General features: G+C 34.1%; 1 long non-coding RNA gene across 1 annotated transcript; it reads right to left on the minus strand.

Annotated features, from left to right (window-relative positions):
• Positions 1 to 44,140: 44,140 nt before the first annotated feature.
• Positions 44,141 to 46,642, minus strand: LOC126661149 (uncharacterized). The gene is made up of 3 exons (XR_007635522.2): positions 46,486 to 46,642; positions 44,894 to 44,979; positions 44,141 to 44,370 (listed from the first exon to the last, which is right to left on the minus strand). It is a non-coding gene; the product is annotated as an uncharacterized LOC126661149 (long non-coding RNA).
• Positions 46,643 to 144,179: the final 97,537 nt, after the last annotated feature.

Here is a 144,179-nt window from a genome sequence, read left to right on the forward strand (position 1 = left end):
TTTGTTTTGGGAGATATGTTTCTCTTTTGTTTGGCCGTTGCCTTGGGAGATATGTATCTCCTGAGTCGTTTTTATGTCTATTTGTGTATATCTTCGATTTTGCTGTTGCTTTTAGTTTTGGCATTTTTCTACTTTGTCAAAAACAGAACTTTGATTGTATTGAAATTGACATAAAGATGCGACTTGATACAAAAATGAAGGCTATTATCTTTCTCTTTTGGCCTTCGTCCTTCGACTTTCTCCTTGCAGGCGTTCTACTCTTCCGTCTCCTTCAAGGCGATAGTGTAGCATCTGGCCGCTATATAAGGGGACTTCCTTGGTATCGAAATGTGAAATTAATTCCACTCCTTAGTCAATGATATGTAATCAGCACGATAATGTATCGATACCTACAATGTATCGTACCTACAATGTAACGTACAAAAAATAATATCTATTAAATATAAACATTGTGGCCAATAGATTATAAATTTTCAGCAATACTGTTATGCTTTCATAAAGTCTAGGTTGAAGATCCTACAGCTCTCATGGAGACATCCTACCCGGATCCGTCTTCTAAAAACGGCAAAATCTACGTTGAAGATCCTGCGTTAGTAGAGTTACGGTGAAATCTACTACATATTCGAAAGATATCGCACAAATAACAAATGTCTACTTTCCCTGTGTCCGATTGAGGAATCCATGTTTTCATCATCAGATATTAATTAGGTGATTTGTCATCAAATTCACTCCAACCCAAGCTCACCTTTTCGTACACCAAAAAGAATATTCTTTTTATCTTTAATATTTTAATCATTTTTTTACTTTAACATTTATACACTTTTATCAATTATATGCACAAACTTATTTTTGTTACATATAAGTTCAATTTATATTCATAATATTATTTTTTTGCCGCTTCTTGTGAGATTTTGTTGAAGTATTTGGCTTCTTGTTTGTGTCATTAAAAAGTTAAAGATCAGGAATGTGAGGATAAATTCGGTGGTAAGCACAGCACTTGAAAGTGCATGTACCACTTTTCTAATGAATATTCAAGTGCTGTGCTTACCACCTTGGTCTTGATCCTTTAATTTTATAATATTCTTCAAAGATGCCCTTTAATATTACAAAATCTTTGCCAAGTAAATAATAATATGGATTTCATTGGGTGATAATTCCGGGAAGGGCGAAAGATTCAAAAATAAAATAGCAGTTCCATGTCATCTAGAAACTGAAGTAATCTTAAATAGTACTGGTACTAGTATTATTTTTGGAAAACCCATTTATTTATACAGGGGAGGGCTTAATGAGTAACACAAAAGATATGGTTTCAAACTTATCTCTAACACAAAAGATAGATGTAAAGGCCAGGACTTAGAATTAGTTTTTTGGAAAGAAGTTTTTAACTGTATTTGTGTATTTAAAAATAGATTGATGTCTTATGAATCCTTTGTTATTCAATTCGAAAAATACTTGTGTGAACCTAGTTCGCCACATAGAATTATGAACTATCCATTAAATACATGACACGTGGCGTTATTAAATGTTGTATCCAATCAATAAAGTGCATTTAATTTTAATTAAAATATCATTAATTAATGTGATATTTATTGATTGGATACAACATTTAATAACGCCACGTGTCATATATTTAATGGGTAGTTCATAATCCTATGTGGCGAACTAATATTCAATTCGGGACATTTCTATAAAAAAACATTTTGGGTTGCCTGGTTTTTCTTAACCCAACCCAAAAAAGCTACAAAGCAGCTCATGAAGACTCCATTTTTGTCCTTTCTCCTTTTGCGTGTGGTTTTTTATGATGTATTTTTGGTGTTTCTCTCAATCCATTATACGTATTTTTATGTGTATTCTAAATGTATATTTAGAAAAATATTTAAAGACCCTTAATTATAGAGTATTAGTTTTAATAAACATACAAATAAGAAAGATAAATTTATGTATTTTGCATTTTTATGTGATTTGTCTTCCATAAGTACCGCCTTTCCGAAGCAACGCTTCAAGTTTTAAACCTTAATTAACCTCGCGGTAATATTAATCCCTGATGCTCTAATTATTAGTAGGTGGGTGGAGTTATAATTATTTTTGTAGTAATGTAAAATGACATGTGGCTTTCATGCAAGAAAATAATATTGCGTTTTAATAATAATATTCTATTTCATCATCGATTGTAATTATTCTGTGTTTTAATAATATTATATTTTATCATCGATTGTAATTTGATTCTGTGTTTTAAGAAAAATAGATTTATGGATGTTTAATTAATTATGTTTAAAAAACCAATAAACCCTTTCGTCTCCCTATATATACCCTTTGATTAAACTGTCATTAATACATCCACTCTCTTGGGAAACAACACAATGTTTAAGTGAAGAATTTGAACAGACACGTATCCAACTTATTTAAATATGTAATCACAACACAATGTTTACTAACACACACAACCAACTTATCATTCAGACACTTAGAGAGATCAGATCTTCATATTCAAAGTAACTCCCAAATGTCCAATAGTATTATCTCTTCATTTGATCTTGAATTAATGGATTGCGCCGTCTGCTGCGAACCTTTAACTCCTTCCATTATTCAGGTTTCTCTTTATCTTTTTTATATTTTCATATTTGTATCTTTTACTTGGGTTATTCTTAATTATACTATATAACTGCTGATTTTCTTCAGTGTGAGAATGGACACACAACTTGCAACACGTGCTCTGCCAAAATTCAAAAATGTCATGCTTGCACTTTTCCTATCGGAACAATGCGATGTCGGGCAATGGAAGCAGGGGCCGAGTGTTTAAAAGTTATTTGCCAAAACAAAATTTATGGATGCAAAGAAACTTTTAGTTACTACGGAAAGACAAAGCACGAAAAGTATTGTTCTTTTATAGCGTGTTCATGCCCGCTTTTAGACTGCAATGTCAAGGGATCATCCGGAATGATTTATGGTCACTGTAAAGAGATGCATAAAGATTAGTTTACACCATTTTATTTTGGTCGTAAATTCGCTGTTTCTCTTAACTTTAATGATAAGGGTTTGCTTCTCCAAGAGGAAAAAACGGATATTGTGTTTGTTCTGAACAACACAATGTGCGTTTATGGGAATACTATAACGTTGTTTTGTCTTGGACCATTATCAAACGGATGCTGCCCTTATGATATCGAAGTAAAATTTAATGAATCCTCCATTCACAGGTTTCATTCTTCTACCCAGAATATTCAAGACACCGACAATTATTACCGTTCATTAACAGGGTTCCTTCTTAATAGTAGTGATCATGATTTTTTTGCTGACGGTTTGATAAAGTTGGAGGTTTGTGTATGTCGATCATGGGATCTTGGTTCAGACGATGATATTTAATTCTTCCCTTAGTCAAAATGTCTCTAATTATTAGCCATTAATTTCTGCACCCTTATGTATTAAGTTTTTGTGTATGTATTGTTTATGGAATCAGATAGTTTTTGTGTATGTATTAACTCTTTCAACAATGAGATAATTTTATTCCTTTTTGCAATTTAAACCAATGCTTTCAATTTTTGTAATAATTGAAATTCCAACAGCTTTCATAGGGACATCCTATCCGAATTCGTTTTCTAAAATGATTTATTATAGTATTTTATTATGCACGGAGTGTTTGGTTTTGAAGGTCTAACCATTAGTCAGTATATGGCATCTAGCAGATTATAGCTGATGGTTTTACAATATGCGTACAATATATAAAATAATACGTAGATATAATTCGAAATCCGCCCGTTTCCGTTTATATCCATTTTGTTTTCACTCCAATATCTACGCTTTCAAAAGTTTATAAAGGTGCCTCAACTCTAAACATACATATTAGTTAAATGGGTTAATTGCAAATTAATACACAAACTTTACCCCAATTTGCAATTACAAAACGAACTATAAAACTTGGCAAATTGGTACACCGATTTTCATTTTTTGGCGAATTGATACACCGAACTGGAAAAACACTAACGTGGACATTGTCATATACAGCCACGTGTTGTTGTATGATTGGTCGGTGTACTAATTTGCCAAAAAAATGAAAGTTGGTGTATTAAATTGCCAAGTTTCAAAGTTCGTGTTGTAATTCCAAATTAGGGTAAAGTTCGTGTATTAATTTGCAATTAACCCTAGTTAAATATCATATACAAGATTGTATATTAAAACACATCCGTCGGTTTCTGTATTATTCCACCCTTTTCCACACGAACAGTATGAAAAATTTTATATTACATACTCTTCTACCAAAAAGACAAATTACCCGGGTATTATTTTCGATATGTGTGGCACCTCCTCACCAAGAAACTCTATATACCGTAAATACTAAATAACCTGTAAAGATAATAATCCATCTGCGAATTGATATACGGATGGAGACTAAAACTGTTCTATAATAATCAGGAATTTCTTTTGAAATCAAGTACTGTGGATATTATAATGTCAAACATAATTATTATTTTTCCCTTTCCGCTATCACCGGAATATCTATAGATTAGACATGGTTTGATAATTTTAATAATAAATTTAATTTTCAAATAATACCCGATTGTACGACGCCGTCCCATTGGTGTTTAAACTTTAAACTTTAAATTTTGCAGCATCACACTACTGTATATCAATTTTTTTTTAGGCAATCATTCTTCAATTAATGATGTTTAATCTTGGACAAAAAAAGTATGTAGATAGAGCGCTCAAAAATTGATTATATTTCATAATTTACTGATTCATATTCTGTAATTGGCATCCTTTGATTTTCAATAGCAGTAATTTACCCCCGAAAAGAACTTGTCGGTTTTCTCTCGTTCTATTTCTGGCGATGACTTGGATAAGGGAACGTAAGCCTACCTCCGGTACTGGGTCAGTAATCCATTCGGCTGGATCTCAATCTAATAAGGCTAAGGTAGATGATACTATTCTCAAGGTTAGTGTTTTACTCATGATTTGTTTTGTTTCTATTGCTGCCTGTGGTCTTTAAGCTATTCATTAGTGTTTTTTGACCTTTGTGTAGAAATCGAGTGGTGGTGTTACGCAACAACAACAATTGAAAAGAAAAAATAACGAATCCGAGGTTTGAATTTACTTGTCTATGAATTTCAACAAATCTTCCTATTTAATAGTGTAATTGTTTTTTTCTAGTCGGACATAGGGTTTCAACCACAAGGCTAAGATACCTGTACGTAGTCGAGGCGTTGCTCTGAAGGTACTTGTGTATGTTTTAGATATATTTCTTCGTTATTAAAGTAAATAATTTTGATACTTTTTTAAATGTGCTCTATTGATGATAAGCGTTCTTCTGTTTTAAGAATTGGCCGAATTTAGTGAAACCTGATGACCGGTTATTGCTGAAGGCTAGAGTTAGCAAGCATTTGGACTATAAACCCGTGAAAGCGATTAATCAGATACTTTCCACTGAAAAAAAGCGAATGTTTAAGCGCACGTGTTTTGGTTATTTATTGCAATTGCCTGAATTCCACATTCAAACCCAATTAATCCACAACTTGCTTCTGAGGGAATTGAAGCAACCCACCCGCAATGAAATGTGGTTTGATATAGCCGACATTCAACTTCGATTCAGTATAGCTGAATTTTCTTTGATTACAGGACTCAAATGCCACGGAAGCATGGCCATGTCCTGTGAAGCAGCAAGGAAGAAGGGATCAGATGGGCTGTATGAAAGATATTTTAGGAAATCTGAAATTTTGAACAAGCAAACTGTTAGTGAAGTGTTCACTCAAAATGCTGAGGCTGCCAGTGTTGAAGACGCTGTGAAGCTTGTTGTGCTGTATCTGATCGAGTGTTTTGTGCTATCGGGACAGTCAACCAACGCTGTCAATAGGGAAACAATCGATTTCATTGATTATGGGGACTATAATGAGCATGCTTGGGGAAAGGTTGCTTATGCAGCCACTATTGGAAGTATTAAAAACAGAATGAAGGAAGGTCTCGAAAGAACGAGGAAGGGAGATACAAGGGACTGGAATTACAGACTGTACGACTTCCCTTATGCTCTACAAGTTTGGTTTTATGAGTGCTGTAAGGGTGCAAAGGAATATTTTTCCAGATATGTCTTCAGAGAGGGAGATCATATTCCTCGGATGTTGAGTTGGAGATCCATCCCGTTTCAGGGAAAAAGGGACTGGGTTACAAATATGTTTCTAGACGACAAGGAAACGGTAAATATCGATGAGTAATTTCTGTTTCCCATATGTTTTTGCTGTAACTGTATTTCCTCTCTTTATTGTTAACTGTTTTAACGTAACTATGTAAGGTTTCTGCCTTTTGCAGCTTCAGCCAAGCAATTTGTCTCCTTCGCCAGATGAAAGGTTTCTACTAGACTTTGATAATATTTTTGTCAAATCTGCGGAAAATTCCAAGTATGACGGATCCCGTTCTGAGGAAATGGACAGAACTGGATGTACTTGTGGTGCAGAGATTAACATTCAGTCTTCTGTTAAATCATAGATTGGTATATGCTGGAAAACCTATCGGCAACAGTTTGAATCTTCAGGAATTGTTCTGACAAAGGTGTGATATCAACTTATAACTTTTGTCTATGTGGTATTTTCGTTAGAAGATATTTGTAATAGTTCTTAGTTTTCTTCTTTTTAGGAGTCGCGTAATGGTTTAGAAGTTCTGCTATTAACGTATACGGAGGCGAGGAACTGAGTGGAGCTTGGGGTTGAAAAGGTAGCAGCAGAGGAAGATGATAAAACAAAAAAGAGAGAGAAATACAAGTAGAAAAAGTAGAAGAAGATACAGCAGACATAATGGAAGCTGAGCAGAATGTACTGCATGTTGTGCTCCCCAAAAATATTTTTTCCAATAATTTCCCTTCTGTATTTGAGTGGTGATTTAGTACCGCACGTTTATTACTATTTCAACATTGCATATCAGTACTTCAATTTATAAATTAAAATTAAGATCTCGCATTAGATTTTTTTACTTGTACATTAACATGTATAGTTATTTTCCGTTTTTCAGTGACTGCGGTCATTTTTTGTTTGCTACTTTGCTGAGTGTTTAAGTGAGGGTGCTAACATTCCCACGAATCCTGAAATTAACTTGTATCGCTTGAGATTTGCTGGCTCTTAATGGCGGTATGCAGAAAACAAGAAAAATGGAGACAGTCATATTTCCAAATTCCTAAAACGAGAATGGTAAGTGAAATCTGAAAAATAATTTATATGGCAAGTTCTTTTACAAAAGAAAAGCTATCTCAGTATTACTTTTGAGAGGCGCCTCTTTGCCATATAAATGATTATTTTTGGAATAACCGGTAGATAGGAAAACAAATATGTCCGTTTCTGTATATTTCCCTCTTTTGTTATTCAAGGATATGAATTTATATTGTTATTCATGGATATTTCCCTCTTTTGTTATTCAAGTATACTACATTAATCTGATCAAATTGTTATTCACCGAAAAGTGTGGAAATTATCCACAATAAATTTCAAATATCAACATATACTGACCCGCTTGTGGAAACTTGAAAATTAATTTTATACAAAAGATGTAGCGGTGACGAAACAAGTCTTAAATGAAAGCATTAATTAATAATAAACGAAGATATTTGTAAATCCGGGTTGAGATGGTGGGTAATAAAGCGTTTTTAATTGTATTCCTAATAAATCTTCTCAAATATTGTCAAATGTAACTCGAAAACACCCTACAAAATACAGCGACTATCTACAATACAGCGACTATCTACAAAAGGTGCATCAAAAAAAGCTATACGGCGTAAATGCGCTGTTTGTGGAAATAAAGGACATACAAAGAGTAAGTGTTATCTCGTCCGGCAAACAATGCAGATGGCGCCGGCGACTGATGCGGAGTAATGTTTTGTTGGTTAGCATTTTGGATGATTTTTCTATTTTTTGCGGTAAAAGGTAATATGTGAAATTTTGTTATCAATGTAATCTGTATCTAAGATTGTTTTGAAACGATGTGACTTAAGTTGTGTTATGACATTATTATATTCAACTGAATTTAGGAAATTAACAAAGAATACTTAAAAATTAATTTGTGGAATGGGGGAGCTTGTGGGATCAATTAAACCCACGACCTAGCAGTTTGCCGCCCGTTACTTATACCATTCCATAGCTCATTGGTAACTCTTAAGTATACTTAAAAATTAATTTGTGGGAGTTCAATAATTAAAAAACCGAGTGTTCAAATCAATTTCTTGTTCAATTTCACCAAATTGTGCAACATCCTTTTAACATAGTACAATACAGTAATCATCATGCTTTTCCTCAGCTTCCCATAATTTATATCTACGCTGTAAAGGTTGGGTACCATTTTGATACAAATTAAAGGTTGGGTACCATTTTGATACAAATTAAAGGTTGGGTACCATTTTGATATAAGGTGCGAAGGTTGGGGGGTTCTTATTGAGCCGGCCAGCCATAGTATTTTTGAAAAACGGGAGTAGAGTTTTTTTTTGTCAAAGATAAAACTAATTAATTTTTTGTCAATTAATTAACTAGGTGATAGAGTACTTTCGTATATTTAATATCTCTACAATATTTATAGCTAGTAGAGTACTTTTAATTTCATAGATATGTTCATTTCTATCAGATGAAATGAAGAAATGTCCATGTCCATGTCCATGTCTTTTTTTTAAAAGTAAGTTCATCTAATATGGGCGCATTAGTTGGGATGCAATTGGCGATTCCACTGTGCCTCTACACACGCAGCAGCTTCAAGGAAGCTGTAGGTGAACCAACGTAGTTTACTACCAAAACTTGAGATATCCCCTAGATATGTCGACTACTAATGCACATTGTCCTGTAGGCACGATACATTATCGTGCTGATTACATATCAATGATATCATCGAGTAAGCAGTGGAATTAATTTCACATTCCGAGGTGCCCTCTTCTTGAAAACTTTGGTACCTGGCTGCAAGAAGGCAACGTTTAATCTATCAAAGTACGAAATGCTTAATTCCAGGAGTTTAATTGGTTTGTTACAATTTTAGATGTAAAGGCCAGGACTCGGGATTAGTTTTTTGGAAAGATGTTTTTATATATATTTGTATATTTAAAAATACTCTGATGTCTTATGAATACCTTGTTATTCAATTCGGGACATTTCTATAAAAAAACATTTTGTCACAATTGTTAAATGTAAAAAAGGATCAGACTATATGTAGCAGCTACAATTTGGATATCTTGTAGATACTTCTTTAATTGCTGAGTTAGGACTCCCGGACAAGGGGACATTTCATAAATAACAGTATGACTTGTCACTGTACCATGCCTTCTAGAAACTTCAGCAATATTAAACAGTAGTATTATTTTTGGAAAACACATATTTATTTATTTATATAGGGAGGGTCTTAATAAGTAACTGGTTAAGTAATTTATCTACTTGTAGCTTCCCTTGCAGCAGCTTTAAGGGACACGACGTCCGAATTAAGAAGTTTTATGGGTTAAATGCAAATTCATACACCAACTTTGACCTAATTTGCAATTACAACATAAACTTTGAAACTTGGCAATATCAGTAACCAACTTTACACTTTTGGCAAATCGATACACCAAACTCAAAAAACACTAACGTGGACATTGTAATAAATCGCCATTTGTCGGTTTATGATTGGTCGGTGTACCAATTTACCAAGAAATGAAAGTTGGTTACCAACATTGCCAAGTTTAAAAGTTTATGTTGTAATTGCAAATTAGGTCAAAGTTGGTGTATAAATTTGCATATAACCAAAGTTTTATTAGATATCCATTTCAACTAGTATTTGCCTGGTTCTGTTTGAGCCGTATGAGGTGAAATTCTCATATACGGTTCTCGGAGGGGGAGTCCTTCTGGCGTTGCTATCTCAATAAAGTCTATGATCGGTTCGACGGACCTCTCGAGATATCTATTAAATCGGATGTCGGATACACTAGTTTAATAGTCAGGCTGCATTTTTATCTCCTTTGTAACTCTTGAGACAGTAAACTATGCGGATATTTATGTCGGGAGCCGGTTGGAGGGAGTCGCTGTTTCATTTAGTGATCTAATTTCGGATCCTGATTCTCGCTAGGTTTAACACGCTTGTTCCTCCTCAATTCATGTTTTTAGACGTTTGACGCCAGGAACATGGATTACCCCAATCGGATGCCAGGAACAGCAGGTGTGCCTGTACTCGTTTTTTTTATACGGATACAGGCACTTGTATGTTTTTTATCCATGCGATATCAGCCTTGTTATGGTGTAGATTTGCTGTATTCCCAGAAAATATTTCATAAGGGGGGCATGGTTAATATTCTTGTAGGACCTTTTCTCAGCCATGTATTAAATTCAAAGGTGCATTACAAACAAAGCCTGCTAAATGGAGCATAAGAGCTCCTTTACCAATTACATACAAGAAATCACATCCTATTAAAAATTAGTACAAAAGATTGCAAAGACCTGAAATAAAATTCCGAAAAGCATTATCAAATCACGTTTTCCATAAAATATGCACCGAGTCAATGGCTTTCTATCCAATTTTACGGAACTCCTCAAAGAAAATACTCGGATGCACCATCCATAAAATATAAATATCTACAGTCCGAAGACATGCCAAACTGTGCCCCTCAACTTAAAATTAGCTCTTCAACAAATCAATACATATGCCTTATATATGGGGACTTTTCGGCAGCCCTTTGTGACTATATAATATATGGAATAACCGGTAGATAAATAATTGTATCTATTTTAATGTATAAAGTGTTAAATTATAGAATACAAACACTTCTAAGTAATAACCATAGTTGTATTAGAAAATAATACGGATATCCACGGATACAGACACCTGAGCACATTTTATCTGCATGTTATACAGCAGATATGATGTGGTTTTATCGTGACTCCGCACAAGCAGAAGCTTTAAGAGAAATTTTACTTATCAGACAAAAAAAATTATAAACCAATGTCGTTGCCATGTCCATGTCTTTACTATAAGTTCATTCCCTGGGAACATTAACCGTACACATCGTAAACATGGATAACCTAATTGGACGCCGGTAACACGAGTCGTGACTTTTCTTTTAATCAAAGGGATGAATATAGATGGATACAGGAATGTGCATATGTTTTATCTACGTAATATTCTCCGGCTATGACGTGGTTTTGACAATGTCTCTGTTTACGCAGCAGTTTGAAGGCAGATTTCACCCTTTTTAGAAGAAGAAACCGTGTAGAATGTCCTCTCAAAAGTTGCAGGAATCCGAGTCAGCTTTCCAGGTCGGATCAGTCCAATCGAATGTGTAGCTATATATATCTTGGTTACGAATGTGCTCTATGGACTCGTTTTTTTATCGAACTCTCAAAAAAATAAGAAAAGTGGATATATACGGATACAGGGACTTGTACATTTTTTATCCATGCAGTATCTGCCACGATATGGTATAGATTTCAACTTGACTCTGCACACGCAGGGGCTTCAAGGGACGTTCAGGGATTAATTTTTTGGAAAGAAGTTTTTAACTATATTTGTATATTTAAAATTACAAAGATGTCTTAGGAATACCAGATATAGTTAAAAACTTCTTTCCAAAAAACTAATCCTGAGTCCTGGCCGTAACATCTATCTTCATAACTAAAATTGTAACAAACCAATTAGACTCCTGGAATTACTTATTTCGTCCTTTGATAGACTGAACTTTGCCTTCTTGCCGGTACCAGAGTTTTCCTTGGTATCAAAATTTGAAATTAATGAGCTTCTGAAATGTAGATTTTCCTTGGTATCAAAATTTGAAAATAATTCCACTCCTTACTCGATGATATGTAATCAGCATGATAACGTATCGTACCTACAGGACAATGTGCATTAGTGGTCGACATATCTAGGGGATATCACAAGATTTGTTAGTAATTCACCTACAGCTTCCTTGAAGCTACTGCGTGTGCAGAGGCACAGTGGAATCGCCAATTGCATCCCAACTAATGGACATGGACATACATGGACACGGATTATTGATTAAGATTTAATTTGACCCAAAATAATTCTCGCCATAAGAAACAAATTCTACTGGCTAATTTACTATAAACACGGATTGCAATCTCCAATAGAACAGACGATCGTCAGATTTCCACTCAATCCAACGGCTCGTTATTGCCCTCCATTCTAAGTCTAAAAAATTCCCCAAATTTCCCCGTTCCCGCATTTTCCTCGTTCTCCTACAAAATAAACCTTAACAATCTCAACAGCACCAATTTTCGCTCACTTTCTCACACTTTCCAGTCAGCCAAACAGTCTTTATTTCTTTTATATTTACCTGAAATGGCGCGTACAAAGCAAACAGCAAGAAGATCGATCGGACGAAAGGCCCCAAGGAAGCTGCTGGCTACAAAGGCAGCAAGAAAGTCTGCGATTAAGGCGTTGGTTTCGTCCGAGGTTGTTCCTCCGCCTTCTTCTGCTGTTGTTGCTCTGTCTTCTCCTCTGCCCGTTTCTGGTGTTTCTTCGCCTGCGTTGATTGAGGGTGTGCCTCCTTCCTCCGGTGGTGTTTAATGTTTGTTTTTGTTTTTATGATGTTGGGGAGTGTGGCCTCCTTTTGTGCCGCACATCTATTTTTAATAATATTACTTTTTTGCCGCTTCTTGTGAGATTTTGTTGAAGTATTTGGCTTCTTGTTTGCTTGTTTGTTGATTCACGCTGTTGTTGCGTTGTTGTTTGTTTGTTTTGGGAGATATGTTTCTCTTTTGTTTGGCCGTGGTATATTGCTGAGACTCTTACTTGTTTGATAAACCCATAATAGCCATTATCTAATCCACCACGTATCAACGTATTATAAACCAAATATCCACAACTAAACTTTCAAGGAGTACTAATTCGAACTATGGTAATAACTTTTTTTAATAACACCATGGTTATTACTTAGCAATTTTGATATGCATGAACAAGAATTTGTGTGTTCTTAAGGAATAAGGGGTCCGAATTCATAGGGACATTCTACTCGGATTCGTCTTCTAAAAAGGGAGAAATCTGTCTTCTTCTTTATCGGGGCTTTGCTGTATTTTGCAAATTCCCTTTGACTCTGAAAGTCGAAAGTGAGAGTGTATTGATGCATAATCCAATTTGTTTTAACCCCTTTAGGATGACCATTTTGGAAAACTAGAGTTAAAAGTGAGAGTGTAAAGATACAAAACCACACCATCGGGTTTCGCCAAAAAGTAATCAACCGATCGACTTAAATGTAAGAGAAACAAATTATTCAGGTAACAAGTAATAATATTTGTCTTATTAAGACATCGAAATACTTGGCTATAATGAAGCTGGATCGGTCGAGCGCTGGTTCGGACTTTGACTTTACATGTTGATAAGGTCAAGCTCCTCAATGTCACTGATCCAATGAAATTGTTATCTGAAAATAAATAATGGCAATAATCAGAATCGTCTTTTATTACTCATATATGGAAGACGGGGGGTTAGTTCCTTACATAAAATAGTGAAAGCTAAGCTATTACAAAGGAAATAGACTTGAACAAGAAACATATTAAAGGCAAACAAATACCTCGAACCAATAGGGTTTGCTACCAAAATAAGGAACAAAAAACAAGCCGAAAAGGGCTTATCTCTAAACAGCTTGGTGAACATGAGAAAAATAAACTTATCAAAGTTTACCAGATAACAAACCATACTGACCTCACAGGCTCACACCAATCCAAGCACTCAGATAGTCATCATCTCCAAGTCTGCTAGAGTCGTTCATCTAATGTTTGAGAGTTATGTTTGACGTAGATATGTTTCCTTTTTCTTTGAGAGATATGCCATAGATATCAAGATTAAGTTTGTAGATTTAAGTATAACTGAGAGAAAAAGTCTTTTCTTGTTTGATTTGACTATGAGAAAAAAATAAGTTAAAATATTATGAAAAACAAGGAAGTTTCTCGAAAAATTAATCACCAGAAAGAGAAGTAGAAGTTACAAGAAGTGGAAGCTGAACACAAAAAGGAAAAAACCTCAACCGTTATTTATAGGGAGATGTAGTCGCAAACGAAACGGTCAAAGGAAATTGAAGCATTGCTTCGGGAAGGAACAGTAATTATGGAAGACAACTAATATGAAAAAGCAAAATTTAAATAAAATAAATATATTACAAATTCCACTAACATTAGACCAATAGTTTCAGTAACTTTGTTCTCATTTATAAACATTTATAACATTAACAAAAGGTTAATAAAAATGAAACGCCTCTGTGCGGATATTTATCTTCAGATAACTCTAAAGTCGAACCACGTAAGCCCTACAAGAGTATTACTTTTCCACGTATGCCCTACAAGAGTATTCGGGTATCGTGTAAATCCTGACTTCAGATTTCCCTATTTAATACGATATGGCAAAGTGACAGTACACAAGCCGTCTATAAACTGAAGTAATCATCATTAAAGAGACTTGTTTAGTCATAGACTGAGATATGCAGAAGCCGCTTGGTCATTTTTCTAGTCATTAATAATTCTTGGGAGGTATGTTGGCGGTGAGTATGGACATTGAATAGGCCAGGATTATTAATTACAATTAACTCTCTTCCAACGACCTCTTGTTCTTTAAGAACACACAACTTCTTCTCTCAAAATCAAATCAAACTGAGTAGCCGGATAAGTGTCATTAATAGCCGGATAATCCTAATACCAAACCCTGATACAAATACTAAGCCTAAACCCTAATAAATGGGGGCCTTAGCCAGCCAAGCTAGGCCCACAGGTTATGAAAATTTATGATAAAGAGTTGTAATATCTGATACTCCTCAACCATTTAATTATGTTTTTTTTCTTATCTTATTTGTAGATATGAATTTCGTAGTCGAAAAGAACAATGCTGCATTACAATCTGTGTCGTGGCACTCTCCTGGGCTGCCATCACACAGTCCTTTATCTCACTGTGTGGTGGCAGCCTAGGAGAGTGCCACCACAAAGATTGTAGGTATTCCTGCTAAGGCAGCTGGAAAATAGTATTGTTCACCGCTCTCTTTATTGCCTTGTCATAAATTTGTCTCATTTCGAATTATACTATAAAAAGGTCGTTTGGTTATACCCATTAAGCATTTGAAATAGTTTAAAAAAGTTCATATTATTCTATCTTTTAGTAATAAGAGCAGCAATGGATCCATCATTTTGTATCTCTTGATAGTAAACTTGATTCGAAGTAAAATATTGTAGAAACCTGTGGAATTACCCGGAAAAAAAATAGTTTATTATAAATTCTCGTTAAAAGCGATGTATTTTTAAACTTAGAAGTAAAATAATCAAATATTTATTTTACTTACTTGAAAATAAATAATTATAAGAAAAGTGGAAATATACAGATACAGGCACTTGTACGTTTTTTTATCAGGGTGATATTTGTCCGGATACGGTGTAGATTTAACCGTGACTCTGCACACGCAGGGGCTTAAGGCGAGGTTTCGCCATTTATAGAGACGAATCCGGGTAGGCTGTCCCCACGAAAGTCGTAGGACGTCCAGGGACGTTTGGATGATTCCAATCGGACTCCGGAAACACGAGTTTTTGCACGAAAAGAGCCGGCCAGGTTTCCTATTTCATTTATGTCTCTGTATAGTAATTCAATTCTCGTAATTCCACGAATAGAAGTAAAATATTACGGCAACCTGTGAAAAGTAAAATACGAATCCGGATAGGATGTCCCCATGGAAGCTGTAAGCATTCGGGTCATCGTTCTTGGGACGTTCAAAAAACATCTATCTTCATATCTAATATTATAACGAACCAATTAACTGAAGACTCCTGGAATAAATAATTACTATCAAGAGACACAAAATAAATAGGAAAGTTGGCCGGCTCTCTTCATGCAAGAAACTCGTGTTTCCTGCAGCCGATTGGATTGATCCGAACTTCCCGGGATATATGAATCGACTTCCTACAGCTTTCATAGAGACATCCTACCCGGATTCGAATCCTAAAAAGGCAGAAATCTCCCTTGAAGACCCTGCGTTTGCAGAGTCACGATGTAATGTACACCATATCCGCGGATATTGCCCGGATAAGAAATGTTTAAGTGTTGTATCCGTATATATCCATTTTGTTTTTAATTTTTAGGGAGTATGAGAAAAAGAGTATAGGCACACCGTGTGTTTCCGATTGGGGTGATACATGTTTACATTTTTACGGTTGATGTGCCTAGTGGATGAACTTATAGTAAAAGACATTAAACGGAAACCTAGCTAGAAATGTAGGTTACTGTCTATTTAACTAAATATCCGCATATTCAGTTTACTGTCTCAATGTAGGAGATAGAAATATAGCCTGACTATTTAACTAGTGTATCCGACGTCCGATTTAACAGATATCCGGACGCCGTGGAAGCTACAAGTAGATAAATTACAGTTAAAACAGAATTTGATTATTTCTTGATTATTATTAAATTCATGAAGTTATTATGTTTTCCTTAATCTGCCAATATGTGGTCTTTATTAGATGAAAAGAGTATCGGCACATACTGAGTACTCATAAAATGGCACTAATTTTTAATGCGGGGAAAAAGTTGTCAATACAGAAGTGAAATTTTTAGGAAGAAAACAGTAATCAAAATGAAGTTTAGTGACGATCAATTCACTATGAAAAATATTAAAAAGGATAAAAATTGATTTTATTAGCCATACAGTCAAGCAGTTTAGACTCTGAATCGTTTACTACTGCAACCGATTGAAAAAGAAAATGTCTAAAACGATAAGTGTCGCGCAAACTTTTCCTCCCTTAAAAGAGTTCGGAATACCAATTGGAGCGGGACAAAGATGGAGGTACCGGTTACTCCAATGCTGCATTAAAACCTATAACACAACAAGGTAATAAAACCTATAACACAGCAAGATATCTATAGATACTAACCGGATATGCTGCATTCGACTCTATGGACTAGTTAATTAATTTCTTATTACTACGGTTAAGCATGGAAAACATTCATTAAACTTCTCTTTGTAAACGTCGATTAAACTTCGATCCCTACTTCTACCTTCTTAATTATACTTTATATAGGGCGCAGGGAACGTCATCCCAACATCCATGGGGTAACAAACAACAGTTTGGACTCTAGAAATATTTATAGTTATCGACAAGATATTTGCATATGGACTAGTAAGTTAATTTCCTATTTACTACGGCTAATACAAAGCAATTATTATTCAAAAAAGGAAGTATAGAGATTTATACATAATTCACAATAATTTGTAAATGAGTAATGTAAAAAACAAAAAACATGGATAAATGTTTTATGACCCACCGTTTTTATTAGTTAGTTATTGTTCAGGTATGACATGGATAAATTTAATTTTTGGATCATTCTGTTTTGCGTGGTATATTGCTGAGACTCTTACTTGTTTGATAAACCCATAATAATCAACGTATTATAAACCAAATATCCACAACTAAACTTTCAAGGAGTACTAATTCGAACTATGGTAATAACTTTTTTTTAATAAAACCATGGTTATTACTTAGCAATGTTGATATGAACAAGAATTTGTGTGTTATTAGGAATAAGGGGTCGTTTGAAGAGAGTTTAACTGTAATTAATAATCATCTCTAGATGACAAAAGAAGAAGTTTTTGAGCTAGTGTATGCCATGCACTACTTTTGTATGTTGGTAAAAGAGCTCTTATGCTCCATTTAGTAGGGGTAATGAACAATTAGCAGGCTTTGTTTGTAATGCACCTTTGATTTTTTTCATGTGAAAAATGACCCTATAATAACAGTAAGTCGTTGTCATTTAAGTTAATGAAAGGAGCTTATAAAGCAAATAATCCTACTTTAATAGAACATATACCATTACAATCTGTCAAACAAAAGCACAAATATACGCAAATATGTATTTTACTTATTCCGAAAATAAATAATTATAAACCGTTTGCGTTGCCAAATTCATCCACTAGGCACCCCGTCGATAAAAAAGGTAAACATGGATTACCCCAAGCGGACGCCGGGAACACCAGGTGTGCCTGTACTCGTTTTTTTTATCGAACTCTTTAAAAATAAGAAAAATGGATATATACGGATACAGGCACTTGTACATTTTTTATCCGTGTGATAGCCGCCACGATATGGTGTAGATTTCAACTTGACTCTGCACACGGAGTGGCTTCATGGGACGTCTAGGGAAGAATCCGGGACTCAGGATTAATTTTTTGGAAAGAAGTTTTTAACTAAATATGTATATTTAAAAAACAATGATGTCTTATGAATACCTTGCTATTCAGTTCGGGACATTTCTATAAAAAATCATTTTGTCGAAATTGATAAATGTAAAAAAGTATAAGGAAATGTAGCAGCTAGACTATGAATATCTGATAGATACGTTTTTCAACTTGACTCTGCACACGCATGGGAACATCCTAATATTATTATCATTTAGTTAGAATATGTAGAATTAGGAATTAGTTAGAAAAATACCCCGAATTTTTCTTTTGTGATAGATTTGAAACAAAATGAAAGGTCGTGCCTTTAAAGGTCAACTTTTAAAGGTCGTGATTACGTGTTAAGGTCATGATTGTTGAAAGAATTAACCCAATAAATGTTCTATGCGGTAGATATAAGAAGCATACAGGAAATATTCAAATGTATTTCAGACATTAACTATAACAATTTTTTTAGAGATGTTGTATCTATTGGAACAACGATTTGACAAACTATGGGTAGTTGATATAGTCATTATAGAACTAAATATTCTGAAGCACGGATTGAGTGAACTAGAAGGTGAAAAGTTCCTGAAAATTTAGCAATCACTTTTTCCATTTTGTTTTTGCCAGACCTTCCATTTCTTTTTACTTCCTATCTTTTTGGAAGCAAAGTGTGAATATATATAGAATAACCAGTAAATAAATCAAATTGACTGGAATTAGTGGTGATACATATATTATTATTGGTCTAATGTTAGTGGAATTTGTAATATATTTATTTAATGCACAATTGAATGCAACAACCGCTTCGCAAATTCAAGTAAAAAAAAAAGTCACCGATCTATGAAAAAACAACACTACAGTAGACATAGATTTTATTTAGCGTTTAGGGTCTAGTATGTAATTCGAAAAAACATTGGGTAACAAACTACAATATACAAATCTCCATGTAATTATAAAATATTCTAGTAGTAGATATAGATGCATATTAATGAGATAATACGACTTTGAAAGTACTCTATCAACTAGTTAATTAGTTTCTCGTTGACACATTTTCTATTATATAGAACAAATTTAATCTTCCTTCTTTTCTTTTATTATTGTATTTTGACAACGATTTATTATATGTATTTTTGTATTTTATTATGCACGGAGTGTTTGGTTTTGAAGGTCTAACCATTAGTCAGTATATGACATCTAGCAGATTATAGCCGATGGTTTTACAATATGCGTCCATCATGCTTTCTCGCCTGCCAAGGACTTTCGGCGGCCCATCAAACAATATATGGAATAATACGTAGATATATATTTCTAAATCCGCCCATTTCCGTTTATATCCATTTTGCTTTCACTCCAATATCTACGCTTTCAAAAGTTTATAAAGGTGCCTCAACTCTAAACATACATATTAGTTAAATATCATATACAAGATTGTAATAAAAGTGCGGTACAAATTAGAACGCACTGTCCATACAGAAGGGAAATTATTAGGAAGAAAACGGTAATCAAAATGAACTTTACTAACAATCAGTTAACTCCATTTCTTCACAATTACTATAATTCATGCACTTCACGCAACATAAAAGTATTTATTAAAAAACATTAACATAAACCAGACAATCATCGGCCTCTAAACAGTCCACGCACATATTTAACTTCACGGATGCAACTACATTCCCGGCAGCTAATCTCGTCAAAATAAAGATCCAAAGGCTCCAACCCTTCTTTTTTTTTCGTGTTGATTTCTCATTGGACAAGTATTGGGTCTTTCTTCCAATTTTACACTACCCAACCAGATGTTACGTAAAATATCTCCCAGTTTCATTCTACTCTCTGTTAGCTTTTTCGTCTTCATCACAAGATCAATTAATTCCATCCCCTCTTCTTGTTTGCACTTATCCTCTCAACATAGCAAAATAATTCCTAGTATGTATGAAGCTTTATAATGTCCAACTCCTGCCGCTCTCCGTAGACATGTTAGACCCTGTTCAGGTTTAGGGTTCCATTCAAAATATTTCATCTGCCATAGGAAGGAACAAAAAGTTTATATATACATACAAACATACATATATATATATATATATATATATATATATACATATAATTTTGTATAACCATTAATTAACATTAATGAAAATGCATACCACTCCTTCTCTATATAAGGATTCTGAATTCTCATTCAACCTACATTTCTCTAACAAGGTTAACTTTGTTTCCGTCATACCCCATGAACTAATTGGAAATTTTTCTAACGATATGGCTCTATATACCATCTCATTTTCAGCCGCTTCATATAATCCTTTGCAACTGTATAATCATTAACACGTCATTCGTAACACCACAAGCAAGTGTCAAAAATAAAACAATATGTAAATTTATCTTCCTTTGACGCGTAATAAATCAGCCAAACTTGATGCCGCAACGCTAAATTAAAATTTTTATGATCAGCTCATAAGGCAGATTCAACAAAGACAGTTCCGCCAGTATGGAATAAACTAGGTCTATGCCAAAGCGTAGCGTGGATAAAAGTTAAGAAGATAAAATAATTTAAAAGTTATGATAAAACTATTGAAAAACACTACTATTTATAGAAATAAACGGGGAAAGAAATGAAGAGACGCGTTTCGTCATTTTCCTTGCCAGAAAATCAATTTTGTTTTTTGCCAAATATTCGAAAATTGAAAATTAAAAAAGTAGTTTAATGACCACCCAAATAAACCACAAATTTGTTTTTTTTTAAATATTAGCTTAATGTTGTTGCTTGAATTTATTTATATATTTGCTTTATTTAGTAAATTAAATTATTGTCGAATTTTTGAATCATATTTTGATAATACTGATAGGGGAGCGTGTTAAGGTGTTAGCCTTTTTAGGAGTCACTTATAAAACTTATAACAATTACATTTACATGTTCACTTTTATATTTTTACTCATTTAATTTCTTCCCTAACATAATTTGAAACCATTTATTATCTTAGTTATATATTTAATTTGACTCACGTTACTACAACATTTGTTTAATTAATTTTTTAACTTAAAAATATAAATAAAATTCATTAAAATAGATAATTTATAAAATAATTAGTTAAAAAAATAATAATTTTATTTAATAAATTTGATTAAAAAATTAAGTGAAAATTAGATAATTATATGCAACGCACGGGCCTAACGCTATTATTATTATTATTATTATTATATACTGTATAAAGCATTCCCATGGATTGACAAGTGCCGCATTACCTATTGAAATTAAAAAGGTATACAATGCTTTCAAATAAAAAATAAGTTCTACTAAATAATTTTTTTACAACTTAATAAAAAAATAAAATTAGATAAATATCGTGCAACGCACGGGTTAAAGCTAGTTTTTAAACTAAAAAGTGTCGAATTATAGCATTATCTATTATTGTAACATTCATTCAAATTTAATTTACAATGTAAACAGAATATTAATTTTAATTTACAAATAAAGTGAATATATTTTCGAACAAAAAACACGATATCCGCTTAATAAAGAGAAAAAAATGTAAATATCTTGTATGAATAAATATAATATTAAAGACAAAAATATTACTAAAAACCCATTAACAATAATAAAATTAAAATTAATGTTTTAAGACAGGTGGAAACTATGAGAATACTTTATATGGTGATACAAAGCTATCCCCCATTGGGAGCATTTAGGAAGCTGAAGCCCTCCGAAAGAAAAGGCATTCTGGATTCCGGCAGGGCCAAAGGTTGAGAAGCTAAGTCCAAAGACAGAGGAGGAAGGCTCGTATGACTAACTGGAACCGAAGAAGCGGGAGGAACCGACAAAGGCACACTGGCAGGAGGCGGCGCGGGTTGCTTATGTTGTGCTAACAAACGCTGAGCCTCATCCTTCAATGCACTAGCATCGACATCCAGGAAAGAAGTATCCCAACAAGGATGAAGAGCCAAATAGTTATCGCGAATAGCCTTTCGGTGCAATCTCAATATCCGAGAGACAAGGAAATGATAATCCCCTAAACTATCGTCCACTTCAGCTTTGGCAGCCTTGAGCCGACTTAATTCAGCTCGCAGAGCGATGTTATCCTTCCGCTGAAGGTCCTGTTCAATCAGAGCTTCTTTCACTTGAACATTAGCAAACTTGTTGTCCGCCTGCACAGCCACCAGCTGACACTCCTTGGCAACGTACATCTGTTGAGCAACGCGCACACCATCAATAACGTTGAGGTGACCTTGGCAGATGGAGTCATAAAGGTCATCACCCTCTAAGTGGTGGTAAAGAGAGGGAGGCTCCATCATCCCAATAAAGTCACGAACTTGGTGAAGAACACCCAAATCATTACGGCTGCAACCGAATGGGAGGATCAGGTGAGAACCAGGGTGAATAACAACGTCAGGAAAAGCTACTACCTCCCTCTCATCTGCCTGGGAAGAAGAAGTAGCTGAAGCAGCCAAAGGGCCCGGAGAGCTCCCAGAGACACAAACCCGGGAGGAAGGACTAGACAACAAACCCAAAGGAACTGACCCTACCTCAGCACGAGTAGCCGGTGAAGGCACAATGGTGGGCGGACACCCGGAAGAAGCTGTAAAAGCAACGCCCGCCACTCCCAATGGGGTGGTAGAAGGAATGGAAACATGTGGAGGAGACACAGTGACAGGCTTCTTTTTTAGCGGAAGCTTCGAGTCACCATTACGGACACGCTTTGGAGGAACAATGGAAGACTCAGTTAAAAGCAGAGCGGTATGAGCAGTAAAGCAACCTACCAAAGCCGATATAAAATCAGCAACACAACAACTACAAAAAAATAAACAATAAAGAATAACACCACCACACGAAACATACCAGTAGAGGGAAAAACGACTACTTCCTTCTCAACTGCCTTGGAAGAAGAAAAAGCTGAAGCAGCCAAAGGGCCCGGAGAACTCCCAGAAACACCAAACCGAGAGGAAGGAGAGGACAATGATACCAAAGGAATCGACTCTACCTCAGCACAAGAAGCCAGTGAAGGCACAATGGTGGGTGGACACCCCGAAGAAGCTGGAAGAGCAATGCCGGCCACTCCCAATGAGGTTGTAGAAGGAACGGAAACAGGTGGAGTTGTCACAGTGGCAGGCTTCTTTTTAGGCGGAAGCTCCGAGTCACCATTACGGACACGCTTCCGAGGAACAATGTTAGACTCAGTTAGAAGCGGAGAGGTACGAGCAGTGGAGAACCCTACCAAAGCTGACATAAAATCAGCAACACAACAACAGCAAAAAATAAATAAATAAAGAACACCACCACCACCACACGAAACATACCAGTAGAAGGAAAAACGTCAGGAAAAGCGACTACTGCCGCCTCAACTGCATTGGCTGAAGCAGTTTAAGGGCCCGGAGAACTCCCAGGAACACCAACCCGGGAGGAAGGAGAGGACAGCGATACCAAAGGAACCGACGCTACTTCAGCACGAGAAGCAGGTGAAGCCACAATGGTGCGCGGATGCCCGGAAGAAGCAGGAAGAGCAACGCCTGTCACTCCCAATAGGGTGGTAGAATTAGTGGAGCAACCTACCAAAGCCGACATAAATTAACAACACAACAACAACAAAAAAAATAATAACACCACAGGAAACATACCAGTAGAAGGAACAACATCCGGCGGAACATGGGCCACCGGGGTGGCACGCCTCCACAGATAGTGGCTGATTAAGTCAGCATATGTCTGGGACCCCTCTTTATAAGTCTTACTGATACGATCCATCAAAGCTTTCTCTTCTGTCGGTATCACATATGGGTCTCGGGGGTTGATATGTGAACGTCAACGTGCAGGCCCAAAGGAACAGGAAGGGTGAGAAATGATAAAACACTTGTCCTTCCAATCCTTTAAAGAATCTGAAATGTCTCCAAACTTATACCCGGAACGGAAACCCAAGGAAATGAACGGAATGTTCTTACGGCGATAAGGAGAGAGCATCCAGTAATGAATACGAGCAACGGACAACTGCTCTTGATGCAGACAGTAAAGCGACTGCATGCCTATAAAATGGCGGATGGCGTTGGGATGCAATTGAGAAAAAGCAATACCCCAACTGTCCAGAAAGCGGAGCAGCAGTTCATCCAAAGGAAAACGGAGACCAGCCATTAGTTGTTCCTTAAAGACAAACGATTGACCAGGAGGAAGGCGAGAGTCCGCAAAATGACCATCTGTTGGAAGATAAAGAAGATAGTCGTCAGGGATGCCATAGGTCTGCCGCAGAGAAACCAGTGACTCCTGAGTCAGGGAGCAACGCGACTTCTTTAATGAATCGACAGCCTTCGAGTAACCTTCAGCCATGATGAAAGAAAAAAGGAGGAAAAAAAAGCAAAAAGCAGAAAGAAAATTTAGGCAAAAACATTGAAAACAAAAAGGATACGGAATATAGCAGGCTGTCAGAAACCGAACCAACGATCCGGCCCACTAAAGCCCGCTTCGCAACTTGATATGCTAGCATGTTAATCTCCTGCAACTTCATATGCTGGCATGTTAATCTCCTGCCACCTCATAGACTTAAAATAATTTTTAATTTAACCACACAACTAGCAGTACCGCCCAAACCCATTTTGTTTACAGCAAATCTTTTACCACCACGACCACCATCTCTTCTTAACCACTAAACCCATAATCAATCTTTCCCTGCATTATAATAAGAGCATAAAAACTTTCCATTGGAGTAAAAGTCTTCGTAATTTTTAAGATTGTACTATATAGAAAGAGTCTTCATTCAAGTGTGTTTTTGGGAATTGTTTAGAAAACTTCACGAATTTTCTCGTAGAACACGATTTGAAGGAAAATATTGTTCTGTGTATTTTCCAAGCCAATTTTAAACAAACACAAAGAGACACATATATCGTAAGGCAACGACCAAACATAAGAGATACATCTCGTGCGGCAATGGCCAAGAAATACACATTTAGGGAAACAACGGCCAAGTAAAGCATAAATACGAGGGCAAAGGCCAAGCCAAAAAAAAGGAAAATTTTACTGCAAAAATATTTGTGCAGCACAATAGGAGGCCACACTCCCCAACTAAAGTATATATTCACCGGGGGTGCCAAGAATATAAAACCATGATTTATTATCAACCCTCTCAATTCGGAAATTGAAAGTTGGATCCAACATCAAATCATGAACAGAAGAATACATGCTATTATCTGAATTCCTGAAATCAAAATATTTTAAATAATTAAAAAACAACAAAAAAACTTAATACCATAAAAAAAATTACTGATTAATTATTACCTCTTTCTATTTTTGTTGAGGCCCTCCTTCAGCCAATTCCTGAAACTTTTATATCTTGAAGGTTCAAGATTCTCCCGAACAGAATCAACAAACGGATAGATGCCAGATATAAGCTGCTTACTGATGCTACATCGTGGACGTTTAGAAGAAGAATCATCTTCGATGATAGTAACAGGTACTACCTAGACAAATGATTCCAATAAATAATTATCAAAGAATGACGATCAGATATGCGGAGATACAACTGATCTATGATACATATGAATATTAGTCGCACACTTATTCGCAACAATTTTTACAAAAAAATCTTCTTTTACTACCTTCTTTACTTCCGTATCTTCTTCTTTCTGACCATCATCCTTTTCTGTTTCTTTTTCGACTCCCCTTGCATTCTCTTTGTCTTTGTCCTCTTCCTTTTTGTTTTCTTCTTTCTGTAGCAAGAGGTACTTATGACAGTGAGATATATATACATAGATAAACCACTGAATGATAACAATATCTGCTCATTAATAACCTCTTGTTCTTCATTTGCTATGTGAAAATTTCGGATATTGTACAAGTTATGGTCCATCTTATAAATTTGTTGGCTCAGCTCTTCCAATACATGGTTTGTCTTATCAACTTTTTGGCTCAGCTTCTAATACATGGTTTGTCTTATCAACTTTTTGGCTAATATCTGTAAACATTTTAGCCTGTACATTGTCTAATTTTGTGTTCAGCATCTTACTTTCTGGATACAAAAGATCAGTTTGATCATCACAGGAGCCATTAAACTCAAAATATTCCGCAGATTCGACAAACAAATCATCAATGCCCAGTCGTATATTTTCGTCAGCGGATGGCGACAAATTATGTGGCTGAAGCTACAAAAAGCATACACCTTACATAAAAACCGTAAACTGCAAAAGGACAACAAAATCATATAAAATTTGAAAGACCACATACTTTACCAATTAAAACCAACCTTTTTCTTGCCGGCGTTGAACATATCAGTAATTCTCTCCTTTGTTCCCGGATATTTCGTTGACCTCCAACTCAACATCCGCGGAATATGCTCTCCCTCTCTAAAGACACAATCCGACAAAAGGTGTTCGCACCCTTACAGCACTCGTAAAACCAAACTTGTAGAGCATATGAAAATCCATACAGCCTATAATTCCATTTCCCCTCTGCTCGACGATGATTTCTAGCCAATCCTTCCGCCATTCTATTTTTCAAAGCACGAACAGTGGCTTCATAAGCATACTGTCCCTATGAATATGCATTATAGTCTCCATAATCAATGAAATCGATTATGGGCCTTCCAACATAATTACCATGCTGCCCCGAAGAAATAAAACAATGAATCACATATAGGACCGCAAGCTTTACGGCATCTTCATTAGTGGCTTCCCCAGCATTTCCAATGAACACTTCAGAAACAGTTTTCCTATTCGGAACACCGACAGCTTCACTAATTTTTTGAAAATATCTTTCATACAATCCAACTCTTTTATATTTTTCTTAGTCGAAGGACATCGCCCTGGTGCCGTTGCATTTCAGTCCCGTAATCAAACAAAACTCGCGGATGCAAAATCGAAGTTGAACGCCAGCTATATCAAACCACATTTCAGTGGCAATTGGCTGCTTCAGTTCACGCAAAAGCAAGTTGTGGATAACTGGGGTTTGCAAATGGAATTCGGGCAATTCCAACAAAAACCCAAAACACGTCTCTTTGAACAATTTCTTTTGTTCAGCAGAAAGCGTCTCTGCAATTACCTTCAGAGGTTTAAAGTACAAATGTTTGGAAACGACAGCATTCAACAATTGGCGCTCATCGGGCTTCACAATAAGTGCCCAGTCCTAGAAAACAGGCAAAATAACTGGAGAAGTCATAAAATAAACCGGGTATATAAAATACAAAGAGTCCATCGCTCTTCGCACCATTATATATGAATATGAACGCAAATATGAGCGCAAATCTACAGGATATCTACCTGTATATATATAAAAGATAATTTTATAGAAAAATATGAAGGGAAAATATTCATTTATGCCGCTAAAGTTTGACTCGAAGATCAAATAAGCACTCAACTTTCGGAAAGGTTCAAGTATGCCCCAATAAAACGTGAACAACCAGGCCTCCCGATTTTGACAACCAAGCCTTCAACGTCTCATTTATGAGTCAAAATCGGGGCATATTTGAACTTTTCTCGACGTCAGGGGCTTACTTTAAATAGAAAATTACAACGATTAAAAAATTGATGGAAAAAATGCCATCTTGTCTTGCATGCAACACGGCCGCTGCAAACTTTCCGATGAGTTTCAACAGATTTCGCCTTGATCAAGTTATCATTACCATAAAAACAAATTCTAAGGTATAATAGATTAAAGGAATTACCAGTGATTATCAACACCAACTAATAACAATACTTCAGACAACTAAATATAGATAAAATTACCTTCGCTGCCCTCAAAATATCACTTGCGGACAACTTCTTCGAACGAGGTTGAAACGAATAGTCATGGTCTACCCCATTATCACCATCCCTACTGGAAGAAAAAATATCTTGTTTACGTCTCTTTTTCTGCACCATTTTTACAGCGAAATTAAGTTGCTGGTTCGAAAAACCAAATTTCAAACAGCGATTGTTTTTTTTTTCCTTTTTTTGAAGCAAATCTGCAATGCAAAGTGCGAATTCGACTGGTTTCAACTTTCAATTACATGATCCGACGTGTCGTTTAAATACCCTCGAAGTAGGTAGTAAACGTGTTTTTCGGAAAACAAAAATAAACAATAACAGCAGTAAACGGTGACGTTTAAATATAAATAGGCAGAGTTATACGTAATTCACTATTTGGACTTTGGAGTACTATTCATTACTATTTTATTATTTGGCTAAAGTACAATTTAATAATCTTAGTTTGTTACACATTCATAGATAGAGGCTTAAATATATATATGATTTTACACATGAAAATATTATAATCATTTACTATATATTAATGAGACCAGTAAATTTATAATCATCTCTTTTCACTCGAACTTTAGTAAATTTATTAATGAGAAAATTTATTAATGATTAATATAAATTACTATAAATTAATGTAACCCATTTGTACAAAAATAATATTCCAGTAACCGTTTTGTAACTTTTTATTGTTCGGTAACCAGTTTGTAAAAAAACTATACCTCGATAACCATTTTGTAACTTTTTATAATTCAATAACCATTTTATAAAAACACTATAGTTCGGTGACCTAAAAAATAATTAACCCCTACAATCACTACTATTCATACTAATAACGTCATGACGATTCATCAACGAGATTAGAACCATACAATTTCTGCTTTCTCTTGAGGAACGATGGAATCGCATGAGCTTTTTCGCAGTTTTCAGAGCTGCCTGGCTCGGGCCCTTGGGAGATAAATATCAACGTAATACTATGACAATTGTAGAAATAATAACTAATTATTTGACCAATCACACTACGAGTGTGTAAGGCGTAAACTGATACTGGTATTTAAAAAAAATGGAAAAACGAGCAACTTACTTGTACTACTTAGCTTTTTGGATCTTATAATCTGCCGAAGATACAGTAAAGAGTTATTGTTTATTTGTTTAAAAGGGTTGTTGGAAGGTAATTTCTCTTTGAACTATCCCCTACAAATTCACACAACTCTTTGTTTATCTCATCATTCTCATTTACATAATTATTATCTCAATTTCAATCAAAATATAAAACCTTTTCTATTAATACTTCCAAAATACGTATATCGATAGGATGAGATATTATATGATCTTCCCGATCACTCATTGATATTTGAAGAAGAATAATATATTATACGAATTTTTGTAAAGCAATTAAATGTATTGATGATATGTTTTCGAATATTCGTTAGATACGTCTTTCCAAACACAATTAACAAACTACAAGCGTGAACATCAAATTTGTATTATAGCAATACCGCTAACATATAGAGTTGAGGGAAGAAATAATGTTGTTCGTCCGTGTTCGAGACTCAAAGACGATGTAGTTAACTGCCAAAATCGTTAATTGCCAAAATTGTCACTATCTATATTATATCTACTCATATGATCACCTCCGAATTCGTAATCCAAATGTACCGTTCGTATGTCCAATTGATCAACTTAATAACCTGATATAATCAAAACAATAGCCCACTCCTTAAGAACCGTTTTCCAAAAAGAAACAATTATTTTCTTTAATTGGTCAAATTCTAAAACTAGGACATGATTTTAAGGAGATCATATATTACTTAAGTTTCTAGATGGTATGTCTACAATGACATGTCTAAATGGATGTACCCCACTTTTCGCATTAAATTTAAATTTTATTTCTAAAAATAAAATAAAATATTAATCCTATTAATATAAGAGTTTTTTTTTAAAGGGAATATAAGAGTTAAATGCGTACATATCATGAAATATGTCATCTTTTTCAAACGTACTGAAACCCCGTTGTAAATCATCATAAACATATACTAGCGCCTACGAAATGAGTCTTGAAAGATAGCATTTAACAACCACATCAGTTTTTGAATGCATTGAATTCATTATTAATGACGATGTAGAGAACCGGTGGACACTAGACTAGACGGAACCCATAGTCTTAAAATTGCCACTGCCGTATTAATACTATAAAATCTATATATGAGTAAACAAGTCTTTTTAATGATTACTTCAGTTTATAGACGGCTTGTCTACATTTATTTACTTTCCATATCGTATTAAATAGGGGCGGAGCAAGAATCTGAAGTCAGGATCCTGAGTTAAAATCGATGGAAGACGTGCTCTAGTCCCCGTAATTTGAAAAGTAATTTAAGACAACTCGGTTTTGTACATAAATGCATAGCCATTTAAAAAGTTACGTAACAAGCAAATGTAATTTGAAGTATCCTATAGACAAAATTCATAACCTGTCTCAGTTTCAACTAACATAACATAACATAATAAACCAGATGTACGTACGTACTTACATGGTTTCAAAATAAGCCTCAAACAAACATTAACATTAGTAGGAAACCAAAAGAAGTAGAGGATATTCAAAACCAAAAGATGAAGAGGATATTCAAAACCAAAAGATGAAGAAGATATTTAAAACCATGCATTGGAATCTGATATGATTCCTACCTCCCCAGAAGACCTCGAGTACCCACACTATGTAAATACCACAAGACATTCATTGCCTATGAATGTAAACTTCAACCTTTTCCCGAGTCGAAAATTATTCCTAATTCTCCAGAAGTCTTCAAGTCTGATACGACAAGTACGCATGTTGCTATCTATATCGAGCTTGCATCGCCAATATCCGCTGTCGATTAACAATTCCATTTCCTGAGCAGTCGGCAGATGCTCCTTGAAGAAGTCCCATGGAATGAGCTGTCATATATAATCAAAATGTCCGAGTAAATAATTATTTAAAAGATATAAGTAGATTGCAAATGAAAAAAACACAAATATTGAAAGACACCTGCTGATTTGTAAAGTTTATGACATAAAACCTTAGTCTATAATGCATTCAAAAACGAATCATCCGATCCAATTGTAGACTAGTCTGTGTATAACAAATTATGTAAGCTTCATTTAGAAGGGAACAATTGCAGTCTTGCATGTTGTTTTACAACATAAATTGCTCTCCTCCTTGTTGCCGTTTTTCGATTTTCCAAAAGAAGCAGTGGCGTAGTAGCACATATTTTTGTAAAAAATTAAAAGGGGCAGAATATATTTTTTATTAAAATATAATAGGGTCAAACTGTGATATCCTATAATAGTAGTAGTTTTTTTAAAATTAAAATATAATAGGGTAAAATGCCCCTCTTGTGTTGCATGCGTCGGAAAAAGAAAAGTGCTACTTACAGGCCCTTCAGTATTTGACACAGTAGCCAGGAAGAAAGGAGATCTATCGGTTATTGTTCTCCAATAATCGAAGTCGGCGCTTCCTTCCCTACTCCTTGGAGGCGGAAAATCCTCGCTGATATTGTCGCTGATCCGCGAATGATGGTCGCTACCCTCGCTGCTGCGATGCCTGTTTCCGCTGCTGCGGTGCCTGTTTCCGCTGCTGCGGTGGTTGTTGCCTCTTGTGTGAGAGTGATGGCTGCTGCCCTCTCTGTTGCAGTTGCTTCTGCCGTTTCTGCAGTTGCCTCTGCCGCTTCTTCGGTGAGGATCTCCACTTCCATCGTCGGTGCTGATGCTTCTGTGAAGATCTCCACTTCCATCGTCGGTGCTGCTGCTGTGAAGATCGACACTTCCATCGTCGGTGCTGCTGCTAATGATGACTATTGTCTCATTAGAATTTTCCATTTCTAACTGAATTGTTTTTCCGCTTAGTTTCCACTAGTATATATATAAAGGCCCGAAATGGGCTTCACTAGTATTGAGCTTGCTTGATTTTTAAGTAATTAACCGCAAATGAAAAGCGAACGGACAGTGAAAGTACTCGCTAATTGCTACAAAGCGTTGTCACTTTTGCTAGGATTAAGATAGTACTCCCTCCGTCCCGTTTAAGAAGTCCCATATTCAGGGGCTTAACCGTGACTCTGCACACGCAGGGGCTTAAGGCGATTTTCGCCATTTTTAGAGATGAATCCGGGTAGGATGTCCCCACGAAAGCCGTAGGACGTCCAGGGACGTTCGGATGATTCCAATCGGACTCCGGAAACACGAGTTTTTACACGAAGAGAGCCGGCCAGCTTTCCTATTTCTTTTATGTCTCCGTATAGTAATTCGATTCTCGTAATTCCACGAATATGAAAAAGCAAAATTTAAATTAAATAAATATACACTACAAAAAATTTGGCTTGTTGTGACAAAAAAATATGTGACAAACTATATTTTGTCATAATAAATAGGTTAATTGTGACAAAACAAAATATTTTGTCACAATGAGAGTTCAATAAAATGATATTGTGACAAATACATATTGTGTCAACCATTTTTGTCACTATAAAATTTAATTATGTTTGTTGTGACTAACTATTTTAACAAAAAAATGTTTTGTCTCCATAATTTAAAATATTTTTGTTATGACAAAATAAATTTTATCATAATATTTGAAAAAGTGGTGACAAATTTTATTTTGCAGCAATTAGATATATTTTGTCATTATAAATATTAATTATGTTTATTGTGACAAAGTATTTTGCCAAAAAAAAATACATTTTGTTATTGTATATTAGAAATAAAGTAGTGATGATAAAATGAATTTTATCATAATTTATAAAACTATTGTGACAAATTTATTTTTGCAGCAATTAAGTGAAATTAAATGATATTATAATAAATTAATATTGTGTCAAATTTATTTATCCCTGCAAAAAAAGTAAATATATTTTTGTGACAAAGTATTTTGCCAAAACAAATGTTTTGTTCCTGTTTTTAAAAAAATATAGTTATAATGACAGAATATGAACCTTATGTCAACCTTATGAAATACAAAATAAACACAAAATAGAGAATGAAAAAGGAATTACAGAAAATATATGTTAAAGAATAACTCGAAAAAAACTCTTTCCACTACTGTTTATTGTGTCAAATTTATTTAATCACTAAAAAAAAGTAAATATGTTTTTGTGACAAAGTATTTTGCCAAAACAAATATTTTGTGCCCGTATTTTAAAAATACAGTTATAATGATAGAAAATAAACCTTATGTAAACCTTATGTTAACCTTATGAAACACAAAATAAACACAAAATAGAGAAAGAAAAAGGAATTGCAGAAAATATATGGTAAAGAATAATTCATTAAAAATCTTTCCACTATAGTTTATTGTGTCAAATTTATGTGTCACTATAAAAAAAGTAAATATATTGTTGTGATAAAGTATTTGGCCAAAATAAATATTTTGTGCCTGAATTTTAAAAATAAAGTTATAATGACTGTAAATGAATCTTATGTCGACCATATGTCAACCTTATGAAATACAAAATACACACAAAATAGAGAAAGAAAAACGAATTGCAGAAAATAAATGGTAAAGAAGAAAATATATATAGTTATAATGATAAAATAAATTTTAGTATAATGTTTAAATACAGTGGTGACAAATTTTATTTTGCAGCAATTAGTAAAAATTAAATAATGTTGTGATAATTAAATATTGTGTCAAATATTTTTGTCATTATAAAAATTAATTATGGTTGTTGTGACAAAGGGTTTGACAAAAAACATTTTGTCACTCTATATTAAAAATATATTTATTATGATAAAATAAATTTTATAATAATATGTAAAAATATTGCGAATAATTTATTTTTCCAGCAATTAAGTGAAATTAAATGATATTGTGATTAATAAATGTTATGTCACTATGCAATTGAAAAAAACATTAATGATAACAAGATTCATTGGGTCATGAAATTATATTTTATTTTGATAAAAAAAGGTATGTGACAATTAAGATTCAAATATCCAAATTAGGTTACCTTCTTATTTTATCAAAGTACTCTTCATTAAGGAAAAACTTTTTTTGCTGAATATTGACAACACACTACCGCATCAATTCCTTTGTTGTACTTCTCCCGCCGCTGCACTTTCATCAATTTTGTGTTTGTTGTTGCTTATTTTTTCAAGTATTTTTTTAACTTAAAAAAAACACTAAATTTATTAATGTAGGATGAATTTCACATTTAAATTACTCATTTTTTCAATTGATAATTTAAATTTTCAACTGATTCGTACAAACTCGAGGTAGGGCTTTAAACTCGACGAATTATCTCCTATTCTCGAGTTTGTTATCTCAATGAAAACAAAAACTCGAGGTTATGCTTCCATTTCGTCGAGTGTTAAGACTTACATCGAGTTTGTGCTTCAACAGAGATAAAAAAACTCGAGGTAAGGATGTAACTCGTCGAGTTTTAAGCATGACATCGAATTTAAGCATTGCAATTTCAACCTGATACAGATATGGAGTTCATATTAGGTTCATATCAAGTTACAATAACATAATATGAAATAACATAAATTATATTTAATTAAACTCTAAGTGATAAAAGTACAAAATACATAAATCAAAACAAATTATCGTTTTAGAATCACCAATAAGAGTTAGCTTTGCATTCAACGAATTGACAACTTTCAAAAGTTCGAAACATTTGGAAGAGAACAAAAGTTTCAAATCCATTATATCATCCTTCATCGTCTTTTGACCAGCCATCAAAATTTCCAGCTTCTCTTTCATAACAGTTAAATCCGAAGTGTTTGACGTTGATTCACAGTCCTTCAATTTATCAAATGCCGGACAATAACCCTCCTCGTTTCCCTTAATTTTTTTTGAAAACCATATATGAAAACAGAGCAAATGGTAAATTAAATTTGAAAAATTTAAAATTTAAAACATACAAACCTCATAGGATACAATCTCAATAAATAAATCCCTGTCAACATCAATGTATTTTATAGGAACGAATGCTTACCACCTCAGAATCTGCGAGATATCAGCTTTGTTCACTAGCTAAGCAAAGGTATTTTCAACCGCCAGACAACACTCGTAGAACCAACATACCAATGCATATGGGAAACCTTGAAGACGATACTGGTAAATGTTGTCTTCAATACAAAGAGATCCCGGACTAAGAACAACTATTTTCGACAAAGAATCAAACGTGTACTTGAATACGTAAATACTCCATGGATATTCGTTCAAAAATTAGAGTTTACCCATGGCACCGTGTGAAATCACCATGGATCTAGGTCAGAAAAAAAACTAGGTCGATTAGGAAGGAAAGAAAGAGTTTGATTAGGAAGGAAATCAATTGTAAAATTATGAAATACCCATTAGTTCCCGCTACATGAAAAAGAAAAGGAGGTAAATAATATGGTGCATTAGAAACACACTAAGACACATATACCTTAGATAGGGATAAAATAGGAATGACAAATAAAAAGGGTGTTGAAAATAAAATATTGTTTTCAAGTGAGGTATTTTTTCAAGGAAAAAATATTAAATCAATACTATAAACTTTTGAGAATTTAATTGATTTGGTATAATTTTACTAATTAAAAATATTAAAATAAATAATTTTTGCACCCTAAGGTCTGTTTGAAATAATTACTTTAATTTTTGCACCGAATTCGCATTTATGGCTGTTTTAAACAATTTTTTTGTTGATTATGATTATGGTTTGATTGTAGTTTGTATTTATTAAATTTAGTGTGATTTGGGCAATTCATAAATTTAAGGGATATTTGATAAATTGATTCTGACTATTGTGTTTAATTTTTAAGTTTCATTTTAGTCTTGGGGAAAATTAGCAAACATTACGAGTTTAGGGATCGAATTGTGTTTTTGGCAATTTAAGGAGCTAAACTGTATTTCTGCCATATGTTTTAACGGGCCGTGTATGACTTACGTACAAACAATGTATTAACATTATTTTTACATTAGTATAGACTTTGCGATTTTTTACTCATAACTTAACTCCGTTACATTCGCTCACGTAAGTTGATGCACGTCATGCAACGTAATTTGAGGCACATGTAACGTATATTTTAGGTTCTTATAATTTTTATCGAAAGTTATAAAAATAAACTTATCGATGATCAAAACCTACAAAAACCGTTACAATAAGCTAGCTTTGTTATTTTTCCGTAATTTTAACGGGCCGTGTACGACCTACGTACAAACAATGTATTAACAGTCTTTTACACACATTAGTATAGACTTTGCAATTATTTTCTCATAACTTAGCTCCGTTGACATTTAGACACAACTCACGTAAGTTGAGGCACATGCAACGTAAATTGAGGCACATATAACGTATATTTTAAGTTTTCTTAATTTTTATCGAAAGTTATAAAATTAACTTCACGTAAATTTTGAAACATTTTTTTTCAAGCAAGCATTATTTTATAGTTATATAAATAATAGCAAATTACATAATAAAAAAATAATCATTTTTATCTATTGTAATCAAATTTATTTTTATATCAATATAGTGTTAATTTAAGGTTTTTTTAACTTTTCCTAAATTTATAATAAATAAATTAAATGTTATTTTACTTTTTTAGCGGTCATGAAAAAAATTAAATATTGCTAAATGTTGTTTTTGCTAACCCTAACACTAATCATAACTCAAAACCCTAAACCCTAAACCCTAATCCCTAAATTTTAAGCCCTAAACCCTAAAATACAATTTCAATAATGGTTATGCGAGTAAAATCATATTCAACCGAATAAATTTACCTATTACAAAAATTCAAATTATACTAATTAAAAACATTAAAATAAATTATAAGAATAGGCAACAGTGGAAAAATTTCTTATTTGTTCCCATTTATTTACAAAAGCCATATATTACCTCAAAAGTGTTTCAATGCTTTTTCTAGAATGAAAATATTGTTTTTAAGTTATTCTTTACCATATATTTTATGCAATTCGTTTTTATCTCTCTATGTTGTGTTTATTTTGTGTTTCATAAGGTTCACATACGGTTGACATAAGATTCATATTCGGTCACAAAAACATTTAAAAAACTGCATCTAAATAAAATTTTCTGCAACAAGATTTTCAGAATATATCTTAAACTGATTTGATTTGCCAAGATTTTGGCAAATCAAATTAGGAAAAGTGAAAAACGAATTTAGTAGGAGGGAAACAATATTAAAATAGGAGAGAAACGAAAAAAGAGAGAGGGAAACAAAAATAATTATGTCCTTATTTAATTTTTTAATTAATGAAAGTTCCCTCTAAAAGGAAAACTCATTGGCATTAACCATAATTGCAGGAATCACGTTGTTAAATGACAAAATAAAGTGATTTCTTCTTTCTTATCAAAATATCATAGAAACAAATATAAATAATTCTCACCATACTTGTTATTCAACAACTCAAGGACTAGTGGCTGCCGAAATTAATACGGTTGGAGAAACTGAAACCATGTCCTCTCAACCAACAAATGTTGATGAAAGTTAGGTTGAATTCATTCTTAATTTTGTGTTTCATTTATTTTGTTTAGAGAATTGATATAATTAGGTAATGGAATTGTGTTTCAATTCTTTTTCTGAAATGAAAATATTGTTTTCAAGTTATTCTTTACTATATATTTTATGCAATTCGTTTTTATCTCTTTATGTTGTGTTTATTTTGTGTTTCATAAGGTTGACATACGGTTGACATAAGATTCATATTCGGTCACAAAAACTTTTAAAAAACTGCATCTAAATAAAATTTTCTGCAATAAGATTTTCATAATATATCTCAAACTGATTTGATTTGCTAAGATTTTGGCAAATCAAATCAGGAAAAGTGAAAAACGAATCTAGTAGGAGAGAAACAATAATAAAATAGGAGGGAACAAAAAAAAGAGAGGGAAACGAAAATAATTATATCCTTATTTAATTTTTTAATTAATGAAAGTTTCCTCTAAAAGGAAAACGCATTGGCATTAACCATAATTGCAGGAATCACGTTGTTGAATGACAAAATAAAGTGATTTCTTCTTTCTTATCAAAATATCATGAAACAATTATAAACAATTCTCACCATATTTATTATTCAACAACTCAAGGACCAGTGGCTGCTGAAGTTAATACGGTTGGAGAAACTGAAACCATGTCCTCTCAACCAACAAATGTTGATGAAGGTTAGGTTGAATTGATTTTTTATTTTGTCTTTCATTTATTTTTCTTAGAGAATTGATATAATTAGCTAATGGAATTGTGTTTCAATGCTTTTTCTGAAATGAAAATATTGTTTTCAAGTTATTCTTTACCATATATTTTATGCAATTCGTTTTTATCTCTTTATGTTGTGTTTATTTTGTGTTTCATAAGGTTGACATATGGTTGAGATAAGGTTCATATTCGGTCACAAAAACTTTTAAAAAACTGCATCTAAATAAAATTTTCTGCAACAAGATTTTCAGAATATATCTCAAACTGATTTGATTTGCTAAGATTTTGGCAAATCAAATCAGGAAAAGTAAAAAACGAATCTTGTAGGAGGGAAACAATATTAAAATAGGAGGGAAACAAAAAAAGAGAGGGAAACGAAAATAATTATATCCTTATTTAATTTTTTAATTAATGAAAGTTCCCTCTAAAAGGAAAACTCTTTGGCATTAACCATAATTGCAGGAATCACGTTGTTGAATGACAAAATAAAGTGATTTCTTCTTTCTTATCAAAATATCATAGAAACAATTATAAACAATTCTCACCATACTTGTTATTCAACAACTCAAAGAACAGTGGCTGCTGAAGTTAATACGGTTGGAGAAACTGAAACCATGTCCTCTGAACCAACAAATGTTGATGAAGGTTAGGTTGAATTGATTCTTTATTTTGTGTTTCATTTATTTTGCTTAGAGGATTGATATAATTAGCTAATGGAATTGTGTTTCAATGCTTTTTCTGGAATGAAAATATTGTTTTCAAGTTATTCTTTACCATATATTTTATGCAATTCGTTTTTATCTCTTTATGCTGTGTTTATTTTGTTTTTCATAAGGTTGACATACGGTTGACATAAAGTTCATATTCGGTCACAAAAACTTTTAAAAAACTGCATCTAAATAAAATTTAAAAATAGTATAAGACATACATATCAATTTGAATAGAGAAGCAAACTAACATGAGATAAACTGTAGTATTTGTTAGGTCTTCTTCCCAAAACAAAATGTGTTTTAATGCTTTTGCCGGAATGAAAAGATTGTTTTTCGTGTTTTTCTTTACCATATATTTTTCTGCAATTCGTGTTTGTTTCTTTATTTTGTGTTTATTTTGTATTTCATAAGGTTGACATAAGGTAGACATAAGGTTCACATTATGTCACTATAATTTTTTTAAGAAAGTGCATCTAAATGAAATTTTAAAATAGTATAAGAATTACATATAAAATTTTACAGAGAAGCAAACTAATATGAGGTAAAGTTTTGTATTTCTTACGTATTTCTCTATTTTGTGCTTATTTTTTGTTTTCTAAGGTTGACATATGGTTGACATGTAGTTTATATTCACTCACTATAACTTTAAAAAAACTGCATATAAATATTTCTTTAAAAAAATACATATCAATTTGGAAATAAAAAGCAAACTAACATGAGATAAACTATTGTACTTCTTAGATCCTCTTCTAAAAAAGAATGGTCGAGTTATTACGATTTCAGTAGAACATATATTCGATGAAATATATAAACTCGTCGAATTTCTGGACTACCTCGAGTAACAAACAAATTTTTTGCAATAAGATTTCTAGAATATATCTCAAACTGATTTGATTTGCAAAGATTTTGGCAAATCAAATAAGGAAAAGTGAAAAACGAATTTAGTAGGAGGGAAACAATATTAAAATAGGAGGGAAACGAAATTTATATCATACTTGTATTTCAATTAATTATATTCTTATAATATGTGACTATTCATATGTTTGTTTATTGATAGGGTGAAATTGAGATTGATTTAATTGATCCACATGCAAGAGAAGTAGTATATGGTATGATGGCTAGACGATTTAGAAACTTCAAGTATCATTGTCACTTACACTATAAAACGTTCTCTACTCGTGAGTAAGCTGAAAAACATCCACCCAAGGATGTAAATATAAACGATTGGAAGAAGCTATGCGAACATTTTGATGAACATGCACACATTAAGGTAACATTTCAATTTTTTTAATTCATTACACTTTTTATTTTTCTTTATAATTTCAAAATTATTCACTTAATTATGTCAGTTGAAAATAAAAGTGTATATAATAAATGTATTTTTTTTCTTGCAGATGGAAGTTGTTGGAATGAAAGAAGATGGACGTCTCCTATATCAAAAGTTAGGCTTAATTTAGTTTCTTTTCTTTATAGAAAATAGTTTACATGTTTGCATACGATCTGTTATTTTAGTATTATTAAAGACTTATTCAATGATAATTTTATGTAATATTTGAATTGATTTTATTTTTTATTCATTGATTTTAGTAACAAATTACCGTATTCAATTATTTTAGTATCGATAAAAATGAAAATAATATAATGACAATTAATTTCGTCACGTTATGATAAATTACTTGTTGTGATAAATTAAATTTTTCACCGTTGACAAATTATAATGACAATTAATTTCGTCACATTATCATAAATTACTTATTTTAATAAATTAAATTTATCACAGTTGACAAATTATAATGACAATTAATTTCGCCACATTATCATAAATTACGTGTTGTGATAAATTAAATTTATCACAACTAACTAATTATAATGACAATTAATTTCGTCATGTTATATTAAATTACTTCTTGTGATAAATTAAATTTATCACAACTAACTAATTATAATGACAATTAATCTCGCCACATTATGTTAAATTACTTGTTGTGATAAATTAAATTTATCACAGCTAATTATTTAATATGGTAATTAATTTCGTCACTTTATGATAGATTACTTGTGATAAATATTTTTTTTGTCACTTCACAATATTTTTGTCACTAATAACTCGGCGTATGTAGTGACAAATGTATATTAATTGTGATAAATATTGTTTTGTCACTGCATAATCTTTTTCTCACTAATAACTCGGTGTATGTAGTGACAAATTTATATGAATTGTGATAAATATTTTTTTGTCACGTTATTAGCGTTTTGTCACTAGAAGTCGATGTATATTACGACAAATTTTGACAAGATCTGATTACTTGTGATATACATTTTCGTCATAATAAATATGAATGTGGCAAAACAATTTTATCACAATAGAAAATTTATGGTGACAAACTATAAAATGGACTTATTGTGACTTGTTTGTTGTGACCAACAAAATTTGTCACAAAATAGTCACAATAACGTTGTTGTGACAAATTTTGGGCTTAACGTGATAAATTTCGTTCGTCCCAACAAGCCAAATTTTTTGTAGTAATATTACAAATTCCACTAACATTAGACCAATAGTTTCAGTAACTTTGTTCTCATTTATAAACATTTATAACATTAATAAAATGTTGATAAAAATGAAACGCCTCTGTGTGCGGATATTTATCTTCAGATAACTCTAAAGTCGAACCACGTAAGCCCTACAAGAGTATTACTTTTCCACGTAAACCCTACAAGAGTATTCGGGTATCGTGTAAATCCTGACTTCAGATTCTGCCTCCGTCCTTATTTAATACTCTCTCCATCCCACAAAGATAGACCACCTTTCTATTTTGGGCGTCCCAAATTATAGGCCACCTTCTATTTTTGGTTAATAATTTTGGGAAAATCTATTTGGCCCGAAAAATATGGACATAAAATGGCCCGAAAGAGATTAATGCAATTAAAAGTATGGCCAAGGTTATTTCTGCAAAAGCCAACAAATGTTTATTATTTTGTGTTCTCTTTGATCATTAATAGGCTATTAAAGAGTATAGAATGATGTAACTAACTGCCACTTGGATTAATTTCTTTTATCATGACGTGGACATTTAATATATATAACCTATACTTTCTTGTTAATATATCATTTATATCCATATATAATGTGGCTTCTTCGTTTCAATATCTTTTTAAAAGATAATAAAATTAAATTAAATTTATATACATGGAATAAAATATAAATATTAAAATAATTAGTTAAATGATATTTTATAAAAATAATTATAAGATTGAAAATATAGACATAGATATATAATGACACGAACCAAAATATAAGCTTTTTTAAGTATATAATAGTCATGTATTAGCAGTGAATATCGATTTGTTAACATATTCATGAATTTAATTATTTTAAAGCGGTACATAGTAAAACTTAAAAATAAAACTTAAATTTTAAACAATAAGTTATTTTTTCTATTATTTTCCATCCAATCAAGTGTATTTTTGTATAATTACTTGCCAATTTAGATATCTTCTTAATAAATGACTTTATAACTTAATTTACAAAATATTATCAATTGATATAACTAAATTAGAGGGAGTAATTGCTTGGTCGGATTTAAATTTTTAATTTTATGAACATAAATAGTCAAATTAATTTAAAAGAAACTTTTATAAAATAAATTGTTAGGCGTAGTGTACTATAAGAAACAACAATTTTATTCCATTTATTTTTTTTTCTTAACAAATAAGTAATTTTATATATAGAAACTAAACTAATTACAAAAAATACAAACTAATGTATATTGTTCAAATATCTCTCTAAATAAAATTAGTTTTTTCATTTAGATTTTAGATTTTACATATACCGAATAGAAAAGTGTTTTTATATTTTGACATTTTAAAAATATCTAGGATATATATATTAAATTAACAGATAGTTGTTTTTTTAAGTAATAAGTGAATTGTTAATATAAAAAAACGTATTCTTAAAAATTATGTATCTTTTAGATCATTTTTATAATTTTTTAAAATTTTAGTAATTTTTGATATTTTTTGATATTTGATTTTTATTATGAAAAAAATTGTTGTTTTTTTGTAAATTGTTGAATAAACTTATTTTTATTCAAACAAATTAATTATTTATAGGCCTAATGATGCCAAAAAGTTAAATTTTTTTTACTTTTTAAAAATGTATTCAATTTTTTTAAAAGCTGTAAGTATATTCAAATTTGACAAAATCCACTAAAAATATACCTAGTTTGATTTAATTATTGCCTACAATAGCAATTGAATATGGAAATTGTTTTTTTCTAATAAAAAGAAAAAAAAATATCGATTTATAATGTCACATGGATCAGATAAATTAATGTTGAAAATTATCAAATTGATTTTGAAAAGTTTGATAGATTTTCAGACAAATTGTTAAAATTATGATAGATTGATAATTTTTAAAGGTTAGATTATAATTTTTAAAACTTAAAACGATTTGAATTTTTAATACTTTCAAATTTTATTTATATATATCCGTAAAAATTTAATATGCACATAAACGTAATTTTTTTTATTTTATACAATATGTTATCCTATTTTATTTATCATTAATAGATTATAATAAAAATAAAAAAATAAAAATCATATATAGACTTCAATTTCAAACTCTTTCGTATTTTTATATTAGATGTTTAAACAAGTTCATTTTCCCTTATGAAATTAGAGGATCCACCATAAGCCTCTTCTACACCTTGTGCACTCAGCATGAACACCCAATTGCCTCTGATCTTCCATTCTTCTAATAACACACAAATCGTTCAATCTACTACCGAATCATAAACTAAACAATCGCAACACGACTATACCATACTAACACGAAAAGCGCACATCCATATAATCAAATTTCCACGCAAAAGCAACATATAAGCGCCTCAACGAACATTTAAACATAAGTTGAATGTCTATGCATAAGCAGAATATCTACGCATGCGTATCTCGTCAAACAATCCTATCGAACAAACAAACAGCCTCGCTTCCTAGAGAGGAGAGTTGGCAATTTTAAAATCAAATGAAAACTGATCAAAGACATGACTCGAATCTTATGTGCTGCAGTAGTCTTTAGGTTGACTGACGCATAAAGCAGTGGTATCCTGGACCAATTGCTCTGATACCAACTTTGTCACGACCCAAAATCGAGGGTCGAGACCGGCGCTAGGGAATGGGAGTGGTAGCTTCGAAACCCGTAGCAAGCGTAAAAACGAGTAGAAATTTTTCGCAATTCAAACATATATCAATATGTAAAATGTTTTCAGAAAATTTCTTATACAATATAACTATATAGATTTCAAAACATCTAAATTACTTTCTGAAAATCTATGCGAAACGATATTAGAAATCAGGGTCTTAGCGATATCTCGCATTTAGTATTGCCCTGTTTCAACTTATGCCAATTCATAAAACAATAACCAATTCCATTCATGGATAATTGGTAAAGAAATAACACGAATAAAAAAACGTGATTTATATAAACTATGAACATACATTTATCATCTCAGAGTTAATAGAAAAATATAGTTTGATACAAAATATTATTTTTATACCGACATCTACTAACTACTGCAGCGCTAGGATTTGAAGCATACTTCAATACATACTTAAAATATTGCAGACTTCCGGAACAAGAATGGAAGTCCTTGCCTTCAAAATACTATCGCCTGAAATAAAACACTATTGGAGGGTCAGACGACGCTGAGTGAGTTCATATAATACTGCAGATAATTAATAAAAACAAAACATATTTTTATGTATCCAAATACGGAACCGAATGAAAACCTAAGTTCATTATGTTTCTTATTCATTACATTTATTATTCATTATGTTCTTCCGATTACGATCATACCGATACAATTCAAAGTTTAGTTATTGGCCCAAGTCCCGAGATAGTTCAACCGAGTTAAATGGGAGAGATACATGTCCCGAGATAGTTCAACCGAGTTACCTTGTATCTCGATTAATGCAGTCCCGAGATAGTTCAACCGAGTTACTAGCATTAATCATTTTCTAATGCAGTCCCGAGATAGTTCAACCGAGTTACTAGCATCAGTCGATATTAAAGGATATTCTTTATGGCTTCATATCTTACTGAATATTGTTTGTATTTTATGTATATTCAGTTTATTATGACTGGTGTACACACAGTTCTATAAAATAATGCAAGTATTAAAAATTGACAGTATTAATATAAACTCACCACTTTCTATTCATAGTTTCCAAACCGGATAACGCTATGTCACGCTCTTCGAGTTACAGGTCCCGTCGGTAGTTGTCTCTCCGGGTCTACACAAATACGATAACTAGACTCGATTAAAATGGATTCTAATCCGAAGACGTTCTAGCTATATAATACTTAGCGAATAAATTTATTTCTATTGCCTCGGAATAAATCGACAATCTTTTAAAAATATAACTTCGTGTAATAAATAACATTAGTCCAAATATTATTTATTAGTTATCCAATTTTGCTAAATTAAATTAATTATCGAGATAATCGATAATTAATTTAATAATTCCCTTTTCCATATTTTATAATCAACTTTAACTCAAAATGTCAAATTAATAATCAAATAATTAACGAGTTAACATTTTGTTAACTCAAAACTAGTTTTTCCAAAACTAGCTCAACTAGTCGACTTTGGACTATTAAAACGTTCCCGTAAAATAGCCAAGTACCAAACAAACTTAACACTCTTATAGTCCGTAATCCCATCTACAATTTTCGTTTAGGTTCTAGACTGAAATAATAGTCCTAAGGTGTCGAAAATATGTCCCGAAGTTGGTTCCCTAAAACTGTCATATTTGGCAGCAAAACATTCCACCATGGCTGCTGTTTCGGGCTAAGAAACAGAGCACGTAAACTGGTTATAATCCAAAACAAATCTGACATCCCTATATTCCACAGCGTCCTCTACAACTTTCATTTAGACCTCGGACTCAAAATCAAACCCGAAGATGTCGGAAACTAGCTCGGAAGTTGCCTCCCCGGGCTGTTTTATTGACAGCAGAACAGCCCTAAGGGCTGCTGTTTGCAGTCAAATCTGCAGCTATCATGCCACTGTTGTGGCAGCGGCTGTCCCACATTTTTGTTCTTTGTTCCGTAACGAACACAATGACACCAAAACCAACACATTCCGACATTTCGTTAGCTCGCAATCCTCTTTCAAAGTTAGCTCCTCGCTATGTACTAATCCTTGTTTTAACTTATAATTTTTCACTTATATTTAAATTCTAACACTAGACTTAAACACCATTCTTATTATCATATAACCAACTTCATTTTAACTTTAAATATGTATCTTTTATACATTTTTCTTGTTTTTAGAATTATCTCTTAAAAACGCTTCAACGTCAACTTAAATCGTCGTAATTAGTCGTCGCGAAACCTTTGAACAAACTTTTACTAATCTAAACCAATTACCATTCGAATAGGGGCTGTCTTAGTGTCAAAATTACGCTCCCTACGACGGCCGAGGGCTGCGATTGCAGCCCTCAAAGAGCTTCTCAGCTCTGCTCGCAAGAGCAGAGCTGAATTCTGCTCTTGGCAGAATTTTTGCTGCTCTTGGTGAGCAGCAATTGCTGCTCACCGGAGCAGTTTCCGGCCGTCGGAGTCCCACTCCGACGTGCTCTCGAGGCCTAGCGAGATTCTTTCATTTATAAATTCAAAGCCAACTAATTCCAACTCTCAAACTCACCAACACAGACACTTAATCAAAAACAGAAAATCCAATATTTAATCTCCACAAAACCAATTCAAAACACATCCAAATCTAAAACCATAAATTATACCTTGTCCGCATATGAGTCGACTCTTCAACCGAACTTGAATCCTTGAAAACAAGTGTCGGAATTCCAAGATATGCTCACCGCCGTGAGAAGTGCTCAAAAGAGCATGATGGAGCTTGAAGAAGATAGCTTCGGCATCTTGAAAGGATGAGGGTTTTGGTTTATTTGTTCCATCTAATTGTTGATATGCAAGAGTAAATGAAGAGGTGGGATAATAGATGTCCTCATTTGATTGAAATGAGGGGAAAATAACCATATAGGTGTTTGAAGTATGCACCGCTGGCACTTAAACCTTTAAATTTCAATTGCTCCAATTTAATCCAAGTCGTTTTCATAATTACGCGGAACCTTGACGGTTATTCTTTATTGATAAATAATGGATTTCATCGCATTATTTATTTATCCGGATCCAAATAATTTATTTATATCATTTTTCTTTTTCCGATATTCAAATTCCGCTTAATAAAATACTCTTGTCCAAATTTATAAATTTAATCTTAGCTCCTTTATTTTATTTTATGAACTTTATCGTAAAATTTATTAACTCGGGACTTTCCATTTAATTTTATTTTACTTTATTGATTTCTTCTTAGTCCCGCTAAAAATCCAATTTATAAAACAATAATATCCACTTAAATTATTATTTTACGATAATTTTTAATAGACCCACTTCGGTCTAGCTTCTTATTTCCTGAACTTAATTCCGACGTTCTTGATTTATATTTTCATACTTACGCCTCGTGACACCTATAATTGGTACTTTTAAAAGTGTGGGGTATTACATAGAGCAACTCATATATCGTTCGAGTTTGACATCAAGTTAGTACAACACATTGAAACTTGAGAGCTTGAGTTCAAGTTTGTTTTAATTTAAACCCGACTCAATTTGTTTATATTTTTTCTAATTGGTATGGACATGTTGACTTGAATATTACTCCTTTAATCATATATATATATATATATATACTAGTTTTGCATTACGTGCTACGCACGTGGCTCGTAACGCGACTCGTCAATTTATTATATAAATTTACTATATAATTATATAAATTTATTTTTTTTAATATTTAATATTAAACAATTAGAGTTTTTGTTAGAATTAATCAAAATACTTTAATTTATTAATTTTAAAATTAATTGATGTCAATAATATTTATTTATTTATTTTGACAATCGAATAATCTTTCATTAATAATAAAGAGCAGTTACAGGTGTAAGAATTCAGAAAGGGTACAACCGTTTCCAATGACCTGGCATGGAACAAGATATAAACCTTGATTCGCAGATCGCCTTACAAAACAAAATCAAAATTACATAACCGCTCTAACACAATAAGATCCAATCCTTTTCTGTCTAACAAAAGACTCACAAACTCTTCATAAAAAACAACAAATCTTTCATATAGAAAGAACAACAAAACTTTCAAAAAAGAAAGACAATCACTGTAAAATAGTTATCAAAAAAAAAACTAATATAACCTATAACGATTTCATCTTCAATCTTGAAAGGGCTTGATCCATCTCTGATTTTTTATTTGTATATCTATTGAAATTGATGCGCCTCGTCGATAGATTTACCAACCAAAATAAAAAAGATGAAAAGGAGTCGGTCATTTATTTAATTCTAAAGCAATAAAAAAGAAATGGCTACCGCCAACGGCAAAAATAAACCATTGACGGCAGCCGAAGCGAAAAACAAAGGAGAAACGCTTGACGGCTAGGTCAATAATATTTATTTATAACCTGTTGTATTAATTAAATTTATTATAATTAAACCAATATATTACATATATAATTAATATTAAATTAGTTAGAGTTTCTATTTGATTATGAAATATCTTTATATTAATAATTAAAGTAGTTTCTAATTAAATTAATTAAAATATTAAATTTTTTAATTATATTATAAGTAGTTTAATTTAATTAGCATTCTAAATCAATTATCTTAATAATATAACTTTGAGATAATATTAAATAAATTTATAAGCTATACAAATGTATGCAAAAAAATTGCAATAAAAATGATCTTACAAAATAAAAACGATCACTATAAAGTTGTAATAAAAATATATTTGATAATATAATTAAGGTTTATTCATTGTTGCTGACTTTAAGTTCATTATAGTATGGTAGAATTCAACCGTGAAACTTAAAAATTGAGATTATAAATTTAAATATTACATGAATTTTTTTATAAAGTTCTAAAATAAATTAACTATTATGTGATATGATTAATTGGTGCTACTGGTTTTATATTAATAAGTTTCGCACATAATTTTATGTTGTGCGAGTATGGTGATTACATGGAGGTAGTTTAGTATAGCTGTATTGTGAATTAATTAATTTTATTTTTCATAGATTATTAGATAAAAATCATATTCAGTGATGAATAAAGTAATAATAAGAAAGTAATGTAAATTGCAACACAAACATCTTTGTATTGCAAATTATAATCTGTCAAGATATTAAAAGATTAGTTAATTTAAGTTTGTTTTATACTTTCATTCATGGCGAATTTTTTGGTTCCTTTTTTGAATCAAATTTTGATTCCTTATCCAAATCAAATTTCAATTTCAATTATACTCTATCTTTAATAATTGGATGAATTATTTAATTTATAATTAGTTAGTTAATGACTATAAAACCTATAAATATTAGTAAATTAAAAAGGACTATTTGGTAAATTTGATTGTCCCCCCCCCCCCCATCCGTGCTTTTATATATAGTATAGATATTGTATTCCATTTATTTACAATGATGATATAAAATTATTATTTATTGCTTTTGAATTATTTGAAATTTTATTTTTTATATAGGTTTTTTTTAAATAATTGAGAGAGGAAAGAGCGTTTTTGGAAGGAATTCAACCCACGATCTTGACAGTATACTGTTTAACGTTTATAACATTTGATCTACAATTCATTAATATAATATGTTAAAATTTAGTATATGTCTTCCTCAAAATTACAAATTTAATTCCTCTACTAAATTTTAAAAAAATTATTTTAATTATTTTATTTATAATTTTGGTAAAATATGTTGCCCTTTTAAAGGTTTCACAAATAATTTTTTTCATAACTATTTATAATATGTAAACTAAATAAAATAAAGTTATGTGCTGTATAAAATAAAGATAGAATATATTTAGTGTATGATATTTTTTAGATTATGTATTTTTTTAATGAATAAAACAGAGACTATTTATTGGCATAATCAAACATAAGGAAAAAAAAAATAATGTAAAGACTTAATAATGGGATTTTCTGTTAGTAAACATTGGTATTGATTTGTCTTTTTTGGGTGTCATGACTAGAGTACTAATTAGCACACTTAAAACATAAAACTCCGTGTATATTTAAGTAGAGGTTAAATATGAGGACTGATTTGCATTTCGAATTTATTTCTGACTTCAGATTCTGCCTCCGTCACTATTTAATACGATATGGCAAAGCGACTGTACACAAGCCGTCTATAAACTGAAGTAATCATCATTAAAGAGACTTGTTTAGTCATAGACTGAGATATGCAGAAGTCGCTTGGTCATTTTGCTAGTCATTAATAATTCTTGGGAGGTATGTTGGCGGTGAGTATGGACATTGAATAGGTCAGGATTATTAATTACAATTAACTCTCTTCCAACGACCCCTTGTTCTTTAAGAACACACAACTTCTTCTCTCAAAATCAAATCAAACTGAGTAGCCGGATAAGTGTCATTAATAGCCGGAGAACCCTAATACCAAACCCTGATATTAATACTAAGCCTAAACCCTAATAAATAGGGGCCTTTGCCAGCCAAGCTAGGCCCACAGGTTATGAAAATTTACGATAAAGAGTTGTAATATCTGATACTCAACCATTTAATTATGTTTTTTTTATCTTATTTGTAGATATGAATTTCGTAGTCGAAAAGAACAATGCTGCATTACAATCTGTGTCGTGGCACTCTCCTGGGCTGCCATCACACAATCCTTTATCTCACTGTGTGGTGGCAGCCTAGGAGAGTGCCACCACAAAGATTGTAGGTATTCCTGCTAAGGCAGCTGGAAAGTAGTATTGTTCACCGCTCTCTTTATTGCCTTGTCATAAATTTGTCTCATTTCGAATTGTACTATAAAAAGGTCGTTTGGTTATACCCATTAAACATTTGAAATAGTTTAAAAAAGTTCATATTATTCTATCTTTTAGTAATAAGAGCAGCAATGGATCCATCATTTTGTATCTCTTGATAGTAAACTTGATTCGAAGTAAAATATTGTAGAAATCTGTTGAATTATCCGGAAAAAAATAGTTTATTATAAATTCTCGTTAAAAGCGGCGTATTTTTAAATTTAGAAGTAAAATAATCAAATATTTATTTTACTTACTTGAAAATAAATAATTATAGGAAAAGTGGAAATATACGGATAAAGGCACTTGTACGTTTTTTATCAGGGTGATAACCGCCCGGATATGGTGTAGATTTAACCGTGACTCTGCACACGCAGGGGCTTAAGGTGAGTTTCGCCATTTTTAGAGACGAATCCGGGTAGGATGTCCCCACGAAAGCCGTAGGACGTCCAGGGACGTTCGGATGATTCCAATCGGATTCCGGAAACACGAGTTTTTGCACGAAGCGAGCCGGCCAGCTTTCCTATTTCTTTCATGTTTCCGTATAGTAATTTGATTCTCGTAATTCCACGAATAGAAGTAAAATATTACGACAACCTATGGAATTACCCGGAAAAAAAATCGTGACTTTTAAAAGCGACGTACATTTAAACCTGTGAAAAGTAAAATACGAATCCGGATACATGGAAGCTGTAAGCATTCGGGTCAGCGTCCCTGGGACGTTCAATTTAAGCCGACAATTATCAAGAACTTAACAATGCTTATTTAAACTGTTTCTTTACCTATCCGGGTAGGTCACATAATCACAAACATCGACTGAACGAATCTAGCTCTGCTTCCACATGTACTCTATTTCCGTGTGTTATTTTGATTAAGCGCAAAACAATAGATACACGCAAGTTATCAATCAGATAAGCTCATCATATACAATTCTTTTTCAGAAATATCAGTTTCATTTAACTTCGTACACAAAAAAAGTTCTCAATTATTGAACATTATATATTGACAGAAAAAAAGAAGTTTAATTTTGCGCAATACGAAAAGAGACGGCCAGCTTTCCTATTTCTTTTATGTCTCCGTATTGTAATTTGATTCTTGTAATTCCACGAATAGAAGTAAAATATTACGGCCACCTATGGAATTATCCAGAAAAAAATAGATTTTAAAAGCGACGTACATTTAAAACTGTGAAAAGTAAAATAATCAAACATGTATTTTACTTAATCCAATTTGCTGTATTCCCATAAATATTTCATAAGGGGGGCATGGTTAATGTTCTTGTAGGACCTTTTCTCAGCCATGTATTAATTCAAAGGTGCATTACAAACAAAGCCTGCTAAATGGAGCATAAGAGCTCCTTTACCAATTACATACAAAAGTAGGCATGTACTTTCTTTTTTACCAGATGTGCCTGTACTTTTTTTTTTATCGAACTCTCTATAAAAAAAAGCGGATATAAACGGATACAGGCACCATTACGTTTTTTATCCGGGCGATATCCGCCAGGATATGGTGTAGATTTCACCATGGCTCTGCACACGCAGGGGCTTCAAGGGAGGTTTCACCCTTTTTAGAAGACGAATTCGGGTAGGCTGTCCCCCACGAAAGCTGAAGGACGTCCAGAGACGTTCGGATGAGTCCAATCGAACTCCGAAAAAAAAAATAGATCCTCGTAAAAGCGACGTACATATAGACCAGTGAAAAGTAAAATTAACAAGCATGTATTTTACTAACTCTGAAGATAAATAATCATGAACCGCTTTCGTTGCCAAACTAGGCACCCCGTCGATAAAAAAGGTAAACATGGATTACCCCAATCGAACGCCGGGAACACCAGGTGTGCCTGTACTTTTTTTTATCGAACTCTCTAAAAAATAAGAAAAGTGGATATATACGGATACAGGCACTTGTACGTTTTTTATCCGTGCGATGTCCGCCACGATATGGTGTAGATTTCAACTTGACTCTGCACACGCAGGGTCTTCATGGGACGTCCAGGGACGAATCCGGGACTCATGATTAATTTTTTGGAAAGAAGTTTTTAACTATATATGTATATTTAAAAATACAATGATGTCTTATGAATACCTTGTTTTTCAGTTCGGGACATTTCTATAAAAAAAACATTTGGTCGAAATTGATAAATGTAAAAAAGTACAAGGATATGTAGCAGCCATATTACAGATATCTAGTAGATATATTTTTAATTGCTGAGTTAGAACTGCCGGACAAGAGGATATGCCATAAATAACAGTACCATGCCCTCTAGAAACTGAAGTAATCTTAAACAGTACTGGTACTAGTATTATTTTTGGAAAACCCATTTATTTATATGGGGGGGGGTCTTAATGAGTAACACAGAAGATATGGTTCCAAACTTATCTCTAACACAAAAGATAGATGTAAAGGCCAGGACTCAGGATTAGTTTTTTGGAAAGAAAAAAATAGACTGATGTCTTATGAATCCCTTATTATTCAATTCGGGACATTTCCATAAAAAAACATTTTGTCGCAATTGATAAATGTGAATAAGGATCAGAATAATGCAGCTACACTTTGGATATCCCGCATATACATATGTTATTGCTGAGTTAGGACTACCGGACTAGGGGTTATGCCATAGATAATAGTATGACTTGTCACTGTACCATGCCTTCTAGAAACTGAAGTAATCACAAACAGTAGAATTATTTTTGAAAAACACATTTATTTATATAGGAGGGCTCTTAATGAGTAACTGTTTAGATTAAAATACAAAGGTTATCTTGTGCATTTGTGCCATTTCAATGATTTCATACGTGCCAATACTCTTTCATGAACTTAATAAAATCAATTAACGTACAAAATTTATTTTAATTGTAAATTAAAATTGTGTTAATTCTTTCAACAATTTTGATTATGATATTCCATAGGGATTTATACGCAACAGTAGTATATGATGATTTCAACCTGATAAATGTTAAACTAGAATTTGAGTGGAACGGATTATCACATAATAATTGGCGACTCTTGGTTTGCATGCCTGGATTTGCATAAACAGCCGGGCAGCTTTTCGGTGGTTTCTTATTTCTATTCCTAATCTAATATAGTACAGCAATAACATTGAATTTTTCTATATGTTTTAGCTTATTTATACAATTAATATAGTATATATACATATTCTGGGGATAACAAACTACTACAATACTGAAATGATTAAACCTATTCTGGGGTCCCTAAACTAGCACCGTCAATCCAATATCAAAAGTCCGGTGGAGATTCAGATGAACCAGAATTCCTTATTATCACCTTCGAGTCAATAAAACCATCAACTATAATCTGCTAGATGTCATCAAGAAGTAACCCTGTAAGAGAAAGGTCTCCAACTTTGTCCTTTCTTTGATCTTACCCTCCGTTCCATACCATTAATACAAAGTTATTACAAAGGAAATAGGGTAGAGCAAGAAACGTAATCAAAATCAAAAACAAGAGACCCGGTATAAGCGCTAAGTAGCAAACTGCTAGGTCGTGGGTTCGATCAGTCCCACAAGCGCTCTCCTTCCCAAATTACCAAAAAAAAAAAAAACGACCCGACAGGAGTCATGACTCTCACATGTCACGAAGGTGGCAGATCGTCAAAAAAAAACATGAGAATACTTAGTTTTAAGAGAAGTGAAAACCAAGTATCTAATAAACCTAATCAGACAGTTGCAAAAAATGAGACTAGAGTGCTTAAAAGGAAACGAGATTAATCTATTGACACTGGTGAAAATGACATCAGAGATACAGATATTGCCGAACTGCTCAATCGCTGTTGTCCAACTACACGAGAGATTATTGCCCCAATCGCAGTTGTCCAACTAGTAAACATGAGACAATTCTTGAAACTAACCTGTTTACAGAGGCTCCCTTAGCCATCCCCGTCAAAGTCCATCTTCAATCCCATCAGCAAGTTCCACGAAACTTGTGGGGCCTCATGCCAAGGGAAATAGAATCTCCTGCAGAGGAATGCTAAGAAAAATAGAATCACCAAGAGAAAATGTTGGGAATACAGCAAATAGGATCCCGCTCCTTGAAAAAGTTGTGATCTTCACATAGCAACACCATCGGGTTTCTGGAAAAAGTAATCACCAGAAAGAGAAGGAAAGAGGAAAGGAAAATCTTTTAGTTAGCAATATCGCAAAGAATAAATTCGAAAAGAAATAGAAATCACAAGAAGTGGAAGTTGAACAAAAAAAGGAAGAAACTTCAACCGTTATTTATAAGGAGATGTAGTCGCAAATGAAATGGTCAAAGGAAATTGAAGCATTGCTTCGGGAAGGAACGGTAATTATGGAAGACAACTAATATGAAAAAGAAAAATTTTAATTAAATAAATATATTACAAATTCCACTAACATTAGACCATTAGTTTCAGTAACTTTGTTCTCATTTATAAACAATTTATAACATTAACAAAAGGTTGATAAAAATGAAACGCCTCTGTGCGGATATTTATCTTCAGATAACTCTAAAGTCGAACCACGTAAGCCCTACAAGAGTATTACTTTTCCACGTAAGCCCTACAAGAGTATTCGGGTATCGTGTAAATCCTGACTTCAGATTTCCCTATTTAATACGATATGGCAAAGTGACTATGCACAAGTCGTCTATAAACTGAAGTAATCATCATTAAAGAGACTTGTTTAGTCATAGACTGAGATATGCAGAAGTCGCTTGGTCATTTTGCTAGTCATTAATTATTCTTGGGAGTTATGTTGGCGGTGAGTATGGACATTGAATAGGCCAAGATTATTAATTACAATTAACTCTCTTCCAACGACCCCTTGTTTTATAAGAACACACAACTTCTTCTCTCAAAATCAAATCAAAATGAGTAGCCGGATAAGTCTAATTAATAGCCGGATAAAGAGTTGTGAAAATTTACGATAAAGAGTTGTAATATCTGATACTCCTCAACCATTTAATTATGTTTTTTTTTCTTATCTTATTTGTAGATATGAATTTCATAGTCGAAAAGAACAATGCTGCATTACAATCTGTGTCGTGGCACTCTCCTGGGCTGCCATCACACAGTCCTTTATCTCACTGTGTGGTGGCAGCCTAGGAGAGTGCCACCACAAAGATTGTAGGTATTCCTGCTAAGGCAGCTGGAAAATAGTATTGTTCACCGCTCTCTTTATTGCCTTGTCATAAATTTGTCTCATTTCGAATTGTACTATAAAAAGGTCGTTTGGTTATACCCATTAAGAAATTGAAATAGTTTTAAAAAGTTCATATTAATCTATCTTTTAGTAATAAGAGCAGCAATGGATCCATCATTTTGTATCTCTTGATAGTAAACTTGATTCGAAGTAAAATATTGTAGAAACCTGTGGAATTACCCGGAAAAAAAATAGTTTATTATAAATTCTCGTTAAAAGCGACGTATTTTTAAACTTAGAAGTAAAATAATCAAATATTTATTTTACTTACTTGAAAATAAATAATTATAGGAAAAGTTGAAATATACGGATACAGGCACTTGTACGTTTTTTATCAGGGTGATATCTGCCCGGATATGGTGTAGATTTAACCGTGACTCTGCACACGCAGGGGTTTAAGGTGAGTTTCGCCATTTTTAGAGACGAATCCGGGTAGGATGTCCCCACGAAAGCCGTAGGACGTCCAGGGACGTTCGGACGATTCCAATCGGATTCCGGAAACACGAGTTTTTGCACGAAGCGAGCCGACCAGCTTTCTTATTTCTTTTATGTTTTCGTATAGTAATTCGATTCTCGTAATTCCACGAATAGAAGTAAAATATTACGGCAACCTATGGAATTACCTGGAAAAAAATCGTGACTTTTAAAAGCGACGTACATTTAAACCTGTGAAAAGTAAAATACGAATCCGGATACATGGAAGCTGTAAGCATTCGGGTCAGCGTTCCTGGGAAGTTCAATTTAAGCCGACAATTATCAAGAACTTAACAATGCTTAGTTAAACTGTTTCTTTATCTATCCGGGTAGGTCACATAATCACAAACATCGACTGAACGAATCTTGCTCTGCTTCCACATGTACTCTATTTCCGTGTGTTGTTTTGATTAAGCGCAAAACAATAGATACACGCAAGTTATCAATCAGATAAGCTCAGCATATACCATTCTTTTTCAGAAATATCAGTTTCCTTTAACTCCGTACACAAAAAAATTTCTCAATTATTGAACATTATATATTGACAGAAAAAAAGAAGTTTAATTTTGCGCAATACGAAAAGAGACGGCCAGCTTTCCTATTTCTTTTATGTCTCTGTATTGTAATTTGATTCTCGTAATTCCACGAATAGAAGTAAAATATTACGGCCACCTATGGAATTACCCAGAAAAAAATAGATTTTAAAAGCGACGTACATTTAAAACTGTGAAAAGTAAAATAATCAAAGATGTATTTTACTTAATCCAATTTGCTGTATTCCCATAAATATTTTATAAGGGGGGCATGGTTAATGTTCTTGTAGGACCTTTTATCAGCCATGTATTAATTCAAAGGTGCATTCCAAACAAAGCCTGCTAAATGGAGCATAAGAGCTCCTTTACCAATTACATACAAAAGTAGGCATGTACTTTCTTTTTTACCAGTTGTGCCTGTACTTTTTTTTATCGAACTCTCTATAAAAAAAAGCGGATATAAACGGATACAGGCACCATTACGTTTTTTATCTGGGCGATATCGGCCAGGATATGGTGTAGATTTCACTGTGGCTCTGCACACGCATGGGCTTCAAGGGAGGTTTCGCCCTTTTTAGAAGACGAATTCGGGTAGGCTATCCCCCACGAAAGCTGAAGGACGTCCAGAGACGTTCGGATGAGTCCAATCGAACTCCGAAAAAAAATAGATCCTCGTAAAAGCGACGTACATATAGACCAGTGAAAAGTAAAATAAACAAGCATGTATTTTACTAACTCTGAAGATAAATAATCATGAACCGCTTCCGTTGCCAAACTAGGCACCCCGTCGATAAAAAAGGTAAACATGGATTACCCCAATCGAACGCCGGGAACACCAGGTGTGCCTGTACTTTTTTTTATCGAACTCTCTAAAAAATAAGAAAAGTGGATATATACGGATACAGGCACTTGTACGTTTTTTATCCGTGCGATGTCCGCCACGATATGGTGTAGATTTCAACTTGACTCTGCACACGCAGGGTCTTCATGGGACGTCCAGGGACGAATCCGGGACTCATGATTAATTTTTTGGAAAGAAGTTTTTAACTATATATGTATATTTAAAAATACAATGATGTCTTATGAATACCTTGTTTTTCAGTTCGGGACATTTCTATAAAAAAAACATTTGGTCGAAATTGATAAATGTAAAAAAGTACAAGGATATGTAGCAGCCATATTACAGATATCTAGTAGATATATTTTTAATTGCTGAGTTAGAACTGCCGGACAAGAGGATATGCCATAAATAACAGTACCATGCCCTCTAGAAACTGAAGTAATCTTAAACAGTACTGGTACTAGTATTATTTTTGGAAAACCCATTTATTTATATGGGGGGGGTCTTAATGAGTAACACAAAAGATATGGTTTTTAACTTATCTCTAACACAAAAGATAGATGTAAAGGCCAGGACTCAAGATTAGTTTTTTGGAAAGAAGTTTTTAACTGTATTTGTGTATTTAAAAATAGACTGATGTCTTATGAATCCCTTGTTATTGAATTCGGGACATTTCCATAAAAAAAAACATTTTGTCGCAATTGATAAATTTGAATAAGGATCAGAATAATGCAGCTACACGTTGGATATCCCGCATATACATATGTTATTGCTGAGTCAGGACTACCAGACTAGGGGTTATGCCATAGATAACAGTATGACTTTTCACTGTACCATGCCTTCTAGAAACTGAAGTAATCACAAACAGTAGAATTATTTTTGAAAAACACATTTATTTATATAGGGGGGCTCTTAATGAGTAACTTTTTAGATTAAAATACAAAGGTTATCTTGTGCATTTGTGCCATTTCAATGATTTCATACGTGCCAATACTCTTTCATGAACTTAATAAAATCAATTAACGTACAAAATTTGTTTTAATTGTAAATTAAAATTGTGTTAATTCTTTCAACAATTTTGATTATGATATTCCATAGGGATTTATACGCAACAGTAGTATATGACAATATCAGCCTGATAAATGTTAAACTAGAATTTGAGTGGAACGGATTATCACATAATAATTGGCGACTCTTGGTTTGCATGCCTGGATTTGCATAAACAGTCGGACAGCTTTTCAGTGGTTTCTTATTTCTATTCCTAATCTAATATAGTACGGCAATAACATTGAATTTTTCTATATGTTTTAGCTTATTTATACAATTAATATAGTATACATACATATTCTGGGGATAACAAACTACTACAATACTGAAATGATTAAACCTATTCTGGGGTCCCTAAACTAGCACCGTCAATCCAATATCAAAAGTCCGGTGGAGATTCAGATGAACCAGAATTCCTTATTATCACCTTCGAGTCAATAAAACCATCAACTATAATCTGCTAGATGTCATCAAGAAGTAACCCTGTAAGAGAAAGGTCTCCAACATTGCCCTTAAATTTGATCTTACCCTCCGTTCCATACCATCAATACAAAGTTATTACAAAGGAAATAGAGTAGAGCAAGAAACGTCATCAAAATCAAAAACAAGAGACCCGGTATAAGCGCTAAGTAGCAAACTGCTAGGTCGTGGGTTCGATCAGTCCCACAAGCGCTCTCCTTCCCAAATTACCAAAAAAAAAACGACCCGACAGGAGTCATGACTCTCACATGGCACGAAGGTGGCAGATCGTCAAAAAAAACATGAGAATACTTAGTTTTAAGAGAAGTGAAAACCAAGTGTCTAATAAACCTAATCAGACAGTTGCAAAAAATGAGACTAGAGTGCTTAAAAGGAAACGGGATTAATCTATTGACACTGGTGAAAATGACATCAGAGATACAGATATTGCCGAACTGCTCAATCGCTGTTGTCAAACTACATGAGAGATTATTGCCCCAATCGCGGTTGTCCAACTAGCAAACATGAGACAATTCTTGAAACTAACCTATTTACACAGGCTCCCTTAGCCAGCCCCGTCAAAGTCCATCTTCAATCCCATCAGCAAGTTCCACGAAACTTGTGGGGCCTCATGCTAAGGGAAATAGAATCTCCTGCAGAGGAATGCTAAGAAAAATAGAATCACCAAGAGAAAATGTTGGGAATACAGCAAATAGGATCCCGCTCCTTGAAAAAGTTGTGATCTTCACATAGCAACACCATCGGGTTTCTGGAAAAAGTAATCACCAGAAAGAGAAGGAAAGAGGAAAGGAAAATCTTTTAGTTAGCAATATCGCAAAGAATAAATTCGAAAAGAAATAGAAATTGCAAGAAGTGGAAGTTGAACAAAAAAAGAAGAAACCTCAACCGTTATTTATAGGGAGATGTAGTCGCAAACGAAACGGTCAAAGGAAATTGAAGCATTGCTTCGGGAAGGAACGGTAATTATAGAAGACAACTAATATGAAAAAGCAAAATTTAAGTTAAATAAATATATTACAAATTCCACTAACATTAGACCATTAGTTTCAGTAACTTTGTTCTCATTTATAAACATTTATAACATTAACAAAAGGTTGATAAAAATGAAACGCCTCTGTGCGGATATTTATCTTCAGATAACTCTAAAATCGAACCACGTAAGCCCTACAAGAGTATTACTTTTCCATGTAAGCCCTACAAGAGTATTCGGGTATCGTGTAAATCCTGACTTCAGATTTCCCTATTTAATACGATATGGCAAAGTGACTGTACACAAGTCGTCTATAAACTGAAGTAATCATCATTAAAGAGACTTGTTTAGTCATAGACTGAGATATGCAGAAGCCGCTTGGTCATTTTGCTAGTCATTAATAATTCTTGGGAGGTATGTTGGCGGTGAGTATGGACATTGAATAGGCCAGGATTATTAATTACAATTAACTCTCTTCCAACGACCCCTTGTTTTTTAAGAACACACAACTTCTTCTCTCAAAATCAAATCAAACTGAGTAGCCGGATAAGTATAATTAATAGCCGGATAAAGAGTTGTGAAAATTTACGATAAAGAGTTGTAATATCTGATACTCCTCAACCATTTAATTATGTTTTTTTTCTTATCTTATTTGTAGATATGAATTTCGTAGTCGAAAAGAACAATGCTGCATTAGAATCTGTGTCGTGGCACTCTCCTGGGCTGCCATCACATAGTCCTTTATCTCACTGTGTGGTGGCAGCCTAGGAGAGTGCCACCACAAAGATTGTAGGTATTCCTGCTAAGGCAGTTGGAAAATAGTATTGTTCACCGCTCTCTTTATTGCCTTGTCATAAATTTGTCTCATTTCGAATTGTACTATAAAAAGGTCGTTTGGTTATACCCATTAAGAAATTGAAATAGTTTTAAAAAGTTCATATTAATCTACCTTTTAGAAATAATAGCAGCAATGGATCCATCATTTTGTATCTCTTGATAGTAAACTTGATTAGAAGTAAAATATTGTAGAAACCTGTGGAATTACCCGGAATAAAAAATAGTTTATTATAAATTCTCGTTAAAAGCGACGTATTTTAAAACTTAGAAGTAAAATAATCAAATATTTATTTTACTTACTAGAAAATAAATAATTATAGGAAAATTGGAAATATACAGATACAGGCACTTGTACGTTTTTTATCAGGGTGATATCTGCCCGGATATGGTGTAGATTTAACCGTGACTCTGCACACGCAGGGGCTTAAGGCGAGTTTCGCAATTTTTTGAGACGAATCCGGGTAGGATGTCCCCACGAAAGCCGTAGGACGTCCAGGGACGTTCGGATGATTCCAATCGGACTCCGGAAACACGAGTTTTGCACGAAAAGAACCGGCCAGCTTTCCTATTTCTTTTATGTCTCCATATAGTAATTCGATTCTCGTAATTCCACGAATAGAAGTAAAATATTATGGAAACCTATGGAATTACCCGAAAAAAATCGTGACTTTTAAAATTGACGTACATTTAAACCTGTGAAAAGTAAAATACGGATCCGGATAGGATGTCCTCATGGAAGCTGTAAGCATTCCGGTCAGCGTTCCTGGGACGTTCAATTTAAGCCGACAATCATCAAGAACTTAACAATTTTTTAATTTAAGCTTACCTACTGTTAATTAAATTTTTTAATCAGAAAATTCTAACTAATTAATGATAGGGTTAGTCTTATGGTTTAGCATAGTGTTAGGGTTCAGTCGTTTAGGGTTTAGAAATACTCCATGATTTAGTACAGACAAGAATAACTCTAAATTCAAGCCACGTAAGCCCCACAGGAGTATTAACTCCTGACTTCAGATTCTGGCTCCGCCCATATTTAATACGATAATGTAGATCAGTCTGCTAGTATTAAATTATTAATACGTCAGTCGAAATTTCAAGACTATGGGTTCCGTCTAGTCTAGCCACCAGTTCTCTACATCATCATTAATAATAAATTCAATGCATTCTAAAATACGACATGCACGCATTTAACTCGTATAATAGTATGATAAATAGTGGATAATTTTATTAAGTAATATGCTAATATTTGTTTTTTAACTTGAATTTGGGAGGTGGTTTAATATGATTCAACTTCCAATTAACTGTTACCATATCGATAGTTTAGCCATGCATTGACTTATACATTTACCCTGCCCAAGAATCAATAAACCATTGGATTTAAAACTGTTTCCAACGTAGAAAATGCATTAATGTTCGCTCTCTCAAATCCCATCCATCAGTTAAAATTCTTGGGAAGGGAAAAAGTAATCGCTGGAAATTGGAAAATTTATTAAGTTGTGATTTAATTGAATGCAGCGGGAATGTCAATGTATATCGCTGGTTTATATATATGCTGGATTTAAAAAATTATTTCCCTAACAAAATCCATCGAATTTTCTTCTCTAAGAATCAAACTCTAATAAAACATACTTCTCTAAGCGAAGCATACAAAAATACAGAGATTAAACGCTTCTCATCCATTTGTTAACTGTTTGAGCAGTTCAAAGCCCCACACTGTTATGTATGAAGCAAAATAATCATGAAATATCTTCAGCGAATGAGAACTCTCAAACATCGGATGAACGACTCTCGTTATTTTTAATTATCTTTTTGGTTCGGTGGAAAAAGGCAGAGGGAGAGTCTTAAGACATGGATATGTGCTGCAGTGAAGATGGTGGTTTTGTCTTGCCTTCTAGCTTGCTCACTTCTGCAACATTGACATCATTATGTTTAAACTTATGCAGCAATTTGAGTATTTCTACTTCAGTTTGTTTGTCTGCTCTCAATTTTGTCTGCTCTCAAGTTCTACTTCAGTTTGTTTGTCCGGTTGTCTGGTCCTGGAGCAGCTGTGTTTTTGGGACTTGCTAATGCTGAGAAACTAATTCTTACAGAAGATATCATTGAGGTGACTCTCCTGTTGCCTTCACTATTTCAATTATCTTTTTGGTTCGGTGGAAGAAGGCAAAGGGAGAGTAGTGAAACTCAAGATGCAGGAGATGCAAGCATGAAAAACTTGAGCAATTTACACTTCTTGAAGACATTATATCTCGACTCAAAATGAAAGAAGCCATCAGAAGTAGTGTTATGTCCAAAAGATGGGAATTTCTTTTGGTAATTGATTCTGGGGGTTACTCTAATAAATAATTATAAGTTCATTCACTTGGCACATCAACCGTAAAAATGTAAACATGTATTACTCCAATCGGATGCCGGGAACACGAGTTTTTGCATGAAGAGAGCCAGCCAACTTTCCTATTTCTTTTGTGTCTCTTGATAGTAATTATTTATTCCAGGAATCTTCAATTAATTGGTTTGTTATAATTTTATATATGAAGATAGATGTAAATGCCAGGACTCAAGATTAGTTTTTTGGAAAGATGTTTTTAACTCTATTTATATATTTAAAACTACACTGATGTCTTATGAACACCTTGTTATTCAATTGGGGACTTTTCTATAAAAAAAATATTTTGTCGCAATTGATAAATCTTAAAAACGATCAGATTATAACATATAATTGCGATATTGCCATTTTTGTTAAATAATTAGATTACTAAGTAGTTGATGGGAATATAGGATGACGTTCCCTGCGTCCTGTATAATTAAGATTGGGGGGTTAATCCCTACACTTTGCATGATAAGAAGGTAGAAGTAGGGATCGTAGTTTAATAGATGTTTATAAAGAGAAGTTCAATGAATGTTTTCCATGCTTAGCCGTAGTAATAAAAAATTAATTAACTAGTCCATAGAGTAGAATGCAGCGTATCTGGCAACTATCTATAGATATTTTTAATACTGCAGCTTGTTACCCCACGGATGATGGGATGACCGTGTCTTTTAATATAAGTTCATTTTGTAATATCATCATCACTACTGCTACCGCTGTTCAATGCGGCGATGCCCGTGTCTCTTACTATAAGTTCATCCTTTAGGCACATTAACCTTACAAAGGTAAAGCATGGATTTCGTAATCGGACGCCGGGACACGAGGCGTGCCTGTACGTGGATATATGCGGATACAGGCACGTATTCATTGTTTTCAAGGCAATATCTTACGAATATGACGTTGATTTTGCAGTGACTTTGCAAATGCAGGAGTTTTAAGGGAGATCCCACCATGTAGTTAGCCCTTTATAGAAGACAAAACCGGGTAGGATGTCCCCATGGAAGATGTAGAAAGTGGAGTAGGATATCCAGGGACATTCAGATCATTCCAATCGGCCGCCGGAATACTTTATAAAGCGACGTGAATTTAAACTGTAAAGTAAAATAATTGTAAACCGTTGCCGTTGCCATGCCCATGTCTATTAATATAAGTTAATCACCTGGCCACATTAACAGTACAAAGGATATCATGGAAAACCCCAAAGGACGCTGGGAACACCAGGTGTCCCTGTACTTTTCTTTATCATTCCCTGCTTTAACGTATCGTATTCGGTTCAACGAATTTGTCAAAATGGAGAAGTCCTTTTAGGTGAACCAAGTCCACCCGGTAGGATTATGAACCATCCATTTAAGTGACATGTGGCGTGATTATTTCGAGTTACATTTAACATTTGAGAAGATTTATTAGGAATACAATTAAAAATTACCCATGTAATCTCTAAGGAAAACGCTTTATTACCCACCATCTCAACCCGAATTTACAAATATCTTCTTTATATCCTTAAATGAGTTGTGTCTCGCCAATGCATGTCACTTGTACAATTGAAATTTTATGCTTCAGGGTACAATTGAAATGAATAAATGCAAAATAGTGTAAAATTGACTGATTTTCAACGTCAGGGTAAGATTGAAAAGGGAATAAAAGGTTGGGGTTTTTTTAAGTTATTAGGCCAAATAAAAAAAGTAAATGTCACTGTGGACAAGCCGTCTAGAAACGGAAGTAATCATACGGATCTTGGTTAATAATCTTCTGATATTAAAACCCAGGTTGTTGCAAACTTGCTTAATGATCTTCTAGGCTCTGTCTACCAGTTCTCTGCATCCTCATCAAAAACGAATTCAATCGAGTCAAATAATAAGCTAGTCGAATTTATTATTAATTAATGCTTTTATTTATGACTTGTTTCGTCACCGCTACATCTTTGTATAAAATTAATTTTCAATCTTCCACAAGCGGGTCAATATGTTGCTATTTGAAATTTTTTGTGGATAATTTCCACACTTTTTGGTATAATATTTAACGAATACTTATTTTATGGAGATGTAGCTTATTGATCTTTTAATAACAGGTTGATCTTTTTAATAACAGGTTGATCTTATTGATAGCCTGACAGAATCTGTAAATCAAAATAATGATGCGTTTGACTATGAGGTAAAGGCAAATACGTTGGATATTGGAACAATCTAACCGTATATATCTAGATGATATAATTTTGTGTAGAAGATAATGCAGGAATATAATGTTTGAATATTAATGTTTTCCTTCCAAAGATTGCTCAATTCGATAGCCTGCTGGTGGAAATCGAATCAGATTCTTTAAAGATGGGAAACGATGAGTTTGTGGTAAGCACTTACAACTAATATATCTTTGATTATCTAAACCATATATTCATATTTGTTATTGTTAGTTATACTGAAACGTTATTCCTAAATGTTGGACAGGCAGGTTAATATGTTGAAATTTATAATTTAAATGTGGATAATTTCAACACTTATCTTAATTATATTTAACTAATATACATGTGTGCTGTGGCGGATCTATGACATGTGAATTTGAAAAGAAAAAAATTAGTAGAAATTTAGTATAGGTAAAGAATTAAAGGTTAAAAAATTATTATGCAAATTTATAAATTAAATTAATTAATATAGATAAAATATATAAAACTATTTAGTCAAAACCAAAGGTAATTTGATTTGGAAAGAAAAAATTAAATTAATGAAGCCCACCCTAGCCTAAGGGTAGATCCGCCCTTGTATGTGTGTATCTAGAGTTAATGTACCTTATTAATCTTTTGATGATATCGAAACCTTATTGATATTCAGAAGATATCTATACCTTTTACAATTGAGGTAAAGGCAACTACGTTGGAACAATTTAACTAGATTATATCATATATTTTGCATGAGAACCATTATTTTCTTCCTTTATTGAAGGTTTATCATTTCGATAGCCTACTCCTGAAAACCGAATCTTTCGCATAAAATCATATATTGACTTATTTTATTAATTTGATTATGATGAATTAAGTTTCCTGAATGGGTTATTAGATAACTTTGCAATATTCCACAGTCAGGTCAAACGATAGTCAGAGAAAATAAAAGCTTAATCAAAGAATTGCGTAAAATGTCAGAAGAGCTCACAGATTTACGTGAAACACTGGAGTTAAAGATAATGAAGAAGTGGGTAAAACTTGAGCGGGAAATATTACACGATTCCCTTACCTTTGCACTAACTTTCGCTCTATTGACCCTGCCGTTGGTGGAAGGTAAGGTTGAAGGGACGGGTAACACAATACAAACAATAAGTCCTGAAGGCCCTCAGGCGAGGAAGAAATTGGTATTCAAATCATCCCAGATATCAACCGCCCCCGCCCTGCACCATAAAGAAACAGGGACACATTACAACGGTAAAAGGAAAATAAGCGAGATTCAAATAATTGACGCGTCTTCTGATTCAGATTCAGGTTCGGCCTCATCTCCCGATTATTGCAAATTACTCAACGTATACCAAGAACCGGCGCAGGACATTGTCTGCGGCGCAACTGCATCAAACATAATGCAGATCATATCGTATGTCATTAGCAGTAAATTCGAGGAATGGTGTGTTATTTCTGGATTTTAAAAATTAAATTACTCAGTTATATAAAGCAAGTCACTAAACAACACCTCCATTTTTTTTATGTGACCATCGAGTTTCTTTTCTTTACTACCGGCCTTTATGGTACAAGAAAAGTATTCTTCACCTTGCGAGAACGTCAATTTCTTGATAGCTTGGTACGCTAACTTAACTACAGTCCTTTCTTTTGGGGGAATGATATTAATTATAGTTATTAGACCTAACTGAACATTGATATCTCATTTGTATCTATTAGGTTGTGGATATGGCTTCGCGGGCACTTATGTCTGAACAAAAACCCAATGGAAGTCAAATGACATCATGGTTTACCCCTGTTGTACAAACAGCGAGTTTAACATTTGATAATTAATAACTGATTTATGTCCATATTAAGTAATTATTTATGTTCATATGTCGAAGTAATGATTTATTGCACCATGCAGGAGCACCATTGCAGTTCAGAGTTATTGTGGGACATATTTGTTGACAGTCACAAATTAAGGGAAAGATTTTGGATAGGCGATGCATACGGGTGCGAGAAGGTAACTGCCACAATTTGACCATGCAAATTATGCTCCAATGTTTTTAGTTAGTTATAGCAGGGAAAATAGGAGATATGATTGCATCCGTAAATGCAGATTTTTATTCCCCTCTATTGTACAAGCCGACGCCACTATACCTTGCTTGTCATCGATATAAAATGGAAAATAGCGATGCTTTGGGACTCGTCGAAAGAGAATTTATACGCTTTGTGGTACGCTTTGCTGTATTTTATAATGCATGATTGGCTGATCGAGCTCTAACCCGGTTAGTCCCATCATGTAGTTAGCTCAGATTCATAGGATGTTCCCTCCTCCTGAGGTTTCAAAATGGTGGAATTTTCAATCATTTTGGGCGAAATTGAAGTTGGATGCACCTATACAGATGAATAGGTAATTACAATTTTACGACATTCGACAATGCATTTAATAGACAATGGAGTACGTTGTTTGGGAGTTCAGATGTATTATTATTAACTTAAAACAAATTACTACATTACAGTTACGACTGTGGAGTATTTGTAATTAAAAACATGCAAGACCTCCAAATGAAACTTCGCGAGGACATCTTCCACACCCGCATAGGCTTATGCAACGAGGTGAATATTTCAGACTTTGTAAACTAAGAGTATTAAAGCATTTTATCATCTCCAATTCTCAATAAGGCATCTAAATTTTATGCGGTCGAATCCGAAGTTGCAGAGTCAGCAAACTAGAATCGACATCCTGGTATGGCTTATCACGCATAACTGCAACGAGAATAGAGCTCGGGTAACAAAATATGCCTCGTGTATGGATGTAGCCTATCCAAAAACACCAACTTTATAATATAGAAAGCCTGCAATGGATTCTTTAATTATTGAGGGATTCACATAGTTGGAAGACAATCAAATTGCATTTATTTTTGGAACAAAAAGCAATCTATTGCTTTCAAAGAGATCCATCCTTTTGCGCACGTTTAAACTTTGGTCTGTCAATTGTGTAATATTCAATGGATTTGTGTACTTTTCTTGTTACGGGCTTCAGAAGACTTATATTATTGGTGACTATCTGCAAAATATCTATCGTATATTGTTTGTTTTATGAGTATTTTAAGTGTCACATAAAACTAATTTAGGGAACAATTTTATATTTTTATCTTACGCTGTAATTTTTCTAGAACTTCAGGCGTCTCCAACCCAACTCTAAAAAAGAATTGGATCCCACAATTTAGAGTTAACCAACATCAACATATTGACCCGCTTGTGCAAAATTGAAAATTAATCTTATACCAACTCATTCAAGAAGCAATTCATTATAACCAAAGAAATAACAGAAGTCAAAAATAGAATATTTAATTTAGATATCTGTATATATTTTAGAGATATAATTTGTATAAAACTAGTCATATCGGAGGATATTGGAAATAATGAAATATAGTTTGCATAAAACTAGTCTAGAAATATTAAACCTATCCAGATATTAGAAATATGATTTACATAAAACTTTGGTCTGTCAACTGTGTAATATTAACGAAGATCCGTATGATTACTTTCGTTTCTAGACGGCTTGCCCACAGTGACTTGTATATATTAAAATTGTTTTGTATATATCATTGTTTACCTAACAAATTATAACATTACAGCCACGACTGTGGAGTGTTTGTAATTAAAAACATGCAAGACCTCTAAAAGAAATTACGGGACGGCGCCTTCCATACCCGCATAGGCTTAGGCAACATTCTGGCATGGGTTATCACTCATGACTGCAACGAAAAGAGAGCATGTGTAACACAAAATGCCTCTTGTATGGATGTTGCCGCACCAAAATTACCAAATTATTAATGAAGAAAGCCTGCAATAACTTTTTAAAATTTTGACGGAGGCACAAAGGTGCATGGCAATTAAATGACCTATATTTTTGTAGAAACAAAAACAGTAGCTGCATTATATATTTTGATATGTGCTATTACACCGAATTGTCATATTTTAAAAACGGATATATACGGATACAGGCACCATTATGTTTTTTTATTGGGAGATATCCGCCAGGATATGGTATAGATTTCACCGTGGCTCTGCACACGCAGGCGTGACTCGCCAATTGCATACCCAACTAATGGACATGGAGTTACATGGACATGGATTATTGATTAAGATTTGATTTGATCCAAAATAATTCCCGCCATAAGAAACAAATTCTACTGGCTAATTTACTATAAACACGGATTGCAATCTCCAATAGAACAGACGACCGTCAGATTTCCACTCAATCCAACGGCTCGTTATTTCCCTCCATTCTAAGTCTAAAAAATTCCCCAAATTTCCCTGTTCCCGCATTTTCCTCGTTCTCCTATAAAATAAACCTTAACAATCTCAACAACACCAATTTTCGCTCACTTTCTCACACTTTCCAGTCAGCCAAACAGTCTTTATTTCTTTTATATTTACCTGAAATGGCACGTACAAAGCAAACAGCAAGAAGATCGATCGGAGGAAAGGCCCCAAGGAAGCAGCTGGCTACAAAGGCAGCAAGAAAGTCTGCGATTGAGGCGTTGGTTTTGTCCGAGGTTGTTCCTCCGCCTTTTTCTGCTGTTGTTGCTCTGTCTTCTCCTCTGCCCGTTTCTTGATGGTGTGCCTCCTTCCTCTGGTGGTGTTTAATGTTTGTTTTTATTTTTATGATGTTGGGGAGTGTGGCCTCCTTTTGTGCCGCACATCTATTTTTAATAATATTACTTTTTTGCCGCTTCTTGTGAGATTTTGTTGAAGTATTTGGCTTCTTGTTTGCTTGTTCACGCTGCTGTTGTGTTGTTGTTTGTTTGTTTTGGGAGATATGTTTCTCTTTTATTTGGCTGTTGCCTTGGGAGATATGTATCTCCTGAGTCGTTTTTAGGTCTATTTGTGTATATCTTCCGATTTTGCTGTTGCTTTTAGTTTTGGCATTTTGCTACTTTGTCAAAAACAGAATTTTGATTGTATTGAAATTGACATGAAGATGCTAGTTGATACAAAAATGAAGGCTATTATCTTTCTCTTTTGGCCTTCGTCCTTCGACTTTCTCCTTGGAGGCGTTCTACTCTTCCGTCTCCTTCATGGCGATAGTGTAGCATCTGGCCGCTATCTCTTGATTTCCCTTCACGTTGATAAATTTTAAATAATATATCAAAGGTGTAACAAAAATATATGAGGGATCCGAACGTGAAAATAATACTAGTACTAGTACTGTTTAAGATTGCTTCAGTTTCTAGAGGGCATGGTACAGTGACAAGTCATACTGTTATTTATGGCATATCCTCTTGTCCGGCAGTTCTAACTCAGCAATTAAAAATGTATCTACCAGATATCCGCAATCTAGCTGATACACATCATTATACTTATTTACATTTGTCAATTTCGACAAAATGTTTTTTTTATAGAAATGTCCCGAATTGAATAACAAGGTATTCATAAGACATCATTGTATTTTAATATATACAAATATAGTTAAAAACCTTTTTCCAAAAAACTAATCCTGTTTCCCGTGTGTTCCCGGTGTCCGATTGGGGTTTTCAATGATTTCCTTTGTACTGCTAGTGTGGCCAGGGGATGAACTTATATCAAAACAAAAACGGTAACTGTTTATAATTATTTATTTTCAAGTAAGTAAAATAATATTTGATTATTTTACTTCTAAGTTTAAAAATACATCTCTTTTAACGAGAATTTATAATAAACTATTTTTTTCCGGGCAATTCCACAGGCTTCTACAATACTTTACTTCGAATCAAGTTTACTATCAAGAGATACACAATGATGGATCCATTGCTGCTCTTATTACTAAAAAAATAGATTAATATAACCAAAATGACCTTTTTATAGTACATCCTGAAATGACACAAATTTATGACAAGGCAATAAAGAGAGCGGTGAACAATATTTTCCAGCTGCCTTAGCAGGAAGGGCGAAATCTGCCTTCAAGCTGCTGCGTAAACAGAGACATTGTCAAAACCACGTCATTGCCGAAGAATATCACGTAGATAAAGCATATGCACATATCCATCTATATCCATCCCTTTTAAGAATAGGACGTCGGAAACAAGAGTTGCGCCATAAATAAGGTAAACATGGATAACCCCAATCGGACATCAAGAACACCAGCTGTGCTTGTACCAAAAAATAAGAAAAGTGGATATATACGGATACAGGCACTTGTAAGTGTTTTATCATGGCGATATCGACTCGGATGGTGTAGATTTAACCGTGACTCTGCACACGCAGGGGCTTAAGGCGAGGTTTCGCCCTTTTTAGAAACGAATCCGGGTAGGATGTCCCCACAAAAGCTGTAGGACGTCCAGGGACGTTCGGATGATTACAATCGGACTCCGGAAACACGAGTTTTTGCACGAAAAGAGCCGGACAGCTTTCCTATTTCTTTTGTGTATCCGGATAGTAATTTGGTTCTCGTAATTCCACACAAATCGAAGAAAAATATTATGGCAACCAATGGAATTACCGGAAAAAAATAGATCATCGTGGATTCTCTTTAAAAGCAACGTACATTTAAACCTGTAAAGAGTAAAATAATCAAACATGTATTTTACTTAGAAGATAAATAATTGTAAACCGTTTCCGTTGCCAAATTCATCCACTAGGCACCCCGTCGATAAAAAAGGTAAACATGGATTACCCCAATCGGACGCCGGGAACACCAGCGGAGGATATTAAGGGTGGAATTGAAAGCCAAAGGTGCGAATAGGGTGCAACTGACAAAATGGCAACGTCAAGGTGCATTTGAAAAGGGCTAAAGGTGGGAGTTTTTTTGGTAATTAAGCCAAAAATTAATTAATTTTATCTTTGACCAAAAAAAACTACTCCATTAGTCCTGAAGGCGGGAGTGGAGCCCCTCATGTCCAAAATTCCCTCAATTTTATTTTTCTCAAGTTCACTGAGATGTTTGACACCTGAAAAATAAGTGGACCTGAGAGAACTTGAGGGGAGCCACCGTTTACCATTCTTTGTCCATTTGACCATTGGATGAATGTAATAAAAATAAATCCAACGGTGATAAGGATGCAAAATAACCTACCGTTCATATCCATACCTTAAAAAAATTGATTTTTTTGATGAATCAAAATTACAAATATTAATATTGGTATTTGGTGACCACACTTAAGTTATCAAAAAATATAGTGTTCGCAGTATATACAATTGGGTTTACTTTTGTTTAACTGTAATGGAGATAATGAAGTTCTATTATTCGTGTGTCATGAATGTAGGTGTCTTCAAAGTATATGTATTTAGTTGGTTTGTTACCTTTGGATCATATAATTTTTTTAAAATATTTACGTGTATCCCCATTATGTCTACTTTATAGAGTTTCAAATACTCATATGTTTTGGACACTGAACAAAAAAACACTCATACCTTTTATCTAGGTAACATATTGTTAATATCTAGAATTTCAAATGACACCTACATAACTCTCTCTAAATTTCCTTCCTACTCTCAAAATTATTTGTGTTCTGATTATTCTCTAGACAATAATGTATTATTGATTAAGATTTGATTTGAATAAATAATACACATACAGTTTATTTTTATTGGTGTATTTATAGACGTATATACGATGTATATATGATGTATTTAATTTACAAAAATATTTAAAAAAACTCTTTAAGTATAGAAGGAGTATTAGTTTTAAAAAACACACAAATAAGAAAAATAAATTAATATTTTGCATTTTCATAATTACCGTCCTTCCCGAAGCAACGCTTCAATTTCCTTTAAACGTTTCGTTTCGACTACATCTCCCTATAAATAACCCTTCAGGTTTCTTCCGTATCGTATTCAACTTCTACTTCTTGTCAGTTCTATCTTTTTGCGAGTTTTTCTTTAACCAAAAGATTTTCCTTTCCTCTTTTCTCCTATTCCCGGTGATTACTTTTACCAATAATCTGATGGGTTTCTTTTGTGAAGATCGTAACTTTTCCAAGGAGCGCGATCCTATTTGCTGTATTCCCACCATTTCCTCTTGGTGATTCTATTTTCCTTAGCATTTTCCTTGGTGTTTCATTCCGAATCTCCTTTTCGGACGATGATGATCAGAGAAGGAGAGAATAAGATGTTAACTCAGAACTGGAGTCATCATCCTCGAAACCATCCTCCAATTCTATATAAAAATCATCAATGCCTAATTGAGTTAACATCTTCCAATTACAACCATTGTTTGAAATAAAACATACTTTAACATAAAAACTCTCAAATGAAGAAATGAAAAAGAGTTTAGTCCAAGACTCCTTAGCTCCGTATTCTTTCATAGCCCAAACATCAATTTCATTCCCAGCATATATGCATACCCTCTGTTTTCCGATTCTATACCATAAGAGGCATAAGATGCTCGGCAAATTCCTGAGGTTCAAGTATTTTGCGCCTTGGGAATTACCTCGTAAGATTAATTCATATTAATTCGTGCAATTGCGCGGGTTTACGACTACTTTTTTCTAATTGATACGTACATTTAGAATACATATATAAAACACGTATAATGGATTGAGAGCAGTGGCGAAGCCACATTCATATAAAAGTGGTCAATTCAGATTCGGTTATTCGGTTTGGGTTCGTTTAATCGGTTTGACCGATTCTTTTGCGCGCCCCTAATAATTAAGCGCTTTTATTGTGGGAACCAACTTGGTTCTGCGTCAGATAATTAATAATTATATTATTTAATAATTAATAAAATTTAAAATATATTATATAGGAATACTAATTATAAGAGATTTTTTCTATAGAAATATATAACAATTAATTATTTCAACTCGCCGGCATATACCGGAGATGTTGATGAGATACTAGAGAAGTTGGTTGCAGGAGAATACCCCGAAAAATAACACGAAACACGCCAAAAAAATCTTCAAATGCTGATGTTTGTGATTTAATTTGCAATTAACCCATTTCTATTTGATAAGAAATACACTTATATAAATACAAAGTAATAAAAAAATATAAATATAAATAATTGTTATTTTCTTCAGCCTCGTTCTCCTCATCAGTATCTTAAACGAATTCGGACTGTTGGGCCACTCCATGTTGACGGTACTGTTCTAATCCCGCTAAGTCACAGAATCTCAAACATCGGATGAACGACTCTACCTCTTCTTGCGTCTACTTAACTTTATTTGCCAGAAAAAAAAGGTTTCGATCCTCCACTCATAAATGCTTATTGAGTTTGAGGGAAGAAGTTAAGCTAATCCTCAAAATATCCTAACCAAATCTTTTTAAACAATTTGAAATCTCATCTGTTGTTATGAAAGCTTGTGATGACAAGTTTGTAAAGAGAAGAAAACTATAACTGATATTTATCAAGTAGATAATCGGTAAAAAGAAACTCCCAAAACAAATAAATCTATTAATTAGTAATTAAAACAATGTAAGTGTGGAAATCAAATTAATATAATGACAGTACCTTCTATATCTAGATCTAGAGGAAGAGATAGAATTGTTCATCCGTGTTCGTGATTATGTGACGAAAAGGGATTATGTTCTGCCTGCACAAAAAAATACCTTCCAACATAGAGTGTACCGACAGTTTGGATTCGTTGAAGATATTCCAGGTTCGGTCACTTGAGCGGGTAAAACACAATTCCTGCTTTGAATGTTTTTTTTTTTGGGTTTATTGCTTTGAAAAGTTCTGAATGGTGATGAATAAACAACGCAAAGTATTGAATACAGGAGTTTTGTTTAGGTTAATATGGTATTGAAAAGATAAAGAAGGAGGTGTATGTTTATAATGAAGTGGCGGTGAACCAATGGTTTGAGAGACGAAGTTTCATACTGAATATAATGAAATGATATAGGCGTTATTGGTTGGAATGAGAGAGGAGTTGTAAGGAAGAGAAGATAATTGTTGGATAAGAGGAAAAAATACAGGAAGAAAATTAGTACTGGTAGTTTTTATAAAGACATTTTGAATTAAACTTCAGTGGGGTGCTCAACAGGGCAGTTAATACATGGTTGAGAAAAGGTAGTGGTGGATAGTGGGTACATGGCTTATTAATTCTGCATTGACTCGATGTATCTAACTTATAGAGAGATGTAGTCGCAAACGAAACGGTCAAAGAAATTGAAGCATTGCTTCGGAAAGGAACGGTAATTATGGAAGACAACTAATATAAAAAAGTAAAATTTAAATAAATGAGTATAATACAAATTCCACTAACATTAGACCAATAATAATGGGTGCAACCAAACGACCGTTTTATAGTACAATTTGAAATGACACAGATTGATGACAAGGCAATTAAGAGAGCAGCAATGGAACATGGTTTTTTAGAGAAAGGAATCGTGGTAATTAATGGACGGTTTTACAATGACACAGATTGATGACATGGAATAAAATTAACTGTAATAAACCCTAAGTAAACGGCTATTAAACCACATTTAAAACAAATTGTATATACATATTTGCCCCTTTCCCATAAAGTAACTCCCGTTTTGAAAATTTAAAATTCAATATAAAACGTCTATAGATATGCCATATACACTGACTAATGGTTGACCTTCAATATATATCTATATCTACTAGAATATTTCAGTAACTTTGTTCTCATTTATAAACATTTATAACATTGACAAAAGGTTGATAAAAATGAAACACCTCTGTGCGGATATTTATCTTCAGATAACTCAAAAGACGAACAATATGAGATAAAAACTATAAATGAAAAATATAATTAATATTTTAGCATTTGTTTACTATGATACTTTATAAATATAAATCAAACAAAAATGAAAGACTTTCTTATTTGCATTTAATATGATTCGTATTTAATATAATTACTTGCCATTTATATAATACAAATGAAATAAAAAAAATATTAGAGGGAATAAAATATGAGAACCAATTGTAAGGTGACAAATGTCAATTAAAGGGAGAAGATGTCCTGTTTTATATATACATATAGTAGAAAGTAAATAGTAGATAGATAGTAGATATAGTAGATATTTGTATATTAATTGACAAAAATAAAGTTCTTACTCGTAAAAAAATGAAAAAAAGAAAGTTTATAATATGAGATAAAAACTGTAAATGAAAAATATAATTAGTATTTTAGCATTTGTTTAAATATCTCCACAGAGACGTTTCATTTTTATCAACCTTTTTGTTAATGTTATAGTAAATATTTTATAAATGAGAACAAAACTACTGAAACTATTGGTCTAATCTTTTTTTTTGTCAAAAAACTATTGGTCTAATCTAATGTAGTGGAATTTGTAATATATTTATTTAAATTTTTTCTTTTTCATATTAGTTGTCTTCCATAATTACCGTTCCTTCCCAAAGCAATGCTTCAATTTCCTTTGACCGTTTCGTTTTGCGACTACATCTCCCTATAAATAACGGTTGAGGTTTCTTCCTTTTTTTGTTCAACTTCGACTTCTTCTAATTTCTATTTCTTTTCGAATTTATTCTTTGCGATATTTTCCTTTCTTCTTTCCTTCTCATTTATGCTTAAATTGACAAACTTAATCTTGATTTCTATGGCATATCTCCTTAAAAAAATCTACGGCAAACATAACTCTCAAACATCAGATGAACGACTCTAGCGATGTTAATTCTTACATCTCATTGTAGGTGCAACTACAACTTGTTGTTTTTAATTTAGAATACCTCGTTTAAACTTCAGCGATGTTAATTCTTACATTTTGTTGCAGGATTCCGTATTGCAAATTCTTACATCTTGATTGCAGCTTCGATGTTTGTTTTAGTATGGCAGATTCTTTCTTGGTTCTTCAAGAAGAGTCTAAGCGTACTGTGTTTCTTCTAGCCAAAAGAAATGAATCAGCTGGGAAAATGATGATCACGATTTGTCGTATTGGCCCTGCTTCATCCGAAGAAGGTTATTATACGATGCACTATCTTTAGCGAAGGTCGAAGATTGCTACTTTCCATTGAAAATCCGACGAATAGCATCTGTTAAAAAGATCGCATATTTTCCAAACTTTGAATAGCATATCCCTGTCACAGGTATCACTCCATTCTTTAATCACCGCCATCGGGCACGGCCCCAGCTTCAGACCCGTGGGGCTCAAACAATACCATATACGCGAATCCAGGAATTCTGATGTTGGCTTGCTTGCTGGAGTATTCATATATTGATCCTCATCGTCGCTTAAATCAATTATTTCCACCAACTTAGCACTTTGCTGGTTCTGCTTTACCCGCATTGATGTTACACTTTGACTGGTCTTCAGGTTGTCATGTCCATCATCATCATCATCCATTGGTTTATCTTGCTTTTCTCCAGAAATAGCATTACCATCGAAATGCTGCTTTTCCGGAACAAGAAAGTTGGAGGATTGACTTATCAAAGTTTACCAGATAACAAACCATACTGACCTCACAGGCTCACACCAATCCAAGCACTCAGATAGTCATCATCTCCAAGTCCGCTAGAGTCGTTCATCGGATGTTTGAGAGTTATGTTTGCCGTAGATATGTTTCCTTTTTCTTTGAGAGATATGCCATAGATATAAAGATTAAGTTTGTAGATTTAAGAATAAATGAGAGAAAAAGTCTTTTCTTGTTTGATTTGACTATGAGAAAAAAATAAGTTAAAATATTATGAAAAACAAGGAAGCATTGCTTCGGGAAGGAACGGTAATTATGGAAGACAACTAATATGAAAAAGCAAAATTTAAATTAAATAAATATATTATAAATTCCACTAACATTAGACCAATAGTTTTAGTAACTTTATTCTCATTTATAAACATTTATAACATTAACAAAAGGTTGATAAAAATGAAACGCCTCTGTGCGGATATTTATCTTCAGATAACTCTAAAGTCGAACCACGTAAGCCCTACAAGAGTATTACTTTTCAACGTAAGCCCTATAAGAGTATTCGGGTATCGTGTAAATCCTAACTTCAGATTCTGCCTCCGTCCCTATTTAATACAATATGGCAAAGCGACTGTACACAAGCCGTCTATAAACTAAAGTAATCATCATTATAGAGACTTGTTTAGTCATAGACTGAGATATGCAGAAGCCGCTTGGTCATTTTGCTAGTCCTTAATAATTCTTGGGAGGTATGTTGGCGGTGAGTATGGACATTGAATAGGCCAGGATTATTAATTACAATTAACTCTCTTCCAACGACCCCTTGTTCTTTAAGAACACACAACTTCTTCTCTCAAAATCAAATAAAACTAAGTAGCTGGATAAGTGTCATTAATAGCCGGATAACCCTAATACCAAACCCTGATACTAATACTAAGCCTAAACCCTAATAAATGGGGGCCTTATCCAGCCAAGCTAGGCCCACAGGTTATGAAAATTTACGATAAAGAGTTGTAATATCTGATACTCCTCAACCATTTAATTATGTTTTTTTCTTATCTTATTTGTAGATATGAATTCCGTAGTCGTAAAGAACAATGCTGCATTACAATTTGTGTCGTGGCACTCTCCTGGGGCTGCCATCACACAATCCTTTATCTCACTGTGTGGTGGCAGCCTAGGAGAGTGCCACCACAAAGATTGTAGGTATTCCTGATAAGGCAGCTGGAAAATAGTATTGTTCACCGCTCTCTTTATTGCCTTGTCATAAATTTGTCTCATTTCGAATTGTACTATAAAAAGGTCGTTTGGTTATACCCATTAAGCATTTGAAATAGTTTAAAAAAGTTCATATTATTCTATCTTTTAGTAATAAGAGCAGCAATGGATCCATCATTTTGTATCTCTTGATAGTAAACTTGATTCGAAGTAAAATATTGTAGAAACCTGTGCAATTACCCGGAAAAAAATAGTTTATTATAAATTCTCGTTAAAAGCAACATATTTTTAAACTTAGAAGTAAAATAATCAAATATTTATTTTACTTACTTGAAAATAAATAATTATAAGAAAAGTGGAAATATACGGATACAGGCACTTGTACGTTTTTTTTTATCAGGGTGATATCTGCCCGGATATGGTGTAGATTTAACCGTGACTCTGCACACGCAGGGGCTTAAGGCGAGGTTTCGCCATTTATAGAGACGAATCCGGGTAGGCTGTCCCCACGAAAGCCGTAGGACGTCCAGGGACGTTCGGATGAATCCAATCGGACTCCGGAAACACGAGTTTTTAAACAAAAAGAGCCGGCCAGGTTTCCTATTTCTTTTATGTCTCTGTATAGTAATTCGATTCTCGTATTTCCACGAATAGAAGTAAAATATTACGGCAACCTATGGAACTACCCGAAAAAAAATCGTGACTTTTAAAAGCGACGTACATTTAAACCTGTGAAAAGTAAAATACGAATCCGGATAGGATGTCCTCATGGAAGCTGTAAGTATTCGGGTCAGCGTTCCTGGGACGTTCAAAAACATCTATCTTCATATCTAAAATTATAACGAACCAATTAACTGAAGACTCCTGGAATAAATAATTACTATCAAGAGACACAAAAGAAATAGGAAAGTTGGCCGGCTCTCTTCATGCAAGAAACTCGTGTTTCCGGCAGCCGATTGGATTGATCCGAACATCCCGGAATATATGAATCGACTTCCTACAGCTTTCATAGAGACATCCTACCCGGATTCGAATCCTAAAAAGGGAGAAATCTCCCTTGAAGACCCTGCGTGTGCAGAGTTACGGTGTAATGTACACCATATCCGCGGATATTGCCCGGATAAGAAATGTATAAGTGTTGTATCCGTATATATCCATTTTGTTTTTAATTTTTAGGGAGTATGAGAAAAATCGTACAGGCACACCATGTGTTTCCGATTGGGGTAATACATGTTTACATTTTTACGGTTGATGTGCCTAGTGGATGAACTTATAGTAAAAGACATTTAACGGAAACCTTGCTAGAAATGTAGGTTACTGTCTATTTAACTAAATATCTGCATATTCAGTTTACTGTCTCAATGTAGGAGATAGAAATGTAGCCTGACTATTTAACTAGTGTATCTGACGTTCGATTTAACAGATATCCGGACGCCGGGGAAGCTACAATTAGATAAATTACAGTTAAAACAGAATTTGATTATTTGTTGATTATTATTAAATTCATGAAGTTATTATGTTTTCCTTAATATGCCAATATGTGGTCTTTATTAGATGAAAAGAGTATCGGCACATACAGAGTACTCATAAAATGGCACTAATTTAATGCGGGGAAAAAATTGTCAATACTGAAGTGAAATTTTTAGGAAAAAAACAGTACAAAATGAAGTTTAGTGACAATCAGTTCACTATGATAAATGTTAAAAAGGATAAAAATTGATTTTATTAGCCATACAGTCAAGCGGTTTAGACTCTGAATCGTTTACTAATGCAACCGATTGAAAAAGAAAATGTCTAAAACGATAAGTGTCGCGCAGACTTTTCCTGCCTTAAAAGAGCTCGGAATACCAATTGGAGCGGGACAAAGATGGAGGTACCGGTTACTCCAATGCTGCATTAAAACTTATAACACAACAAGGTAATAAAACCTATAACACAGCAAGATATCTATAGATACTAACCGGATATGCTGCATTCGACTCTATGGACTAGTTAATTAATTTCTTATTACTACGGTTAAGCATGGAAAACATTCATTAAACTTCTCTTTGTAAACGTCGATTAAACTTCGATCCCTACTTCTACCTTCTTAATTATACTTTATATAGGACGCAGGGAACGTCATCCCAACATCCATGGGGTAACAAACAACAGTTTTGACTCTAGAAATATTTATAGTTATCGACAAGATATTTGCATATGGACTAGTAAGTTAATTTCCTATTTACTACGGCTAATACAAAGCAATTATTATTCAAAAAAGGAAGTATAGAGATTTATACATAATTCAGAATAATTTTTAAATGAGTAATGTAAAAAATAAAAAACATGGATAAATGTTTTATGACCCACCGTTTCTATTAGTTAGTTATTGTTAAGGTATGACATGGATAAATTTAATTTTTTGATCATTCTGTTTTGCGTGGTATATTGCTGAGACTCTTACTTGTTTGATAAACCCATAATAGCCATTATCTAATCCACCATGTATCAACGTATTATAAACCGAATATCCACAACTAAACTTTCAAGGAGTACTAATTCGAACTATAGTAATAACTTTTTTTTTTTAATAAAACCATGGTTATTACTTAGCAATGTTGATATTAACAAGAATTTGTGTGTTCTTAGAAATAAGGGGTCGTTTGAAGAGAGTTTAACTGTAATTAATAATCAACTCTAGATGACAAAAGAAGAAGTTTTTGAGCTAGTGTATGCCATGCACTACTTTTGTATGTTGGTAAAGGAGCTCTTATGCTCCATTTAGTAGGGGTAATGAACAATTAGCAGGCTTTGTTTGTAATGCACCTTTGATTTTTTTCATGTGAAAAATGACCCTATAATAACAGTAAGTCGTTGTCATTTAAGTTAATGAAAGGAGCTTACAAAGCAAATAATCCTACTTTAATAGAACATATACCATTACAATCCGTGAAACAAAAGCACAAATATACGCAACATTCTTGTTTCTTGTTGCAGTCCATATGTCTTCTTATACATTCACATGTTTTCTTTTTAATCTCCTCATCTCTGTCCATATACTCTTGTAATTTTAGATCATACCTAACGACTGATTTTATCTAAATCCGTTAATTGCGTTCTATTTATGTGAATAGAAACTTTAACTGGGAATTTGTTACTATGACCAGGGGAAGGGTGCTCTGATGAAGTATTTCAGGAACTCTGTTTCCATCTAAATCAAACCAGTATCTCCCTGATTTTTTCCCTTCCCCCCGAGACGGTTGGCGAAGCCTACCCCTAGATCTGGTTATAAGAAAAAGTAGAGTCATTCATCCGATGTTTGGGAGCCTAACTCGTCGGGAGATAAATAGATAGTCGGATGGTGCTTAAGTATTTTGTTTGGTTGTTGTTTAGGGTTTGAGAGAGAAGTATTATACTGAACATGATGAAATGAACTAGGGATTGAAGGATTTTAAATAAGTAGAGTAGGGGCGATGAATGGTTGGAATAAGAAAGAAGTTATAACGAAGTAAAGATAATTGTTGGATGAGAGAAAATATACAGGAGGAAAATTAGTTTTTATAGAGAGGTTTTGAATTAATACATTGCTGAGAAAAGGTCCTACAAGAATATTAACTCCTGACTGCAGATTCTGGGTACTGGCTCTGCCCCTAATTAATACGATATGGCATGTGACTGCAGACAACCCGTCAATAAAGAAGATATCATAATCAAAGAGACTTGTTTATTCATAGATCTTCTAGTATTAATACATCAGTGGAAATTTCAACCCTATGGGTTCCGTCTAGTCTAGTGTCCATCGGTTCTCTGCATCATCATTAACATAAGGCAATTGTTAAGTAGTAGTACTACTAAATGCTTTACATATCATATTTACCCTTGAAAAAGACGACATCATGATATGTGCGCATATATTAGTAGGATAAATAATTGATTTTAACATGAATATGCTAATAGTTTTATTCCTTATGTTTTTTGCAAATAAAAATTGTGATTTAATGCGGAAAGATTAATGCTTTTCTTGATAATATCTGACTCCTTAAAATGTATATCTATAACATATTGATCATTTAGACCATCGAATCAATCGAATTTTTGGTCATTGGTCCTCAAACCCTAAAACATACTTCTCTAATTAGCGAAGCATACGAGAATACAGTTTATTTTTATTGGTGTAGTAGATGTATCTATGATGTGGGGCTTTGAACTGCTAAAAAGTTAATAAATGGATCATAAGTGTTTAATCTCTGTATTTTCGAATGCTGCGTTTAGAGGAGTATGTTTTATTAGGGTTTGAGGCTTAGAGACAAAAAAATTCAATTGATTCGATGGATTTTACAAGGCAAATAATTTTTAAACCAGCGATATATATTGACATTATTCCCGGCCCAATGCATTCACTTAAACCACCGCTTCGCAGATTAAAGTAAAACAAAAAGTCACCGATCTATGAAAACACAAATACTACAGTAGACAATAAATTTTCTAATTTCCATCGGCTAGTTTTTCACTTCCCAAGAATTTCAACTGATGGATGAGATTTGAGAGAGCGAATATTAATGCATTTTCGTAAATCCAGTGGTGTATTAATTCTAGGGCAGGGGAAAATGTATCAGTCATGCATGCTGAGACTCTCGATATTCATGCATTCTGAGACTCTCGATATTCATGCATGTTTAGACTCTCCATATGGATAGCAGTTAATTCGAAGTCGAATCATATTAATGTATCCATTGGATTTAAAAAACCGCTTCGCAAATATAAGAAAAACAAAAAGTCACCGATTTGTGAAAGCATTTGCATTGAATTCTTTATTAATGGTCATGACACTAGACTAGACAGAACCCATAGTCTTGAAATTTCCACTGACTTATAAATACTAGAAGATCTATGACGGAACAAGTCTTTTTAATGTTTACTGCAGTTTGTAGACGGCTTGTCGTCTACAGTCACTTGCCATATCGTATTAAATCGGGGCGGAGCCACTACCCAGAATCTGAATTCAGGGGATAATTGATTTTAAAGGTCACTGTACTTTTCAAATATAGCAAAATGGTGACCAAACTTCAAAACATAACATTTTAGTTACTATACTATTTGGTTATGTTAATATAGAAGGATTTTTGGTCATTGAAGAAAAATATTTCGAGTCGATTTTTTGTTGATTGTGTGTATATATGAAATATAAGGTATTATTTGTCATAAATAATCAAAATTTTACTACTACATTTGTATAATTTGACCGTAAAACACTTAAAAACCTCCCAAAATCACATATTTAAAAGTTTAGTAACCATTTTGTTACGTTTTGAAGTTCGGTCACCATTTTTACAATTCTTGAAAAGTATAGTGACCCCTAGAATCAATTACCCGAATTCAGGAGTAAATACTCTTGTGGGGCTTACGTGGCTTGACTACAGTTATTTTAGCTTTTCATATCCATACCTTAAAAAAAATTGATTTTTTGATGAATCAAGATTATACTAATATTAATATTGGTATTTGATGACCACAGTTAAGATATCAAAAAATATAGTGTTCGCAGTATATATTTAGTTGGTTTGTTACCTCTGGGTCATATAATATTCTTAAAGTGTTTACGTGTATCCCTGCTATGTCTACTTGACAGAGTTTCAAATACTCATGTTTTTGAGACTGAAAAAAAAAACACTCATACGTTTTTCTAGGTAATATACAGTTAATTATATTTAGAAATTCAAATGACACCGACATAACTCTCTCTAAATTTCCTTCCTACTCTCAACATTATTTGTGTTCGGATTATTCTCTAGACAATAACATACAGTTTATTTTTATTAGTGTATTTATAGATGTATGTATCTATGATGTATTTTTGGTGTTTCTCTAAATTCATTATACAACGTTTGTTTATGCGTAGTCTAAATGTATAAATTTACAAAAATATTTAAAAAACTCTTAAGTATAGTCGGAGTATTAGTTTTAAAAAACACACAATTAAATTTTATATTTTGTATTTTCATATGATCTGTCTTCCATAATTACCGCCCTCCTCGAAGCAACGCTTCAATTTCCTTTAAACGTTTCGTTTGCCACTACATCTCCTTATAAATAACCCTTCAGGTTTCTTCCGTGTTGTATTCAACTTCTACTTCTTGTCAGTTCTACCTTTTTGCTAGTTCTTTTTTAACCGAAAGATTTCCTTTCCTCTTTTCCAGTGATTACTTTTTCCAGTAACCTGATGGGTTTGTTTTATGAAGATCGTAATTTCTCCAAAGAGCGCGATCCTATTTGCTGTATTCCCACCATTTCCTCTTGGTGATTCTATTTTCCTTAGCATTCCGCTTGCAAATGGGAAGTGATTGATTTCTTCTTGTCGAAATGTTCCTTTTGACATAATTCAGTCGGTTCTCTTATGGGGTGCAGTTTAATGGTGTCTGGAGTGATCAATGGCTTCAAAAGTGGCCTTATGCTGTTGATCACTGCCTCTTTATTGTATCCAGAATTAATAAATATTGCACCAGCCAGAGATTAAAAAACAATACAGTCACAACTTGTTACCGGCGTCGATGCTGTTGAGATAGGCCTGCGAGTCCAAAGACAGCAATTGGCTCTCACTGCCAACAGGTTAATGTAGGCTATGAGAAAGTTGGGTGTGAAATGAATTTGCAAAACATATATAGTTAGAACAAACACAAATTTTGTTTTCTTTTTATAATTATTTTTTCATGTAATTCTTTTAATCTCTATTTTATTTAAAAAATCAAATAAAACTTGAATAAAATTGATATTTGAATATAGAAAAATCAAAAGAGATAATTGTGCCCAATGGTTTAGTACATGGAAAAATGTATCAGTCAATGCATGGCTGAGAGTCTCTATATGATACAGAATCATATTAAATTTATTTCATTCTCTTGTTCTTGAATTGATTGGAATGGGATGATGTCTTTCTTCGTCTAGCGGTGGTTTTTGTTTTACTTGAGTTTTATGGCTATGGTTTGGAATCCATTTATTTTATGGACCCATGCATCTAAAATGTCACGATCCTTAATTTTCTTTGCATGAATGCCACATGTCATATAACGTTATAATTAAAATCCAATAATAACTCCACGCACAAGCAGCTTCTCTAAAAAAAAACTCCACCCACACATTTATTATTCAAAAATTTCCAAAATCCTCGAGGGAGTCATTAATACTTATTTGTGGTGACTGGTGAAGATGACACGGTTCCAAAATCCTCGAGGGAGTCATTAATACTTATTTATGGTGACTGGTGAAGATGACAAGGTTGTTTTGTTTTTATAAAGAGGCCACAGTTGTTTATTTCAACATTTGAACTTCTTTCTTTCTCATAATCAAATCAAACTAAAAAGACTTTTTCTCTCATTTATACTTAAATTAACAAACTTAATTTCGTTCTCAGCTGTATATCTCTCAACAAAGGAAAAATATCTACGACATACATAACTCTCAAGCATCAGATGAACGACTCTAGTGCTACTGTCAACATCAGCGGACGTTTTGGAGATGAAGAACTATTGTCTTTAAAACTTTCATCCCCAAATGGTCATTAGTTGAAAAACTTTCTCATATTATTTTTCTGGTAGTAGACACATGAGATTCAATGGCATCGATGCTGTTGAAATAGGCATGCGAGTCCAAAGACAGCGATTGGCTCTAACTGCCAACTGTTAATGTAGGCGATGAGAAAGTTGGTTGTGAAATGATTTTGCAAAGCCTTTAGACTGTACATGTGATTTTGCTCTACAAGTGCCTCATGTATGCAAGTTGGTGTAAAATTATAATTGTTTTTATTAGTCTGGTATGTGTTTTTAGTTGTTGTTTTCTGGGTAGTAGACACATGAGGATTCAAGCTTGTCTTAGTATTATTTTTTCTGATTATTAGAACTAAGAAAACTCTATTTTTATTATGTCAGGTTAGTCCATAGTCCTGTATTATCTAGCTACTCATCAAAATCAAAGGCATAGCTTTTAATTTGCAGCAGATATTCATGTTATATATTAACTTCTTGGTTTACAAAAAAAATTATTAGTGTAAAACCATCCAGGAACTAATAAGCCATGAGTATTATTTTTTTTATCTAAAATCACAAATTTGAACTTATTTATTTTGAAATATTTTAAAATTATAAGCATATACTTATTTTCATTAAAATTATTTGAAATGGCACAAATGCACAAGATAACCTTTGTATCTCCACTTTATATTAGTAAATATCTACACCTATCCTGCAAATATCGCTCGGATAAGATATGTACAAATGCATGTATCCGTATATATCCATTTTTTTTTATTTTTTAGAGAGTATGATAAAAAAAAAAGTACAGGCACACCTGGTGTTCCTGGCCGGGCAATTAATGTTTTACCATTTTACGGATAATGTGCCTAGTGGATGAGCTTATAATTAAAGACATGAAAATCTTTTTTCTATTTTTCTGAGAAAGTAATTTCTACAAAAGAGATAGAAAAGCTGCAAGGCTCGTCATATTGAACTCTTGTTTCCGGCATCCGATCGGACTTATCTGAACGTCCCAGGAACACTGACTTGAATGACTACAGCTTTTGTGAGGAAATCTTTCCGATTAGTATTCTAAAAGGGCAAAATCTTCCTTGTGCAGAGTCATTGTAATATCCACATCATGACCAACAAATATCCGATAGATAAACAATGTACACTTGCCTGTATCCGTGTCTAACAAATATCCCATATATTTCAACACACCTTTATTAGGGTTTTCTCTTTTAACTTTTGAATGCATTGAATTCATTATTAATGTTGATGTAGAGAACCGGCGGGTAGTAGACTAGACGGAACCCATAGTCTTGAAATTTCCACTGACGTGCTAATACTAGAAGATTTATGACTGAACAAGTCTTTTAAATGTTTACTGCAGCTTGTAGACGGCTTGTCGTCTACAGTCGCCTGCCATATCGTATTAAATAGGGGCGGAGCCACTCCCCAGAATCTGAATTCAGTAGTTAATACTCTTGTGTTGTGGGGCTGACGTGGCTTGACTACTGTTATATTCGCTTTTCATATCCATAAAAAGGTAAAACATGAATTTCTAGTTGTTCACTTGTTCAAATTCACTTTATAAATTCACTTTGATAATAAAGGTAGCCTTTCTATCTGGTAGCAAATTTATGGCCTTTTCCTATAGCTAGAATAACCCGTATATAGTAAGTTTAATACTTTTATCAACTGTATATTCTTACGGATAGGCTGATTTACCCCCGACCACCCATGCTTTGGAAAAGTAATACTCTTGTAGGGCTTACGTGGTTAGACTCTTGTGGGGCTTACGTGGCTTAACTACAGTTATTTTAGCTTTTCATATCCATACTGTAAAAAAAATTGATAATCAAAATATTAATACTGGTATTTGGTGACCACAATTAAGTTATCAAAAAATATAGTGTTCGCAGTATATATAATTGGGTTTACTTTTGTTTAACTATAATGGAGATAATGAAGTTCTATTATTCGTGTGTCATGAATGTAGGTGTCTTCAAACTATATGTATTTAGTTGGTTTGTTACCTTTGGATCATATAATTTTCTTAAAATATTTACGTGTATCCCCACTATGTCTACTTGATAGAGTTTCAAATACTCATATGTTTTTGACACTGAACAAAAAAACACTCATACCTTTTATCTAGGTAACATACGGTTAATATATAGAATTTCAAATGACACCTACATAACTCTCTCTAAATTTCCTTCCTACTCTCAAAATTATTTGTGTTCCGATTCTTCTCTAGACAATAATGTATTATTGATTAAGATTTGATTTGAATAAATAATACACATACAGTTTATTTTTATTGGTGTATTTATAGACGTATATACGATGTATATATGATGTATTTAATTTACAAAAATATTTAAAAAAACTCTTTAAGTATAGAAGGAGTATTAGTTTTAAAAAACACATAAATAAGAAAAATAAATTTATATTTTGCATTTTCATAATTACCGTCCTTCCCAAAGCAACGCTTCAATCTCCTTTAAACGTTTCGTTTCGACTACATCTCCCTATAAATAACCCTTCAGGTTTCTTCCGTATCGTATTCAACTTCTATTTCTTGTCAGTTCTATCTTTTTGCGAGTTTTTCTTTAACCAAAAGATTTTCCTTTCCTCTTTCCTCCTATTCCCGGTGATTACTTTTACCAGTAATCCGATGGGTTTCTTTTGTGAAGATCGTAACTTTTCCAAGGAGCGCGATCCTATTTGCTGTATTCCCACCATTTCCTCTTGGTGATTCTATTTTTCTTAGCATTTTCCTTGGTGTTTCATTCGGAATCTCCTTTTCGGACGATGATGATCAGAGAAGGAGAGAATAAGATGTTAACTCAGAACTGGAGTCATCATCCTCGGAGCCATCCTCCAATTCTACATAAAAATCATCAATGCCTAATTGAGTTAACATCTTTCAATTACAACCATTGTTTGAAATACCACATACTTTAACATAAAAACTCTCAAATGAAGAAATGAAAAGGAGTTTAGTCCAAGACTCCTTAACTTCGTATTCTTTCATAGCCCAAACATCAATTTCATTCCCAGCATATATGCATACCCTCCGTTTTCCCATTCCATACCATAAGAGGCATAAGATGCTCGGCAAATTCCTGAGGTTCAAGTATTTTGCGCCTTGGGAATTACCTCGTAAGATTAATTCTTATTCTTTCATGATCTGATTGTATCTGAATTTTTTATTTTGAATAATATATTTTATTTTCATGTTCCGCAGAGATTCGACTCTAGTTTTCCAACATGGTCGTCCTAAAGGGGTTAAAAAAATTGGATTATGCATCAATACGCTCTCACTTTCGACTTTCAGAGTCAAAGGGAATTTGTTAGTTGCAAAATACAGCAAAGGCCCTATAAAGAAGAAGACAGATGAAGTAGTACCATTTCTTGGAAATTTCACGACAAACCGGAATCAAACAGCCTGCAATAATTGGAGGGGTTCAACTTCCAAAATAATCCTACTAGGATTAGCAGCAGAGAAAAACAACATTGGTAAAAATATTAGAACTATCGATAGCGTCTCGGACAGGGTTATTAACCAACGAATATGTAATAAAACTTCTTAATCCGGACGTCGTGACCCTTAAAGCTGCTGCGTCAGCAGCTACAAATAGATAATTTAGTTAAAGCTGCTGCGTCTCGGACATGCATGTATCGTACATCTCTTTTAATTTTTTTTAAGAGAACTAGTTAATTGTGTACGTGCACTGCACGTGATTTGAGATGTTTGAACGTAATTTATTTATATTTATCGTGATATATGCACATTGATTAAAATTTAAAATCGTTGCATGTGAGTTGTTGATTTATTTTTCATATTATTTAAATATGGAATATTTTTGGATGGATAAATGTAGAATAGAAAAAAATTAAAAATTAAACTTGAATTAATTGTATAAATAAGCTTAAACATATAGTAGTAAAATTCAATGTCATTGTTGTACACTATATTTTTGTGACGAGAACTCACTCTAATGAGCCGAAACTCAATATCATTATCATTGTTGTACTATATTTGATTATGATTAGAAAAGAGTTGTAAGTGGTTTATGAGTAGAAATTTAATTTAATAGTTAAAGTTGATAAAACCAGTTAGAAAATTTTATATCCATATATAAGTGTTAGTAGATGATTAGGAATACAAATAAGCAACCACCAAAAAGCTGTCTGGCTATTTATGCCCATCCAGGCATCCATACCAAGAGTCGCGACTCGCGAAATAATCTGTTTCGCTCAAATTCTAGTTTGACATTAATCAGGCTGACATCGTCATATACTACTGTTGCGTATACATCCCTATGGAATATCATAATCAAAACTGTTGAAAGAATTAACCCAATTTTAATTTACAATTAAAACAGATTTGTACGTTAATTGATTTTATTAAGTGCATGTAAAGAGTATCGGCACATATAGATTATGAAATCATTGAAATGGTACAAATGCACAAGATAAGCTTTGTATCTTAATCGTTAGCTGATATACACATCTTCTTGTCCGTAGTCCTAACTCTGCAATTAAATATGTATCTACAAGATATCCGACGTGTAGCTGACATATATATCTTTATCCTTTTTTACATTTATCAATTTCGACAAAATATTTTTTATAGAAATGTCCTGAATTGAATAACAAGGTATTCATAGAATATCATTGTATTTTTAAATATGCAAATATAGTTAAAAACTTCTTTCCAAAAAACTTATCCTGAGTCCTGGCCTTTACATCTATCTATATATCTAAAATTATAACAAACCAATTAATTGAAGACTCCTGGAATTAAGTATTTCGAACTTTGATAGATTGAACTTTGCCTTCTTGCAGGTACCAAATTTTTCAAGCCGAGGACACCTCGGAATGAGCTTCTAAAATGTAGATTTTCCTTGGTATCAAAATGTGAAATTAATTCCACTCCTCGATGATATGTAATCAGCATGAAAATGTATCGCACCTACAGATTAAAGTACAATGTGCATTATTGGTTGACATATCTATGGGATATCTTGGGGTTTGGTTCAAGGTATTTGTTTGCCTTTGATATGTTTCTTGTTCCAGTCTATTTCCTTTGTAGTAGCTTAGCTTTCACAATTTTATGTTAGGGAACAATCGATGTCCTTCCTATTTTACCCTTCTTTTAGTAATCTTAAAAGAACAATTTGAAAAATTCAACTATAATTAATAGGAGGCAAAACATGAAAAAATATGGAAAGACAAGAATAATAATTGTTTATTTAATCTGTGTGTAAAAGCAAATGGGACTTCTTAAGTGGGACGGAGGGAGTATGTTTTATTTTTAGCGTAAATATAGTTTGCATAAAACTAGTCTAGAAATATTAAACCTATCCAGATATTAGAAATATGATTTACATAAAACTTTGGTCTGTCAACTATGTAATATTAACGAAGATCCGTATGATTACTTCCGTTTCTAGACGGCTTGCCCACAGTGACTTGTATATATTAAATTTTTTTTGTATATATTATTATTTACCTAACAAATTATAACATTATAGCCACAACTGTGGAGTATTTGTAATTAAAAACATGCAAGACCTCCAAAAGAAATTACGGGACGGCGCCTTCCATACCCGCATAGGCTTAGGCAACATTCTGGCATGGGTTATCACTCATGACTGCAACGAGAAGAGAGCATGTGTAACACAAAATGCCTCTTGTATGGATGTTGTCGCACCAAAATTACCAAATTATTAATGAAGAAAGCCTGCAATAGCTTTTTAAAATTTTGACGGAGGCACAAAGGTGCATGAAAATTAAATGACCTATATTTTTGTAGAAACAAAAACAGTAGCTGCATTATATATTCTGCGATATTATACCGAATTGTAATATTTTAAAAAGTTAATAATCCCTAGCATTAATGCGGTGATATAAAAAAAGAAGGACACGTCTAAAACAAGGCAGAAACTCAAAATCAAAATCCCCAAATTGTATTTTCTAGGGTTTGTAAGAAATCATGGCTAACATCGTGTCGGAGTTGAACATTGGTGATGACTGCCAGATATGTGATATTACAATCTACGGTATTCTAAAGACGCCTCTTGTCCGAATGTCCTAACTCAGCAATTAAAGATTTATCTACAGGATATCCGACGTGTAGCTGCATTATATATTCTGATCCATTTTCACATTTATCAATTGCGACAAAATGTTATTTTTTTGTATATAAAAATATTAAACCTAGTCTAGAAATATTGCAACAAATATGGAGTACCTTTATTTGTAATACCATATCTTCTAGTATTATTTACTGTGTTTCTTCTAGCCAAAAGAAATGGATCAGCTGGGAAAATGATGATTATGGTTTCGCCCATTTTAGAAGAAGAAACCGTGTAGAGTATCCTCTTGAAAGCTGCAGGAATCCGAGTCAGCTTTCCAGGACGGATCGGTCCAATCGAAGGTGTAGCTATTGATATCTTGGTTACGAATGTGCTCTATTGTAGTCCGGCTAATATGGAAAACAGTTGAATAGGACGTCGGAAACAAGAGTTGCGCCATAAATAAGGTAAACATGGATAACCCCAATCGGACGTCAGGAGCACCAGCTGTGCTTGTACCAAAAAATAAGAAAAGTGGATATATACGAATACAGGCACTTGTAAGTGTTTTATCAGGGCGATATCGACTCGGATGGTGTAGATTTAACTGTGACTCTGCACACGTAGGGGCCAGCTTTCCTATTTTTTTTTGTGTATCCGGATATTAATTTGATTCTCGTAATTCCACACAAATCGAAGAAAAATATTATGGCAACCTATAGAATTACCGGAAAAAAATAGATCATCGTGGATTCTCTTTAAAAGCGACGTACATTTAAACCTCCAAAGAGTAAAATAATCAAACATGTATTTTACTTAGAAGACAAATAATTATAAACCGTTTTCGTTGCCAAATTCATCCACTAGGCACCCCATCGATAAAAAAGGTAAACATGGATTACCCTAATCGGACGCCGGGAACACCAGCGGAGGATATTGAGAATGGAATTGAAAGCCAAAGGTGCGAATAGGGTGCAACTGACAAAATGGCAACGTCAAGGTGCATTTGAAAAGGGGCTAAAAGGTAGGGGTTTTTTGGTGATTAAGCCAAAAATTAATTAATTTTATCTTTGACCAAAAAAAAAAACTACTCCATTAGTCCTGAAGGCGAGAGTACACGGAAAAATGAAAGAGATAATTGTGCCCAATGGTTTAGTAAATGAAAAAATGTACCAGTCAATGCATGGTTGAGAGTCTCTATATGATACAGAATCATATTAAATTTATTTCATTCTCTTGTTCTTGAATTGATTGGAATGAGATGATATCTTTCTTTGTCTAGCGGTGGTTTTTGTTTTACTTAAGTTTTATGGTTAAGGTTTGGAATCCATTTATTTTATGGACCCATGCATCTAAAATGTCACGATCCTTAATTTTCTTTCCATGAATGCCACATGTCATATAACGTTATTATTAAAATCCAATAATAACTCCACGCACAAGCAGCTTCTCTAAAAAAAACTCCACCCACACATTTATTATTCACAAATTTCCAAAATCCTCGAGGGAGTCATTAATACTTATTTGTGGTGACTGGTGAAGATGACACGGTTCCAAAATCCTCGAGGGAGTCATTAATACTTATTTGTGGTGACTGGTGAAGATGACACGGTTCCAAAATCCTCGAGGGAGTCATTAATACTTATTTGTGGTGACTGATGGAGATGACACGGTTGTTTTGTTTTTATAAAGAGGCCACGGTTGTTTATTTCAATATTTGAACTTCTTTCTTTCTCATAATCAAATCAAACTAGAAAGACTTTTTCTCTCATTTATACTTAAATTAACAAACTTGATTTCTTTCTCAGCTGCATATCTCTCAACAAAGGAAAAATATCTACGGCATACATAACTCTCAAGCATCAGATGAACGACTCTAGTGCTACTGTCAACATCAGCGGACGTTTTGGAGATGAAGAACTATTGTCTTTAAAACTTTCATCCCCAAATGGCCATTAGTTGAAAAACTTTCTCATATTATTTTTCTGGTAGTAGACACATGAGATTTAATGGCATCGATGCTGTTGAGATAGGCCTATGAGTCCAAAGACAGCGATTGGCTCTAACTGCCAACTGTTAATGTAGGCGATGAGAAAGTTGGGTGTGAAATGATTTTGCAAAGCCTTTAGACTGTACATGTGATTTTGCTCTACAAGTGCCTCATGTATGCAAGTTGGTGTAAAATTATAATTATTTTTATTAGTCTGGTATGTGTTTTTAGTTGTTGTTTTCTGGTAGTAGACAAATGAGGATTCAAGCTTGTCTTAGTATTATGTTTTCTGATTATTAGAACTAAGAAAACTCTATTTTTATTATGTCAGGTAAGTCCATAGTCCTGTATTATCTAGCTACTCATCAAAATCAAAGGCATAGCTTTTAATTTGCAGCAGATATTCATGTTATATATTGACTTCTTGGTTTACAAAAAAAATTATTAGTGTAAAACCATCCAAGAACTAATAAGCCATGAGTATTATTTTTTTTATCTAAAATCACAAATTTGAACTTATTTATTTTGAAATATTTTAAAATTATAAGCATATACTTATTTTCATTAAAATTATTTGAAATGGCACAAATGCACAAGATAACCTTTGTATCTCCACTTTATATTAGTAAATATCTACACCTATCCTACAAATATCGCTCGGATAAGATATGTACAAATGCATGTATCCGTATATATCCATTTTTTTTATTTTTTAGAGAGTATGATAAAAAAAAAAAGTACAGGCACACCTGGTGTTCCTGGCCGGGCAATTAATGTTTTACCATTTTACGGCTAATGTGCCTAGTGGATGGGCTTATAATTAAAGACATGAAAATCGTTTTTCTATTTTTCTGAGAAAGTAATTTCTACAAAAGAGATAGAAAAGCTGCAAGGCTCGTCATATTGAACTCTTGTTTCCGGCATCCGATCGGACTTATCTGAACGTCCCAGGAACACTGACTTGAATGACTACAGCTTTTGTGAGGAAATCTTTCCGATTAGTATTCTAAAAAGGGCAAAATCTTCCTTGTGCAGAGTCATTGTAATATCCACATCATGACCAACAAATATCCGATAGATAAACAATGTACACTTGCCTGTATCCGTGTCTATCAAATATCCCGTATATTTTAACAGACCTTTATTAGGTTTTTTTCTTTTAACTTTTGAATGCATTGAATTCATTATTAATGGTGATGCAGAGAACCGGTGAGTAGTAGACTAGACGGAACCCATAGTCTTGAAATTTCCACTGACATACTAATACTAGAAGATCTATGACGGAACAAGTCTTTTAAATGTTTACTGCAGCTTGTAGACGGCTTGTCGTCTACAGTCACCTGCCATATCGTATTAAATAGGGGCGGAGCCACTCCCCAGAATCTGAATTCAGTAGTTAATACTCTTGTGTTGTGGGGCTGACATGGCTTAACTACAGTTATATTCGCTTTTCATATCCATAAAAAGGTAAAACATTAATTTCTAGTTGTTCACTTGTTCAAATTCACTTTATAAATGCACTTTGATAATAAAGGTAGCCTTTCTATCTGGTAGCAAATTTATGGCCTTTTCCTATAGCTAGAATAACCCGTATATAGTAAGTTTAATTCTTTTATCAACTGTATATTCTTACGGATAGGCTGATTTACCCCCGACCACCCATGCCTTGGAAAAGTAATACTCTTGTAGGACTTACGTGGTTAGACTCTTGTGGGGCTTACGTGGCTTGACTACAGTTATTTTAGCTTTTCATATCCATACCTTAAAAAAATTGATAATCAAAATTATAAATATTAATTCTGGTATTTGGTGACCATAATTAAGTTATCAAAAAATATAGTGTTCGCAGTATATACAATTGGTTTACTTTTGTTTAATTGTGATGGAGATAATGCAGTTCTATTATTCGTGTGTCATGAATGAAGTTGTCTTCAAAGTGAAAAATTCTTGTGTGAACCTAGTTCACCACGTAGGATTATGAACCATCCATTTATTGTGTGACACGTGGCGAAATTAATATGAACAACCAATCATTTAATAGCCTTATGTTTTAAATAAAAGAACCTCTAATTAATAGGCCAATAAATAATTGGTTGTTCATATTAATTTCGCCACGTGTCACACGATAAATGGATGGTTCACAATCCTACGTGGTGAACTTGGTTCAAACAAGTATATATATTTAGTTGGTTTGTTACCTTTGGATCATATAATTTTCTTAAAATATTTACGTGTATCCCTGATATGTCTACTTGATAGAGTTTCAAATACTCATATATGATTTTGAGACTGAAAAAAAAACACTCATACGTTTTATCTAAAAAATAAGAAAAGTGGATATATAACTCTCTCTAAAAAAAGAAAGTGGATATATACGGATACAGTCACTTGTACGTTTTTTATCCAGGCAATATCTGCCCGGATATGGAGTAGATTTTACCGTGACTCTGCACACGCAGGGGCTTCAAGGGAGGTTTCGCCCCTTTTAGAAGACGAATCCGGGTAGGCTGTCCCCCACGAAAGCTGCAGGACGGGACGTTCGGATGAGTCCAATCGGACTCCGGAAACACGGGTTTTTTTACAATCGATGATAAAATAAAATATTATATAAACGCAATATTATTTTCTTGCATGATAGCCACATGTCATTTTACATTACTACAAAAATAATTATAACTCCACCCACCTACTAATTGGAGCATCAGGGATTAGTATTACCGCTAGGTTAATTAAGGTTTAAAACTTGAAGCGTTGCTTCGGGAAGGCGGTACTTATGGAAGACAAATCACATAAAAATGCAAAATACATAAATTTATCTTTCTTATTTGTATGTTTATTAAAACTAATACTATATAATTAAGGGTCTTTAAATATTTTTCTAAATGATACATTTAGAATACACATAAAAAACCGTATAATGGATTGAGAGAAACACCAAAAATACATCATAGAAAACCACACGCAAAAGGAGAAACGACAAAAATGGAGTCTTCATGAGCTGCTTTGTAGCTTTTTTGGGTTGGGTTAAGAAAAACCAGGCAACCCAAGCAAGCTACAAAAATAACAGGAAGAACCCAGAAATTATCTCATCCAGATTTCACCATTACTCTACTTACGCAGGGGCTTCGAGTCAGATATCCAGGGACGTTCGGATCATTCCAATCGGACGCCGGCAACACGAGTTTTTGCATGAAGAGAGCTGGCCAACTTTCCTATTTCTTTTGAATCTCTTGATAGTAAACTTGATTCTCGTAAATCCACGAATAGAAGTTGCCAGGCTCTGTCCACAAAGTCGAATGCAACGTATCTGGTTGATATCTATAGATATTTGTAGAGAGTAACTGTAATTCGTTACGCCGTGGATGATAGAAACATCATAAACTTCATGTTCATTATTTCCTGTTCTCATAATTTTTTTATTTTTTATCCAGTTATATTGTTGTTTGGATAAAATATTTGGCCGGTAAAGCAAGGGGATGGAAGGTGAACTCCTAATAAAAGTGTGATCATATTTGATTGCTGATCACACTTTTATTGTTGTTTGTATCTACTGTCATCTGGTAGATACATTTGTAATTGCTGAGTTAGAACTGTCGGACAAGAGGAAATCTTATTAAGCCCCGTGTGCAGAGTCACGGTTAAATCTACACCATATCCGGACGGATATCGCCCTGATACAAAACGTACAAGTGCCCGTATCCGTATGTATCCACTTTTCTTATTTTTTGGTACAAGCACAGCTGGTGTTCCTGACGTCCGATTGGGCTAATCCATGTTTACCTTATTTATGGCACAACTCTTGTTTCCGACGTCCTATTCAACTGTTTTCCATATTAGCCGGACTACAATAGAGCACATTCGTAACCAAGATATCTATAGCTACACCTTTGATTAGACTGATCCGTCGGCTGACTGGAAAGTGTGAGAAAGTGAGAGAAAATTGGTGTTGTTGAGATTGTTAAGGTTTATTTTATAGGAGAACGAGGAAAATGCGGGAACGGGGAAAATTGGGGAATTTTTTAGACTTAGAATGGAGGGAAATAACGAGCCGTTGGACTGAATGGAAATCTGACGGTCGTCTGTTTTATTGGAAGATTGCAATCCGTGTTTTTAGTAAATTAGCCAGTAGAATTTGTTTCTTATGGCGGGAATTATTTTGGGCCAAATCAAATCTTAATCAATAATCCAAGGAAGCTGTAGGTGAACCAACTTAGTTTACTAACAAATCTTATGATATGCCCTAGATATGTCGACCACTAATGCACATTCTCCTGTAGGTACGATACATTATCATGCTGATTACATATCATCGAGTAAGGAGTGGAATTATTTTCAAATTTTGATACCAAGAAAAATCTACATTTCAGAAGCTCATTAATTTCAAATTTTGATACCAAGGAAAACTCTGGTACCGGGAAGAAGGCAAAGTTCAATCTAACAAAGGACGAAATAAGTAATTCCAGGAGTCTAATTGGTTTGTTACAATTTTAGATATGAAGATAGATGTTACGGCCAGGACTCAGGATTAGTTTTTTGGAAAGAAGTTTTTTACTATATCTGGTATTCGTAAGACATCATTGTATTTTTAAATATACAAATATAGTTAAAAACTTCTTTCCAAAACATTAATCCCTGGACGTCCCTTGAAGCCCCTGCATGTGCAGAGTCAAGTTGAAATCTACAACATATCATGGCGGATATCGCATGGATAAAAAATGTACAAGTGCCTGTATCCGTATATATCCACTTTTCTTATTTTTTACAGAGTTCGATAAAAAAACGGGTACAGGCACACCTGGTGTTCCCGGCGTCCGATTGGGGTAATCCATGTTTACCGTTTTTATCGACAGGGTGCCTAGTGGACGAATTTGGCAACAAAAGCGGTTTATAATTATTTATCTCCGGAATAAGTAAAATACATGTTTGATTACTTTACTTTTCAAAGGTTTAAATGTACGTCGCTTTAAAGAGAATCCACGATGATCTATTTTTTTCCGGTAATTCCATAGGTTGCCATAATATTTTTCTTCGATTTGTGTAGAATTACGAGAATCAAATTACTATCTGGAGACACAAAAGTACAGGCACACCTGCAAATATCGCCCGAATAAGATATGTACAAATGCATGTATCCGTATATATTCATTTTTTTTATTTTTTAGAGAGTATGAAAAAAAATACAGGCACACCTGGTGTTCCTGGCCGGGCAATTCATGTTTTACCATTTTACGGCTAATGTGCCTAGTGGATGGGCTTATAATAAAAGACATGGAAATTGTTTTTCTATTTTTCTGAGAAAGTAATTTCTACAAAAGAGATAGAAAAGCTGCAAGGCTCTTCATATTGAACTCTTGTAGAACACACAAATACTTGTTCATATCAACATTGCTCAGTAATAACCATGGTTTTATTAAAAAAAAAGTTATTACCATAGTTCGAAGTAGTACTCCTTGAAAGTTTAGTTGTGGATATTCGGCTTATAATACGTTGATACATGGTGGATTAGATAATGGCTATTATGGGTTTATCAAACAAGTAAGAGTCTCAGCAATATACCACACAAAACAGAATGATCAAAAAATTAAATTTATCCATGTCATACCTGAACAATAACTAACTAATAAAAACGGTGGGTCATAAAACATTTATCCATGTTTTTTGTTTTTTACATTACTCATTTACAAATTATTGTGAATTATGTATAAATCTCTATACTTCCTTTTTTGAATAATAATTGCTTTGTATTAGCCGTAGTAAATAGGAAATTAACTTACTAGTCCATATGCAAATATCTTGTCGATAACTATAAATATTTCTAGAGTCCAAACTGTTGTTTGTTACCCCATGGATGTTGGGATGACGTTTCCTGCGTCATATATAAAGTATAATTAAAAAGGTAGAAGTAGGGGGTCGAAGTTTAATCGACGTTTACAAAGAGAAGTTTAATGAATGTTTTCCATGCTTAACTGTAGTAATAAGAAATTAATTAACTAGTCCATAGAGTCGAATGCAGCATATCCGGTTAATATCTATAGATATCTTGATATGTTATAGGTTTTATTACCTTGTTGTGTTAAAGGTTTTAATGCAACATTGGAGTAACCGGTACCTCCATCTTTGTTCCGCTCCAATTGGTATTCCGAGCTCTTTTAAGGCAGGAAAAGTCTGCGCGACACTTATTGTTTTAGACATTTTCTTTTTCAATCGAGCCCTCTTTGTCTTGGGAGAATGCATAGCCTCCTCCAGGACAGGAGCAGTCTCTGTGACACTGTTCATGGGTAACTCGCAATTGTGATCGGTTGCATTAGTAAACGATTCAGAGTCTAAACCGCTTGACTGTATGGCTAATAAAATCAATTTTTATCCTTTTTAACATTTTTCATAGTGAACTGATCGTCACTAAACTTCATTTTGATTACCGTTTTCTTCCTAAAAATTTCACTTCTGTATTGACAATTTTTTCCCCGCATTAAATTAGTGTCATTTTATGAGTACTCTGTATGTGCCGATACTCTTTTCATCTAATAAAGACCACATATTGGCAGATTAAGGAAAACATAATAACTTCCTGAATTTAACAATAATCAACAAAGAATCAAATTCTGTTTTTAACTGTAATTTATCTACTTGTAGCTTCCGATGCAAGGGACACGGCGTCCGGATATCTGTTAAATCGGACGTCGGATACACTAGTTAAATAGTCAGGCTACATTTCTATCTCCTACATTGAGACAGTAAACTGAATATGCGGATATTTAGTTAAATAGACAGTAACCTATATTTCTAGCTAGGTTTCCGTTAAATGTCTTTTACTATAAGCTCATCCACTAGGCACATCAACCGTAAAAATGTAAACATATATTACCCCAATCGGAAACACACAGTGTGCCTGTACTCTTTTTCTCATACTCCCTAAAAATTAATAACAAAATGGATATATACGGATACAACACTTATACATTTCTTATCCGGGCAATATCCGCGGATATGGTGTACATTACACCGTGACTCTGCGGATATGGTGTACATTATCCGGGCAATATCCACGGATATGGTGTACATTACACCGTGACAGTAACTATGGAAGACAGATCATATGAAAATACAAAATATAAAATTTAATTGTGTGTTTTTTAAAATTAATACTCCGACTATACTTAAGAGTTTTTTAAATATTTTTGTAAATTTATACATTTAGACTACGCATAAACAAACGTTGTATAATAAATTTAGAGAAACACCAAAAATACATCATAGATACATACATCTATAAATACACCAATAAAAATAAATTGTATGTTATTGTCTAGAGAATAATCCGAACACAAATAATGTTGAGAGTAGGAAGGAAATTTAGAGAGAGTTATGTCGGTGTCATTCGAATTTCTAGATATAATTAACCGTATATTACCTAAAAAAACGTATGAGTGTTTTTTTTACAAATATTAATATTGGTATTTGGTGACCACACTTAAATTATAAAAAAATATAGTGATCGCAGTATATACAATTGGGTTTACTTTTGTTTAACTGTAATGGAGATAATGAAGTTCTATTATTCGTGTGTCATGAATGTAGGTGTCTTCAAAGTATATGTATTTAGTTGGTTTGTTACCTTTGGATCATATAATTTTCTTAAAATATTTACGTGTATCCCCACTATGTCTACTTGATAGAGTTTCAAATACTCATATGTTTTTGACACTAAACAAAAAAACACTCATACCTTTTATCTAGGTAACATACGGTTAATATCTAGAATTTCAAATGACACCTACATAACTCTCTCTAAATTTCCTTCCTACTCTCAAAATTATTTGTGTTCTGATTATTCTCTAGACAATAATGTATTATTGATTAAGATTTGATTTGAATAAATAATACACATACAGTTTATTTTTATTGATGTATTTATAGACGTATATACGATGTATATATGATGTATTTAATTTACAAAAATATTTAAAAAAACTCTTTAAGTATAGAAGGAGTATTAGTTTTAAAAAACACACAAATAAGAAAAATAAATTTATATTTTGTATTTTCATAATTACCGTCCTTCCCGAAGCAACGCTTCAATCTCCTTTAAACGTTCTGTTTAGTCTACATCTCCCTATAAATAACCCTTCAGGTTTCTTCCGTGTCGCATTCAACTTCTACTTCTTGTCAGTTCTATCTTTTTGCGAGTTTTTCTTTAACCAAAAGATTTTCCTTTCCTCTTTCCTCCTAATCCCGGTGATTACTTTTACCAGTAATCCGATGGGTTTCTTTTGTGAAGATCGTAACTTTTCCAAGGAGCGCGATCCTATTTGCTGTATTCCCACCATTTCCTCTTGGTGATTCTATTTTCCTTAGCATTTTCCTTGGTGTTTCATTCCGAATCTCCTTTTCGGACGATGATGATCAGAGAAGGAGAGAATAAGATATTAATTCAGAACTGGAGTCATCATCCTCGGAGCCATCCTCCAATTCTACATAAAAATCATCAATGCCTAATTGAGTTAACATCTTCCAATTACAACCATTGTTTGAAATACCACATACTTTAACATAAAAACTCTCAAATGAAGAAATGAAAAAGAGTTTAGTCCAAGACTCCTTAACTTCGTATTCTTTCATAGCCCAAACATCAATTTCATTCCCAGCATATATGCAATACCCTCTATTTTCCCATTCCATACCATAAGAGGCATAAGATGCTCGGCAAATTCCTGAGGTTCAAGTATTTTGCGCCTTGGGAATTACCTCGTAAGATTAATTCTTATTCTTTCATGATCTGATTGTATCTGAATTTTTTCTTTTGAATAATATATTTTATTTTCATGTTCCGCAGAGATTCGACTCTAATTTTCCAACATGGTCGTCCTAAAGGGGTTAAAACAAATTGGATTATGCATCAATACACTCTCACTTTCGACTTTCAGAGTCAAAGGAAATTTGTTAGTTGCAAAATACAGCAAAGGCCCGATAAAGAAGAAGACAGATGAAGTAGTACCATTCCTTGGAAATTTCACGACAAACCGGAATCAAACAGCCTGCAATAATTGGAGGGGTTCAACGTCCAAAATAATCCTACTAGGATTAGCAGCAGAGAAAAACAACACTGGTAAAAATATTAGAACTATCGATAGCGTTTCAGACAGGGTTATTAGCCAACAGATATGTAATAAAACTTCTTAATCCGGACGTCGTGACCCTTAAAGCTGCTGCGTCGGCAGCTACAAATAGATAATTTAGTTACACATGCATGTATCATACATCTCTTTTAATTTTTTTTAAGAGAACTAGTTAATCGTGTACGTGCACTGCACGTGATTTGAGATGTTTGAATGTAATTTATTTATATTTATCCTGATATATGCACATTGATTAAAATTTAAAATCGTTGCATGTGAGTTGTTGATTTATTTTTCATATTATTTAGATATGGAATTTTTTTGGATGGATAAATGTAGAATTGAAAAAAAATTAAAAATTAAACTTGAATTAATTGTATAAATAAGCTTAAACATATAGTAGTAAAATTCAATGTCATTGTTGTACACTATATTTTTGTGACGAGGACTTACTCTAATGAGCCGAAACTCAATATCATTGTCATTGTTGTACTATATTTGATTATGATTAGAAAAGAGTTGTAAGTGGTTTATGAGTAGAAATTTAATTTAATAGTTAAAGTTGATAAAACCAGTTAGAAATTTTTATATCCATATATAAGTGTTAGTAGATGATTAGGAATACAAATAAGCAACCACCGAAAAGCTGCCTGGCTATTTATGCCCATCCAGGCATCCATACCAAGAGTTGCGACTCGCGAATTATTATGTGATAATCTGTTTTGCTCAAATTCTAGTTTGACATTAATCAGGCTGACATCGTCATATACTACTGTTGCGTATACATCCCTATGGAATATCATAATCAAAACTGTTGGAATAATTAACCCAATTTTAATTTACAATTAAAACAGATTTGTACGTTAATTGATTTTATTAAGTTCATGTAAAGAGTATTGGCACATATAGAGTATGAAATCATTGAAATGGCACAAATGCACAAGATAACCTTTGTATCTTAATCGTTAGCTGATATACATATCTTCTTGTCCGTAGTCCTAACTTTGCAATTAAATATGTATCTACAAGATATCTGACGTGTAGCTGACATATATATCTTTATCCTTTTTTATATTTATCAATTTCGACAAAATGTTTTTTATAGAAATGTCCTGAATTGAATAACAAGGTATTCATAAAATATCATTGTATTTTTAAATATGCAAATATAGTTAAAAACTTCTTTCCAAAAAACTGATCCCGAGTCCTGGCCTTTACATCTATCTTTATATCTAATATTATAACAAACCAATTAATTGAAGACTCCTGGAATTAAGTATTTCGAACTTTGATAGATTGAACTTTGCCTTCTTGCAGGAACCAAATTTTTCAAGCCGAGGACACCTCGGAATGAGCTTCTAAAATGTAGATTTTCCTTGGTATCAAAATGTGAAATTAATTCCACTCCTCGATGATATGTAATCAGCATGAAAATGTATCGCACCTACAGATTACAGTACAATGTGCATTATTAGTTGACATATCTATGGGATATCTTGGGGTTTGGTTCAAGGTATTTGTTTGCCTTTGATATGTTTCTTGTTCCAGTCTATTTCCTTTCTAGTAGCTTAGCTTTCACAATTTTATGTTAGGGAGCAATCACTGTCCTTCCTATTTTACCCTTCTTTTAGTCATCTTAAAAGAACAATTTGAAAAATTTAACTATTATTAATAGGGGGCAAAACATGAAAAAATATGGAAAGACAAGAATAATAATTGTTTATTTAATCTGTGTGTAAAAGCAAATGTGACTTCTTAAGTGGGACGGAGGGAGTATGTTTTATTTTTAGCGTAAATATAGTTTGCATAAAAGTAGTCTAGAAATATTAAACCTATCCAGATATTAGAAATATGATTTACATAAAACTTTGGTCTGTCAACTGTGTAATATTAACGAAGATCCGTATGATTACTTCTGTTTCTAGACGGCTTGCCCACAGTGACTTGTATATATTAAAATTGTTTTGTATATATCATTGTTTACCTAACAAATTATAACATTACAGCCACGGCTGTGGAGTATTTGTAATTAAAAGCATGCAAGACCTCCAAACGAAATTACGGGACGGCGCCTTCCATACCCGCATAGGCTTAGGCAACATTCTGGCATGGGTTATCACTCATGACTGCAACAAGAAGAGAGCAAGTGTAACACAAAATGCCTCTTGTATGGATGTTGCCGCGCCAAAGTTACCAAATTATTAATGAAGAAAGCCTGCAATAGCTTTTTAAAATTTTGACGGAGGCACAAAGGTGCATGAAAATTAAATGACCTATATTTTTGTAGAAACAAAAACAGTAGCTGCATTATATATTCTGCGATATTATACCGAATTGTCATATTTTAAAAAGTTAATAATCCCTAGCATTAATGCGGTGATATAAAAAAAGAAGGACACGTCTAAAACAAGGCAGAAACTCAAAATCAAAATCCCCAAATTGTATTTTCTAGGGTTTGTAAGAAATCATGGCTAACATCGTGTCGGAGTTGAACATTGGTGATGACTGCCAGATATGTGATATTACAATCTACGGTATTCTAAAGACGCCTCTTGTCCGAATGTCCTAACTCAGCAATTAAAGATTTATCTACAGGATATCCGACGTGTAGCTGCATTATATATTCTGATCCATTTTCACATTTATCAATTGCGACAAAATGTTATTTTTTTGTATATAAAAATATTAAACCTAGTCTAGAAATATTGCAACAAATATGGAGTACCTTTATTTGTAATACCATATCTTCTAGTATTATTTACTGTGTTTCTTCTAGCCAAAAGAAATGGATCAGCTGGGAAAATGATGATTACGGTTTCGCCCATTTTAGAAGAAGAAACCGTGTAGAGTATCCTCTTGAAAGCTGAAGGAATCCGAGTCAGCTTTCCAGGACGGATCGGTCCAATCGAAGGTGTAGCTATAGATATCTTGGTTACGAATGTGCTCTATTGTAGTCCGGCTAATATGGAAAACAGTTGAATAGGACGTCGGAAACAAGAGTTGCGCCATAAATAAGGTAAACATGGATAACCCCAATCAGACGTCAGGAACACCAGCTGTGCTTGTACCAAAAAATAAGAAAAGTGGATATATACGAATACAGGCACTTGTAAGTGTTTTATCAGGGCGATATCGACTCGGATGGTGTAGATTTAACTGTGACTCTGCACACGCAGGGGCCAGCTTTCCTATTTTTTTTTGTGTATCCGGATATTAATTTGATTCTCGTAATTCCACACAAATCGAAGAAAAATATTATGGCAACCTATAGAATTACCGGAAAAAAATTGATCATCGTGGATTCTCTTTAAAAGCGACGTACATTTAAACATGTGAAAAGTAAAATAATCAAACATGTATTTTACTTACTCCGAAGATAAATAATTATAAACCGTTTCCGTTGCCAAATTCATCCACCAGGCACCCGTCGATAAAAAAGGTAAACATGGACCCAATCGGACGCTACCAGGTGTGCATGTACTTTTTTTTTTATCGAACACTCTAAAAAATAAGAAAAACGGATATATACGGATACAGGCACCATTACGTTTTTTATCGGGCGATATCCGCCAGGATATGGTGTAGATTTCACCGTGGCTCTGCACACGCAAGCGTGACTCGCCAATTGCATCCCAACTAATGGACATGGAGTTACATGGACATGGATTATTGATTAAGATTTGATTTGACCCAAAATAATTCCCGGTATAAGAAACAAATTCTACTGGCTAATTTACTATAAACACGGATTGCAATCTCCAATAGAACAGACGACCGTCAGATTTTCACTCAATCCAACGGCTCGTTATTTCCCTCCATTCTAAGTCTAAAAAATTCCCCAAATTTCCCCGTTGCCGCATTTTCCTCGTTCTCCTATAAAATGAACCTAAACAATCTCAATAGCACCAATTTTCGCTCACTTTCTCATACTTTCCAGTCAGCCAAACAGTCTTTATTTCTTTTATATTTACCTGAAATGGCGCGTACAAAGCAAACAGCAAGAAGATCGATCGGAGGAAAGGCCCCAAGGAAGCAGCTGGCTAAAAAGGCAGCAAGAAAGTCTGCGATTGAGGCGTTGGTTTCGTCCGAGGTTGTTCCTCCGCCTTCTTCTGCTGTTGTTGCTCTGTCTTCTCCTCTGCCTGTTTTTGGAGTTTCTTCGCCTGCGTTAATTGAGGGTGTGCCTCCTTCCTCCGGTGGTGTTTAATGTTTGTTTTTGTTTTTATGATGTTGGGGAGTGTAGCCTCCTTTTGTGCCGCACATCTATTTTTAATAATATTACTTTTTTTCCGCTTCTTGTGAGATTTTGTTGAAGTATTTGGCTTCTTGTTTGCTTGTTCACGCTGATGTTGTGTTATTGTTTGTTTGTTTTGGGAGATATGTTTCTCTTTTGTTTGGCCGTTGCCTTGGGAGATATGTATCTCCTGAGTCGTTTTTAGGTCTATTTGTGTATATTTTCCGATTTTGCTGTTGCTTTTAGTTTTGGCATTTTGCTACTTTGTCAAAAACAGAACTTTGATTGTATTGAAATTGACATGAAGATGCTAGTTGATACAAAAATGAACGCTATTATCTTTCTCTTTTGGCCTTCGTCCTTCGACTTTCTCCTTGCAGGCTTCTACTCTTTCGTCTCCTTCATGGCGATAGTGTAGCATCTGGCCGCTATCTCTTGATCTCCCTTCACGTTGATAAATTTTAAATAATATATCAAAGGTGTAACAAAAATATATGAGGGATCCAAACGTGAAAATAATACTAGTACTAGTACTGTTTAAGATTACTTCAGTTTCTAGAGGGCATGGTACAGTGACAAGTCATACTGTTATTTATGGCATATCCTCTTGTCCGGCAGTTCTAACTAAGCAATTAAAAATGTATCTACCAGATATCCGCAATCTAACTGATACACATCCTTATACTTATTTACATTTATCAATTTCGACAAAATGTTTTTTTATAGAAATGTCCCGAATTGAATAACAAGGTATTCATAAGACATCATTGTATTTTAACATATACAAATATAGTTAAAAACTTCTTTCCAAAAAACTAATCCTGAGTACCGTGTGTTCCCAGTGTCCGATTGGGGTTTTCAATGATTTCCTTTGTACTGCTAGTGTGGCCAGGGGATGAACTTATATCAAAACAAAAACGGTAACGGTTTATAATTATTTATTTTCAAGTAAGTAAAATAAATATTTGATTATTTTACTTCTAAGTTTAAAAATACATCGCTTTTAACGAGAATTTATAATAAACTATTTTTTCCGGGCAATTCCACAGGCTTCTACAATACTTTACTTCGAATCAAGTTTACTATCAAGAGATACAAAATGATGGATCCATTGCTGCTCTTATTACTAAAAAATAGATTAATATAACCAAAACGACCTTTTTATAGTACATCCTGAAATGACACAAATTTTTGACAAGGCAATAAAGAGAGCGGTGAACAATATTTTCCAGCTGCCTTAGCAGGAAGGGCGAAATCTACCTTCAAGTTGCTGCGTAAACAGAGACATTGTCAAAACCACGTCATTGCCGAAGAATATCACGTAGATAAAGCATATGCACATATCCATCTATATCCATCCCTTTTAAGAATAGGACGTCGGAAACAAGAGTTGCGCCATAAATAAGGTAAACATGGATAACCCCAATCGGACATCAGGAACACCAGCTGTGCTTGTACCAAAAAATAAGAAAAGTGGATATCTACGGATACATGCACATGTAAGTGTTTTATTAGGGCGATATCGACTCGGATGGTGTAGATTTAACCGTGACTCTGCACACGCAGGGGCTTAAGGCGAGGTTTCGCCCTTTTTAGAAACGAATCTGGGTAGGATGTCCCCACAAAAGCTGTAGGACGTCCAGGGACGTTCGGATGATAACAATCGGACTCCGGAAACACGAGTTTTTGCACGAAAAGAGCCGGACAGCTTTCCTATTTCTTTTGTGTATCCGGATAGTAATTTGGTTCTCGTAATTCCACACAAATCGAAGAAAAATATTATGGCAACAAATGGAATTACCGGAAAAAAATAGATCATCGTGGATTCTCTTTAAAAGCGACGTACATTTAAACCTGTAAAGAGTAAAATAATCAAACATGTATTTTACTTAGAAGATAAATAATTATAAACCGTTTCCGTTGCCAAATTTATCCACTAGGCACCCCGTCGATAAAAAAGGTAAACATGGATTACCCCAATCGTACGCCGGGAACACCAGCGGCGGATATTGAGGGTGGAATTGAAAGCCAAAGGTGCGAATAGGGTGCAACTGACAAAATGGCAACGTCAAGGTGCATTTGAAAAGGGGCTAAAAGGTGGGGTTTTTTTTGGTGATTAAGCCAAAAATTAATTAATTTTATCTTTGACAAAAAAAACTACTCCATTAGTCCTGAAGGCGGGAGTGGCGCCCCTCATGTCCAAAATTCCCTCTATTTTATTTTTCTCAAGTTCACTGAGATGTTTGACACTTGAAAAATAAGTGGACCTGAGAGAACTTGAGGGGAGCCACCGTTTACCGTTCTTTGTCCATTTGACCATTGGATGAATGTGATAAAAATAAATCCAACGGTGATAAGGATGCAAAATAACCTACCGTTCATATCCATACCTTAAAAAAATTGATTTTTTTGATGAATCAAAATTACAAATATTAATATTGGTATTTGGTGACCACACTTAAGTTATCAAAAATTATAGTGTTCGCAGTATATACAATTGGGTTTACTTTTGTTTAACTGTAATGGAGATAATGAAGTTCTATTATTCGTGTGTCATAAATGTAGGTGTCTTCAAAGTATATGTATTTAGTTGGTTTGTTATCTTTGGATCATATAATTTTCTTAAAATAATTACGTGTATCCCCACTATGTCTACTTGATAGAGTTTCAAATACTCATATGTTTTTGACACTGAACAAAAAAACACTCATACCTTTTATCTAGGTAACATACGGTTAATATCTAGAATTTCAAATGACACCTACATAACTCTCTCTAAATTTCCTTCCTACTCTCAAAATTATTTGTGTTCTGATTATTCTCTAGACAATAATGTATTATTAATTAAGATTTGATTTGAATGAATAATACACATACAGTTTATTTTTATTGGTGTATTTATAGACGTATATACGATGTATATATGATGTATTTAATTTACAAAAATATTTAAAAAAACTCTCTAAGTATAGAATGGGTATTAGTTTTAAAAAACACACAAATAAGAAAAATAAATTTATATTTTGTATTTTCATAATTATCGTCCTTCCCGAAGCAACGCTTCAATCTCCTTTAAACGTTTCGTTTCGACTACATCTCCCTATAAATAACCCTTCAGGTTTCTTTCGTGTCGTATTCAACTTCTACTTCTTGTCAGTTATATCTTTTTGCGAGTTTTTCTTTAACCAAAAGATTTTCCTTTCCTCTTTCCTCTATTCCCGGTGATTACTTTTACAAGTAACCAGATGGGTTTCTTTTGTGAAGATCGTAACTTTTCCAAGGAGCGCGATCCTATTTGCTGTATTCCCACCATTTCCTCTTGGTGATTCTATTTTCGTTAGCATTTTCCTTGGTGTTTCATTCCAAATCTCCTTTTCGGACGATGATGATCAGAGAAGGAGAGAATAAGATATTAACTCAGAACTGGAGTCATCATCCTCGGAACCATCCTCCAATTCTACATAAAAGTCATCAATGCCTAATTGAGTTAACATCTTCCAATTACAACCATTGTTTGAAATACCACATACTTTAACATAAAAACTCTCAAATGAAGAAATGAAAAAGAGTTTAGTCCAAGACTCCTAAACTACGTATTGTTTCATAGCCCAAACATCAATTTCATTCCCAGCATATATGCATACCCTCCGTTTTCCCATTCCATACCATAAGAGGCATAAGATGCTCGGCAAATTCCTGAGGTTCAAGTATTTTGCGCCTTGGGAATTACCTCGTAAGATTAATTCATATTAATTCGTGCAATTGCGCGGGTTTACGACTACTTTTTTCTAATTGATACGTACATTTAGAATACATATATAAAACACGTATAATGGATTGAGAGCAGTGCCGAAGCCACAGTCACATAAACTGTACATAAGCCGTCTATAAACTGAAGTAATCATCATTAAAGAGACTTGTTTAGTCATAGACTGAGATATGCAGAAGCCACTTGGTCATTTTGCTAGTCATTAATAATTCTTGGGAGGTATGTTGGCGGTGAGTATGGACATTGAATAGGCCAGGATTATTAATTACAATTAACTCTCTTCCAACGACCCCTTGTTCTTTAAGAACACACAACTTCTTCTCTCAAAATCAAATCAAACTGAGTAGCCGGATAAGTGTCATTAATAGCCGGATAACCCTAATACCAAACCCTGATACTAATACTAAGCCTAAACCCTAATAAATGGGGTCCTTAGCCAGCCAAGTTAGGCCCACAGGTTATGAAAATTTACGATAAAGAGTTGTAATATCTGATACTCCTCAACCATTTAATTATGTTTTTTTTCTTATCTTATTTGTAGATATGAATTTCGTAGTCGAAAAGAACAATGATGCATTACAATCTGTGTCGTGGCACTCTCCTGGGCTGCCCTCACATAGTCCTTTATCTCACTGTGTGATGGCAGCCTAGGAGAGTGCCACCATAAAGATTGTAGGTATTCCTGCTAAGGCAGCTGGAAAATAGTATTGTTCATCGCTCTCTTTATTGCCTTGTCATAAATTTGTCTCATTTCGAATTGTACTATAGAAAGGTCGTTTGGTTATACCCATTAAGCATTTGAAATAGTTTTAAAAAGTTCATTTTATTCTATCTTTTAGTAATAAGAGCAGCAATGGATCCATCATTTTGTATCTCTTGATAGTAAACTTGATTCGAAGTAAAATATTATAGAAACCTGTGGAATTACCCGGAAAAAAAAATAGTTTATTATAAATTCTCGTTAAAAGCGACGTATTTTTAAACTTAGAAGTAAAATAATCAAATATTTATTTTACTTACTTGAAAATAAATAAGTAACTAGTGTATCCGACGTCCGATTTAACAGATATCCGGACGCCGTGGAAGCTACAAGTAGATAAATTATAGTTAAAACAAAATTTGATTATTTGTTGATTATTATTAAATTCATGAATTTAATATGTTTTCCTTAATCTGCCAATATGTGGTCTTTATTAGATGAAAAGAGTATCTGCACATATAGAGTACTCATAAAATGGCACTAGTTTAATGCGGGAAAAAAATTGTCAATACAGAAGTAAAATTTTTAGGAAGAAAACAAATGAAGTTTAGTGACGATCATTTCACTATGAAAAATGTTAAAAAGGATAAAAATTGATTTTATTAGCCATACAGTTAAGCGGTTTAGACTCTGAATTGTTTACTAATGCAACCGATTGAAAAAGAAAATGTCTAAAACAATAAGTGTCGCGCAGACTTTTCCTGCCTTAAAAGAGCTCGGAATACCAATTGGAGCGGGACAAAGATGGAGGTACCGGTTACTCCAATGCTGCATTAAAACCTATAACACAACAAGATAATAAAACCTATAACACAGCAAGATATCTATAGATACTAACCGGATATGCTGCATTCGACTCTATGGACTAGTTAATTAATTTCTTATTACTACGGTTAAGCATGGAAAACATTCATTAAACTTCTCTTTGTAAACGTCGATTAAACTTCGATCCTTACTTCTACCTTCTTAATTATACTTTATATAGGACGCAGGGAACGTCATCCCAACATCCATGGGGTAACAAACAACAGTTTGGACTCTAGAAATATTTATAGTTATCGACAAGATATTTGCATATGGACTAGTAAGTTAATTTCCTCTTTACTACGGATAATACAAAGAAATTATTATTCAAAAAAGGAAGTATAGAGATTTATACATAATTCACAATAATTTGTAAATGAGTAATGTAAAAAACAAAAAACATGGATAAATGTTTTATGACCCACCGTTTTTATTAGTTAGTTATTGTTCAGGTATGACATGGATAAATTTAATTTTTTGATCATTCTGTTTTGCGTGGTATATTGCTGAGACTTACTTGTTTGATAAAACCATAATAGCCATTATCTAATCCACCATGTATCAACGTATTATAAACTGAATATCCACAACTAAACTTTCAAGGAGTACTAATTCGAACTATGGTAATAACTTTTTTTAATAAAACCATGGTTATTACTTAGCAATGTTGATATGAACAAGAATTTATGTGTTCTTAGGAATAAGGGGTCGTTTGAAGAGAGTTTAACTGTAATTAATAATCAGCTCTAGATGACAAAAGAAGAAGTTTTTGAGCTAGTGTATGCCATGCACTACTTTTGTATGTTGGTAAAGGAGCTCTTATGCTCCATTTAGTGGGGGTAATGAACAATTAGAAGGCTATGTTTGTAATGCACCTTTGATTTTTTTCATGTGAAAAATGACCCTATAATAACAGTAAGTCGTTGTCATTTAAGTTAATGAAAGGAGCTTACAAAGAAAATAATCCTACTTTAATAGAACATATACCATTACAATCCGTGAAACAAAAACACAAATATACGCAAACATGTATTTTACTTATTCCGAAGATAAATAATTATAAACTGTTTGCATTGCCAAATTCATCCACTAGGCACCCCGTCGATAAAAAAAGGTAAACATGGATTACCCCAAGCGAACGCCGGGAACACCAGGTGTGCCTGTACTCGTTTCTTTTTTATCGACCTCTCTAAAAATAAGAAAAATGGATATATACGGATACAGGCACTTGTACGTTTTTTATCTGTGTGATAGCCGCCACGATATGGTGTAGATTTCCTTGGTATCAAAATTTGAAATTAATGAGCTTCTGAAATGTAGATTTTCCTTGGTATCAAAATTTGAAAATAATTCCACTCCTTACTCGATGATATGTAATCAGCATGATAATGTATCGTACCTACAGGAGAATGTGCATTAGTGGTCGACATATCTAGGGGATATCATAAGATTTGTTAGTAAACTAAGTTGGTTCACCTACAGCTTCCTTGGATTATTGATTAAGATTTGATTTGACCTCCCGCCATAAGAAACAAATTCTACTGGCTAATTTACTAAAAACACTGATTGCAATCTTCCAATAAAACAGACGACCGTCAGATTTCCACTCAATCCAATGGCTCGTTATTTCCCTCCATTCTAAGTCTAATAAATTCCCCAAATTTTCCCGTTCCCGCGTTTTCCTCGTTCTCCTATAAAATAAACCTTAACAATCTCAACAGCACCAATTTTCTCTCACTTTCTCACACTTTCCAGTCAGCCGACGGATCAGTCCAATCGAAGGTGTAGCTATAGATATCTTGGTTACGAATGTGCTCTATTGTAGTCCGGCTAATATGGAAAACAGTTGAATAGGACGTCGGAAACAAGAGTTGCGCCATAAATAAGGTAAACATGGATTACCCCAATCGGACGTCAGGAACACCAGCTGTGCTTGTACCAAAAAAATAAGAAAAGTGGATATATACGGATACAGGCACTTGTGCGTTTTGTATCAGGGCGATATCCGCCCGGATATGGTGTAGATTTAACCGTGACTCTCCACACGCAGGGGCTTAATATGATTTTCTCTTGTCCGACAGTTCTAATTCAGCAATTAAAAATGTATCTACCAGATGACAGTAGATTCAAACAACAATAAAAGTGTGATCAGCAATCAAATATGATCACACTTTTATTAGGAGTTCACCTTCCATCCCCTTGCTTTACCGGCCAATTTTTTTATCCAAACAACAATATAACTGGATAAAAAATATAAAAATTATGAGAACGGGAAATAATGAACATGAAGTTTATGATGTTTCTATCATCCACGGCGTAACGAATTACAGTTTCTCTCTACAAATATCTATATATATCAACCAGATACGTTGCATTCGACTTTGTGGACAGAGCCTGGCAACTTCTATTCGTGGATTTACGAGAATCAAGTTTCTATCAAGAGATTCAAAAGAAATAGGAAAGCTGGCCAGCTCTCTTCATGCAAAAACTCGTGTCGCCGGCGTCCGATTGGAATGATCCGAACGTCCCTGGATATCTGACTCGAAGCCCCTGCGTATGTAGAGTAATGGTGAAATCTGGATGAGATAATTTATGGGTTCTTCCTGTTCTTTTTGTAGCTTGCTTGGGTTGCCTGGTTTTTCTTAACCCAACCCAAAAAAGCTACAAAGCAGCTCATGAAGACTCAATTTTTGTCGTTTCACCTTTTGCGTGTGGTTTTCTATGATGTATTTTTGGTGTTTCTCTCAATCCATTATACGGTTGTTTATGTGTATTCTAAATGTATCATTTAGAAAAATATTTAAAGACCCTTAATTATAGAGTATTAGTTTTAATAAACATACAAATAAGAAAGATAAATTTATGTATTTTGCATTTTTATGTGATTTGTCTTCCATAAGTACCGCCTTCCCGAAGCAACGCTTCAAATTTTAAACCTTAATTAACCTAGCGGTAATACTAATCCCTGATGCTCTAATTAGTAGGTGGGTGGAGTTATAATTATTTTTGTAGTAATGTAAAATGACATGTGGCTATCATGCAAGAAAATAATATTGCGTTTTAATAATAATATTCTATTTTATCATCGATTGTAAAAACCCGTGTTTCCGGAGTCCAATTAGACTCATCCGAACGTCCCGTTCTGCAACTTTCGTGGGGGACAGCCCACCCGAATTTGTCTTCTAAAAAGGGTGAAACCTCCCTTGAAGCCCCTGCGTGTGCAGAACCACGGTGAAATCTACTCCATATCCGGGCAGATATCGCCTGGATAAAAAACGTACAAGTGACTGTATCCGTATATATCCACTTTTTTTTAGAGAGAGTTATAGATCCACTTTTCTTATTTTTTTAGATAAAACGTATGAGTGTTTTTTTTTTCAGTCTCAAAATCATATATGAGTATTTGAAACTCTATCAAGTAGACATATCAGGGATGCACGTAAATATTTTAAGAAAATTATATGATCCAAAGGTAACAAACCAACTAAATATATATATACTTATGTGAACCAAGTTCACCACGTAGGATTGTGAACCATCCATTTATCGTGTGACACGTGGCGAAATTAATATGAACAACCAATTATTTATTGGCCTATTAATTAGAGGTTCTTTTATTTAAAACATAAGGCTATTAAATGATTGGTTGTTCATATTAATTTTGCCACGTGTCACACAATAAATTGATGGTTCATAATCCTACGTGGTGAACTAGGTTCACACAAGAATTTCTCACTTTGAAGACACCTACATTCATGACACACGAATAATAGAACTGCATTATCTCCATTACAGTTAAACAAAAGTAAACCAATTGTATATACTGCGAACACTATATTTTTTGATAACTTAATTGTGGTCACCAAATACCAGTATTAATATTTATAATTTTGATTATCAATTTTTTTAAGGTATGGATATGAAAAGATAAAATAATTGTAGTCAATCCACGTAAGCCCCACAAGAGTCTAACCACGTAAGCCCTACAAGAGTATTACTTTTCCAAGGAATGGGTGGTCGGGGGTAAATCAGCCTATCCGTATGAATATACAGTTGATAAAAGAATTAAACTTACTATATACGGGTTATTCTAGCTATAGGAAAAGGCCATAAATTCGCTACCAGATAGAAAGGCTACCTTTATTATCAAAGTGAATTTATAAAGTGAATTTGAACAAGTGAACAACTAGAAATTCATGTTTTACCTTTTTATGGATATGAAAAGCGAATATAACTGTAGTCAAGCCACGTCAGCCCCACAACACAAGAGTATTAACTACTGAATTCAGATTCTGGGGAGTGGCTCCGCCCCTATTTAATACGATATGGCAGGTGAGTGTAGACGACAAGCCGTCTACAAGCTGCAGTAAACATTTAAAAGACTTGTTCCGTCATAGATCTTCTAGTATTAGTACGTCAGTGGAAATTTCAAGACTATGGGTTCCGTCTAGTCTACTACCCACCGGTTCTCTGCATCACCATTAATAATGAATTCAATGCATTCAAAAGTTAAAAGAGAAAAACCTAATAAAGGTGTGTTAAAATATATGGGATATTTGTTAGACACGGATACAGGCAAGTGTACATTGTTTATCTATCGGATATTTGTTGGTCATGATGTGGATATTGTAATGACTCTGCACAAGGAAGATTTTGCCCTTCTTAGAATACTAATCGGAAAGATTTCCTCACGAAAGCTGTAGCCATTCAAGTCGGTGTTCCTGGGACGTTCGGATAAGTCTGATCGGATGCCGGAAACAAGAGTTCAATATGAAGAGCCTTGTAGCTTTTCTATCTCTTTTGTAGAAATTACTTTCTCAGAAAAATAGAAAAACGATTTCCATGTCTTTTATTATAAGTCCATCCAGCTGGAAGGAAGGAGACACGCGACAAACATCCGAGCGGAAGCCTACTGAAGCCAAACAGCCACATACTACAACAAAAAGGTGCAGTCGAGAAGCTTCAAAATAGGAGATCTGGCTCTAAGAGATGCGGCAACAAAAAAAGGAAACGCTGGAGTAGGAAAGCTGGAAAACAATTGGGAAGGGCCATACAGAGTAACCAAGACCACCAGAAGAGGAGCGTATTGCCTGGAGACAGTAGAAGGACAAGAAGTACCAAGATTCTGGAATGTAGAACACTTGAAATTGTATCATGAATAGAATGAAAAAAAAACGTTGATTGGAAACTACAAAAAGTGCAAAGAAAAAATATATATATACAACAACGACAAAATAGGGAAACAATTCCCTAAAGGCAACGGCCAACAAACTGAGAAACATTTCTCAAAGAAAAATAAAAATAAAAAAACGACAAAACAAAGCATAGGGGAGACATCTACCGTAATAAACTCAAGGAACGTTCCTCAGAGGCAAAAGCCAACAACAACAATAAAACAACAGGCGGAGCACTGGAAAAGATAGTCAACCAACATAAATAGCACCGGTAAATAAAACTTAAAATAGATACAAGAAGCACAATATTGGTCCAATATTCCTTACAAAAAGAAAGTATAAACTACAAAGTTATTGCAAACGCAATCAGCCTCCGTTGGGCGTATTCAGAAATCCAAAACCCTCATATAAGAAAGGCATGCTAGGATCCAGAAAAGCAAGAGACTATGAGGCAGAAAAAGAAGGAAAACCCAAAGACATAGGAGAAAGGCTAAGATGACTAACAGAGGCGGAAAGCGCAGCAACAAAAGTAGAAACAGGAGCAACAGCCTCAGGCACAAAATTAGCTTGCTTATGGTCAGTCAGCAGGCGCTGAGCCTCTTCCTTCAACAATCGAGCATCAATGGTAAGGAAGGACGTATCGCCACCGGGATGCAAGGAAAGGTAATTATCACAAATGGCCCTCTAATGCAATCTCAGCAACCGAGAAATGAGAAAAGTAGAGTCTGCCAAACATTCCTCCACCGCAGCATGATCGGCTTGGAGACGAACAAGCTCAATTCGGAGATCAACATTCTCCCGCCTTAACAGATCCTTATCAGTAAGAGCTTCCTTCGCCTGAAGATTAGCAAAGGAGCGATCCGCCTGTTCCGCCACCAACTCACATTCTTTTCCAATAAAATGTTGTTACGCAATACGAACACCATCAATAGCAGTCAGCAGCATCTGGCAGACAGAATTAAAAAGAAACTCAGCCTCCAACCGTTGATAGAAAGACAAAGGTTCCATCATCCCGATGAAATCAAGAATTTGGCAATGAACGCCCAGATCATGACGGTTGCAACCAAAGGGAAGAATCAGGTGAGAACCCCCATGAGGAGCAGGAGAAGGAGCAACGGCTTCTTCTCCACCTACATCACCCTCATGAACAGACAAAGACGCAGTAGATAGATCAAAGGGAGATGTGTGCAACTCAATCGAAACCGAACGAGTAGATGATGGTAGAGTCGTGACAAGGCCAAGCCCAGTAGAAGAAGAAGGAAGAACCATTGAGCGATCACCAGTGGAAGGGGGAACACCTGACGACGATGGAGGAAGAGATGGAGCAACATACACGGAGGGACGTATCTCTGACTTTTTCTTGGGGGGGGAAGGTCGCTCTCACCGCTCCATAAACGCTTCCGAGAAACGGCAGCAGGATTGGCAGCAAGAGGCAAAACAGAGCGCCATATCAATATGAAAGTAAGAAGCAAAACAAACCAGCACATAAGAAAATAACAAAAAGCAAACGGGTATACCAGCAACAAGACAAGCGACCGGTGAAGAGGTAACAACAGTAGAAAGAGAAACAGGGGGCGAAACACGACGCCGCAGACATTCACTAATAAAGTCAGTAAATTTCCGGGAGTCCTCGGTATAGATGGATCCAAGCCGTTGCATAATAAAATTTTCATCCGCCGGGACCTCATAAGGATCACGTGGCTCGATATGGGAACGCCAAACGGTGGGACTCAAAGACACAGTTGGATGGGAGATGATGAAGATTGTAGTCTTCCACTATCTCTTAATTGAGTCCGGCAAATCATCAAACAGCTTCAGACCAGAACGAAACCCCAAAGAAATAAACAGCATCCATCACTACACATAATATATAAGCATAATAATTCTAACCATATCAATCAACACTAAATAAATACAAGTAATGCAAAATTATATTTAGTGTACAAATAAATAGCTACTTTCATACAAACCCATAAACAGCTCAATAAACATTACATTCATATTCAATTAAGTCCAAAAAATTTATACAAAGCCAAGTATAAATAAATAATTACTTTCAAAAACATTCCATGAAAAAAGCCTAAGATTAGCAATTGCATGCATATGTTTTCAATTATTACATTCACATCATCTGGTTCGGGAATTACATGCATAAGACTAAAAATATTGCAATATTTTTTCATTTTTGTTAACATATATATGAAACCCTAATTCCAAAAGAAGCCATTAAAACCCTAAGCATACAAATTTAGTTATTGGGGACCATAATTTAATTTCTCACCAACAAAAGAGGGACAATTGTAGACATTTAATTAAGAAAACCCTAATTGAGGACCACATTATTAATTCCAACATTCCATTCAACTAAAATATTACTAAAATGATATGAAATTCCACAAACAAACAAGCCCTAACTCCACTTTATGGGGGACCACAGTTAAGAAAATGAAAGGAAAAGAGAAATACAAACCCTAATTTTAAAATATGCAATTAAAAACCCTAATTTTCAAAAAGCACAAATTGGGGATCACAAATTCAATTCTCAACAACTAAAACATACAAAATACAAAATTATTCTACCGATTTTAGCGCAATAATAAAGACCTCCTCTTTTGCAGAAACCAATTAAAAACCCTAACGAGTGAAGCCCGAAAAATTAGGACCACATTATCACTGGCCACATTCCTATTACTAAAACAGTATGAAATTTGAACAAAAAACAAACCTTAAATCTCCATTTTGGGGACCACAATTACAGATTTAAAAAATGGGTATAAATTACATTCCTCCACACCAGGTTTAAAAACCCTTTCTCTTTATTTTGAAACCTCAAAGAGAAAGTTTCTCTATTTCTTCAGATGTCAACTTTCTTTACTTATTTCAGATCGCAGAAGACCAAAACAGCAAACGACGACGTCTTAGGGCTTTATTTACATAGCACTTTTCATTTCAAATGGTCGACAGAGAAATGGGGATTAAATGATTAGTTCTTTTCGTTTTAGTTGTAGTTTGAGTTCGAAATACGGCAGAAACGAAGAAATGAAAAAATGAGAGAAATAGGGATTAGAGATTAGGGTTCATCAGTTAGGGTAAAAATTTCAAAAAATAAGAAATAATAAACGGTGTCGTTTTTTGGTGTCAAGGTTAAAATTCAAAACGGCATCACTTTATATTAGCTAGCTTACTCAGCAAATGTTTTAACGCCATGTGTATCACACGTGGACTTCATGTCACACCCTCTTAATTAAAATATTATTTACACATAAAGTTATAACTAACACAACATAAAATCCATTTCATACATTTCATACATTTCATGTTTCGACACAAAGTGTTAGCTAATAGCATATCCATATACATACATACTATCTCACATAAAAGACTAATACAAACGTTTCATTTATTTAACATTTACATAAACACTTCAAAATATGCATGTGCAATGAACTCTTTATTGGCCCACCTGAAACCTCTATCAGATGCAAATGTCGACTCAATGCAACTCTTTGTATCCTGAAAAAAAAAATAACGCAGAGGGGTGAGCCTACAACTCAATAAGTAAATAGGTATATGCATACTAAATATACACATTCATAAGCATTCCAAGTAACTAATATATAACTCAAGCGATAATCCATTCAATATATGTAATAATTATAACCAACAAAACAATCCAATTGTCAGTTCAAACCAAACATAATCTCACAATTCTAATCAACATCAAGCTTATAAAAGGATATTCAATCTTGCGCATAATTCACGTGTTGCCCCAAATCACCATATAGGCAACAAACATACGTTATTGGCCCGAACCGCCCTTTAGGCAACCAATAACTCATTCTCACATCGTTGGCCCGAATCGCCATTTTAGGCAACCAACGACTATCTCAATTCTCATTGAATATCCAAACATATGCATGACATGATTCTCAAAATTAAAACATGACTCACACCAACAATTCAACCGTTATTCACAAGCGCATTTACGTCTCCAATCAACATACACTTGCAATTGCAAACAAACGTATAAACCAAGTATAACACTATCTATTCACTTACTTAATTCACCGAGTCTCAAACCCGTGAAGTTCTAGGCTTGTCCGTCGTATTCCCTTCTGGTCTATAAGTACCTATTCACATATATAATCTCCATTCATTCACAAGGTATAACTATTTCTTCAATTTACATAAAGAAATAAACTAGTAACCATAACCCCTTTTTCTAGGCAGATTATGTGTAATGACTTCAAATAGGTACTACTCCTAACTAAAAGATAATTTATACAAAATATTGATATGAGTTTTGTACATTTGAGTCTAGTTTCATCTCCAATTGGAAGCACATCAATTGGTTAGTATAAATCAGATTATGCACCTTACAACACCACTAGGTTAAACTGTCTAGATAGATTATACAACTAAATGTTGCTTCCTTATTCACCATCCAAATGACAGAATTGATCTTTTTTCAAAACTAAAAAGTTTTAGTTAACATCCTAAATAATTCAGAGAAATAAGAATGGCATCATTTGAACATGTATAACTTATTGTATCAATTTTACAAGTAGATAAAGATGCAGCTATAGTTCTACAAGTAGGAAGAACATATACCATATCTTAAAAGTGATCCACACTTCAATATAAACACAATTTGGCAAAACCCTTCGGTGGATTTATAGGTATATGAGTTTATAAAACATATCAAAAAAAAAAAACCAACCCAATTAGATATCAATACTATGAGATATTCATGTTTTGGTGACACCCTATCAGGCTTTATAGGCAGACAGGGAAACAAAATGGTAGACTATTAGGCTATCATAACAATTTCAAATGATAAAACGCAAAGCATAACAATTGTAGTAGACTGGCTATAGTTTCCATAGACTCAGAAATAATTCAATTTGGAGTTGTATAACTTGACTTATAACAGAAACAACATGAACTAAAATTCGGCCAGAAACAGAGTGAAAACAGAAAACCTAAAACAACTAATTCAAATGATTCCACATACCTTAATTCTTTCAATTCTTGATTCAACCTTAAAACCTAAATGATTTTATGTTTAATTGATGTAATAATCTCTGAATATCAGCAATAGATTTGCTCTTCTTCTCTCTTCTTTTTCTAGGTTTAGTTTTGATAAGGATAAAGCTTAAGAGGTGATATTTAACATAAAGTTAGGGTTTATTATGATAGTATACAACTGGTTTCATAGAATCATTTATCAATACTAATATCTCATACATCCTTGAAATGTTTTATATGTTCAATTCTAACCTCAAACTTAATTTCACGTCAAACCACTCAAATCAACCTAGTTTACCGACGTACTTTCATTCCAATTTAGTTATGATATATTTGTTGGTCATTATACTACCTATTATTCATTTTGAATAGTTATAGCATTAATCAAACCCCCATCATTTCCATTTAATTAACATCAATCATTACTTTAAATGTTCACGTAAATGCAAATGAACGACGCTTACTCTTGACCATCGAAATGCATGACATGTACGAGCATGACTATATCCAATTTAATTGTGGGTGTTACAACTCTCCCCACCATAGAAAATTTCTTCTCGAAATTTAAGAACTTACCACCATTATTAAACAAATAAGGATATTTTCTTCTCATATGTTATTCCACCTCCCATGTAGCTTCCTTTTGAGAATGACGACTCCATCTTACTTTAACCATCGGTATCTCTTTATTCCTTAATTTCTTTACCTCTACTCCTAGTATTTCTATAGGTTCCTCTGTGTATACCAATTTCTCTGTAAGTTCTACCTTCGATTCTTGTATCACATGACTAGGATCCTATCTATATCTTCGTAACATGGAAACATGAAACACGTCATGAATTTGTGATAACTCTCCCGATAATGCTAGTCGATAAGCCAATGGTCCAATTCTCTCAATGATTTCATACGGTCCAATATATCTTGGACTAAGGTTTCCCTGCTTGCCAAATCTCAAAATTCCTTTCCATGGAGATACTTTCAAGAATACTTTCTCACCCACTTCATATTCCATCTCCCTACGATGTCTATCAGTGTAACTCTTTTGCCGATCTCGTGATGCATTCAAACACTGTTTGACTGTTTTTATCTTATCCACAATTTCTTGAACTATTTCAGGAACTTCAAGTTGTCATATTCCTTCAATATCCCAACATACTGGACTTCGACACTTTCTTCCATACAATGCTTCATATGGAGCCATACCTATACTAGAATGAGAACTATTATTGTAGGCAAATTCCATCAAGGGTAAATCATCATCCCAATTCCATTTGAACTCTAGTGCACAAGCTCTCATCATGTCTTCCAAAGTCTGAATAGTTCTCCCTGATTGCCCATCTATCTGCGTATGAAATGATGTACTGAAATGTAACTTAGTACCCATAGCATTTTGTAAACTACTCCAAAAGTTTGAGGTAAACCGCGGATCTCTGTCAGACACAATTGAAATGGGCACACCATGCAATCTAACAATCTCATAAACATACAATGCAGCCAATTTATCAAGGGAATCAGTTTGTTGAACAGGTTAAAAAATTAGCAGATTTAGTGAGACTATCAACAATAACCCATATAGAATCATTCTTTCTGAATGTACGTGGCAACCCAACAACAAAATCCATAGTTATTTTCTCCCATTTCCACATTGGTATAGCTAAAGAATGAAGTTTACATGCAGGTGCCTGATGTTCTGATTTTACTTGTTGGCATGTTAAGCATTTAGCCACAAATTCTGACAAATCTTTCTTCATTGTTGGCCACCAATAAAAAGGCTTCATATTTCTATATATTTTAGTACTTCCATGATGCATACTATATGGTGCATTATGAGCTTCTTCTAATATATCCTCCCTCAAGTTTTCCACATTTGGAACACAAACACGATTGCCATTTAATAGAAGACCATCATGTATCATAACAAATTAACCATGTTTTCCTTGTTCAACCTTTCTTCTCATCTTCTATAAATAAGGATCTTCAAACTGAGTTTCTTTAATTTTATCTTTAATAAAAGGCTTCACTTGCAAGGTGGCTAATAAGATATCATCATGTGTGTCCAACCAAGTAAGTGCTCATTCCTCGAAGGGCAACTAAATATTCAATATCTTAACAGAGGATACCTGCCATACGATCCACAACCTTTCGACTCAAAGCATCAGCAACAACATTTGCTTTTCCAGGATGATAATCAATAGTACAGTCATAATCTTTCAGTAACTAAATTCATCATCTTTGCCTTAAATTCAACTCTTTATGTGTAGGAATATATTTCAAGCTTTTGTGATCTGTGAAAACTTAAAAGGTCTCACCATATAAGTAATGTCTCCATGTTTTCAATGCATGCACAATGGCACCTCATTCTAGATCATGAGTTGGGTAATTCACTTCATGAGGTCGCAGTTGTCTAGAAGCATAAGCAATAACCTTCCCATGTTGCATTAAACACATCCAAAGCCTTCTTTTGATGCATCGGTGTAAACCACATAACCTCCATTTTCAGATGGTAAGGAAAGTATTGGTGCTGAATTAAGCCTTTTCTTTAATTCCTCAAAGCTTTTCTCATATGTGTCAATCCACTTGAAAGTTGCATTCTTTTTCAGCAAATTTGTCAACGGTTTTACAATAACAGAAAAGTCTTTCACAAATCTTCTGTAATACCCTGCTAAACCCAGAAAAGTTCCAACTTCTGTAACATCTTTGGTGACTCCCATTCAAGAATAGCTTTAATCTTTGATGGATCTGGTTGTACACCATGTTTTGAAATTATATGCCCCAAAAAGGCTATTTCTACCAACCAGAATTCACATTTACTAAACTTGGCATAAAGCTATTTATCTTTCAAAACTTGTAAGACAATTCTCAAATGTTGTTCATGTTCTTCATGGCTTCGAGAATAGATAAGAATATCATCAATAAACACAATCACAAACTGATCCAAATACTGCTGAAACATTTTGTTCATTAATGACATAAAAGCAACTGGAGCATTCGTCAATCCAAATGGCATCACTATTATCTCATAATGATCATACCTAGTTCTAAATGTAGTTTTAGGAATGAGCTTCTCATTAACTCGAAGTTGCCAATATCCTAACCGCAAATCAATTTTATAAAATACCATGGCACCTCTCAATTGATCAAGTAATTCATCGATTCTTGGCAATGGATATTTATTCTTCACAATAATTCTATTCAATTGCCTATAATCAATGCATAATCGCATACTGCCATCTTTCTTCTTCACAAATAACACAGGTTCGCCCCAGAGAGAAATATTAGGCATGATGAACCCCTTATCAAGTAGTTCTTCTAACTATTTCTTGAGTTCTTTCAATTCTAGTGGAGCCATTTTATATGGTGCAATAGAAACTAGAGCAGACCCAAGCATAGTTTCAATTTCAAAATCAACCTCCCTATGAGGTGGCAAACAAGGCAAATCATCAAGAAACACATCTGGAAAGTCTCTCACTATTGGAATTTCTGAAACCCCCGTACTAACTTTATTCATATCTATTACACTAGCCAAATATGCTTGACATCCAACTTTAATCAAATGAAATGCAGTAACATTAGAGATTAAACAATTAGGCATTGTTTTTCTTTCCCCAACAATCATCGTTTTCATTTGCCCTTGAATTTCCATAACCACTTCTTTAGTTTGACAATCAACAATGGCATGATGTTTTGACAACCAATCCATACCCAATATAACATCAAACTCTCTCAAATGAACAACCACCAAATCATCTTGTAAGGTCATACCATCCACAATCATAGGACAAGATTTTATCATAGTATTTACAATAATAACACACCCCCAGCAGGCATAGAAACATATATATCATGTCCCAATGGTTCTAATATGGCATGCACACGTAATGCAAACTCATGTGATATGAATGAACATGTAGATCCAGGATCAATTAACACATGTGCATCACAGTTACAAATAGAAAATGTACCAGTAATCACATAAGGTGCAGTAGGTGCATCTTGCCTCGTCACTGCAAATACTCTGGCTTGGGTATGTAATACCCCAAAATATTTAATTGATTAATTGGACCACGTGTCCAGTTTTGAGTCGCAGAAGTGACGATATCAGAAAGTTTTCCGATAAATAAGTTTTAGTAGGAAGGTTTTAGAAAAGATTATTGCGGAGAAAACTTATATTATATTTCAATTCTAAAGTTAGAATTGGAATTAAATGGGGGAATGGCAAGAAAAGTCCAAAATAAGGTATAGGGACCAAAGTGGTAATTTAGCCACTTTATGTCGAAAATGGAAATATTGGATTTTGATGGGAAAGTGTTAATATCGAGCTTTGTATTATTTATCGGATATAAATAGTACGTGTAAGTCGTAATAAAAGAGTTTATAGATTTAGCTATGGACTAAATCGTATAAAAGAAAGGTTTAAAGGATAAATGATAAGAATCGAAAAGAACAAGGACCCAAATGAGCTTTTAGCCAAATCATATATAATTAAGGAATTATGAAAGAAGGAGAATCAGATTGGGAAAGAAAGAGATAGTCCAGAAGCTTCATTTCGTCGACCGATTACGTTTCGTCGCCGTTTCTCCGTTCGACGTCCGATTCAAGTGATTCAAGCGGCGATTTCTTCGGAATTGAAAACTCTATCATCTTTGGGAATCAAAGCAAGGTAAATATCTTGAGAATTGGTTCAAAATTATGATTTATTGGCTGTTTTGGATAGGATTATGATTTAGGTTGTAATTTGATGTTTTTGAGGTTATTATGACGTTTGTGAAGAAACCGAGATATGGGTATTGAGCGTGGGTATGTTTAGCACGTCGGGATTGTGGCGAAACCCCGGAAAATCTGATTTTCGGGGCTGTGCACGTGGTGCACGACCGTGCACCACGGGTGCACGAACGTGCACCACGGGTGCACGAACGTGTACTGGAAGTACACGAACGTGCACCTAGTAAGGTACACGATCGTGTACTGAAGTACACGAACATGCACTTTTCATGGTGCACGAATGTGTACAATAAGTACACGAACGTGTACCCCTGTGGTGCACGAACGTGTACTTGGTTGCACGATCGTGCACCCACCAAAACGCACACCCGTGCACCCCAACTCGCCCCCACGCGTATACAAACTATAATTGACCTAGGTGTTTGACGTTTAGAGTAATTGGACGCGAAAGGACGGATTTCGGATTTGGAAAGTTATTAATCTCGACATTTTAAATGAATAATAATAATGGAAAACGTCAAGGATGTTAGGCGATTCTCAATTATGAGAAATAGTGTTCGCTAAGTCGTCTATACGACTAGAGATATCGAATACGTAAATAAGTGTAAAACGAAACTAAATCCTAAAACTTAAAAGTATTTTACGTATAAGAATGCGAGAATCACGTCTAACTATTAACGATTTATCAGACGTGTCAGCGAGTAGTGGAGTCAGTAGAGGCGGACTAGCGAGAGCGTACTATCAGATCGATCATATCATTTCTTGGATTGCGGTCACTGTGAGTTGTACTTTTACTTTCATGTATTAAAATTATTTGATATATATATATACTGTTTTCACATATCGCATTATATATAGTTGACTGAAATGTTATATGTTTATTTAAATTCTATATATGAGAACTACTATGCGATCCGAAGAAACTAGCTACCTATTGGGTGTCAATAGGCTGTGTGATCACCAGTATCGAGTCAGTCTAGTATGTTTGCATTTGAGAAATGACTTGACACAGCTGGGAGCTGCTGATGAATATGATATTTACGATTGGGTTTCTGATACGAGTGAGTACTCGGCTACGGTGTAGTCTGGAGTCCCCGTATCTAGTGGCTGGGCCACCAGCGAGTTGGACTCGCGATTGATAATTACGATTAGGTTGAATGATAATGATTATTCGAGAAATGTGTCGCATGCTAGGATATTAGTTTCACACGGATCAAATACATGTTTATATGTTTTATATTAATATTTTCTTGAGATGCGATGCTATGTTTCTATATTAATACTCTTAGTAAATGTCAACTCACTCAGTATTTTCCCAAATACTGACCCCTCACCTTTGATGTCTTACAGGTGCTTAGTTTGTGGACCTAGCTAGAAGCCAATTCTGAAGTGCAGAAGTCATCTGTATATGTTAGTTTATGACTTCTGTGAGTGCTGCAGTAGTGGTCCTGCGTCAATCGAATAATAGCCTAGATAGCAGTTCATTTTTGATTGTATATATTAACTGCTGTCATTGTTTAAATGCTTTTTGATAGGCTACGTGTTTAGTATATAATCCACGGCCCCAGATGCCGGTGTGATGTTTTGAGACACTAACTGATGTATATAGTACCGCGAGGCCAGTTCGTACATGGTACGGTAACTAGAGCCCGCGAGGTTTTGAAACAGTTAGTGTATATGTTTAATTATGTGATATATTTAAATGTGTTGCTTCCGTTGGTTAATGTTTAATGTATTCATTTATTATTTGCGAAAAATTAGTTGTGATTTTAGGCTTGCTACGGGTTTCGAAGCTACCACTCGCGTTCCCTAGCGCCGGTTGCGGCTCAATAGTTTTGGGTCGTGACAATATTGGTATCAGAGCAGGTTGTCCAGTTACCACTGCAAGTTTGTTTCAATGTTTGTTTGAGAACAGTTGGTCCAGTTACCATTGCTAGAATTGTTTGATTGCTTGTTTGACTGGGAGTATTTGTCAGTAAGTATACCTAGGAACTCCTGCAGCAAGAGTCAGACCGTAGTTGTCTGTTATTGTGTGATATATGCCTTGGTAATATGTAGTATGACGCGCGCGAAATAGGACTACTGAGTTAGTAAGTAAATAGTATCTGTTTATACGGACGACTAAAACAATTAAGTATTTATTGCTTATACTAGGAGATAGAAAGTGGTTATGTGGTTGCAAATTATGAATGATTGAGATGGTAAAGTGTTTATTACTTGCGCTGAGGTTATTAAATGGATATTTGTTGCGAATTACGTGCGACTGGATTAAATGCTAAATGGGTACAACATTTTATAAGCTGATTTTGGAATTGCGTGTGAAATGGGCTCAGATGGTCGCTTACGTTCGAAATTGTTTCTTTTCAGCATGTCTGGGCAAAACGGAGCTCAGTTGCATGCTGAGGAAGAACGGGAGGAAGCGCCTCTTATATTTCAAAACGGGTTTCATAATGAAGTAGGCGAACCATCTGGGGTCCATCAGAATGGATTCCACGCAAATATTAGAGCATCACCAGAGATATATCAAAATGGTTTTATGTCTGTGTCAGAGATAGGTAGTTCTTCTGGAAACAGAGTTAGAGAACATTCGCCGGATATTGAATACAGCGAAGAAGAGGAAGAGGAACCGGAGTAAGATCCGGAAGAGGATCCTGAGGAAGACTTTGAGGAGGATCCTGAAGAGGATCCAGAAGAAGAAGTAGAAGAGGAAAATCCTCAGGAAGAAGAGTATGAAGAAGAAGAAGAAGAGTTAGATGAATTAGATGTCGAGGAATACAGAGGTGACTATTTCTGGTCAAGTGTGCGGAGATACCGCAATTTGAGGGAAGATGCAGAAATAGCTAACGGTCAGGCGCAAATAGCCCTAAATCAGGTTAGAAGGCAGATGCGTTCTTTTTCTAGAGGGATGCTGACTGTAGGGGCGTACTCTACTGATTTTCTGCGGATGGCAGAGGGAGTCCCTGATCTGAACGAAAGCAATAGAACCATTAATCGTAGATATGTCAGGGGTTTAGGACCCCAGTTTGATGAGCTATACGAGCACGTGGACGAACATTTTAGTACGCTCACTACAATGGCCCGTAGGATTGAAACAGAGCATGAGTGGGCGGGTGATCCGGTACGACCTTATTACTTTAGACGTGAGTACCACCCAGATTACGTCAGTACGTCCTCCAGAACTACAACCAACCCCTATTTCGTGTAAAGAGGTGGAAGAAACTCTGGTAGAACCGTTAGGGGCCGGCATACAGGCATAGTTATTAAGGAACCTAACGTTCCGCGTCAGGCACCTCCAGGTATTAGCAATTTATTTGCTTTTAGTAATGGTGTTTATGTGTTTGCATTACTGTGTTAATATATCTGTTGCATTGCATAATAGAATGTCAGTAATAGGGTATGCCTATAGGATAGATCCTCGGAAAGCGAGAACCTATAGGAAGTGTTGTAGTTAAACACGCGCCTAATAAAAGAACAGATAAACATAACTCACAAAAACAATAATATAATATACACCACATAATACATTTGTAGTAAACGTAATTCCTATATTACGTTCTAAAAGCTGTAAAGGGAAAGATGGATTATTACAAAGGGAAATCGATGTGGGACATCGATACCTGTATCTGTATATGACGTAGAATAGAATGTTGCAAAAGCGGATATGGTGATTACAGCAATAGAAAATTTTGAATGTGGTTGAGATATTGGAGATATGAAGAGAGAAGGGATGGGACAGAAGAACAGTTTATAAATGACAGCAATACAAAAATTTGAAATATACCCAATAAATATAAAGAAAACCGTTAATAGTCGCAGAGCATATAATCTAGAGTAAGACTTGCGATTTAATGAAAATGTTGAAAGCTTTTATGATTTTTCAAGATACAGTTGTGCTCAGACATCGCATATGACATTGCATAATCACGATAGGAATGCATAAGAAAATGATTTTCACAATGTAAATCATGCATCATATCTTTATAATGATAAAGAAAATGCAATTTTGAGCAACTCCTTGGTGATGAGACGTGTCATCACTCTGAGCAACAATTGTACTAACGATTTTAAATGATTTATGAAAAGTGGTTTAGAAAGAGCTGCGCAGCCAAAAGAAGTTTTAAAAATCGTTTTGTTCAGTAAGTAAACTCGGATGTAAAGCCCTGCGACAAATAGCGAAAGATTCTTAACAAATAAGAATAAAGATTGTAAAAGAAACTTCAATAACAGAATAAAGCCATGTTAACAATTATTGCAACGAAGCTAGTGGAACTAAAGAAGAATGTGAACACGGAATTGTTGCCAGAGAGCATACGCAGATAAGCTGCAATGCACTGGCCATACTTATGATACGATATTTATCCTTACGATAGAGTAAAGGGTGAAACGACAGGAAGTCGTGTTAGACAAAAGAAACATAACGAGTATATAAGGATGATATATGATTATTCTTATGTTGAGATAAACGAAATAGCAATTGAAAGTCATAATTGAGAAAGAGAGATTAAAAGTATGAAGGACGAGAAGATAGTAATATAAATGATGAACATCAAGTGATATTTAAAGAATATATGACTGATATTAAGTAAAGTTACTAATATCAGCATTAAAAATTATGAATTGTGTTAACAGAAAGGAGAAAGGCACACGTATAGACGTACGTATCAGTAAATGTGAGAATTGTGGATATTATGAAAGGAAGTATAATGAGAACACTTATATACCCTTGGGAGTTAGTAAAGTGATTAGAGAAATGAAAGTTCTAGAAATACGTCATAAAGATTGTCAGAATAGAACAACAATAGTGAAGCTAGTATAAACGAAGGAAAGATACAGTGAATATAGTAAGTAAAGAATAAAGTGATACTTTATTACTTTTGAACAGAAAGGAGCGAATTGCAGCTAAGAAGTCACGATGTCATAAGGACAAGAGATGATGCTAGTACGGAGAAAACAAGTTATTTAAAAGACAATTAGAATCATGATATGAGTGCTAAGAAAACACTTCGGGAAGAAAAGGAAGGAAGGAACAAAGACAAAACTAAGAAATAATCGTAACTAGTATTAAGATGATACCTTGAAGAATAAGAATAAAGTTATGAAGCTATTCGAAAGTAAGGAGGAGAAGTATAAGTCGAAAGAGGAAGTAGATTATATAGTAGAAAGGAATAACGATTAAGGGAATAAATAAGTTATTAAGGATCTACTGAATCCATTAAGGACGAAAGTTAAAGATGAAGTTAGTTAGAAATTAAAGATAAGAAAGAAGCTTATAGGATTCTTAAGAAATTAACGAGAATAAGGAATTAGAATATAAAGAAGAGACAGTTTTGACTGATAAGTCAATAAAAGTAACTAGAGAAAAGGATGAAGAAGATAAGAGAATGAAGATACGAATAGTATCGATCAAAGAAAATGATTGTACAAGCCATATAATCGAAGGTAACGTGAAATGAAACGTTTAAGACAATGGTAAGTGAATGAAGGATCACGATCAACAAACGACGTGAAGTTCATGATAGCTTAAGGAAGCAAAAGAATAAGAAATGGAAGATAGTGAAGGATGTATCAAGTTTAGCTACGTTAAGAAATAACAAATGTGTTAAACGTAAAGAAAGTTGAGGAAAATTGAATAATAAAGAACAAAGTATCAGACCATGATAGAAAGGAGTGAGAAATAACAAGAACCAGCTAAGAAAGGAAAGTGATAATTTCAGACGATAGGAAAGATCATAACTGCAAGTTATGATTACAAGAGAAAGTATTCGTAGGAATATGCATAAGATAAGTACATCATTATGATGAAATTATGATGTCGTGATCATTCACATATAAAGAAGACTAGTAGCAACTTGTGGCTACTAAGAAGGAAATGATGAAACAAGAAAACATTAGATTGAGATTAACGACAACCAGGTAGCAATGACACAAGGACTGCGATATCAAAAATACGTCCAAGGACCATTCTATCTCAGAAAAGATAACAGATGAGATGAAGGCACCAGTAAGAGAATTCTCAACGATATAACAACAAGTACGAAGTTAAGAATTAAGTAAGAAGGAAAAGCTGCGATCAAAACATATTAAGGGACGTCAAGGAAACTGTAAGAATAAGTCAAGATCCCAACAAGATTTATGAAAATTCGAGGACGAATTTTTATAAGGGGGGAAGAATGTAATACCCCAAAATATTTAATTGATTAATTGGACCACGTGTCCAGTTTTGAGTCGCAGAAGTGACGATATCGGAAAGTTTTCCGATAAATAAGTTTTAGTAGGACGGTTTTAGAAAAGATTATTGCGGAGAAAACTTATATTATATTTCAATTCTAAAGTTAGAATTGGAATTAAATGGGGGAATGGCAAGAAAAGTCCAAAATAAGGTATAGGGACCAAAGTGGTAATTTAGCCACTTTATGTCGAAAATGGAAATATTGGATTTTGACGGGAAAGTGTTAATATCGAGCTTTGTATTATTTATCGGATATAAATAGTACGTGTAAGTCGTAATAAAAGAGTTTATAGATTTAGCTATGGACTAAATCGTATAAAAGAAAGGTTTAAAGGATAAATGATAAGAATCGAAAAGAACAAGGACCCAAATGAGCTTTTAGCCAAATCATATATAATTAAGGAATTATGAAAGAAGGAGAATCAGATTAGGAAAGAAAGAGATAGTCCAGAAGCTTCATTTCGTCGACCGATTACGTTTCGTCGCCGTTTCTCTGTTCGACGTCCGATTCAAGTGATTCAAGCGGCGATTTCTTCGGAATTGAAAACTCTATCATCTTTGGGAATCAAAGCAAGGTAAATATCTCGAGAATTGGTTCAAAATTATGATTTATTGGCTGTGTTGGATAGGATTATGATTTAGGTTGTAATTTGATGTTTTTGAGGTTATTATGACGTTTGTGAAGAAACCGAGATATGGGTATTGAGCGTGGGTATGTTTAGCACGTCGGGATTGTGGCGAAACCCCGGAAAATCTGATTTCCGGGGTTGTGCACGTGGTGCACGAACGTGTACTGGAAGTACACGAACGTGAACCTAGTAAGGTACACGATCGTGTACTGAAGTACACGAACGTGCACTTTTCATGGTGCACGAACGTGTACTTGGTTGCACGATCGTGCACCCACCAAAACGCACACCCGTGCACCCCAACTCGCCCCCACGCGTATACAAACTATAATTGACCTAGGTGTTTGACGTTTAGAGTAATTGGACGCGAAAGGACGGATTTCGGATTTGGAAAGTTATTAATCTCGACATTTTAAATGAATAATAATAATGGAAAACGTCAAGGATGTTAGGCGATTCTCAATTATGAGAAATAGTGTTCGCTAAGTCGTCTATACGACTAGAGATATCGAATACGTAAATAAGTGTAAAACGAAACTAAATCCTAAAACTTAAAAGTATTATACGTATAAGAATGCGAGAATCACGTCTAACTATTAACGATTTATCAGACGTGTCAGCGAGTAGTGGAGTCAGTAGAGGCGGACTAGCGAGAGCGTACTATCAGATCGATCATATCATTTCTTGGATTGCGGTCACTGTGAGTTGTACTTTTACTTTCATGTATTAAAATTATTTGATATATATATATATACTGTTTTCACGTATCGCATTATATATAGTTGACTGAAATGTTATATGTTTATTTAAATTCTATATATGAGAACTAGTATGCGATCCGAAGAAACTAGCTACCTATTGGGTGTCAATAGGCTGTGTGATCACCAGTATCAAGTCAGTCTAGTATGTTTGCATTTGAGAAATGACTTGACACATCTGGGAGCTGTTGATGAATATGATATTTACGATTGGGTTTCTGATACGAGTGAGTACTCGGCTACGGTGTAGTCTGGAGTCCCCGTATCTAGTGGCTGGGCCACCAGCGAGTTGGACTCGCGATTGATAATTACGATTGGGTTGAATGATAATGATTATTCGAGAAATGTGTCGCATGCTAGGATATTAGTTTCACACGGATCAAATACATGTTTATATGTTTTATATTAATATTTTCTTGAGATGCGATGCTATGTTTCTATATTAATACTGTTAGTAAATGTCAACTCACTCAGTATTTTCCCAAATACTGACCCCTCACCTTTGATGTCTTACAGGTGCTTAGTTTGTGGACCTAGCTACAAGCCAAATTTTGAAGTGCAGAAGTCATCTGTATATGTTAGTTTATGACTTATGTGAGTGCTGCAGTAGTGGTCCTGCGTCAATCGAATAATAGCCTAGATAGCAGTTCATTTTTGATTGTATATATTAACTGCTGTCATTGTTTAAATGCTTTTTGATAGGCTATATGTTTAGTATATAATCCACGGCCCCAGATGCCGGTGTGATGTTTTGAGACACTAACTGATGTATATAGTACCGCGAGGCCAGTTCGTACATGGTACGGTAACTAGAGCCCGCGAGGTTTTGAAACAGTTAGTGTATATGTTTAATTATGTGATATATATAAATGTGTTGCTTCCGATGGTTAATGTTTAATGTATTCATTTATTATTTGCGAAAAATTAATTGTGATTTTAGGCTTGCTACGGGTTCCGGAGCTACCACTCCCGTTCCCTAGCGCCGGTTGCGGCTTAATAGTTTTGGGTCTTGACAGGGTATGAGGTTGGCCTGTATATAGAGACTGCATAGCTGAAGATGTTCCTCCTCCTCTATTACCTCTCCCTCTTGCCCAGCCTACACCCGCTTGGTGTATATTTTCACCCATACTACCTTGACCCATAGCTTGAGTTTCTTCAAGTAAACCTCTCTTGAGTGGACAATCTCTAACAATATGGCCAGGTTGACGACAATTATAACACACAATAGGGTTTCTCCCCCCAACACTCCCCTGAATGCACTCTACCATACTTTGCACACACTGGAGTAGATCCTACACTAACTGACCTTGTTGGTCGCTGTCTATTATTAAACCCAGTAGATGTATATCCACCTCTACCAGATAACATTGAGGCTGGCCTACTCGACTGACCTCTTCCCTTTCCTCTATAAACACTAGTACTTGAACTTGATCCTCTAAAAGAAAAGGAACTACCATGTCTTAAAAGAGCATTAAAAGTCCCAGTCATTTTCTTGTTTTTAAACTCTATCTCACTCGAGACCGGCACTAGGGAATGGGAGTGGTAGCTCCGAAACCCGTAGCAAGCCTAAAAACACGAATAATTTTTCGTAAATAAAAGTATAATATATAATATAATATATATTAAAACATTTCCGGAAAAACTCTTATAAATAATATACGTATAGATATTAAAGTATTATATTAGAGTTTACATTCAAAACTAATTATTTGAAATCAATTTACCAATCTTATATTGACACCTACTGACTACTGCAACTCTAGAAACTCATACTTGTGCAAGTCCGATGAATTCTGGCACAATGAAGGTGGTTTGTCTGATCCGACTCCAACTACCTGCAAACATCAGAGTGAGGGGTCAGTAATTGGGAAAATACTGAGTGAGTTTGCAAGTTACTAATGGTATTATCAAGATATAGCATCACATGCTTAATACGTATGTAATTTCCATACATAATATAAGCACACAGCAAACATTCCTAAGTAACAGGCTCTATCGAAAGTCTAATCCTTGATTCGCTAATCGTATATAATCGAATCAACTTGATCCAAATGGTTCGACCCGGGAGTGTTTACACTCAACCACGTCAGTCACGACCAATCTCTTAATTCCAAAGTGTGAGTCCAACTCACTGGTGGGTCCAACCCACTAGATACGGGGATCAAGTTACTTAACCGAGTTCACTCTCGTGGAGCTCAGGTTATTTTAACCGAGTTCACTCTCGTATCTCACTCTTATCGTATGCGTATTTCGTAATCTTATAAACAATCTAGACACGCTAGACTGACTCACTGGTAATCTCATAGCCTATTGACACTCAATAGGTAATTGATTTCATACTAGCTACTCATATTCAAACAATGAATATTATGGCATTCATATAATCTAATTCATCAAATATAATATCTTATGCAAGCAAATCATACACATGCGATGTATTGATAATAATACTAATAGGGTATGAAAATAACTTTTATAATAATACGCAAAAGTAAATTGCTACTCACAGTGACCGCTATCCAAAACTGTATTATCGTCACCCGATCACGCATGTTCCGTGCATCGTTTGACCTTATAGCTACTCCAGCTCGACGGTCTGATAGCTTGTCGATACATCCATTTCCTATTCACATCATACGTACGTTTAATTCATAAACATAAACCTTGCACTAATACTCTAAGTTATAAACTTAGATTAACGTAATCGTATTCCTAATACGGCTCTTAACTTCGATCGCGTTCTAATACTTAATAGAGATACTTATTATATCTCATATTCATCGAATCTTAAACTTAGATTTCTTATATCTCGAAACCCTAATTGAACATATTATGTTCGATAATCAAATTTCTCGTTTTCGGGGTTCATATCCCCTTTTCAATATCCGACGTACTTGAAGTCGGAAATCTAGGTTCGAAACGGGGCAAAATGGTCCAAACAGGCGCGATTGCTGGCTGTGCGAGCGCCCGAAGGGTCCCGTGCATACGCACGGCCCAGTGTGCGTTCGCACACCGCATTCAGCCCCCGGAAAAGTCATTATCCGGGCGCTTCGCCGCTCGCCGACGCTCCCGACATGCTTCCACTTTACAATAACACATAGTCCAATTCGATTCTCACCAAAAACGACTATGAAAACGTGATTGCGATTCGTTTAATTCGTTAAAATGAAATAACCCTTATTTATTAATTCTCACAATAAAAACGTCAAGTTTACCTCGATTTGAAGCTTATAAATGATAGAGAATCGAATTCTGAACAAATCGATATAAAGAATGCTTGATTTGGGCGAGAAACGGCGGCGGATCGAATCGACCGTCATATTTTCTTTCTTTCCTCTGTTCGATCATCACATTTTCTTTCTTTCCTCTGTTCGATCGTCACATTTTCTTTCTTTCTTTCTTTAATTACTCACTTTAATCCTTCAATTCTTTAACTCAAATCATTTCTCTTTTAAACTTTCTAATTTAACCAAACGGTTAAATTATCCTTTTTATACGTATTATTTATATCCAATTAAATAATACTTAACCCAAAAATTATTATTATCCGTCAATATCTTTTAATTACTAATCTCGAGATTAAATTGGCTAATTTGCAGATTGGTCCTTAAACTTTCCAAAAGTTGCAATTTAGCCCGAAACGCATCCGCGTCCAAATTTTAAAAGGTCTCCGATTGACCTGAAATTTTTACCACTATTAATATAAAACATTTCGCGGACCTTGGAGAAATAATTTCCCTTTTCGGAACTTAACTGGTTAAATTACCACTTTAGTCCCTAAACTCTAGTTCAGGACTTTTCTTGACATTTTTCCTTTTAATTTAAATTCCAACTTTAGAATTGGAATATGATATTAAATTCCTTTAATTTCTTGGAAATTATTTCCGATATCCCCACCCTGATGAATCAGTACTGGACACACGGTCCAGTTAAATACTTAAATATTTTGGGGTATTACAAAAACTTTGAGTGGTATGTCGTAATGAGTGTACGGGGAGTAAAACGCAACAATCGGATTAGAATTTGGTTGAGTATAAAATGGCTAGAATGATTAAAATGGGTGGCATGATAGAAATGTGAAATCTGAAAGTGTTAAGTAGTTGACTGCGATGGTTTAGTGCTCCTAGGCCATTGTTCTTTTATGATTGGATTATAGGAAAGAGTCAATCAATACCTAGGAACTACTGCAGATTATACGGACTTCCAGTCATGTTTTTTAAACGTCATCAACGTTTTTATCGATTTTTTGGAAGTTTTGTGAAACGTCCTCTCAAGAGTCGAGTTAGATCTGTGCGCGAGCACAGTACATGTATCGTGTTTACTCGAGTATGCATTATGCTTTCGAGTATCTATAGTCTGTGAAGAGCTATATACTCTCGAGACTCATTTCATATAAGAAGATCATCGAAAACAAGCGATGAGATTGAATCGATTGAATGTTATATGACTGATAAGACGAGTTATGAATTGTTTTGCAGCGCGACCACTCAGGAGAGGGATATGCTCGCAGGTACATAAACCTGCAATCATAGACGGTATGACAAATGTGTATCTGTGATTGATTGACACGAATACGATTCGTGCCTTGTGATTAAACGTTGCTAAGATTTGTTAATTCTATGCTAAGCGGAATGCTCGCAAGAATTAAAACACGCGACGTAGCCGAAGAAAATCTAGGAGACACTGATTTTCTTTGGATTCGGCCAACATAGGTCCTTATAGGTACGATGGTGATATGAATAGACTATGTATGACGCGAGTACATGATTTTGTACCGCTAAGTCTATGATGAGTAAAATACTCAAGAGACTTACAGAACAAACGTTTCCGAAGAAGGCCCAACAGAATGAAATATTCCTAAGGTTCAGCGTATGCATATGGCATTTAGTTACGATGATCTGTATGCTAGGTTTTAAGGAATTCATCGGCATTCCTTATATATAGTATAGCAAAACAAAGAACTACTTGTGCGCGTGCTAATGCACAGCAAGTACATGAAACCCGAGAAGAGACCAAAAGTAGGAAGGCGAATATACCCAGTCCATTCGACAAGTAGAGGTCGTAGACGAGGCAAAGGTCAAAAAGGACCTAGTATAAACCAAGATGGGAATGTACAGAAACCGGAAGTGCTACAACAACCCAACATCGATGTTAATCCTTTGGCAGCAAAAGTAGATGACATGCAAAATTGTATGCTAATAATAGGATAGTGATACAAGGACAATATGCTTATAAAAAAGAAACACACAAGATATAGATTTGATGTTGGCATACATGAAGTGGTATCCAAAAGAGATTGATAGATCGAACAATGCGCTAGATTTTCTAAACGTAGCGGAGCAAATTGCTCATAGACTTTAAGCGAGCGAAGGACATACGGTAAAATTGATAAGGATATTGGTGAAAGGATTAGGATCACAGCAGTGGGAAATTTGACACAGACTGATAAAGAATTTTATTAGCTTGTCGACAGTGCTATACAAATGGAAAGTGCACTGATCCATTTTGATGAAGGTCAAATAAGAAGTGAACGTATGAATTACAAATACCACACGTTTGGACAAATGAGTAAAATATTAACGATAAGCATAACCCAAGGATTAATGCTATAGTTAATAGTAACCTAAAAGACAAATCGCAACAAGGTGAATAGTGAGATTACAATAAGAAGAAAAGCAAAGTCTAAAGGAAATTGATGCAAATAAGTTATAAGGTGCCAATATGGTGGCAAGGAGGATTCGAACACGATAGTGATCAGGAGGATTAGGATATCGTGAAGATTATAAAGGATGTTAGCAAGTGCCATAAGAATTAGCAAACTTCTCTGCATGAGTAAGAAGATAGACAAGAGTAAATGGAAGAGAGTGGGTTTAACAGACCCGAAAGTCAATAATCAAGATAAGTGATAGGCGTGGAAGTGGAGACACTGCCAAAGGCAGCACATGATAAGAAGAGTTGAATGAATTGAAAAACTCATCGAGAATGAATTAAAAAAAGTGTCTTTTATAAATTAAGAGACACGATAAAGATTAATTTCAGAATTATGATATGAAATGATTGAGAATTATAAGAAAACTAAGGAGATCGGAGGTGATAAGATTAGACTCATACGAATGATAAACAAAGAAAGTAGCCAAGAAGACTAGAACCATTGGTTCACAATCGGAACAAGAAAGTTCCAACTTTGCAAGTTCCATGTACTCGCAATGACAGATGTATGTTGCCAGTAAGGACAACAAAGTCAATACGCAAGGGATGCAACATCCCATGTGATAGGATACCACGGGTGACACGAACCAACCATCTCCTTAAAGACAGAGTTTGTCACGACAACGTCTGGTTAGACACAACCAGATAAATGATGTAATCGAAACGAACATCATGAAGTTTGAACACTAGAAGCTCGAAAGGGATCAATCCTTTTGAGCTAGCCTAGTGTAAACACGAACGTTTAGGACGTGTCTTTCGAACGACATCAGAACCAGGCGAATAGAGCTACATCTTTACATGTGTGAAGAATGTAAATAGTTGCGAATGAAAAGATAATTAATAGATAGTGCAGAGTCTTATGTCGAGAGAAACTTACGTAAACCCTGTTTTATGAAAAGAAAAGTATTTGATAAAAATGAAATGTTTTGAAAAGACATAATTGTGCCCGGACATGAATCATAAAAACATCACATTGACACGAATAGAATTGCATCACTACATCCATATTGCATTCACTAATAGGACATGCATCATTTACATTGTGTATGTCTGGAAATGAAAAAGATGAGTGTCATTACAACTCTTGTGATGAGAGAAGTCATCACACCGGCGCACAATTATGACATGATTTGAGAAATGAAAAGTATCTTGATTTTAAATGGATGATTTTTCAAACGTAAGTAAGCTCAGACAGGGACTCTGTATGTAGAGGCATAGGACAAGATTGATCATCTTGTTAGGCCTGTATAAGAACATACGTATATAGAAAGACGAATAGAATAACGCAAATGAAACGTATCGAGATTTGATTTATAATCTTTAAAGCGGTCTTGTATGTTGAATACAAGAACAACGACGCTACTTTATATGTTTGTAAAATGATAGCCACCAAGCATAAGGCTAAGAGTAAGCGTACCTTTATAAGGAGGGAATCAAACATAGAAGATTAGCTACGTCACAAGACATGAACCCTAAGTACAAAGAGGATAGTATCGTAGACGATCGAAGAAAGAGAACCGATTCGTAAGGAATATGAATCAAGCACTAGCAAGATAAAGATTGCTTGCATAAGAAGTTACTCGGTAAGCATATCGAGACAACTCCACCCAAGGATCAGGTAGAATGGAAGATCGTGTAAATCTAACTGTAAGGTCAACGGTTAGCAAATGATTGATCAGAGTAGCGCAGCGGAAGCGTAGATGACCCATGAGAGGAAAAGAGTTGATGTTATAAAAGAGAATTTTCTCTCACACCCTCACCCCATAACCGCTATGAGGTATTCTCATAGCCTCTGTAAGAGGGAGTACATAACAAGTACAAGTTTTATCCAATGAGTAAAAGATTCATAAGAGAAGGTTAAAGGATTGGTTCAGTAAAATTAAAAGATTATGAAAATTCGTGGACGAATTTTTATAAGAGGGGAAGATTGTAATAACTCAAAATTTTAAGGTATAAAGTAAAGTACTACGAGGCATAGTCGTAAAGATCAAGAACGATAATATCAAATTAAGAATAAGATAATTAGGATTTAGACCGAAGAAGGTCTATTAAAAGTTATCGAAAAATAATAATTTAAATACATAAAAAATTATTATTATTCGATAAATTGAAATTTAACGGGACTAAGAAAATCAATAAAATAAATGGTAAGTCCCGAGCTATTAAATTTTACGATAAAGTTCGTAAAATTAAATTTAAGAGCTAAGAATAAAGATTATAAATATTGGACAAAAATATTTTTAATTAAGCGGAGTTCTAATTATCCGAAAATGGAAAATGATATAAATAATAATTGGACCCGGATAAATAAATAATACGAAAAGTCCATTATTTATCAATAAATAAAGATTGTCAAGATTCTGTTTAATTAAAAAAAGTGAATTGGAATTTAATTGAAGGAATCTATAGCTTAGGGATTAAGTTGCAACAAGTGTGTAATTTAAGCACTTTGATGAACTTTTTCTCCACCAAAGCCAACCAACTAAAGACACCTAAAATTCCACTTGTCCATTACTCTAGCAAGAAGCCTAAATCAGGAAACAAAAATCAAAAGAAACCTTTTCTTCTCCAAGAGAAATTGCTGAAGCCTTCAAGCCTCGCCATCTTCATCTTGAGCAATCATCACGGCGGCACCAATATCTCGATGATATGACCCTCGTTTCCAGCAATTATAACTCGATTACAAAG

Source organism: Mercurialis annua, linkage group LG8 (assembly GCF_937616625.2).
Source record: "Mercurialis annua linkage group LG8, ddMerAnnu1.2, whole genome shotgun sequence".
Lineage (NCBI taxonomy): Eukaryota > Viridiplantae > Streptophyta > Magnoliopsida > Malpighiales > Euphorbiaceae > Mercurialis > Mercurialis annua.